Genomic DNA, 116,020 nt, shown 5'->3' with positions numbered 1-116,020 from the left:
AGCCTGGGCAGAGAAGTCTGTAAGACTTTTATCTCCAATTAACCAAAAATCAAATAAACAAACAAAAAACAAAACCAGAAGTAGATCTGTGGCCCAAATGGTAGAGTGCTAGCCTTGAGCAAGAAAGCTCAGGGACAGTGCCCAGGCCCTGAGTTCAAGCCTCAGGACAGGCACACATGCAAAAAAAAAAAAAATCTGTTATTTTCATCTCCCCTTTCTTTTCTCTCCCTTCTTTCCTTCCTTCTCCTTCCTTTGTTCCCTCCATCCTTCCTTCCCTCCTCTCTTCCTTCCCTCCCTACATATTCACTTTCTTCCCTTTCTTGTTCTGTTTTTTTAAAACCAGCTTTTGCTATATAGTCCAGGCTGGTCTCAAACCTCTGTCCTCTTGCCTCAGACTCCCTTGTGCTAGGATTAAAGGAATTCACTACCAATCACTAGCAATAATTGTGGTAGTTAATCTTGATTGTCAACTTGACTGGGTTGAGGTGCACAGGGGGGATTAGTAAAGCTCACCTCTGGGGGTGCCTACAAGGATTCACTGAGGAGGGAGAATTCACTGGAAGGTGGCCCCACCCCCATTCTCTGAGGTCCCAGGTAGAATAAAAGGGTGTGCTGCCCTAAAGCAGGGAGCCAAACGAACATGTACAGAACCCTTAAAAGCCATGCACCATGTGAACCCTTCCTCCCTTGCTTTGCTCCTGTAAGGTATTTGCTCACCGAGATGTGAAAGAAATCAACACAGCCACGCCAGATGCTGTAATTGGAACTACTCAGGGGGCTGCAATCTGCCAGGGCCAGAAAGCCAGGAGACGCTTCCTCCAGGGGACCCACAAAAAAGCTAGGAGTAGAGATGTGGCTCAAGTGGTAGAAAAAGCCAAGGGACAGTGCTCAGGCCCTGAATTCAAGGCCCCGTATTGGCAAAAACAAAACCAACCAACCAAACACACCCTACAGGAATCCAAGACATACAGGTCTGGCTGAAAGCTGTGAAAATACAAAGAGCAAATCCCCCTTCTCAACTCCAAAAGGAGCCTGGGCTACTGCAGGCGAGAAGACAGCCTGGATCGTCCTGGGACCGTCAAGGAATCTCCCCTCCTGTTTCTGGGGAGCGCAGCGCGTGCCCTGACCGCCCACATCACCTGGGGCACCAGCCAGCCCACGTGCACACGGTGCGCGCTGTTCTGAGAACGCATGTGTCGCGGAGCGTTTCTAGAACCTTGCCCACAGTTCAGACATCTCCAAGGTGATGCTCTGCAGGGCAGGGGGTTAAGTAAAGAGGCACCGGCACTGTTATCAGGGAGGCCACTCCAAACCCGGTGAGGGGACTGGAATTAGGGGAAGCCTGTTCTCCACCGGAATTAACCTGTGAGGATTAAGCAAAGTCCCTAAAGAAGCATTAAGCAAGCCGGTGTCATTCTCTAAGGACACCGAAGCGTTCCTGAGCACAGGGGGCGGGGCGGGGCGTGCGCAGATTCCTTTCCTAGAGTCAGCTCCATTCTTCAGTGCTCATCAGGGAAAGCAAACGCTTAGGCCTTATCTGCCTCGGAGGTAGATGTTTCTAAATCCACCAGAACCTTCCTTCCCACTGAGTTCTCAGCTCCAGAACTCCCTGAGGAGCAGTCCAACTGCTGCTGGCCTGACATGGCTATATTCTCCCTCACCCCTGTGCTCTTAGCACAACGAACCGCATTGCACGAAACCTCAGGATCCGAAGAGAGGAAAGCTGGGCACTAGTGCCTCCCGCCTGTAACCCTAGCTAACGAGGAGGCCGAGATCTGAGGGCTGAGGCTTGAAGCCAGCCTGGGCAGAAAAGGCATGCGAGTCTCACTTAACTACCAGAAAGCCAGAAGTAGAGCTGTGGCTGAAATGGTAGAGTGCCCGTTAAGAGCTAGAACCCAAGCCCACATTTCAAGCCCTTGCACTGGCACAGAAAGGTCTCAGAGAGGAGATGTAGAAGCTACAGAACCTGTTACTCAAACGATTCATTTCAAAGCCTAAGAATCAGAGGCCCGCCTAAGGAAGGCCCAAACACATTTAGAGAGCCTCCTGCAGGCCAGGCGAGCACAGACAGCAAGAGGCATGGACTTCTTCTCCTGGTGGTCTCACATCCAGGTGAGGGAGACAGAATGGAAGCCGGCTGGGGCACAGCCTTCCTGCAGCGAGTCATAGGAAGTGCGGAAGGGACAGTGAGGAAGCCCCTTTAGCTTAGTTGTGGCGGTCAGGAAGCTTTGCCCTTGGGCCACAAGGCAGAGCAAAGAGCAGAAGGATCAAAGGCGCTGAGAACAAGAAGTACACCCTTCGCAGAGGGCACAAAGAGCAAAGGTCAGGAGGAAGGGAATGAAGCTAGCAGCGTGAAGAACAGCAAGATCGGTGTAGCCGAAGCTCACAGAGGAAGAGGGACAGGGAAGAGAAGAACAGGGGCCTCATCCATCAGGGTCTGGGAAGCCACGCTCAAGAGGTTAGATTTAAGGCGCATGCAATACTGACAGCTGCGATAGCGTGCAATACCTGATAGCGCCGTTCCTCTTCTCAAACCTCTACCGAGCCAAGCTCTACTGTACCCCAAGATGAGGCCTACTACTCAGTGAAAAGTAATGACACACTGGGCCCGGAGCCAGACAACTCGCATGCATCAAGAGGGCTGAGGGAATAGAGCGTCTTCTTCCTCATTTATAGGCAACTCCTGCTGGCGAGTGGCCCGTTGAACTTCAGCTGCATCCTGTACTTTCTTTTATTAAATCTGGAAACTTACTCATACAGCGGCTCCCACTGGGCTCTCAAAGTTTAGTGGAGTATCATGTAAAACGTGAACCCACAGTTCCAGCGATTGTGTGATCAGACCCCCCACGGAAGAGGTGAGAACCGGGGCCCCGGAGAAGCAGGAGCTTGTCCTGTGGCTGGCTTCGGAGCTACTCAGGACAGTCAACGAACCTCACAAGTCTCCGTGCTCCCTTGGGCGATGTCAGACTGATGGTCAGGTTCTCCATGGTTTCTGTTTCTGCCCTCGTGCTGAGACCCAGATTTTCGGGAAGGTAAGGATGGCAGCGTGAACTAGACTAGAGAATCTTGAGAGTGCCTGGCCTGCAGGCAGGGGCTGGCTGGCCACGGCAGGTTGTAGAGAGGGCGGCCACTTGTTCATTCACTCAACCTGCTGCAACAAGTATCCACCCCACCCCAGCTACCGGTGCCAAGAACAGGCTGCGAATAAGACTAACAGGGACAGAAGAAAAGGTTAAGGGGTGAAATGCACGCAAATATCAGATGGCAAGTAGGCCTTCCGGATTTAATAAATGAAAATATAGAATGCAGCCAGGCACGGTAGCCCTTGCAAGTCTTGCACACACAGCTCATAACTATAACTCAAGAGACTGAGGCAGGAGGACCATGAGTTCAAGGACAGCCTAGGCTACATATCAAGGAAGGTCTCAAAACAAAAACAAACAAAAAGAAAAATACAGGATGTCCAATTAAATTTGAATTTCAAGTAAATAAGAAATGCTTCTCTTAGTTTTAAGAATGTCCCAAACGTTGCGTAGACTTTTTAAAACTATTTTTGTTGTTGTTGTTTTTGGTACTGAGGATTGAACCCAGCATGTTGCACTTCTAGGCAAGTGCTTTGCCCCTGAGCTACATCCCAGCCCTAGGACCTTTTTATATTCGTTTTTTGTTTATCCAAATTTTAAACTTAGGGGCTGGGAATATGGCCTAGTGGCAAGAGAGCTTGCCTCGTATACATGAAGCCCTGGGTTCGATTCCCAAGCACCACATATATAGAAAACGGCCAGAAGTGGCGCTGTGGTTCAAGTGGCAGAGTGCTAGCCTTGAGCAAAGAGAAGCCAGGGACAGTGCTCAGGCCCTGAGTCCAAGACTGGCAAAAACAAAAGCATCTAAATTTTTAACTTAGCTGGACATCTCACACTTCATCGGGAAATCCTGACTGCAAGTCTTCTTAGGAGAGCCCAAGTGTAGGTAGGAATTTGTAAAGATGGGCCCTGGAAAATCCATTCACAGTTTCCCATTTCAGTAGTGCAGAGACTGTCCGTTTCCCCGCCTTCTGAAGGCGCTGATGGCTGAAAGTACGACTGGGTGGTCATTCAGGGACAACTCAGACTCCAGTTCAAGCCTTCCTTGTCTTCTTCTATGGTAATGCCCACCATAATTGACAAACTGCAACTTCCAGTTACTGCTTATCAGCAGAGCGTGTCCTGCCCACAGCCAAGAATGAAGATTTCTTCAGGAAGGCAGGGCAAACAACATGCAAATGCCTAATACACAGGGCTTACAGTCTTTGCTGACTTCACCCCCACCCCCACCCCCAGCCTGGGTCACAGCCAGGAAAAGCCGCCGGCCTGAGGCTTCCAGGGAAGACGGGCGGTGTGGCTGCCCGGGCAAACTGTGGAAACGGAACAGGCAGGAAGCAGCAACACCACCTGTGAGCACAGAGGCCCAGCAAACCACTGGGCTAGAGTCTCTCAGAATCGGAGGACCTGCCTAGGATCCTCAATCCTATCCTGCCAACTCCACAAAAAGCTCCTTGCTCACTGTTTGTCCACAAGCAGAATGTAAAGCAAAAAAAACCCAGAAAGGTGCACCCCACACAGATCTCATGCTGCAACTGTCACCGAGAAAAAGACTCTGAATAACAGCAACTGTAAAATCGTAACAGTAAGGAACAGGAATCGCAGTGTGAGCCATCACAATGGGTGATGAGAAATTATTCTCTTTCATTTTCTTAAACATTGTGACATCACTATTATCACTCTTTTGTGTTAGGAAATAAGTCCAGACTAGCTAAGCCATTTGCCAAGGCCGTATTCTTAGAAAATGATAATTCACACCCAGATCTGACCTCAGAGTGTAAGTTCTTAACTGCGGCTGTTCAATCAGAAATGACTTTTACCAAGTGGCACTCAGCGCGTGCCCTCACTGTGTAGGATAAGGAGGAAGGACAAGGGAGGATTGAGATCACGGATTCAAGGTCAGAGTCCTGGGTTCAAATTCCTTGTGAGCCTGGGTAAGCTATTCAACCTTTCCGAGTTTCAGTTTCATCATCTATGTCTTTTAGATGTCTAGGTCTTAGAGATAATAAGAGTTATGACATGAGGCTGTTATGAAATTGAAATGAGACTCCCAACTAGTTGAACGAGTCCTCCTGAATATCTGGTGTGGAGAGCCATTGCCTCGGGCCCAGGATGCCAAGAAGGAAGCAGGGAGGGGCTGAGCACACAGAAGGGCCTGCCTGCAGGGAGGGGCTGAGCCCACAGAGGGGTCTGCTGCAGGGAGGGGCTAAGCCCCAAGAAGGGTGTGCCTGGTGGGTTTCCAAATAGCCCTAGTCTTGTGTGAATCCTCATTTGAATTATAGGAGTGAAGTCTACTGGCATTGGGCAAACTCCTTCTCCAGATTTCCCGAGTCTGGTGTCCTAAACTATTAAGCAAGGCAGCTGGATAAGGTGAACTCTGAAGCCCCCTCTACCCACTCTTTTTAACCTTTAGATCCTTCATCTGAAAAGTTAGGAGGTTAAAATGCCAAGGGGCCAGATCTTGAACATGGCTGAACACAGCCTTCTAGTTTGGACAGCGCAGATCTGTGTGGGCCCTGATATTACAAACAAACATTCTTATGAATGAGAGAGAGGTTAAATGAATTCTTACAAAATTACTTGACTGTGGGTTTTTTATGCTGTGCGTAGCGACCACCTGCACTGTGGTAGACGTTGTGCTAGATCCTGGGATAAATGCGGGTGAATAAGGCAGACATAGTCTCCGGCTCCAAGGCTTATTTTGATCAATAGTTTTGTGAAGGAGACAATAACAGGGGTACCATAACAGATTGCCTCTCTGCGGAGGTGACTTAAACTAAGCTATGAAAGTTGGTCTGTATTCTTCCAATATGCTAGCCTTATAGGAAGGGGGGAAAAAAAGACAGAGGAGCCAAGTGCTGGTAGCTCACATCTGTAATCCTACCTACTCAGGAGGCTGAGATCTGAGGATCGAAATTCAAATCCAGCGAGGGCAGGAAAGTCTGGAAAACTCTCATCTGCACTAAAAAAGCATAGCTCAATGGTAGAGCACTTGTGAGCAAAAACGCTTAGGGACAGGCTCCAAGCCCTGAGTTCAAGCCCTAGGACTGGCACAAAAAAGCAAGCAGAGACAGACTGAGACTGACACTGAGGAACTGTTTTAGATTTAAGTAGACTCCAGAGACAGGGCCACGTAGGTGCAGATGAGGTAACTGGCCAACATTGAACATGAATGGTTGGGTGATGGTGTTATATCGAGGTAACCTCCTAAGGGGTCATAAAAACGGAGAAGACAGAAATGGCAAGATGCTAATGACTGGTGGATTTAGATGGAGGATTCATAGCTCTCTGTACAGTTTAAGCTCTTCTTAGTTTTGAATTTCTGTCTAAATAAAAAGTTATGAATAAGCCAGGTGCCAGTGGCTTGTAATCCTTGCTACATCGGAGGCTGAAATCTGAGGACTGAGGTTAAAGCTAACCCAGGCGGAAAAGTCCATTAGACACTTATTTCCAACGAACCACCAAAGCCTAGAAGTAGAGCTGTGGCTGGGGGGGGGGGGAGAGTGCCAGTCTAGAGTGAAAATGCTAAGGAAGTGTATCCCGACCCCGAGTTCAATCCCCAGTACCAGCACCAAAGAAGGAGGAGGAGGGGGAGGAGGGGGAGGAGGAGGGGGAGGGGGAGGAGGGGGAGGAGGAGGGGGAGGAGGAGGGGGAGGAGGAGGAGGAGGGGGAGGGGGAGGGGGAGGAGGGGGAGGGGGGAGGAGGGGGAGGGGATGGGGAGGAGGTGGAGGAGGAGGAGGGGTCTGTGAGACTCACGGCCACCTGACCCACACCACGGCGGACAGGCGGCGCGGGGCGGGGGCGGGCGCGCGGGCGGCGCGGGGCGGGGGCGGGGCGCGCGGGCGGCGCGGGGCGGGGGCGGGCGCGCGGGCGGCGCGGGGCGGGGGCGGGCGCGCGGGCGGCGCGGGCGGCGCGGGGCGGGGGCGGGCGCGCGGGCGGCGCGGGCGGCGCGGGGCGGGGGCGCGGGCGGCGCGGGGCGGGGGCGGGCGCGCGGGCGGCGCGGGCGGCGCGGGGCGGGGGCGGGCGCGCGGGCGGCGCGGGCGGCGCGGGGCGGGGGCGCGGGCGGCGCGGGGCGGGGGCGGGCGCGCGGGCGGCGCGGGCGGCGCGGGGCGGGGGCGGGCGCGCGGGCGGCGCGGGCGGCGCGGGGCGGGGGCGGGCGCGCGGGCGGCGCGGGCGGCGCGGGGCGGGGGCGGGCGCGCGGGCGGCGCGGGCGGCGCGGGGCGGGGGGCGGGCGCGCGGGCGGCGCGGGCGGCGCGGGGCGGGGGCGGGCGCGCGGGCGGCGCGGGGCGGGGGCGGGCGCGCGGGCGGCGCGGGGCGGGGGCGGGCGCGCGGGCGGCGCGGGGCGCGGGGCGGGGGCGGGCGCGCGGGCGGCGCGGGGCGGGGGCGGGCGGCGCGGGGCGCGGGGCGGGGGCGGGCGCGCGGGCGGCGCGGGGCGGGGGCGGGCGCGCGGGCGGCGCGGGGCGCGGGGCGGGGGCGGGCGCGCGGGCGGCGCGGGGCGGGGGCGGGCGCGCGGGCGGCGCGGGGCGGGGGCGGGCGCGCGGGCGGCGCGGGGCGCGGGGCGGGGGCGGGCGGCGCGGGGCGCGGGGCGGGGGCGGGCGCGCGGGCGGCGCGGGGCGGGGGCGGGCGCGCGGGCGGCGCGGGGCGCGGGGCGGGGGCGGGCGCGCAGGCGGCGCGGGGCGCGGGGCGGGGGCGGGCGCGCGGGCGGCGCGGGGCGGGGGCGGGCGCGCGGGCGGCGCGGGGCGGGGGCGGGCGCGCGGGCGGCGCGGGGCGCGGGGCGGGGGCGGGCGCGCGGGCGGCGCGGGGCGGGGGCGGGCGCGGGGCGCGGCGCGGGGGCGGGCGCGGGGCGGGCGGCGCGGGGCGGGGGCGGGCGCGGGGCGGGGGCGGGCGCGCGGGCGGCGGGGGCTCCCCCGCGGGGCGGGCGCGCACCTGGTCGGCGCGGGGGACGTTGACGAGCTTCTTGGAGTGGGCCACGTGGCCCACGACGCCCAGGTCGAGCGGGAAGACGATCTCGGCGTCGGGCGGCACCAGGCAGTCGTCGAGCGCCGCGTCCTTGTGCACGTCGAAGAGGCGCGTGGCGAGCTCGGCGGTGCCGTTGCGGGCGCGGTGGAGGAAGAGGCTCACGCGCTCGGCGCGCAGGAGGAAGGCGAGCCGCCGCAGCACGTTGAAGGCGCTGCGCTCGGCCTGCAGGTTCTCGCGGAAGTCCCGCAGCAGGTCGAAGAGCACCTCGCTCTCCTCCACGCTGCTCAGCGCGCGGTAGCGGCTCAGGTCCACCGCCGCCTCCCGGGCCCCCAGCAGCTCCGAGAGGACCCGGGCGCGGTAGCGGCGGTCGTAGTACCGCTTGGCGAAGCCGATGTGGGCGTCCAGGAACTTCTCCACCTCCTCCGCCGTCACCTCGCCCATGGCCGGCTCCGGGCCGGGCGCGCCGGGCCGGGCGCTGCTCCCGCGGGGCCGCCCCGGCTCCGCTCTGCGCCTCTCGGGGCGCCGGCTGCCCGAGGGGAGCGGATTGAGCCACTAATACCTCCCGAGAGCCGGGATTAGGCGGATCGGGGTCTGGGGGAGTGGGAGGGAGGGTTCGCTCTTGGCCTCGGGGTCGGGGCTGGGAAGCGCTTTTGCTCCGAGTGGAGGGTGGGGTTCGACGCCACCGCCCCGGAGCCCGCGCGCCCCCACTCCCCGCGCTGCGGCGTGAACCCGGACGCAGAGGGCCCACCGTCCAGACGCGCGGGGGCCTCCCTCGGAGCGTCGGAGGCGCCCACGGCACCGCAGGAACGGGCGGAGTTGATGGATTCCCGCCAGCCTCCTTGCCGCCTCTACCCACCGACTCCTTCCTCCTCGCCAGGACGGGGCTCCACCGTCAGCCGCCGCGCAGCCCACCTGCCCGTGCTGACGGTGGGCTGGGCGGGGCATCGCTCAGCTCGGATTGCAAGGACTGCCTAATGTTAGCATTCCTAGGACACTTATAAAAAAACAAACAAACGCCCCTTTCAGATTTCTTTTATTACCAAAGTAACACACGTTCTTCATAGAAAATAACACAAGGAAGGCAATTAAAATCACCCATAATCCAGGCTCCAGTTGGCATTTTAGTCGCTGTCCTTTTCATACTGGCTTATGGTTAAAAATCTATTTAAACCTCTGGATCTTTCCCTTTGATGTGTTTTTTGAGCTCCAGCCTGCATTATCTTGGGGCGTCTATCGGAAATGCATGCCATGGTCCACAGGCGATCAACTCCAGTGAGTCTCAAAATCTTCACTAGGCGCCCCTTCCGCACACCGGGAAGTAGAGCAAGCAGCTTTCCTTGGGGACGAAGCCTCCGTTAGCCTCTGTGACATCTCCGTGCAGTGGACACTGACATCTCTATCTAGCAAACACTATGGAAATCCTGCCTAGGAACAGGTCTTGGCACTTTGAACTTCATAAAGAAACTTAGCTAGGGAGTCAACTCTGTCCTTTGTGGGAGTGTAATAAATTCTCGGGCACTGAACCCATTCAGCACTCTGTGCAAAGGTACCCCGACACACACCCAGTGGTGAGCATTGTGACCTCGGACACCACAGATTGGTTTCCCAGGGTTTTGCAGTCAACATTCTTTTGTGATCCTCATATATATTATTATGTATAGTGTTCTGTGTGTGGTATTTTACTAGATAAATAAAACACACTTATTTATCCCTTTTTCTTTTTTTGCTGGCCCTGGGGTTTGCCCTCTAGGCCTGGGCACTGCCCATGAGCTTTTCACTCAAGGTTAGCATTTTTCCACTTGAGCCACAGCTCCACGTTTGGCTTTCTGTCGGAAATAAGAGTCTTAGGGACTTTTCTGCTGGGCTGGTTTCAAGCCATGATCCTTAGATCTCTGCCTCCTGTGTAGCTAGAATTACAGGCTTGAGCTACCACCAGCAAATTAACCAGCAAAAAGCCACATGTAATTATATGTCATATATCATATGTATATAATGATATATATCACTGATATCATTATATACATATATAACCATATATGTACAATACATATAATTATATAAATATAGTATGTATATTATATATGCACATATATAAGACATAAATGATATACGTCATATATATTTAGCACTCATATCGTTTTCGTGAAAATGCCTACAAGTGAAATCTCAAGCTCAAAACCTAAGAGACCTAACTTTACCTTTTTGTAAATTACTTTATTGTGATGATTAAAGAAGACAAGTGTACAATGCAGAACTATGCACCTGCTGGACATTAAGTGGAGTCATACAACGTGTCTGTGATGGTGGCTCATGCCTGTAATCCTAGCTGATTGGGAGGCTGAGATCTGAGGATTGAATTTCAAAGCCAGTGAGGACATGAGACTCTAACCACTAAAAAGCTGCAAGTATAGATGTGTGTGGTCCAAGTGGTAAGGCACTAATCTTGAGCAAGAGGCTAAAGTACAATGCCCAGGCCCTGCGTTCAAGCCCCATACCATCACCCAACAGGAAAACAAAAGTGCTATCGACAATGTTTATTCCAAATGAATAGCAACTTCATACTGTCCTTATTAGATATTCAATCATTATTAGTGGAGTTTTTCATGATACTGAGTTTTTAATCTGAGAGCCTCATACTTGCTAAGCAGGTGTTGCACCGCTGAGCCATTTTTACATTGGTTCTTTGTTTTCAACTTTTCTTCCTCTTACCTTTATTTTTGCATTGGTTATTTTTGAAATAGGGTCTCACTTCCTGCTGGGGCTTATGCTTGAACTTTGACCAGAAAACCCAAAGTAGTACCGTAGCTCAAAGTGGTAGAGTTTTCTGGTAGTAAATTGAAGATGAGTCTCACAGACGTTTCTGCCTGGGCTGGTTTTGAACCATGATTCTCAGATCTCAGCCCCCGGAGTAGCTAGGATTATAGGTAGAAACCACCATTGCCCAACTCCAAACAGCTAAGATTACAGCCATGAGACATTAGTGCCTGACTAGTTATTTTGACTACAAAATATTAACTGAATTGTCTTGTAGACTGTAAACTCCAGGCCACTGAAGATATATAAGAGGAACATGGTGAAGAAGATTCAAACACTGGTATTTATTGGTTTGTGTATCCATTCATTCTTTCATTAATTAACTTACTTTCTTACTGGTGCCTATAATGGGGCTTGAACTCAGGGGCTTGCATTCTCACTTGCTTTTCTGCTCAAGGCTGGTATTCTACCACTTGAGCCACCCCTTCATTTCTGGACTTTTGCTGGTTCTTTGGAGATGAGTCACTCAAACGTTTCTGCCCAGACCAGCTTCAAACCACAATCCTCATAACTCATTACTCAAAAAAGTTTGGAACTTTGAATATGTCTTAGCTTGTTTTCTGTTGCTGTAATAAAATACTTGAACTGAGACACAATGAAAAGGTTTGTTTAGCTCATAGTTCTAGAAATTCAAGAGTACAATACTAGCATCCTTTTAGTTTTGATGCTGTGGTAGACAGCACTCGTGGTGGGAACTTACCTGTTACATGAGAAACAGAAAAAAACATGGCAAGACAGGAAGCCAGAAGGATTCAGAGGCCTGGCTTGCTGTTGTAATATTAATCTTCTGTCTTAGGATTCCTCAAGAACTTCATTAATCTCTCCCAAGGGCAGTGCTCAAGTGACCTAATCCCTTTCTCTAGGCCTCTTACAGGCCTACCATTTTAATCATACCAAGCTTCTAGAACATGGAATTTCAGGGGGACACACTCAAACCATACCCAAACCCTAGCAGGGTAACCCTAAGAAGTCAGGATTGAAATATAGATCTTTGGGTAACAGTGCAGAAAGACAACAGGCAGAACAGTACCCATAGGCCTGGAAAACAGAGAGAGCTGAGTTTGAATCCTATTCCTACAGTTTATAAACATTGACTTTGAGTTACTTATTTAATCTCTGACCTCAGTTTCCTCATTGGGAAATTACAGGTATCAGTGACATTTATTAATAGAACTGTGACAATTGTATGCATTGAACCATAACTTGTAAGTTAATAAGTCAGTGATACTTAGTAGAAGGCAAAAGTAGCACAAATATACTTTCTTTCTTTCTTTCTTTCTTTCTTTCTTTCTTTCTTTCTTTCTTTCTTTCTTTCTTTCTTTCACACATTGTTACTATGTAGTTCAGGTTGGCTTGGAAATCACTATGTAGCCTGGTGTGACCTCTTAACTCATGATGCTTCTGCCTCCAGTGTCCATGTGCTGGAATTATAGCTATGTGCTGACACAATCAGCTGTTTGTGTGTGGTGTGCTGGTCCTGAGACTGTAAGTGTGCGCCACCAGTGCCAGGCCAGCTTTTTGTTTCGTTTTGTGTTAGTGAACACTTATAGAGTTAAACCTTTGTATACTGTACTTGCCTAATTGGTTTGCCCTCTTCTTAACTGAAAACTTGACCAGAAAGTTAGAACAATATTATTAGTAATCTTTAAAGACGACTTTACCTCTTTAAAGAGGCTTCCGGCAAATCTGAGTTTAAATAAAGAAATGATAGACCAGATTTATGTAACTGTAAACCCTCTGTACATCACTTTTCTAATAGCAATAAAATTTTAAAAAGAAAAGAAATAATGGGGCAGTTAATATTTAATATAAAGATCATGTTTCATTTTGAGTGGCCATCACCCACCATCTTAGACCAGATTCCTGAAATCTGGACTCTGGGGCTTGTGATGGCCACGCCATGTCCAATAACAGATCATCTTTCCTACCTAAATATGTGTAACAAGAGGTATTTGTGCTCCTTAATTATGAGCAGAAGAGTCACATTTCTTTTCTTTCTCCAAACCATATTTTATGTGGTCCAAAGCCCTTGAACACCAATAATTCTCACGGCTGATGGTCTACCCTGCCACCACGTGAGCGCCTGCTGGTCTAACTGAACCCAGTCCCTCAAGGCCTTCTTTCCATCCACTCCGCCACCACGATAGGCCCCTCTTTGTTCCCGAAAGGGCAGCAGTTATGCTCTCAGCCAGGACTCCAGAGGTCCTAGGAGGTCTTAGGCCTTCCTCGCCCCAGGCCCCACCTCCCCCGGCTCCCGTAGCCACTCAGATCACCCACGCAGGAGTCCCTCCTGATCTCCAGGAAGGGAGGGGACCAGTCTTCTCATACGGGGATCTAGAAAAGCCCAATTTCTGTTGCAGTCCTGGGGGAGGGTCTCTCACACATCTCCTTTCTCCCCAGAGACTGGGCCCTTTATTCTCTCCTACGCTTGACCAATGCCATCCGATGCCAATAAAGGCACAGAGCTTGAGATTGTTTGCCATATAGGATCCCTGAGAGGGGAGATGAGAGGCAAGACCCTCTCTAGGTGTCAGGGCAAGGGAACAGAGGGAAAATACCTATGGTCATAAATGCACTGTTAATAAGATTAGCAGAATAGGCTGGTAGAAGGCTTGCCTAGCATGTGTTAGGCCTTGGGTTAGATTCCTAGCACTGCAAAAAAAAAAAAATAATAATAATACCTGAATCCATGTTACACCAATTAAATAAATCATAGTACCTAAGCATAGACCCAAGCATTGGTATCTTTTAAAAGTTCCCTCAAGAGATTCTATATGCAGCCACAAATACTAACTGAAGATTCAAAATACAGAAGGAAGAACGCTCAGCACATCCTGGTGCCAGAGAAAGGTGTTAAGAAGCTTCAGGTTGGTCCTGGTGCCTCTTCCTTCTGGCTCAACAACCCAGATGGTAAGCCAGTTAGCAACACAGGAAGCAGCTATTGTGTTTGCCTCTGGGAGGGCACCCTGGGGCAAGAAAGGATAGGGTATAAGGGAATGAGTGGTATTGACTTCTTGTAAATTCAGTGTGTGTGTGTGTGTGTGTGTGTGTCTGTCTGTCTGTCTGTCTCCTGGGGGTTGAACCCAGTCCTTTCAATCTTTTGAATTAATGTGACTTCCTGTTATTTCCAAAAAAGTCAATGAAACAGAATTTTTTAAAGACATGAACCACAGTGATCATGAATTATGAATAACATATCGGGACTACCCCACTCAACAGTGGGGCTGTGAGGCCCGTTGGGGCTCAGAGGCAGTGGTTTGTTCCACTTGGGAAGACTGGGTGTTGAGGAAGTGAATCTGGATGTGATCCCTGGCCTGCAATGGCCCAGGATTCCAACCAAGAAACATTGCTGGTTGCTCTTTGGTAAAGCTGTTTGGGACAGAAGAATAATGGCTGGAATAGGTATGCCTTCGGATGCTGGGCACCCCTAGGAGCCCTGGGAAAGTGCGCGGTCTTAGACAGCAAGAGTGCACAAATCTAGATGTTGACGGGCTAGGCTGTTGATCTACTATTACCCAGGAAAAGCAGATTTTTACCTAGCTCTCCATTTGCAGGAAGTTGGTTATCTGTTTCCTCCCTTAGGTTGTTGCACAGCTGGTAGAGCAGATCAAAGTCCAGTTGCCTGGCACGGGCTGGGAGGAGGCACAATAATAAACAGCAGACACGGATGCTAAAGTGGAAGGGCAAGGCCCCCATGACAAACCTAACTTCTCCAGCACCTTGCTCTGGCACTGCGACCTAGCTGGATGTTCTTACACTGGGCATCTGACAGCTCCCAGTTAGAAATCCATCCCTATCCCTCCTCAACATCCAGGTCTTGTGGGCTGCAGGGCCTTGGAGAGAAACAATATCCTGAGTCTCGATTTCTTCGTCCGTAATGCTAAGTAGTGTGCACGAGGTACAAGAAAGACGATGATAATCATTACTGAATCTGACCGGGCTTCACTGGTGTCTGTTTTATTCGGAGACAGGGTGTAGCTTCTTAATGTTTGAATAACACCTTGCATGCAGTAATTAAGGAAGTGGGCTTTCCAGCCAGATATGACTGTGTTTAAATTACAGGGTCATTTATTAACGGAGGGACCTTGGCAACTCACCCGCCGCCTGCGAACTGTGTTTTCTCTGCTGTGAGAAGGGGAAAATCAAGCACAGCACCTCCTGTAGAGCGGTGAGGGTTAGACAGCAGGCGTGAAGGGCCGTGCGGGGGCTGGAGAAGCGCACAGACGCGGGACCGGCAGGGACCCCGCTTGTGGACAATCTGTAAGGAGTTACAAAGTACTTCCTAGTCATCGTGGTGCTAAGCTCTGCAGGACCCGGTGCCAGGGTCTTCGCTGCTTTTTGAGGCCCGGCCCCGGCGGCTCAGGCCTGCCACCCTAACTCCTCGGGAGGCTGAAACGTGAGGGTCGCCGTCAGAAGAAGGTCCGGCGAGATTCGTGTCTGCAGTTTACCACCAAGAAGCCAGCAGCGGCGCTGTGCGGCTCGGGTGGTGGAGGGCTTCCCTGGCCCAAGGGCCGGGGGGCCGGGCTCGAGGCCCAGGACGGGCAGGGAAGAAGCCAGCCCTGGTGAAGAGGGGTGCTCCAGAAAGGGAAGGACTTGATCCTGCCCACCCCCCTCCCCGCCCGCCCCCACAGGCCCTTCCCCTGAAAGCAGGCTGCTCCCTCAGCCTTCAAAGTGAAGAATGAACTAAGGACGCTGGAGGAACGAGAGCGAGGCACCGCCGGGGCCACGACCCGGAGGGGGCCGGCGCGGGACCCGGCGCATGCGCACCCGCCAAGCCGCGTGGCTTCTTTGCCCGGGACGGCCAATCGCGAAGAGGCCAGCAGGCGGGGGGCGGCGCCCGCGCTGCTTACGGCCGACTCATTGGCGGGCGTCCACGTCACTCCGCGGAGCCACGTGACGGCCACGGACGCCGGCGCGAGCGACCGCGGTTCCGGCCGCCCCCGTCGGCGGGCGTGTTCCCGGGCGCCGTCCCGGACCCGCCCGGCCGGGTCCCGCCTCCTGCGGAGGCCGGGCCATGGGCCGGGAGGAGGGCCGCCCCGTTAAAGCGAGGCCGGTGGGGGGCCGGGCCGCCTCTGCCGGCGCCGCCTGGAGCCCTGTGCCCGGCCGGGGTGGAGGACGCGGCCCGGACCCGAGGTGAGGGGGGCCGGGGCGCCCGCCGTCCGGACCCGAGGTGAGGGGGGCCGGGGCGCCCGCCGTCCGGACCCGAGGTGAGGGGGGCCGGGGCGCCCGCCGTCCGGACCCGAGGTGAGGGGGGACGGGGAGCCCGCCGTCCGGACCCGAGGTGAGGGGGGCCGGGGCGCCCGCCGTCCGGACCCGAGGTGAGGGGGGCCGGGGCCGGGACGCCCGCCGCGCAGACCCGAGGTGAGGGGGGCCGGGGCGCCCATCGTCCGGACCTGAGGTGAGGGGGGCCGGGGAGCCCGCCTTCCGGACCTGAGGTGAGGGGGGCCGGGGCGCCCGCCGTCCGGACCCGGGGTGAGGGGGGCCGGGGTGGAGGACGCGGCGGCCCGGACCCGAGGTGAGGGGGGCCGGGGTGGAGGACGCGGCGGCCCGGACCCGGGGTGAGGGGGGTCGGGGCGGGCTGGGCCGGGCCGGGGCGCCCGCCGTCCGGGCCCCGGCCGCGCTCAGCGTCTGGCCCGGTGGGGGGCGGCCACGGGGGGGGGGGGCGGGCGGCGTGTCCCGGCGGTGGAAGGCGGGCCCGGGCCGGGGTTGCCCCCCGAGTCCGGTGGGAAGGGAGGCTCGTGGATGTCACGGTGCGCCTCGCAGCCCGGCGGCCGCGGGTCGGCCGGATCGCGGAGGGACGCCGCCGAGGACGGGGCCTGGGCCCGGGGCCGCTTGGTTAGGCCCGCGCGCGCTGCTTCCACGCGCAGAAACGGAAGGTGGGGTTCTTGGCGGGTAGGAGGGCACGCAGAAGACAGCGAGGGCGCCGCCGCGAGTCGCATCCAGAACTCCTCTCCTTGCACAGACCGGGGGCCATTGGGAGTTAACGGTTCAGAACTTGGGTTCCTTTCCATTCCATTACCTTCCACCCCTTCCCCTTTTTTTCCGATCCCCCCCTTTCTCCTCACCTTCCCCCTCTCCTCTTCCTTCTTCCCTCTCCTTTCTCCCCTTTCCTCTCCTCTCTCGTCCTTCCTCTTTTCCCTCTCCCTTCTGTCCCCTCCAAAAGGAGAGAAGAGAGACTTGTCCCCCTCTCTCCCTTCTCTCTTTGATAAGGGTTCAGGGGCCTGGGCACTGTCTCTGAGCTGCCCCCCCCCCCCCCACCAAATCAAGGCTAGTCTTCTACTACTTGAGCCATTGCTCTGTGTGTGTGTGTGTGTTTGATTGATTGGAGATATACAGACTTTTCTTGCCTGCCTGGCTTTGAACCACAATCCTCAGATGTCAGTCTCCTAAGGAGTTAGGCATCAGCCACCTGCACCCACTGTATGGCTCTTTTGGGAAGGAGATGGGGTGGATTCTGGGGATTGAAGCCAAGGCCCCCGCCAGAGCTCTACTTTTGAGTGACACCTTAGCCCCATGTTTTTGTTGTTGGTGATGTTTTGTGGCACTGCATTTTGAACTCAGGGCCTCACTTTGCTAACTTGTCATGCCCCCAGATTTTTTTTTTCTTTTCAGTGAGGACCTTTCCATTTGACTCAGGTTGGCCTTGAACAGAGCTCCTCCTACTTCTGCCTCCTGCTTACCTAGTATTACAGGCATGGGCTAGCACAAGGGGACCTTATGGTTCTTTATATGAACTCTTGAACAAGTATGATACCCAGTATTGTGTTCAGAAATTCTTATTTTTGAAAACTGGAGCTGGGTACCAGTGGTTTATGCATGTAATCCTAACTATTCAGATGCTGAGATCAGGAAGACTGAGATTCAGAGCCTGCCCAGCAAGAAAATAAAGTCCTTGAGACTCTTAGCTCCAAAATAATCATCCAAAAAGTAGGGCTGTAGGCTTGGCTCAAGTGATCAAGATGCCAGCCAAGCATGAGACCCTGGGATAAAACCCCAGTATGGGTGGAGGGGGCAAGGAAGGAAGAAAACTGCATCAATAAAAAAAAAAATTGAGACAAGGCCCAATAGCTATACCCTTAGGAACACATAAGATGATGCTAAGTGAAATGAACTCCATGTTATGGAAACAATTGATATATCACAGTCGTAACTACTTTCAACGTAATATGTGTATGTATCGTTTCTATTATTGATGATGTTCTTGTATCACCTTCCTATGGTTGTACCTACACTATCTCTGTAATCTTATCTGAGTATATTGGAAACCGTGTTTACTGGTATTGGAAGTAGGAAATTCAAAGGGAATACCAAATTTGAGAGACACAGGGTAAAAAAAGAGAAATAACTACAAAGCAATACTTGCAAAACTGTTTGGTGTAAGTGAACTGAACACCTGGGGGGGAGAGGGAAAAGGGGGGAGGGAGGGGGGCATGAGGGACAAGGCAACAAACAGTACAAGAAATGTATCCAATGCCCAACGTATGAAACTGTAACCTCTCTGTACATCAGTTTGATAATAAAAATTTGAGAAAAAAAAAAGAAGGAAAGCCTAACAATGGATAAACTAAAAAAAAAAATGGAGGTCAAAGCAGTTGGAAAGAAATTAGTCTTTTTTTTTTAGGACTCAAGAAATGCAAGAGACAGATTAGTAGCTACCATTTCCTGAGTAGTTATGTGCCACGCAATATGCTAGGTATTTTACTGTGTTAGCCTTAAAACAACTTTACAAGTTTCTTGGTAATGATCCCATTTTACCCAATGCCATACAGTTGCAAAACTGTGTAGCTGGGATCTAAGTAGAAAGCTGATATGACTGGCAGAATATGCCCAGTGATTTGTTAAGTGTGGCCTTAGGCTTGCTAGTTCAGCATCATTTGTTTGCAGAGACTTAGATCTCAACCTTGGATTTTCTGGGGCAGGCCTAAGAACCCACATTTTTTTAAATTTAATTTTTATCATCCAGGTGATGTACAGAGGGGTTACAGTTACATAATAAGGTAGTAAGTACATTTCTTGTCATACTTGTTACACCCTCCCTCATTTTTCTCTCACCTTCCCTCCCAGCCTGCTAGTTGTACAGTTCCTTTCCAACATATTGTCTGAGTATTGCTATTGCATTTGTTTGCCCTTTATTCTTTGTCTCACCATTCTGATGTTCCCATTCCCTTCCCTAATTCAGATAAATGTATATACAATACCCAGTGTACCAAAATCATATACAGGAATAACAGGATAAACCATAGGAAATTTACATAGTACATTAAAATAACAACAACAACAATAAAATCTTCTTGTTTCCATATCTTGGAGTTCCTTTTGCTTAGCCTCATTTTATATGATCATATATATGTACATAGCTGTTGAGCTATTGTGATCCTCTGCTAGGACTGTCCTAGACATTTTTATGTTTATTTAGTAATTGTTTGGTTTTAGAGACATGATGTAAAGTCACTGACCAAAACATGTAGAAATACCATTTGAAAAGATGTTTATTTTACAGACATGTTCTCTGCTTTTTAATTCCCCATCCCCAACATCCATATAACAGGGAGACGATTCGCCTTTGTTCTCTGTGTTCTAGGATTGTCTTGCTCAACATTATTTGTCCAAGATCTGTCCATTTCCCTGCGAATGCCATTATTTTATCATTTTTAATCATTGTGTAGAATTCCATTGTGTACAGGTACCACATTTTTTGGATCCACTCATCTGTAGTGGGGCACCTGGGTGGTTTCCATATCTTGGCTATTGCAAATTGTGCAGCGATAAACATGGATGTGCAGATGTCCTTGTGGTATCCTGGGTCCTGGATAGATGCCTAGGAGTGGTATGGCTGGTTCATAGGGTATGTCTATGCTGAGTTCATTGAGGAACCTCTATACTGTTCTCCAGAGTGGTTGTACTCGTTTGCATTCCCACTGGTATTTGTTCCTCTTTCCCTGCACCCCCTCCAGCATTTGTTGTTTCCTGAGTTCAGAGTATAGGCCATTCTAACTGGGGGGAGGTGGTATCTTAGGGTTGTTTTTATTTGCATTTCCTTTACTGCCAGGGATGTTGAACATTTCCTCATATGTTTCTTTGCCATCTTTATTTCTTCTTCTGTGAAGTCTCTCTTTAGCTCCCTTGCCCATTTAATGATAGGTTTACTGGGTTTGGAAGGGGTTAGTTTCTTGAGTTCTCTATAGATGATGGATATTAGGCCTTTGTCTGTTGCTGTGCTGGTGAAGATCGTTTCTCATATAGAAGTCACATCTTAACAGCTCTCTTTGAAAATCATGGGGCAATACTACAATGTGCTGCCTCCTAGAGGAAAATCTAGAGATGAACACATTCAGGGCTTTGGAGATCTCCAAATTGTGCTTTATAATGGAGGTACGCTTTGAGAACAGACATTACACTTTAGTGATTTTACAGTTGTAAAATTGTAATTTCTTGACCCAGCTTGGTTTCGGTGTGGAGGGTGTAGATAGAGGGAGACAGTGGGTGAGTCTGATGAGAATGGAGAAAGTAACTCCTTTCCCCTTTTTGCAAACCTGTTAAACTGTCCTTCATTCGTTTACCCAGCAAATATTTGTGAAACACTTAATAGGTACCAGCCAACAAAGCAGTCCAGATACAATTTCAATCAGAAGAGCAGGTCCTTGCCCTCAGGAGAAAGATAACATTTAAGAAGTGAACTGCAGAAGGGGTGTGGGGACAATTAAGGAACCCAAAGGGGCAAGAGTGCAGGGCAGCATTGGTGCAGGATGAGGGCATGGAGACGTAGTGCTGCTGTTGTCAATTCTGTGTCTGGGGAGCAACTAATTGGTAAGGTGTCATTTGCAAAGACTAAAGAGAAGGGTTTAAGCTATAAATACGGCTGCTGGAGTCATCCCAGTTAGAGAAAGAAAGTATGGGGAAGCCAGAGCTTGCTTTACTTTGTTTGACTTTGTCAGGGATGTTAATTATTTTTACCACGCATTATTTTTCCTAACAGAAGAAAGAAGGAAACTGTTAAACACACACAAACACACACACATACACATATATCCACAAAATTAGTCTAGAACCGTTTGCCAAGCCTGCTGTAAGCAATTTGTTACTTTCACTTATTAAAATTACTAATAGGGCTGGGAATATGGCCTAGTGGTAGAGTGCTCGCCTCGTATACATGAAGCCCGGGGTTCGATTTCCCAGTACCACATATATGGAAAACGGCCAGAAGTGGCGCTGTGGCTCAAGTGGCAGAGTGCTAGCCTTGAGCAAAAAGAAGCCAGGGACAGTGCTCAGGCCCTGAGCCCAAGGCCTAGGACTGGCAAAAAAAAAAAAAAAAAAAATTACTAATAAGTCCCAGGAGGCCAGGTGTGGTGGCTTATACTTACTTGTAATCCCAGCTACTTAAGAAAGAGAGATGGGGAGGATTCTCGTTTGAGGTCAGCTTGGACAAAAAGTTAATGAGACTGATTTCAGCACCTTCACAGGAAGCATAGAAAAGAGGAATACTTTCTGAAAAGGATGATGAAGAAACTGGATCTAGCATTTGTTGTCATAATCTAGTGTATGGGGTCATGCTGTAAACATGCTTTCTTAGTTTTATGGATTAGATAGGTGGAAAAGAAAAGCTTCCTGATGACCTGTTTTGTCTAGATAGCTGCTTTTGAGATTTTAAACCTAACCTGAACTAGTGTGGTCAAACATGACTAAGGAATGTTTTTTTGTTTTTTTTTTTTTTGGCCAGTCCTGGGCCTTGGACTCAGGGCCTGAGCACTATCCCTGGCTTCTTCCCGCTCAAGGCTAGCACTCTGCCACTTGAGCCACAGTGCCGCTTCTGGCCGTTTTTCTGTATATGTGGTGCTGGGGAATCGAACCTAGGGCCTCGTGTATCCGAGGCAGGCACTCTTGCCACTAGGCTATATCCCCAGCCCCTAAGGAATGTTTTAATAACAGTGTCAACATAAAGGTTTAAAGAAAGCCAAAATGATTGTCTTTCTTTAGGTTGAATGTTCAAATCCTTTGTAACAAAAAGAAATAGGTTTGGGTCTGTTTTGCCCTGACATTTTGTATAAGAGTTAATGGGGTTTGTTGGTTTGTAAGCTGATCTGTAATTCTTGAATTTTTAAGTGTACAGTTATGTATATTTCATACTTTTTGTACTTGGAGGAAAAAAGTGCCATTAATTTTTTTTTTTTTTTGCCAGTTCTGGGGCTTGAACTCAGGGCCTGAGCACTGTTCCTGGCTTCTTTTTGTTCAAGGCTAGCACTCTGCCACTTGAGCCACAGCGCCTCTTCTGGCCATTTTCTATATATGTGGTGCTGGGGAATTGAACCCAAGGCTTCATGTATACGAGGCGAACACTTTACCACTAGGCCATATTCCCAGCCCCCATTTAAAATTTTTTGTTTGTTTTTGGCCAGTCCTGTGGTTTGGACTCAGGGCCTGAGCACTGTCCCTGGCTTCTTCTTGCTCAAGGCTAGCACTCTGCCACTTGAGCCACAGCGCCACTTCTGGCCATTTTCTGTATATGTGGTGCTGGGGAATCGAACCCAGGGCCTCATGTATAGGAGGCAAGCACTCTTGCCACTAGGCCATATCCCCAGCCCCCCCATTTAAAATTTTTAAGTGCTATTTTTTATTTAAAAAAACAACAACAAGCAAACAATACTCTTCTTACCCATATTGGTGTATTCAAAACCGAATACTATTCTAGTAAAGCAGCAAAGCAACAGATTTCTCTTTCAGAAATCTCCCTATTATATGTGTGTGTGTGTGTGTGTGTGTATGTGTATGTATGTATGTAGAGTAGCATAGTACTAATCTGCTTGTGTTTGTTCTGAGTTTCACCAGCTGGTAAAAGGAGTTGAGCTCAGAGCCTTGCGCTTGGACGACTTGCTTTTTCATGGCTGTCATTCTACTGCTTGAGCCACACCTCCAGCCTGGCATTTTGCTTGTTACCGATGGTGTCTAGAAGACTTTTTCTGCCAAGACTGGCTTTAAAACCATGATCCTGTAGAGCTTAGCCTCCTCAGCAGCTAGGATTACAGGCAGGAGCTACTGGCAACTGGCTTGAGAAAGTTTATTTCTCCGTAAATGAAAGTGTTTTTATTTTCTAGGTATAGGCTTCTGCATTAAAAGTTATATTTATCTTCTCTACTTAGTAGGCAGGCATTCTACCACTTGAGCTATTTCTTCAGCCCTTTTTTTGCTTTAGAATCTCCCAAGTACAGCCCAAAGCCAGCCTCAGACCATGAGCCTCCAATCTATGGCCACGTGGCATAGCTGGCACCACAGATTGGCACTACCATGTCTAATTCATTGATTGCTAACTGAGATCCTCTCAATCTTCATCTTCTGAGTAGCTAAGACGGTAGGCATGGGCCTCCATGCATAGCTAAAAGTTATAGTTCTGTACTTAAGATAGCATTCTATCATTTTCTCCCCTTCATTTTGCCCAAGAAATTGGCTATAGTTCTTGACTCTGTTTTGTTGTAAGTAATGACTGTTTTTTTCTTGGTCCTCAGTATTTTCTGAGAGAGAGTATTCTCTGAGATTCTTGGATCTGTAATTCAGTGTTAGTAATTTTAGAAAATTCTTGGTCACTATAATATTCAAACATTTTGCCCATTCTCTCTTCTTCTTTGAGGAATTCTAAGTATGCATATGTTTAATTTTGATCTGCTGAGTGCCAGTGGCTCAGGTATATAATCCTAGCTACTGAGGAGGCTGAGATCTGAGGATCGTGGTTCAAAGCCAGTCTGCACAAGAAAGTTCATGAGACTCTTATCTCTAGTTAATCACAAAAAAAAAAAACAGAAATGGAACTGTGGCTCAAATGGTAGAGCACTAGCCTTAAGCTAGTGACAGAAGCTCAGCCCCCAGGCCCTGAGTTCAAGCCCAAGGACTGGCATAAAAGTTTTGTTTTGTTTGTGTTTTTATGTGTCACACAGCTCTAGGATGATGTTGAACTGTTGATTTGGGGGTTTTGCCCATATTATTTAAATTGTTTGAATTTAGTTCATTTCTGTTGACCTGCCTTTGAGTTCATTGGTATTTTTTCTTTGCCTTTGTCAGATTTACTGATTAGCCTGTCATTTTTAATGTTTCTTTTTCTTATCTTAGTCTTAGAAAAAGTTCTGACCCAGAAGTCACCAAGAGTTGCTCCAAAACAGACCGTAAGAAGTCAACTCAAGCTAGCTCAAGAAAGAAGTGAGAAGACAGTCCACAGTCGCACTTGAGGAACAGAGAGCTGCTGAGTGCATCTACCAGGCTGATTGGCTCAGGGTTAGTAGTCATCTAAATCTAGTCTTTATTTTCCTTCTCAGCTTCACAAGACCATTAAAATAACTGTTGTTTTGCTGTTGGTTGACATAAAATAGACACACTTTTATATATCTTGTGTTCTTTGAACAGGACATAGTGTCTTGAATTGTGGCACCTCAATAATGTTAGGTTTATAAGACCTCACAAGGGTCTATTTTTATGTAGTTTCAAAACAGATAGCTTCTCAGTCCTTTCTATTTTGTGTCTTTCTGGACACTGCCACTGGTTTGTTTCATTAAACATCTTGTAAACCTGCTGTCTTAGAGTTACTGTGTTCTGCTTGGTGATGAGTCCACTGGTGAACGAGATGTCCTTTCCTGCAGAAGCTGCAGGACTTGTGCTTGCGGGAAGTAGACTGTTCAGTATGGCATTGCAGATGTCAAAGTCATGGGACACCGGGTGGAGTGATTCATTTGGATTAGAGAGATTGCTTAATGCTTTGTAGAAAAGGTAACCAGTTTTACTGGGATTAAAAAAAAAAAAGTGGTTAAAATCCAGGTAGGCTGAGATGGCTGGCCACTGTAAGCAAGCTCACAGCTAATGCAAAGACCCGTTAGCCTGGTTCTTTTCCCTCCTGCTAATGTAAGACTTAGTTGTCCCTTCTCCCTTTTGGTTACTTTTGCCTTTGTTTTCCTGTAGCTCCAAGTGGCAGGTTTCAGCACTTGTTCTGTACTTTAGGACCCAGGCATGTAGCATCACCTTGATATTCTCCAAAGGGGAAGTTCAGAATAACATTATTCCTTTATTATTATTATTATTATTATTCCTTTATTTAACTTGTGTTTTAGCATCGTCAGGTGAGTCTTCATGAATATAGGACCTGTGATCGGGCAGATCTTGCCATGTTATGGACCAAGGCCTTTGGTCACATGCCCCAGTTACTTGCCCCATCCACCCTCCCATGCTCTTGATAACTGGAAGCATCAACACCTCTTGACAGCTTTGTTCCTCATAGCTGCTTAGCAAGAGACTGCTGCTGAAAGATGCAGATGCACTCTGCCCTGCTAAAACGTTGCTGAACACATTTTTCTTTGCTCTGCAAATGTTTATTGTCTACTTATTTTCACCAATTAGTGAATTTTTTTAAAAGGTCATGTACACACCATCATTTTAATCAGGGATTGGTAGGTAGGGATGAAGGTTTAAGACTAGATCCTATTTTGCAGTGGATCTGGGAGGTTTTAAAAAATGTGAAGAAGACCCCGAGTGCATTTGGAAAGTAGGAGACCAGAGTCAGGCAGAGTACCTTAGTGGTTTACACTCCCAAGACGTCTGAACCACCCAGTGGTTTTCTTTGACTAGGCTTTGTATAGTTGTGTTCTGTTCTCTTTCTCCCCCTAAGACAAAGGAGGCTCAATTGAAGAAAGTAGCTGTAAGATATGTACTCCCAAACTAAGTTCCTCTTAAACTGCAAATAGGACTGTTCATATGTGTGAGCACTGAGAATTGCTTTTTTTTTTTTTTTTTTTTTTGGCCAGTCCTGTGCCTTGGACTCAGGGCCTGAGCACTGTCCCTGGCTTCTTCCCGCTCAAGGCTAGCACAAGGCTAGCACTCTGCCACTTGAGCCACAGCGCCGCTTCTGGCCGTTTTCTGTATATGTGGTGCTGGGGAATCGAACCTAGGGCCTCGTGTATCCGAGGCAGGCACTCTTGCCACTAGGCTATATCCCCAGCCCTGAGAATTGCTTTTAAGCTAACACTTTGTATTTTCTCTGAGGTAGGAAGCTAAATCATCTATCTCCAGAAATGTCTTCAGAAAGTGAGGAGCAACATGACCTTTCACTGAGGGCCTCGGATGAAGGAAAGGACAGTTTTTCATCTGGGGTCCCCCTGGAGATCCAACAAGAGTCAAGCACTAACTTCAAGCTCCACGAGACCAATGATCAATGTAGACCTTATCGTCAGATCCATATGGAGCCTCAAGAGAGAACAAACACCAGCACCAAACAGTTGATCATCAAAAAGCTACACAAGAGTTGCCAGTGTAGCCCATCCAAAGCAAAAAATAGGATTTATGATTTTCTTCCTGTTCTGCGGTGGCTTCCAAAATATGACCTAAAGAAAAACATTTTAGGAGATGTCATGTCTGGCTTGATTGTGGGCATCTTACTGGTGCCCCAGTCTATTGCTTATTCCCTCTTGGCTGGCCAAGAGCCTATCTTTGGGCTATACACATCTTTTTTTGCCAGCATCATTTATTTCTTATTTGGTACCTCCCGTCACATCTCCGTGGGCATTTTTGGAGTGCTGTGCCTTATGATCGGTGAGGTTGTTGACCGAGAACTGCACAAAGCTGGCTATGGTGCTGCTGGTATTGCTCCTTTTGGAGTGATTTCCAACGAGAGCACATTAATAAGTAACATGTCAGACGGGATATGTAGCAAGAGTTGCTATGCAATTAAAATTGGCAGCACTGTGACGTTTCTGGCTGGAGTTTATCAGGTAAGAAATGGTGGAACAATTGGATATTTCTGGCAAAGTTAATCACTATATTAGATCTCTGATCTGTAAGGGATGCTTAGGTATAATAACAACTAAAGCTGTGTGCTCAGGATATTTGAGTGATGGAGACAAAATTCAAATCCTTGACTCCACAGGTGTGTGTGGTAAGGCAAGGCTGTCTTAATGTGTCTCAACCAGTGAATTTCAGACAGCAGGTTGTAAAAATTCAGATCAGAAAGTCAGATACCAAGTGAACTCCCTCATTTGGTATGTTAGGAAGCATTGGCTTAGCTTGAGATCTGTGTGGCTGGTTATTGACAGAGTCAGCATGAGCAGCCAGGCAAGATGGCAAGGTGATAGCCCGGAAGGAGCGAGGAAGTGCAGGTTTTCAGATTCTGCATACCCCCACCTTCCCTTTGGGTTGCTCCAGGGAGTGGCCTGTACCAAGCGGGTAGGGAGGGGAAGGAGGGGAGGGTGGCACGGAGGGCTGCTTCATTACATTATCATCCAGGAGAGAGGACTAGGAATGGAGTTCTCCTTGGTTCTAATCCGCCTGTCGTCGTGGCACTGCCTGTTAGCATCCAGTAGTCAGGGCCAATATGAAGCCTCTTCTCTGTTAGAGCATTTCTGGAACCAACCAGGGAGAGGAAGGCTGGTACTTGATGGGGTGATGGATCAGGGAAGCAGAAAGAAGAGGATGTGCAAATGTGTTTGCTCCTCAGCAAGAAGGACAAATGTGTCATAAACTTCTGAGGAGTTAGGAAAAGGAAAAGATACATTTAAAAGGTGCATTTGTAAGGCTCTACAGTATTAACATGGAAAACTGTATGAGATGGGTCCATGTACCCTAGATAAGAACAATTTCACTGTATGAAGTTAGCAAATTTTAAAGAACTTTGATCGTATTCACCCCATTCATTCTCAAATGTAATGACTTTTAAAGTATGATTACATTTTGGTTGGAATTTTAATTTTTTTCATTAGGTAAAGTAAAATTAAAAATTTCTTTTAGCCAAGTTCTGGTGGCTCGTGCCTATAATCCTAACTACTCTGAGGTTGAGATGTGGAGGATGACAGTTCAGAACCAGCCTAGACAGAAAAATCCATAATAGCTCCTCTCCATAATAACCATCAGAAATCGGGCTGGGGTGTGGTTCAATTGTAGAGTGCCAGCCAAGCAAGAAAATCAAGATTCTGAACTCAAGCCTATTATTGCCAACAAAACAATACAACTTATTTCTTATGGTAATGGTTTATAACTTAGAGAAAACTAGTATCTACCTGCTTTCCTTCCTCTCCCTCTTCCCCTCTCCTTCCTTCCTTTCTCTCTTTCTCTCTTCTTTCTTTCTGCCATGTTGAGGTTTTAAACTCAGGACTTTCTGCTTACTAGACATGTGCTCTTCTGCTTAACCCCTATATCTGGGCCTGTTTACTTCCGTTATTTTTTAGAGTCTTTCCTTTTTGTCCAATGCTGGCTTTATAGCACAATCCTCCTACCCATGCTACCTGCATGGTTGGGATTATAGGCTTACCACACCTAACTTGTTGAGATGAAAGTCTCACTAACTTTTTACTGGCCACCAACCATGATTCTCTTGATGGCCTCCTGAGTAGCTGACATTATAGGCTTGCACTACCACTTCCTGAACGTGGTTTCTCAGTTGGAAGAATTTTCCAATTTCAATTTTTAGTGTTCTTGTGGAACCTTGAGGATTTTCATTTTGGAAGAAATCTAAACCTTATACAAGTTTTAAGAAGCACTGGATGAGATGGTAGAAATCCTAAATGCCTGTCTCAGCTAAGCTAGTGAGTAACAGCGTGATGTTGAGCAGGTTTCCAGTCCTTGTAAAATGAAAAGATTCGCATTGTTCTAGCTCTGATGATCTGATGGTTTGTCGTCTTGTAAAAATGCCAGAATGATGCAGCAGAGAAGCTCTTTTCCATGTAAATGTAATGCTTGTGTACCCCCATTTCCAGGTCGCCATGGGCTTCTTCCAAGTAGGCTTTATTTCTGTCTACCTCTCGGATGCCTTGCTGAGTGGATTTGTCACAGGTGCCTCCTTCACGATCCTCACCTCTCAGGCCAAGTATCTCCTCGGGCTTAGCCTTCCTCGGAGTAATGGCGTGGGCTCACTCATCACCACCTGGATACATATCTTCAAAAACATCCATAAGACCAACCTCTGTGATCTCATCACCAGCCTTCTGTGTCTTTTAGTCCTTTTGCCAACCAAAGAACTCAATGAACACTTCAAGTCCAAGCTCAAGGCACCAATTCCTACTGAACTTATAGTTGTTGTGGCAGCCACATTAGCATCTCATTTTGGAAAACTAAATGAGAATTATAATTCCAGTATTTCTGGACATATTCCCACTGGGTTTATGCCACCTAAAGCTCCAGACTGGGACCTAATTCCTAATGTGGCTGTCGATGCAATTGCCATTTCCATCATTGGTTTTGCTATCACTGTATCCCTGTCTGAAATGTTTGCCAAGAAGCATGGCTACACAGTCAAAGCCAATCAGGAAATGTATGCCATTGGCTTCTGCAACATCATCCCTTCCTTCTTCCACTGCATCACTACCAGTGCTGCTCTGGCAAAAACATTGGTTAAGGAATCAACAGGCTGCCAAACCCAGCTTTCTGCTGTGGTGACTGCTCTGGTTCTTTTGCTGGTCCTCCTGGTAATAGCTCCTTTATTCTTTTCCCTTCAGAAATGTGTCCTTGGGGTGATCACGATTGTAAATCTCCGGGGAGCCCTTCGTAAATTCAGAGATCTGCCCAAGATGTGGAGGGTTAGCAGAATGGATACAGTTATATGGTTTGTTACTATGCTGTGCTCTGCTCTGATAAGCACTGAAATAGGCTTGCTTATTGGAGTTTGTTTTTCCATGTTTTGTGTCATCCTCCGCACTCAGAAGCCAAAGATTTCATTGCTTGGCTGGGTAGAAGAGTCTGAAATCTTTGAATGCATGACTGATTACAAGAACCTTCAGACAAAACCAGGTATCAAAGTTTTCCGCTTCATAGCCCCTCTCTACTACATAAACAAAGAAGCCTTTAAATCTGCGTTATACAAAAAAACCCTCAACCCAGTCTTAGTAAAGGCATCTCAGAAGAAGGCAGCAAAGAGGAAGCTCAGAGAGGAAACAGTGACTCTGAGCGGGCTGCAGGATGAAGTTTCCGTGCAGCTTTCCCATGAACCCATGGAGCTGCACACAATAGTGATCGACTGCAGTGCAATGCAGTTTTTAGATACAGCAGGGATCCAGACACTGAAAGAAGTTCGCAGAGATTATGAAGCCATTGGCATCCAGGTGCTGCTGGCTCAATGCAATCCCTCTGTGAGGGATTCCCTGGTCAGAGGGGAATATTGCAAAGAGGATGAAGAAAACCTCCTTTTCTATAGTGTGTACACAGCAGTGGGGTTTGCAGTAGACTCTCAAGCCCAGAAAGGAGTTTGTGTTCTCAATGGGGTAAGTCCAGTGACCGATTGAGATAAAATGGAAGGAAAAAGAAATGCCTAGCCACTGTGGAACTGGAACTCTTTGCACACTTGAAATTACTTCTTCCTTGGAAGATAATGTTTTCATATTTTCAAATGAAGCAGAGCTGATAGCTGGGCAGAATCAAAAAGGAAAGAATGCTGTAGTTTCAAGCTCTTGTGTAGTCTGAATACTCATGGGTGCAGTCTATGTCTACTGAATTGATCTCCTTTAAGACTGCACATTCGGGCTCTTCCTCCTCTAGAGGTAAAAGGGTGAAGTTGATGTATGCCTTAGAAGTGCTGAGACCTTTGCATGGCTCTGTGGAGAAGGAGGGAAGAAGGCCGGGAAATATGCCTACTTTTCATGCCAGCAGGTCGACCAGCCAAGTTTATTCTTAGCAGTGCTTGTCTGTCTCTAGACAGAAGTAGCATCTCCAGCTCTTAGAAGAAAGCACTATCCCTCTTCCCCATAAGGCAGGAAACGATGAGGATAGTCTCATGAGGACTCTGATGGCAGGTTTGACATATCCTGACAGCCAGCTTGACACCCACTGTGAACAACTGGCACACCACTTTAGGGTAAATGGGTAAGCAGAGTTAGAAAAAATAGTGGGAGCCCTGTGTCCTTTGAGAATGTATCTCTCTTAGCTTCCAGTTACCTTAGTGTGCTTTCCCGTGGAATCTGTCCTGAACTGGTGGTGGTGTTTGTTTTTTTTAAATATCAGCCACATGCCAGACAGAACAGTATACTAAGTCAGCAGTTTCGTACAGCATTTTAAATGAGTTTGTGGCACACTGTCACAGACAGATTTCAGAAAGGAATGAGTGACGGTCCTCCTTCCTCTTCTCCCAGGGGTATTTTAGCAAGGGACTGCTGGGGACAGACAGTTTTTCTCATAGATGTTGCTGTTCGTGGAACAGAGGTGTACAGTGCCATGAATAATTAATCTGTAGATGTTCTAATGCTGATTCTTGCTGCCATGCACCCTGTTGGCATATAATAAATGATGACAGTGACAGATTTAGAAGCATCACATTCATAGAACTCAAGTTCTCAGGGTTTATTAACTTTGCTAGTTGGCTACAGATAACCAATTGAGGAATAGTTTCCTTGGAAAAGCATGGCTATCTGATGTTGAAAGCTTATAGTTAAATGTTTGGGCCTTAGCAGGCAAGAAAAAGCAGATTCTCCTACGTTAAGGATAAGGGATTTTATGTGAAATTAAATTATTTAGCCAAGACTTTTAAAAAACAAAACAAAGCATGCCAAAGTGCAAAATTATTGTAGCTTATTCTTACAGTCTAAACAATTTTAGGTATTTGTGAGAAATATACCCTTATGTGGGGTTCCCATCATATAACAAATATGCATATAAATTTAGCTTTTTTTTTTTTTTAATTTTGTTAGCTCCTTAACTGTTGGGCTAGTGCTTTTCTCTTGGTAGAGCTCTCCCATTTGTTTACATGGAGGATACTTTTTGTCTGAAACAGGGTCTCTCTTGTAGCCCAGTCTTCACTTGGACTCAGTATGTAGATTCAGCTGACCCTAAACCCACAATCCTGCTGCTTCTACTTTCCAAGTATTAGAACTACTTGTGGACCACCATTCCCAGTGAAAATACCTTTCCATTATACCAGCAGAGCAGTTTCTGAATAGAAAATCCGCATTAGGTTACAGTTAAATGCAATATTTAAATGAGCTTGTCCCAAGGGAGTTTTTTCTTTGTTCCTTTCTTTTTCTTTTTCTTTCTTTCTTTTTTTTTTTTTTTTTCCAGTCCTGGGCTTGGACTCAGGGCCTGAGCACTGTCCCTGGCTTCTTTTTTGCTCAAAGCTAGCACTCTGCCACTTGATCCACATCCCCACTTCTGGCCGTTTTCTATATATGTGGTGCTGGGGAATCGAACCCAGGGCTTCATGTATGAGAGGCAAGCACTCTCACCACTAGGCCATATCCCCAGCCCCTGTTTTTAATTTTTTATGCCGCTATTGTAACTTGAACTCAGGGGCCTAGATGTATCCCTTAGCCTTTTCACTCAAGGCTCTATCACTTGAGCAGCCACAGCTCTGCTTCTAGCTTTTTTTTTTGGTGTTTAATTGGAGCTAAGAGGTTCCTAGACTAGCTTTGAACCTCAGTCCTCAGATCTCCGTCTCCTGAGGGGTTTTTGTTGTTTTTTGAGACAGTCTCACTGGGAAGTCCAAGCTAGCCAGGGACTCTCAGTATTTCTGCCTCAGCCTTCGGAGTGTTGGGGCTACAGATACATGCCTAGCCTAATCTGAATTCTTATATCCTCTATAATTGAGGCCTACAATTTTAGAAATGTAATGTCACCTGCTACTTAGATAGGTGATGATTTGTTTTTGTTTTACTAATATTTACCCATTTTGCCAGCCTTATGAATAATAATTATAATTATAAAAACAATTATAACATTTTAGTATTTAATTTCTCAAACCCTTTCCTTGAGCCAGGTTTGAATTGAATCTCTTATGGATGTCTAATAATCTGTGAAAATTAATGTGTGCATGTTAAAACAACTGCAATTCTCTTAACACCAGCACAGACAAGAATCCTAGTCCAGTGAGCAGTTGGGAAAACCCTTGGAAGGCTGAACAGAATGTGTCCTTTGGCATTGCCGTCCACATATGGGTATTAACAGTTCCAGGAGTTTATATATTTTATTAGCAAATTCTTGAATTTTGTTCTGGTTTGTACCTATCCCTGCCATACAAGTGAGATTCTGCTTTTAGTATAGGATCTCAGCCGAATTTACCTTTCATCCCCTCTGCTTGGTTTGAGGGGCCTGACTAGATTACACACTGTTAATTTTTTTTTTTTATTGTGGGGCTTGAACTCAGGGCCTGGGGATTGCTGTCCCTGAGTTTTTTTGTTTGTTTGTTTGTTTGTTTTTTGCCAGAGGCTAGCACCCTGCCACTTTGAGCCACATCCCCATTATTTCCAGTTTTCTGGTGTTTAATTGAAGAGTCTCATGGACTTTTCCTGCTTTGGGCCACTCTCCTCAGATCTCAGCCTTTCTGAGTAGCTAGCATTACAGGCATGAGCCACTGGTGCATGGCTGTTAAATTTTTTTGATTGCTGACATTGAAAGGAATCAAACTTGGAATTCACACACACACAAGTTTTCATTTACTTTCAGGATATTTTAGACACTACTGACTGAAAAATACCAGTACTGCTTACTCCAGACATGAACACCTAAAACCTTTTCTCATTGCTTATTGGCCCATTTCTGAGTGGCTTTAAATGGTTATCATGTAGTCAAAATGAGTGTGTAGGTTGGAGCACTGTCACAAGCATAGGGCAGAGTGTGCCGGTGCACAAGGAGACATGCTGTGCAGGGAAAATGAGTTACACTAAGAAGCCTGTCGCCTCCCCCCCGCCACCCATTGCAGAGAGAAGAACAGGAGCCAGTGGAGTAGGACCCAGCTCCTGGCAAGCCCCCTGCAACGGGGGGTGGGGGGGTGGGGGGGGTGGGGGGGCGGGGAATGCGGAAGCACTCCTGGGAGCACAGTGCTGCTTCCAGAAGAGAGAAGCAGCACAGGTGCACAGTCATTCCATAGAGCTGAGGAGCACACAGTCCCGCTGCGGCAAACACCTGGGCTCATCTATCTGGAGCACCATGTCTTCTTTCAACCTGCCCTGCAGAAGTAGGGTTCCCCCCCGTGCCTCTGACATCTGACAGGTGGCTAGCTGCTCTTTAAGTAGTATAATTTAATTCACTTTTAAATAATGAGTTCACTAGGTGTGCTAGTGCCAATGAGTGTATTTTAACAAGAACAGTAATTCTCTGCAGGGGTGTTCCAGTGTATTGTCAGGACTGCCTTGATCTTGTGTAAGAAAGAGAAAAGGGATGGGAGGCCTTTCTTGGGAACTTATATTAAGTATCGGGATTCCCAGGGACTCTGTGGCCCCTATTGATTTCTGTTTTGGGTGGTCCTAGGGCTTGAACTCAGGACCTAGGTGTCATCCCTGAGCTTCTTCACTTAAGGCTAGTGTTCTACTACTTTGAGCCACAATGCCACTTCTGGTTTTCTGGGGATAAGAGTCTGATGGGCTTTCCTTTTCCTGCCTTGGCTGCCTTTGAACTGAGATTCGTATCTCAGCTTGCTGAGTAGCGAGGATTACAGGCGCAAGCCACTGGCACCCTGCACCCATTGATGTTCCTAACCTTATGTCTTTTCTTACATACTGTTAGAGATGAGCTGTAGTGTCTTGGCACCTGTAGACACCACCCCAGCCATTTTTGAGGACTGATCTTTGTGTCAGGAACCCTGGAGACAGGTGCTGGTACTGGCATTCAGTAAGTAACACAATGGGCACTTGGGAGGGTGCTGAGTCCATGTCTCTTCAGCCAAAGATAGTCAGGCCTGAGCTGGAGGCCCTATTGCCTGGCCTAGTCAAGAGGGATCTGCAGCACATGGTAAAGATCCAGATAGACAGGGTTTAGATTTTTGTTTTCCTTTTTCTGTGCTCTGTCCTCTCAAATCTTAGCCTAGCAATGCCTTATTTATGACACTGCAGAAAGGATGAAAAGAGATCTAGAAGGCCTTTAGGCTCCAGACTAGTTTCTCTTCCACACACTTTTTTAAATATAAAAATATCATAAATTGCAATTTTAGGTGTTAATTATATGAAAATTATAATGAGACAGAGCAAAAAAATACACACCAGTTGACTTATTACAACCTCTGTATCGAAGTAAAGCACTAAGTATTCTGGTAAAAGTAAAATTTTAAGGTTTTCAAACAGACTTAGGGTTAGAGAATTTAGGAGAAAGGGATTTATTTTTGTAAGGTAATTTTTATCCCGATAAAGACTATTTTTAAAAAAGAATGTTTGTAACTGAAATTTTAAAGCAAATGTGTTAAACATAGTTAAGAGGGTAAGGAGAGCATTATACTAAATAGTAGATTCTTTGGCATGTATATCATTTTTTTAACTTGGTAGACTAAAATCAGAGGAATGTGGAATTCTGAAGATTGGATAATGAAGGATATCAAATACCTTTATTAAAAATACTGTATTTATAACTTTGCCAGATTAGCAGCCACTGCCAGAATGCTTGTTTAAAGTGTTCGTAAATTTTGGCTGTTTCCTCCCTTCCCTATGCCATCCCTATAATGATCAAATACTTGGAATCAAGTAACTCTGGCCTTTTCAGTGCAAAGCAGTTGGAGAACTGTGATGGGAGTCAGGATGCTGCCCTGGCTTCTCAGTCATGAGTGTGAACATACCCAAAGAGCCGACCTTTCCCTCTTTGTAACCTGTCTACAAATCAAGCCATCAGGGAGACAGATGGAGTATTTAAATTCTCAACTCTTGTCTACTTACCAAAAATATACTGCCTTTTTTCCTTTGTCAAGGCCAATGACTTTTAGGAACATGTTTTATACTATGTATATTTTTTATTTAAGGTGCCTTACTATTATTCCTCATAAGTCATTGCTCTGCTGTCTTGTGTAATGTGGATGAGTTATTGACGAATTCTAGTTGATGGGCAGGAAGAGATTGGTTAATAACATCATTTTCATTGGAAAAATGTATGTTATGTAAGATACTGTATTATTGAATTCTCAGATGTCATTTTATTTGCCAATAAATTGCTACTCTTAATAAAGTATGTCTAAATTATTTTTACAGGAGATTCTTACTTTAAAAAAAAATAGGCCCGAGTGAGTTTTAACCTAACAACTCAGCTGGTGCATGCCTGTAATCCCAGCACTCAGGGGTCTGGGCTGTATGGCAAGATCCTGGCTCCAGAAGATGGATGGATGGATGGATATGGGTAGCTCTTCCCAATACTTGGCTAACTGCTGGGGCATTCAAAACCTGGGACAGGTTACTAAATCAGCAGAGAGGAGAAGACAATCACTCTGGAGTAAAAACAGCTTATCTTTTTACTATTACTATTAGAAATGCAAATTCTGGGATATAACCCTGAGAGCAACATCAGACACTCCAGGGTTGGGAAGAGGCCTAGCAGTCTTTGGTTCTGACAAATCTTCCATGTGCTTCTAATGGGAACTACACTTTGGAAACCACTGAGCTTGGCTTATAAGGAAACATTTGGTTCCAGTCCATAGTGTGATTATTCTTGTGGTTAATTCATTAGTTTTCAGACTTGTCTACACACTGAAATCACCTGGGAAGCTTCCAGATCTCTAATGCCTCTGATCCATTTCCTGAAAATGGTCTGGAATGTGGCCTGGGCTTTAAAATGATTAAAAATCCTCAAGTGTTCCTAATATGCAAACAAGTTAGAAAACTGGATTAATCAAAGAGAATACAGACATTGGTCAAACTCCCAAGAAATTTAAAAAAAAATCTCAGGGTATTGAAATATTGTCATAATGATACTGCTTTAATTTAATAGGTTTAATATCTAAAGATATTTATTCTTAAAAACTATATTCTTTTTTTATGGTGGGAAAAAAATCCAATAAGCCATCTGGTCTCAGTTTACAAGATTCCTATTTTGTTGGCAATATATATATAGCCTGTTCTGGGGCGTGAACTCAGGGCCTAGTTACTATCCTTGAGCTTCTTTTGCTCAAGGCTAGCTAGCACTCTACCACTTGAGCCACAGCGCCACTTCTGGCTGTTACTGCTTATGTGGTACTGAGGAGTCAAACCCAGGGCTTCATATATGCTAGGCAAGCACTCTACCACTAAGCCACGTTCCCAGCATGTTGGCAACATTTTTCTTTTTTTTTGGCCAGTCATGGGGCTTGAACTCAGGGCCTAGGCACTGCCCCTGAGCTTTTTTGCTCAAGGCTAGCACTTTACCACTTGAGCCACAGCGCCACTTCCAACTTTTTCAGTTTGTGTGGTAAAGAGAAGTGAAACCCAGCGCTTCATGCATGCTAGGCAGGTACGCTACAGCTAAGCCACATCCCCAGCCTGCTGGCAACGTTTAAAGCACCCTAATCAGGAGCCAGGCGGATGCAGGCTTTCTGCTTGTCATCAGGTTAGATCAGGGTATTGGACTTGGCTACATCAATGTCAAGAGAGCTGCTTCACAGCCTGCTTGCTGGCCTTGACACCCACCATGAACACAAGGGTGTTGCTGTCTTCTCTCTTCCTCATGGCTGTCTCAGTGGCCAGGGTCACTGTGCTATGAGGACAACCTGTTTCTCCTTGGGTCACTGGTCCAAGGCGATTTGGGCTGTCTCTGGAGCTGCAGCGGCTGGGGCCACTAGTCAGTGGGTGAAGTGTGCATCTTCTTCTTGTAGCTGTGGACTCCTTTGAGCACTGCCTTGGATTGTAAACAGCCTTTGCCTGGGCTTTGGCCCTGGGAGAGACAGGAGCTTCCTTCTTTGCTTTTGCCATCATCTCAGTGGCATGTAAACCATATTTTCTGAAGTAAAAGAGGCAGTACACTTTGTTTGGAGGAAACCTGTACTTTTAGGATCAATCAAACTTTGTGTCACTAAGTATTTATACCATTTAGCTGTTCAAAAATGGCATCTGGAGTTCCTACTAGGTGGAAAGGAGCTAAGTTTCTGCACACTTGAGATGGTTTCTACGATGGTTTCCAAGTGCTCTCGTAAAGAAACCCCCTTCAGCTCCCTCCTCATCTTCACTTCCAGCTTCCCTCGATTTTTGCTAGCCACCACACCTGATAGGCTCTGGGGAGATGATGAGATCATCACCTGCAGTACAGTGTCTTGGACACTTACTTTGTCCGGGACACGTGTGGCAATAGTCACCAGGTGCACATGTGTTCAACGGCGATGTCAGGTTCACCAGCTGCAACAGCAGCACAAACGTGCATCGGAATGCATTAAATCCCCTGGGGAGGAAGCCTGCGTGCTGCCAGCCTTCCCACATGCGGCGCCATCACGGTGAGAGCCTGTGGGTGCTCACAGTTCCTTGCTCTCTACCAGCCCTGGGCGGCATTATGTCGAGAGTCAGTGCCTGCAGGACTCGATTTCCAAGGGGGAGAGCAAAGCAGGAGGACCGGCGATCTGCCGGCTTCATCGTGGCATCCACTAGTAAAAAACCACTCATGAAGCAGATCCCTGGTCATCCACGCCCACGGGCTGGCATGGGAAAGAACGGACGTGGTTGACATACTGTGGGCTGGCTGACCTACCCACCATCAATGGCCTCATTTTCTTCCCTCCCTGAAGCATTGCAACAAAGGAGTGCTGTCAAGCACTGCTCTGCCTTCTCGCCCTTCCTCAGTGGTCCCCTTTCCTACCAATCGTGTACTGGCAAAGCAACTGGAAAAAAAATGCCTATCATCAACATGAAAGATATCACCCAGGCTGTAGTCAGTTTTAGAATTTCCCCAGCACGCTGCTCGTTAACCTTCTCTTGCCCGAGACCATTCCTCAACCTGCCGCCATCCTCTCTGCAGACTGCTTGCCAAGCAGTTCCGTGGCCATCGCTAAAGCTGCACAAGCAGCCCACACTTGCTTGAAAGTTATTTCCAAGCATGTTGGCCAAGCTCAGCACCTTTTCCCAAATGACAGAACCAGTCGTGAGAATGCTTTTGGCACTGGCTTCTTTAAATATCACAACTGCAGCCTTATCACTGTGGTCCTAGAAACGCTCCTCATCTTCTTCTGTTGGTTTTTTTTTTAAGCCTTTAGCTTCCTCCTCCCCAAATTTGACATAGTCCTTTAAGAACATAGATAAGGTAGAGGGAATACCTCCCCCCACCCCACTTCTTTTCCTCCTGCCCGAGTTTACAGCTTCCACAGCATTCATTTCCCCTTCAGAGAGGACTGCTGACACTATAACAACTAACATGACTCAGTTTCTCCTGGCAACTTGTTTTGCCACAAGTATGGAAAACAGAACACAAAGTAGAGTACCTATCAGGAACCAAAGATGATAAATACTCACTAAAAGACAAGTTCAGATGGGGGGGCAATACTGGATTTTGAACTCTAGTCCTCACATTTTTCTAGGAATATGCTATACCACTTAAGCCACACACCCATCCGTCTTTTGCTTTATTTTTCAGACAGGGTCTTATATTTTTAACAATGGTTGGCTTCCAACTGAGATCCTACTCTTACCTAGGCTTCCCTTATATCTAGGATTACAGTCTGTATTACCATGCCAGGCTGGCTTTGTTGAGATGGGGCCCTTACTAAGTTTTTGCCCAAGCTGGCTTTCAAGTGTAATCCTCATTATCTCAAAGTCCCTAGGAGCTGGAATTGTAGGTATGAGCCACTATGCTTGTTCTGTAGGTTTACATCCTTTAAAATCCTATTTGGAGCCAACACTGGCAGCTCTCACTTATAATCCTTTGTACTCAGGAGGCTGAGATCTGAGGATCACGGTTCAAAGCCAGCCCAGGCAAGAATGTCCATGAGACTCTTATTTCCAATTAAGTACCCAAAAGCCAGAAGTAGAGCTGTGGCTCAAGTGCTAGCCTTGAGCAAAAAAACTCAGGGACAGCACCCAGGCCCCACAGTCAAGCTCCAGGATTGGGGTCTGTGTGTGTGTGTGTGTGTGTGTGTGTGTGTGTGTGTGTGTGTGTGTGCGCCAGTAAGGGGCTTTAACTCAGGGCCTCATGCCCTTGCTCAACTTTTTTGCTCACAGTGGGCAGTCTACCACTTGAGCCACACCTCCACTTCCTACTTAAACTTTTTTTTCTTTTTTTCGGCCAGTCCTGGGCCTTGGACTCAGGGCCTGAGCACTGTCCCTGGCTTCTTCCCACTCAAGGCTAGCACTCTGCCACCTGAGCCACAGCGCCCCTTCTGGCCGTTTTCCATATATGTGGTGCTGGGGAATCGAAACGAGAGCTTCATGTGGAGGAGGCAAGCACTCTTGCCACTATGCCATATTCCCAGCCCCCTACTTAAACTTTTTGACCCTTGTAAGAATGGGAAGAATATCTGCTTTGTGTAGTAGAGTAATAGATTGAAATCAATGGTTGAGGAGCTTCACAAGTAGCAGTACCGTTTGTAGCTATTCAAGGAGTTATAATTCAGCTTGCTTTATGGACAAAGCAACAGCCTTGGAGAAAAGGCGGATTCAGGCTCATGCCATGTAAATCTCTTAATTCAGAATAATGCTGTACCTGCCACGCCACCAAAGTAAGATATCCAAAGCACCGTATCTGGCCTGAAAAGAGTTTCACTGTGGGAAGCTGTTTTGTGTATCATTATTCAGTGGGCTTTTGTTTTTCACAGTAGTACTAGGGCTTGGACTCAGTGCCTCACTTTCTGCCCGTGTTTCCTAGCTCATAGCTTGTGTTCTACCATTTGAGGCAAGCCTCCAGTTCCTCATGGGGGCGGGGGTAGGGGGAAGCAATACCAGACTCAGGGACTCAAGATGGCTCGGCAAACACTCTACACTGATTCATGACCCCAATCCCCGTACATTCCTTTAAAGAATGCTTACAGGTGCCCAACAGGATAGTGATAACCAAGTCAAGATCTCTACCCTTATGAAGTGTAAACTGTGAGGGGAAAGATAAACAGTAAAGAGACAAGTAGGGTAATTACAGCGTGTGCTGGATCCTCTGAAGGCAACAAAATACTATGGCAAGAAGTAACAGGGAACTAGCTGCTCAGCCTAGGGGCACAAACCTGTAATCTAGCTACTTGGGAGGCCCGCACAGGAGGATCGCAAGTTTAAGGCCTGTCTGGGCAAGCCAGTGAAATAGACTTTGTCTCCATTTTGTTAATGGGATGGAGACGCAGCCCAGTGCAGAGCATTTGCCTGGGTTCAATCCCCACAGTGCAAAAGGGAAGGGGGAACCGGTGAAGCCAGGGTTGTCAGGGGAGCCTCACCGTGAAGATGGCGCTGCAGTGATGTCTCCACAAAAAGCAAGAGAAAGGGCTGTGCCATGAAGGATACAGCAGTAATGCTAACCAAATCTCAAAAGCAAGCAAGTGCTTAAGGGATTTAGGCACAGGAGGACTTGCACAACTCCAGCTATATGACAAAGGTAGAAGCCAGACTAGTAAAAGATGCTGTAGTAAGGAGCTGAAGTTTTACTCTGAGTACAACAGAAATCTACAGCCGGGTTTCAGAGAGGAAGATGATGATTTGTTTTCTTTTTATCTATTTTTTTTTTTTTTTGGCCAGTCCTGGGCCTTGGACTCAGGGCCTGAGCACTGTCCCTGGCTTCCTTTTGCTCAAGGCTAGCACTCTGCCACTTGAGCCACAGCGCCGCTTCTGGCCGTTTTCTGTATATGTGGTGCTGGGGAATCGAACCTAGGGCCTCGTGTATCCGAGGCAGGCACTCTTGCCACTAGGCTATATCCCCAGCCCCTCTTTTTATCTATTTTTTTGAAGGTAGTGTTTCACCAGGCCCACCTTGCACTGGCTCCTTCTGCCTCAACTCTTAAGTGCTAGGATTGTCTGCATGTTCACCGTGTCAGTTTGTCTTGCATTTTTTTTTCTGTGTGTGTGGTACCGAGGAATTGAACCCAGGGCTTCGTGCATGCTAGGCAAGCACTCTACCACTGGGCCAAACTCTCGGCCCCTGTCTTGCATTTTTAAGAGTATTCTTGCCCAGTGATGGTGGCTCACGCCTGTCATCCTAGCTACTCAGAAAGCGGAGATCTGAGGATCATGGTCAGAAGCCAGCTTGGGCAGAGAAATTCTTGAGCCTTTCATCTCCAAACAACTACTCAGAAAAACCCAGAAATGGTGCTGTGGCTCAAGTGATAGAGCCGCTAGCCTTGCGCAAAAGATACTCAGGGACAGTGCCCAGGCCGAGTTCAAGCTCCAGGATTGGTATGTGTGCGCATGCATGGGCCACACACACACACACACACACACACGAGTATTCTAGTGAGAAAGAGACTGAAGTAGCAAAGGGAATAGTAGGATATTTGGATACTATTGCTGATGATTTGGGTGAGAGATGGTGGCAGAAGTGGCAGGCAGATTATATATTCCCTCTGTGCTTGTTTCCCTTTTTTTTTTTTTTTTTTTTGGCTAGTCCTGGGCCTTGGACTCAGGGCCTGAGCACTGTCCCTGGCTTCTTCCCGCTCAAGGCTAGCACTCTGCCACTTGAGCCACAGCACCGCTTCTGGCCGTTTTCTGTATATGTGGTGCTGGGGAATCGAACCTAGGGCCTCGTGTATCCGAGGCAGGCACTCTTGCCACTAGGCTATATCCCCAGCCCCTGTTTCCCATTTTTAAATACATAAGTTGGACTCAACCAGGGAGGCTAAATAACAATCTGATATCTAGACATGATCTAGGACCTACTGAAAGGGAATCTCTGTGAAGACGTGTATTTTGTCAGTACTGAGGTTTGAACTCAGAGCCTCATGACTGGTAAGCAAGTGCATTTGAACCCCGCCCATAGTCCTTTTTGCCCGCTTTTTAGATGGCTGGCCTCAGACTTACTTCCCAGTTGTCTGGTATTATAGGAGTGAAATGCATTGTGCAGTCCTCCACAAAGAAACAATCCTTTTGAAAAGCTTTTAGTGGTGCTGATACATTGTATGTTTGCAAACCACAGGGCCAGATGACTCCTCAAGTTTCTTTCAAAATGAAGTAGTGCAGCTTCCATAGACACTCCAAATTCAACCAGGAATAAAGTATCCAAAGTATGTCATCTGTGTACCTAGAGCTTTTAACAATTTAAAACAAATGTCTCCCCTGCCAAGACTGGTCAAACACCACAAGATCCAAGAGCAGCAATGTGGGTAATTTGCCTGCTTAGGCATTTTACCATGAGTCCTCAAAGGACAAAACATGCAATGACTGCCCTTTCCTGAGGGCCAACTTTTTTCTAATATATTTTTTTCCTTTATTGTCAAAGTGAAGTACAGAGGGGTTACAGTTTCATATGTAAGGCAGTGAGTACATTTCTTGTACAACTTGTTACCTCCTCCCTCATTTCTCCCCTGCCTCCCTCCTCCCCTTTCCCTCTCCTCCCCATGAGTTGTGCAGTTGGTTTACACCAAATGGTTTTGTAAGTATTGCTGTTGCACTGGTTTGTCTTTTTATCCTTTGTTTCCCGATTTTGGTATTCCCTTTCCCTTCCCTAGTTCCAATACACCTATATACAGTATCCAGGGTACTCAGATGAGATACAGTGATAGTGGGGGTACAACCACAGGAAGGGAATATGAGAGAAACAACAACAAAAAAAGGTATGGTTTCACATGGCATGTTGAAAATAATTACAAGGATAAAAACACTTGTTTTCATAAGGTCTACCTTAGCATCATCTTAGGCGTTCATAAGGGCATAGCTATTGGGCTATTGTGATCTTCTGCTATGACTAGCCTAAACCTGTGCTAATTATTCCCTATGAAGGAAACCAGGGTCTGGCTCACTTCACTTAGTATGATTTTTTTTCCAAGCCCTTCCATTTCCTTACAAATGGGGCGATGTCATTCTTCCGGACAGAGGCATAGAATTCCATTGTGTGTATACGTATGAGGGCCAACTTTTTTTTTTTTTTTTTGCCAGTCCTGGGCCTTGGACTCAGGGCCTGAGCACTGTCCCTGGCCTCTTCTTGCTCAAGGCTAGCACTCTGGCACTTGAGCCACAGCACCACCTCTGGCCATTTTCTATATATGTGGTGTTGGGGAATCGAACCCAGGGCTTCATGAATACGAGGCAAGCACTCTTGCCACTAGGCCATATTCCCAGCCCCGAGGGCCAACTTTTATCACCCTCATCATCCCATCCATCCATAACGTTGTGGTAAAAAATGTCAACCGTACAGAGAGGGTGCATAGTGCTTACCATGGAGGAACTTAGCAAGTAGGACAGGAAGACAAATGCTAGAGCAAATGTGAAATGCTCTATCAGAGGATATAAGGGATGATGGAAACGTACAAACGGGGACAACCACCTGGGATGGGGAATGGGATGGGTAGAGCACTTCAAAGATGAAGCACTGAAATTCACCAGATGTAAGGAAGTATGTATGAAAATAATGAGGTGCTATAGAAATAAAATGCCGTGTTCAGTCAAAACCCAAAACCAAAAACCACCCAACACACTGGAGGAGGAAGCAGGACCACCCCCCACAGGCCTAGGTGCGATTGTGTTTTGAGGTGGGCGCGCTGAGCCCCGGGAGGGTTTCCGCCTTGGTGTGGGGCAGGGAACAACAGGCAGCGGTGACCGACGCTGGAGATGAGCGCGAGCTCACCCCGTGGGTGCCGGGGCGGGCAGGGCGAGAGCCACGGGAAGCTGAGGGAGAAAGAGGGCGGCGGCTGGCCGTGTAACGGGCGGGCGTCCCAGGACGAGCGGGGGTGGTGGAGCTGGGACGGGGGAGGCCGCGGGGGCCTGGGCGGGGGCCGAACGCGGGAGAGGAGGTCTGGGTGCCCGGGGTGGGGGGGCGGGGCTGACACCTGTCATCCGGGTCACTCCGAAACACCTGTCATCCGGGTCACTCCGAAACACCTGCCATCCGGGTCCCTCCGAAACACCTGTCATCCGGGTCACTCCGAAGGCCGAGGCCCGGGAAGGGAGGTTGAGAGCCCGCCGGGGCAGGAGGGCCGCACGCTCGCTCAGGCTCACGCTCCCTCACCCGCACGCACGCACGCACGCACGCACGCGCAGGGAGAGGAAGGGCCCCGCAGTACGCAGTCAGGGCTGACCTTGCCGGCAGGTGGGGGACGTGGAGGGGGAGGGAGTCCGAGATGACTGACTGACTGACTTCCGGTCGCGGCGATGGGCACCGGGCGGGCGGGTGTGGGTCGCGGAGCGCTCCGCAGGCCTCCCAGGCTGGGGCTCACACCCGGGGGAGCCCGAGGCCGAGCCCAGGCTCTGACGGCCCCGGGAAGCCCGTGCGGAGCCCTGGAAGCCAAGTCCCCGGGGAGCTAACAAGTGTGGGCGCGCACGCACGCGCGCACGCGCGCGCACGCACGGCACGCGGGGCGAGGCGCCGGGCCCGGCACGTGTGAGGCGGACGCGCTGCGACCTGAGCCTCCATCCCCCGGGTCCTCCCTCCCGGGACGCGGCGGGCGCCGGCCGACGACGCCGAGGAGGCGCGGGGAGGGGGACGCGGCCCCGCCAGCCCGCCGGGGCCGACCCGAGAGCCGCCGGGCGGCGGGCAGAGCGTCCGCCGCGCCTGCGCGGGAGGCCGCACGCAGTCACGCGCCGCCGGCCGCTTCCGGCGCGCCGCGAGGGCCGCCGGGACGGCTCTGCCGGGCGTCCGTGGTGTGCCGCCGCCGCTGCCGCCCCGCCGCCGCCGCCGCCGCCCCGCCGCCGGACCGCCGCCGCCGCCGGTGCCCTCGCTGGCTTCCCCGGGCCCGCGCGCCCGCCCTCGCCCTCCACGACCCCGCGTCGCGACTCCGCCGGGGGGCCCGCGACTCCGCGCCGAGTGTCGCCGGGCGGGGCCGGGGCTCCCCCAGCCCCCGGGATGCGCGCGCGAGCCCTCGCCTCCTCTTCCTCGTCGCCGCGGTCACGACCGGAGCCGCCTCGGGCCGGCAGCGGGGAGCGCGAGCGCGCCGGCCAGCCCCCTCGACGACGCGCCCCGGGGCCGGGGGCCTCCGGGCATGTGAGCCGCGCGCCCCGCGCCCTGCCCCGGGTGAGTCCCGCCCGCCCGCCCGGCCCCCCCCCCCCGCTCCCTCCCCCCCCGGCTCCGCGCCCTGGGGCGGCCGGCCCGAGCGCCTCACCTGAGGCCCAGGGCGGCCAAGGCGCCGGCCCCGCGGCCCCGCGGCCCCTGGGGGCGGCGGTGGGGGGTCGAGGAGGAGCCGGGGGGACGGGGGCCGGGTCTCGGGCGAGTCTCACGTGCCGCACGCACCCCATTGTTGTGCCGATGAGAACACCGGGACGGTGAGGCGGGGGGGGGGGGGGGGGGCGGGTTCGCGGCGGAGCCGCTCCGTCCTTCAGAGCCCCGCGGGTAACCTTCACCGCCTCGCCTCGCGGGGCCGCACCGAGCGAGGCCTGGGGTCCGACCACCAACGTGGAAAGCCAAACCTCGGGCTAGCTGCCGCCTGCCTCGCCGCAGCCTTGGCCTTGCGCGGCCCTGGGTGCCAGATAAAGCCTGCCCTGCCCTGCCCTGCCCGTGTCACTCCACACACAGGGTCTCCCTGCAGTCACTGCCGTCTCTGCAGGCTTTCCGGGGCTAGGAAGTCCATTCTTGACTCCACTACAGCGTCCTTTGGCCTTTGGCTCACCCAGCCCAGTGGCGGACTGTTCTCTCCCTGGGTTGGCGCAGTGACAGTCACTGGAATGCAGATTTTTCTTTTTCCTCTGCGAAGTTTTAGGGGAGGGGAAGAGAGGAGGAATCAGAGATGACACGGAGCTCTAAAGGACCTTAGGGATAATGTGCTCTTAACCGGGGTAAAAAAAAATCTTCAGAATTAAAGTTGAAATACTGCGTCTACATTTTCAAAGGGAGGGTTTTTAGTGTTCACCCCATCATTAAGAGGATTCTTGCGTCCCAGAACTTGGCCACTAAGTTAGAGTTTGAAACAGCTGAAATTTAGGATGTGGAATACACATTGAAATCACATGGGGAGAACTTACACTTGAATCCAGGTCTTCTGAGTTCACTTAAAATCCTGTTTCTCATTATACTTGGCTACCTTTTCATTTGTAGAGTGAGTTGTGAAAGAAAGAAAAATGAGCTTTGTACTGTACCCCTTAGTCCTGTGTTAATAACAACTTTCTAGAATCCCCAATATCCTGACAGATTTTAAGTGGCAACTATATTTCTCTCATAAAATTCAGTGAATTCTGAGACGTTTTCTTCATTGATTGTAGTTGGTAAGACTCCACCTTAGAACTTGAGGAGGAAATTAATTCCTTTTGAACTAGTAGTTATTCGGATTTTTAGTGCCTGCCTTTACCTAGACATGGAAGTTAGTGGGTTATCTGTGAATTTTAGGCCAGCCCCAGAGAGCTAGTGTTGGTTTGGCAGGTTGCAGTTTAGACTTGTGTTGTCCAGTCCTCTAACCACTGACAGTAAATGGCTATTGTGTTCAACAAAGCAGAATTAGTTTATTCCTGAAGTCACACTAGCCCTATTTAAAGGTCTAACAACTGCATGTGGCCACTACCTTGAGCAGCCTAGGACCAGCCCTAGTTTCCTTCCTATTCAGTAAATATTGAATAGTTTTAATTAAGAGATTGGAAGGAAGTTGAGATAGGTGTGAGATTATGAGAAAGGGCCAGGGAGTTGCCTTTTTTTTTTTTAAATTAAAATCTATCAAGGGCTGGGAATATGGCCTAGTGGCAAGAGTGCTTGCCTCCTACACATGAAGCTCTGGGTTTGATTCCCCAGCACCACATATATGGAAAATGGCCAGAAGGGGCGCGCATCAAGGGGGAAGAAGCCAGGGAAGGTGCTCAGGCCCTGAGTCCAAGGCCCAGGACTGGCCAAATAAATAAATAAATAAATAAATAAATAAATAAATAAATAAATAAATAAAAATAAAATCTATCAAGTCCACATTTGAGCCTGGTAGCCTTGGGCAGGTTGTTAAATATTTCCCCTACAGACAGTTGTCGTTAATGATGAGCCCTTTCATCTGTGTGTAGCATATGACTTCTTGAATAGAGTTCGTATCTATTATATCCTTTTCAGTCTTGCTTCAGTAAGTCTGTGGGACAGTGAGGTGTGTGCATGTGTGTGAGAGAAAGAGAACTAAAGTAGTTAAAGACTATCCTCAAGTCACACAAGCTGGCAGAGTGTAAAGACATTTCTGATTGAATTCCTTATTGAATGTTTGAATGGATGATTGAAAGACTCATTGAAGCTGTTTAAGGTGGTAAGACTAAGGGAGTCAACTTTTTTTTTTTCTCCAAATTTTTATTATAAAACTGATGTACAGAGAGGTTACAGTTTCATACGTTAGGCATTGGATACTTTCTTGTACTGTTTGTTACCTTGTCCCTCATACCCCCCTCCCTCCTCCCTCTTTCCCTCCCCCCCCCAGGTGTTCAGTTCACTTACACCAAACAGTTTTGCAAGTATTGCTTTTGTAGTTGTTTGTCTTTTTTTACCCTGTGTCTCTCAATTTTGGTATTCCCTTTCAATTTCCTACTTCTAATACCAGAATGGGAGTCAGAACTTTTAACTACTATACTAGGTATTCTTTTTACCTGTTTCGTATGGGTTCTTTTTTTTTGTAATTTATTAATTAAACACAAATTTTTTGACAAGGTGTTGTGCAAAAAGGGTACAGTTACATAGTAGGGCAGTGTGTACGTTTCTTGTGATATCTTACACCCTGTTTTTCTTTCCCTTCCCTGGGTCAGGTAGACATATACAATGTACCAAGAACATATACAGTAGCCACGTGGCCACGCCCAAGAAAATTCACCTAGGGCTTTAAATGTAATGTCGATATTAGACAATATGTTGACAGTAGTCTTATATGAACGCACATACATAGCTTTTGAGCTATTGTATTCCACTGAGAGGTCAATTTTTTACCTTTATATGTTGAGTAGTTGTTTGGTTTTAGTTAGATAATGTTGGGTCTCTGACCCAGTCCTGTGGGAAATACCATTTGACAAGCAGTTTTTGATTTCACAGACCTGGTCTCTCCTGTCTCTCTGTCACCCCTTCTTAACAGTCATATATCAGGGAGATCATGCTCGTATGGGTTCTTGTTACATGGAACTGATCATCTCTGAAGTGATGGATTATTGTATCCCATGAGCTGGGTCAGAGGAATCACCTGAGGCATTTATTAAGCATTCAGACTTCTGTATTCATTTGGGTGTTTTAAACCTCCTTAGAGGGCCATATAAAATGATCAGTCAAAGCAGGCAGCTGAAAGCCAACAAGAAACATGCAAGATTAACATGGCATGTATCAAATGACTTTATGGGGCTTCTTTGGGCCAGGCTTTTCCTGCCTCTGCTAGAGATTGACTCAGAGGGCTGAGTAGAGCCTTGGAATCTGGATGTTTATCAAGTCCTTGTGTGCTTCTTAGAATCCTGAGTTTAGGAAATGGCTAACGCCTTACATTCCAACAGAGGTAAGGGTTTATTTGATCTGGGAGCTGTTTTAGGGTGGATTCTTAAAATCTTGTGTTTGACTTTCCTCTAGCCATGGATGCATCATATGATGGTACTGAGGTAACTGTCCTGATGGAGGAAATTGAGGAAGCCTACTGTTATACTTCCCCTGGACCACCCAAGAAGAAGAAGAAATACAAAATACATGGAGAAAAGGCCAAGAAACCTAGGTTAGACAACATTTCTGGTGGCTGCTGATACTTATGAACACCTACTTAAAAGAGCTATGTTGGAGAAGACTTCTGGGAGTCATTGAGAACAAGTTCAATTGTTCAAGTCTGAATGGGCATTGAGGTGGAGGAGAGGGTGATGGGCAAGGGAAAGTGGTGGGATTTGTGCCAGCATACTTCATTCTTGTCACACTTTCATTACATTTCCTGGCTGTCACAAGAAAATGCACCATTCAGAGTAAAATCTACGCACAAAAGAGATACATTATTTTTACTATATTGATTAAATATGTAAGATGCCATTAATAAAATTACAAAGTTGTAAATACTGCAGTTTTAATCTCCCCCTTAACTATGAGCACTGCAGGCTTCTTGGTAACTGATCATTCCTCTCAGCCTCGAGAAGGTGCTTTCTACTTATTAGATGACATAAAGGAGTAAAAAATGTGGCTGATAAACAACCTGGTAATCAGTTCCCTTAGGTACTTGGCCCCGGGAGAGGAATAATAGCATGCTTATATCTTTGTTTGGTTCTATTAGGTTTGTTTTGTTTTGCCAGTCCTGGGGCTTGAACTCAGGGCCTGAGCACTGTCCCTGGCTTCTTTTTGCTCAAGGCTAGCATTCTACCACTTGAGCCACAGCACGTCTTCTGGCCTTTTCTATATATGTAGTGCTGAGGAATCGATGAACCCAGGGCTTCATGTATACGAGGCAAGCGCTTTATCACTAGGCCATGTTCCCAACCCCTCTATTAGGTTTTAAGACAATAAATTCTAGAAGAAAAGTAGTCCAGATGAACCTTTGCTTCAAAGTTTTTGAAGGGAGAGCAGTTGTCTTTAGCAAACACCATCTTTGCTTGACTTCTAGTCCCTGTTTAGGTAAATGCATTGAATTGAGAAGTTGGATTTTGTGTAAACTTGCTGACTGCCCAGCCCCTGATATTATAGTATGTGCTGGTTGAGTAAGGGAAGAAATTATTGCTTCCTCAGATCTGCTTATCTTCTCTACTACTATGACATCTACCTGAAAGTGCAGCAAGAGCTCCCCCACCTCCCACAGTCTGAGATCAATAAAAAGATTAGTGAGAGTTGGAGGCTTCTCAGCGTGGCCGAGAGGAGTTACTACTTGGAGAAAGCCAAACTAGAGAAAGAAGGTTTGGATCCTGTAAGTAATTATTTTTCCAGCTAATACCTTCTGCTTTCCTGTTCTTTTTCTTGGGACGGTTTTTATCATTTTACTTTCTTTGAGCCTGCCATTATCTGCTTCCATTTTGATGATTTTATGAACTCTATTGTTCTCTTTGATTGCAACAGTATATAGAGCTAGCATTATTGTGAGGTCTGTGCAGTGAGCCTTAGTTTCCCTTTCTGACTGAATTTTAGTATAATAGAGCTCCTAATTCTACATGGCTAAAGTTAGTAGCACTTCCTTTTAATATAGTAGCTTCTGGAAGCACTTCCCTTACACTGGATTTTCATATTATAAATTCAGTGTAACTTAATTTTGTGTTGTACTTGTATCACTTAAATGCTATCGGGAATTAGGCTTAAAGTTAACATGTAGATTATGAAGTTAAGACATAGCTGTTTTGTGTAATGTCATGTTCTTTCTTAATGCTGGTAGTTGTAAATCGTGCTAGAAGCAAAAAAAATTCAGTATTAAAGTCAGATAATGGCAGAGTCTGAGGCTGTGAGGTCTTGAGTGTGCATTTTAAGAATTAGTAAGGAAATGGGTTTATGTCTGCCATTTTATTCTAGTTCCCATGACAAAATATAGTGATGGTAAACTGGCGGTTATTGTTCATTTGTCTTTCATTTTGTTTTTGTGGCAGTACTGGGGCTTGAACTCAGGGCCTCAAGTTCTTGCATGGCTTTTTCGTTTGAACTGAAATTCCTGCAGGAAATATACCCTTGCTACTGCAAGCTGAATTCTTTTAACCTAAACTGCTCTTCTCAATTTAAATAATTGTCTCAAAATTGTTTTTGATAATGTAGAGCAAAGTTGTTACTTTTGGGAGGTAACAACCATGTTATAGCAGAATGTGCTTTATTTTTCCCTTGTTGAGGTCCATGTATAATTGCCATCTAGATTCTATTGTCCTTACTAGCTCGACCTCCCTCTGCCTCAAAGAGCTTTGTGTAACCTGAACTCTTGAAGATGCAGCTCTGTATTCCCTCCTCTAGATGATTTACTTAGAAACAATGAGTCTGCGAATCTCTGCAGAAGAGGTAGTCTTAAGAAACTACACCTATTCTCTTTGGTGGCTGCATGTTAAAGTTCACAATATTAGGAACTAGGAGTGTAACTCAATGGCAGAGAATGCTTGAGGCTTTCAAGCCACAGAACCCTACCTCCAATCAGCAACTGTTTTGTCTGAGATAAAATTCTGTCTAATCCTATATTATTTGGATTTTAAAACTTTGGAATTAACCATCTGCAATGATTCATCCTTTCTCCTGTCCTTGTTTACATTTACCCATCTCTACCCCTATAACCATGATGATGAATAGAGTAGCTTTGATAACTCTACTAAATGAGTAGCCTTAATAGAAGAATCACTTAAAACTTATAACTATTCATCATGTTTAAAATAGCTCATGGAAATCGCTCAGCTGAGTTCTGGACACATTGGCTTGGTCCATGAATGTTTTTCTTAGGTGAAGATCCACTAACCTTATAATAAGAAAAGCTAGCATTTTATTGAACACCTGGAAAGTAGCAATGTGTGAGTGACATTTAATGTGCTGTGTTTGTCCTTCCCCACGTTTCCTGGAGTGTGAAGGTGTGTCTTGGGAGCCTGTTGGCACCTCTGGGGCAACTTATTCCTTGGTGGTTCTTCCGATCTGCCAAGTAGAGGGCCTGTGGTTCTCTGTTACTCCTTTCAGTCTGCAAAACTAGTGCCATCCTGGCTACCGGAGTTTTTCTGTGCTTGGGTTAAGTCCAGACCTTCCTTTGTATGTGCCCCCGTTTAGGCTTGATCCTCTAATCTATCTGCTTCAAAGGGTGGCTGGAGAATACACTTCTCCATTACCAGTAAAGGACGCAAGTCCATCTGCTTGCCTATTTCATCTTAAGTGCTTAGTTTCTTTTAACTCTGAGTGTTGCCTTCGTGCCATAAGTAGTCTCAATGACTTCTTATTTTTGATTTCACTAACTTTTTGTAAGTGGCTTGAGTGCTCCTTTGAAAAGACCCTGCTTAATCTTTGGGGGGGATGGGATAGATTTAACTTTTATTCTCACTTAACCATTCACTTGGAACATCTTTTTTTCTTACTCGATGACTTTCCACTTAAGTTGGAAGTTTTAAAACAAAAATGCTTCTTCTTGGACCTAATTGATTGTGTAGGGCTAAGTTTCTAGTACTAGGTCTTCTTGATCTTGGGAAGACCTGGCCTGGAATCTAGATCTTTAGGATTAATTTTGTGTTTAGGAAGTTTTAACTCATTCTGACTGTTAGCCTTAATTTCTTCATGTGTTTTGTTTTGTTTTGTTTTGTTTGCCAGTCCTGGGCCTTGGACTCAGGGCCTGAGCACTGTCCCTGGCTTCTTTTTGCTCAAGGCTAGCACTCTGCCACTTGAGCCACAGCGCCACTTCTGGCCGTTTTCTATATATGTGGTGCTGGGGAATCGAACCCAGGGCTTCATGTATATGAGACAAGCACTCTTGCCACTAGGCCATATTCCCAGCCCCTCTTTATGTGTTAATTGCGGATAACAATAGTAATAGTGTTGGTTTTTAAGACAAACTTAGATCATGAGTGTAAAAGCGTTTTCTGAACTTCTAAGGTACTATATCAGTGTTAATACTCATTTTCCTCAATATATTCAGGACCTTCTCTGAGAGCCTTTTGGTGAATTCTCACAAAGCCCTCTCCTCGGTTTTATGACCTATATTTGTCATAGTTTTTTTTGCTTAGTTCAGGTTTTGTTTTGTTTTATGCGAGTCCTGGGGCTTGAACTCAGAGCCTGCGCTCTGCCACTTGAGTCACAGTTGTTCTCTGGCTTTTTGGTGTTTAATTGGACTTTCCTGCCTGGTCTGGCTTTGAACCATGATCCTCAGATCTCAGCCTCCTCAAAGGGAACCACTAGCACCCAGCTTGTTTCAGTTTCTGAAATAGTGTCTTCTTATGTAGCCCAGGCTAACATTGCAGTCCTGTCCTTCACTTCGCAAGTATTGGGATCACAGGCGCGTACCACCATTCCTCACTCATCGTTCTCTGTCATTCTTCAAGAGACAAGTGAAGTCAGAATCCTGACCTACTGCCTTCAACTCCAACTTGGCCTGTTGAGTTGGTTTTGGGGCTTTTGATGGACATTATACAATCTGGTGCTTTGGAATCCTACAAAACCAAAGGTTGAAAGGAACTCGTAATATGTTTCTAGAGTCTACTTCCTTTTATAGATATGACAGTTGAGGCCACAAGAAGGGAAAGCAGTTGCTCAAGACTATACCAGGCCTGGTGTTTTGATGCCAAGATCAGTGTTCTGTCCACAGTTCAGTCCATGTTATCTGTTTCCTGTGTGATTGAACAAGTAAGGTACATTAATTCAAATGAAAATAATGTTGCTGTTGATGGAGGCTGGCCCTATCTTATTACGTCAAGAAAGTGCAGTCTGAAGTTGAATGCTGGTGGCGTACTCCTGTAATCCTAGCTACTTGGGAGGTTGGAATCTGAGGATTGGGGTCTGAACCCAGCCTGAGCAGAAAACTCAGAGATTCTTACCTTCAGTTAACCACCAAAAAGTCTCAAGTAGAGTTGTGGTTTGAGTAGTAGCTTTCTAGTCTTGACTGAAAAAGCTAAGGGACAGCATCCAAGCACTTAGATCAAGCCCCAGTACCAGCACCAAAAAATAAAAAATAAGTAAAAAAAAAAAATACAGTCTCTCTGGTTATTTTGCAGGGGGAAAAAATGAGCTGATTAGTGTGTATCTGTCTGACCTCAGTCCATTTATCTTTGCTTCTTCCCCACTTCTGGCTTCCTCATCCTCAGAACTCTAAGCTCTCTGCACTGACTGCTGTGGTTCCAGACATCCCGGGTTTCCGCAAGATCCTACCCCGCTCAGATTACATCATCATCCCCAAGAGCAGCCTACAGGAGGACCGGAGCTGCCCTCAGATAGAGCTGTGTATGGCTCAGAACCAGCTATCCCCGAAAGGACTTCCTCTGGTGTCCAGCACCGTCCCTGAGGCAGTGTCCAGCCATGCAAGTGTGGCAGAGCCGTGCTTGGCAGGGGAGGCCCTGTCTGAGGAGGTGGGGGCCCTGGCTCAGCCAGGCAGCGTGCAGGAGATTGCCACCCCCGAGATCCTCAGCCCGGATATGCTTCTGGAGGAAGCTTCCTTGGAGGTAGGGGAGAGTCACCAGCCTTACCAGACAAGCTTGGTCATTGAAGAGGCCCTATTGAACGGCTCGCCAGACTTCTCCCCTGGAAGCCTGGCTATGCCTCACCCCCAGCTTGGGGAGGGCGTGTCAGTGGTCACAGTTATGAGGGTAAGTGGCTTTGGTACTAATGTCTTTTGCTTTACCTGGAGTTTCTAAAAAGGCAGCCAGCAGTGCCATGTAGTGATTTTTGAGCAGTGGTCATTTAAAGTGATGGTATAGCACTTGTACTAGCAGTAATTTACCGAGTGCTTCTGAGCCTGGGGCTTGCTAAGGTTTTTGTCAATTTCTTTGCACTGGTCAGCCTGCATTTCCATCACCCAAGATGGCACATGAGGTACATAAGTGGAAATGGTATTTAGTTTATCCATAAGGCAACGCCAGGACTTGTCGTGCTATTAGTACTATCAAGATTTTGTGTTCTGGATGATTTCAATAAATAATGCGTGAATTATAGATGAGAAACATTGAAAGGAATTCCTGGGCATAGAAAGACAATCAAGTTCAGGTTGATAACATTAGTAACTGAGAAAGAAAAGGCAATCTGTCCACTAGTCTGAGGGTCATGCTTAGTTGAAGGGAAAACAGTAGCCTCACTGGTTCCGTAACTTTTATCCTGATGGGATAATAGCCTCAGACATGAATATCAAGGATAGTGTCCTACCACATTGAGCCACAGTGCCACTTCCAAGTTTTCTGGTAGTTAATTAGAGATAAGAGTCTCACAGATTTTTCTGCCCAGGCTGACTTTGAATTGTGATCCTCAGATCTCAGCCTCTTGAGTAGCTAGGATTACAGGTGTGAGCCACTAGTGCCCTGCCAAGATGAGAGTCTTCTGGCTCAGTCTAAGTAGTACAACATTCTCTGGGTGGGTGAGTTAAGAAAGCAAGTGTCCCCGAGAAGATGTCCTCCCCAGGCCTAGTCCTTTTTATTATTGTTTTGATGCTGTTTATGATAAAGAAGTGTGGTTAAGATGAGTTAGGTTCTTTAAGAACATCTGACAGGGCCAGAAGAATTCAGTTCTGATGTCTCAAGTCTCCCAGAATTCCAGAGGGTTTTTTAAGCTATACATTGAGGATCGCACATTTTTTTCCTGTATCTTTCTTTGGTTTGTTTTGAGATAACCACAGACTTAGTTCTTTTGATAAGCATTTTGGATAAGCACATCATTTTTTTATTGGACTTGACTGATGGTTGCAAGTATGTGGGTAGCCTCAGGTATTCTGCACTGCTTCAGTGACACTCTCCTTTTCATTGCACGCAGGATTCCAGTGAAGGTAGCTCCTCTGCCCCAGCTGCTCAGTTCATCATGGTGCCTCTACCCGCCTACTCGGTTGTGGAGAATCCCACCTCTATCAAACTGGTCAGTACATGAGAAGCAGATGACAGTTAGAGCTCCCTAAGCATGCGTGCTCTTTGATTTCATCTAATTCTCTAAAACTCTTAGACCCTTAGGAGACGGAGACTAGCAAAGGCCTCAGTTATTTGATGTGTGCTAACAAGTGCTTGTATAGTGTAGCTCCCACTAAGCCACAAACCTCCCTCAAGTCATATAAAACTTCTCTTGGAGTTGATTTTCCTGGGGATAGAGCTTCCATAGGTTTTATTAAAATTTCAGAAGCATACATGAGTTTGAAAAATTAAGGAGCATCGGATCCAATTAAATACTGTGATTATACAGATTAGAAAGTAAGTTCAAAGAAGAGAAAGGACTTCAAGGTCTGTGTCTTTTGGTTAGTTGTAAATGATACTTAAAATGTTTCTCAGTATTTGTTCCTGGCTGGTATATTGTAGTACACTTGATTTTAGTAAGGCGGGTATGGAGATTGATACTGAAGTTTGAAGTTAAACTCTGGGCCCTGTCCCCCATGTGTCATTGAAACATTTTTCCCAGGCTGGCTGGGGCTATCATCTTCTTAGTTATACTTCCCTTTGTACCTGGCATGACAGGAAGCCATCACCAGGCCCAACTTAATGATTTAGTTGGGAGTCTTGGTAATGTTGCTTGATCATGTTGACTTGTCAGGTATGTTACCACTGATTGACATTCCTAACCTGGTTTAAGTTTCTTTTTGTGTGTGTGCTTATGTTCATGCTGCTACTAGGCCCTGGGCAATGTCCCAGAGATATTTTTTGCTCAAGGCTAACACTCTACCACTTGAGCCACAGCTTCACTTCCAGCTTTTTGGTGGTTAATTGGAGTTAAGTCTCATGTAGACTTTCCTGACTGGTCTAACTTCAAATCTTGATCCTCAGATCTCAACCTCCTGAGTAGCTACGATTATAGGTGTGAGGGCCAGCGTCTAGCTCTGCATTCTAATCTGTGTTTCTTACTTTATGTTCTTTTATTAAATTATTTAGGTAAGTCTAGTACAACGCTGAAGAGAATTTTGAAGAACAGGCGGTGTCTTGTTCATCCTACGGGAAAGGATTCAATCTAAAACTGTTAAAGTATGATGTTAGTTACAGGTTTTTCATTACTGGCTTTTAGTTTAGGAAATTTCAGCCATTTCTGATTTGCTGTGAGGTTTTATTAGGGTTGTATGTTGGATTTTGCCACACACATTTTTCTATGTTTATAGAAATTTTATTGGATTTTCTTTTCTAGTTAATGTGGTGAACTTCATTGTTTTTCCAAATGCTAAACCCTTACTAAGCATTCCCAGGATAAATCTACTTGACAGGTTCTATTACCCTCTTGCATATTGCTGAATTTGGTGTATGTACAATTTGTTTAGAATTTTTGTGTCCATGTTCATGAAAGATGTTGATTTCTAGTTATCTTGAGCAGTCTATTTTCTTAGGGTGAGGATTGTCTCCTAAAGTGAGATGGGAAGTTTTAAATCTCCTCAGTTTCCAGAAGATTTGTGTATATTCACTTTATTTCTTCATTGTTTAATATAACTGCTAGTGAAGACATCTGGGCTTGGAGTTTTCTTTGTGCTATGGTGTTGAACTTCATGTTCAATTTAAAATCTTATAAAGATCATTTAGAGATTTACCTATTTTTGAGAGAGAGAGGGTGTGTGTGTGTGTGTGTGTGTGTGTGTGTGTGTGTGTATTTTGATGTTCCAGGAATGTGTTATTTTCTTCACTTTTCCCCTACCTTTAAGTTGTAGCAAATTAAGTTTAAAATTTACCACTTGAACCATTTAAAAATGTACATTTTTCTGGCATAAACTACATTCATTGTTTAGCTCTTTGTTTTTCCACTTAGTAGGATATTTTGAAGCTACATCCACCTTGTAACAGTTACCAGAATTTTATTTTTATAGTACAGTATGTGTGTTTCTGTACATAGCATACTATCTGTAGTATTGCACAAAAACATACAGTAAGTATGATAGTATTCCACATTTAACTTATCTGTTGAAGGACATTTGAGCTATTTTTGGCTCTACTTTTGGCTATTGTATTGGTTACAGTATTAATTTGAGTCTTGTATTCTGTTCATGTAGGCATATAACTGAATTGAGTTACTGGATATTAAGGTAGTTCTTTTTTGTTGTTGTGTGTTGTTTTTTTGAGAGGTTGAATTGGGAGTCTTTATTAGAAAGTTGGTGACCACAGGTAGACTCTTGTCCCCCAAAACATGCAGCTCTTTGTTTAAATTTTTTAAGAACTTGTATCTGTTTAATATGTATATAGAGTTGGTAGTCATTTCTCTTGACTTCTATTACTAGTAATTTGAGTCTTAACAGATTTATTGATCTCAAAGAATCAGCTCTTGGTTTTATGATTTTCTCTGTTGTTTTTCTTAAACTTTTAACAAGCAGGTTGTCTCTGTATTAAAGCTGTGTTTGGTTTCAGTTTTTTTTTGCACATTGGATCTAAAAACAGGACCCATATAACAACCTTTTTTTTTTTTTTTTGCCAGTCCTGGGCCTTGGACTCAGGGCCTGAGAACCACCCCTGGCTTCTTTTTGCTCAAGGCTAGCACTCTGCCACTTGAGCCACAGCACCACTTCTGGCCGCTTTCTATATATGTGGTGCTGGGGAATTGAACCCAGGGCTTCATGTATACAAGGCAAGCACTCTAGCCACTAGGCCATAGTCCCAGCCCACAACCTTTTTTTTTTTTTTAAAGTTTTTCATTTCATGTTATTTTCAGTGCTCCAACATAGAATATTTTGTAATGAATAGCGACATGTAGACACCTTACAGTCTTTTCAAATACTAACAAAATAACACAATTTCAAGAGGTGGTAATTCTGCCAAATTCCAAAAATGGTAATCCTTAAAACTATACACATTATTTCACCATTTCTTGATATTTATTTTTAAATATGTACACAATTTTCTTGGTGTAGGAAAAAACACCTTAAAAACAGCAAGATAACATAGAATACAAAATGAACTTTGGGAATATAGGGAGATATGTCTCTAATTTTAGCTTTAAATCTTATTTTTAAATGGTTTCAAAAATACGGTGAAGTATTTGGAGAAAGGAACTTCCAGTTGTGACAAGCTTCTCGTTGGTGAGCTTAAGGAATTTGCAGCACTAGGATCAACTAAGCAAACTCCACCCTCTAACCTCCACCCAAGCACTGAAAGCTGTGTGTGCCCATACTGGGGCTTGAACTCAGGTGCTTTTCCTTAGCTCTTTTACTCAAGGCTGGCACTCTGTCCTTGGACCTACAGCTCTAGGTCTGGTTTTTGCAATGGTTAATTGGAGATAGTCGTGTGTGTTCCTACCCAAGTGGACTTTGATCCATGATCCTCAGATCTCAGCCTTCTGGGTTGCTAGGATTACAGGCATGCGCCAGTGGCACCCCCACAATAGTATGCATTTTTAAGAATTCACAATATGTTTGAGCTCTCAAAATTGCTACAGATGAATAATAAATTCTTTGGTGTTGCTTGTTCTTTCAAGATGGAGCCACACTGTGCACTGATTTTAAGCCCTGGGCTCAAGTAGTCCTCCTGCCCTGGACCCCTGATTAGCTCGGATTACAGACATACCACTGTCCCTAGCTAAATACTATATTCTTGGGTAAGAAGCTGTAGTATCTTAACATAGGAATAGCTAGTACAGCTTGATTCATGGAGAAACTGCTTATTTTGTGAGCCCTTGTGCTCTTGGAAATGACTCTTATGTTACAGTCCAAAAATTGTTTGAAAACTAATATAATGGTTAGGGCTAAAACATCAGCCTTGAACCCTAATGTTTCCTAAAGTCAGTTCTATAGCTTATGGCTTAGCAGTATTTCCAGTTCATGGTAGTTTATAGTGCTAAATTAAATTTTTATTCTGCTTTCAGGAAGTATTTCAGAAAATTCTGCATTTGGCCGTGGTCTGAGAGATGATTAAAGATGCTTTTTATCCTACTAATAAGTCCATTACAAACCTTACAATCTTTGGAATTAGAATTCACTTCTACTTCATTTGTTTTCAAGACAGTCGTGTGGAGTAGGAGGAACTAGTGCTTTTACAGAAGAAGAAACTAAGACTCAAGAATTCAGTTGACTTACTCTCAGGTCATTCACTCTGTTGGTGACAGGCAGAGTTTGCATTCAGCACCTTACTCTCTGCTCGGCATCACGCCACCTTTGCACTCACTCATCCTTGACGTGGTACCACTGTGATTACCTGCTTTTCTTTCCATGGGCTTCCTGGCAGAGGGAGCTAAGGGCAGTTTTGCCAGGCTAGGGAATGTGGGATTAGGAGTTGAATAAACATTTGTAAGGGACAGAACAAATACATCAGGGAAATGTTTTCTTTCCTGCATTAGTCTAGGATGTGGAATGAGGGAAATGAAGTTTCTATTTGTAGCTAAGATGTATTGATTCCTTGTTTTACATTTTGTTCAAAGGGAGATCCCTTGAAAAATACAAGGACCTGATTTCTACTTTTGGATTTCCCTCCTTTTTAAGTTTAATTTTTTTGTTGACTCTGGTTCTATTTTTATCTCTCTGGATCCATCCTTGATCCTGAGTTCTCTGATTTTTAGCTAAAAAAGAATAAAGTGTGTGTGTGTGTGTGTGTGTGTGTGTGTGTGTGTGTGTGTTGATCCTGGGGCTTGTACTTCAGGTCTAGGCACTATCCCTGCTCAAGGTTAGTGCTTTACCACTGAGTCACAGCTCCACTTCCAGCCCTTTTTGTTGTTGTTGTTCTTATTAATTGGGGGTAAGCATCTCCTTGAGCTGGCTTTGAACCACAATTTTCAGATTTCAGCCTCCTGGTTAACTAGGGTTACAGACTTGAATGCTGGCACACAGCGTCTCCTTTTTTTTTTTTTTTTTTTAAGTACTCAGAGCTAGAGAAGCTAACTAGGTAGCAGAAGAAATCTTGGACCAAGATTTCTAGATGTAGCTCTGCCCTTGATTCACTATATGGTTTGAGGCAGAACATTTATTCTCAGCCCAAGTATTAAAAAGAACTACTTAGTAGCATTTCTGAAAGTATTAAATGAGATACAAGGTACCACATGGTACCTTGGCACAATTAGTATCAACCATCACTGCCTTATTTTTCTGCTACCTAACTAACCCTGAGCATCTGTGTTTTTCCCTTTTGAACTCAGTTTCTTTATTTCTAAAAGTGTACTTGTACCTTAGCATCTTTACAATTCTAACCTTTCCTGTTAAACCATGAATGGCTATCCTACATTTTGGTGGTCTGATGGTCAGCAGGGTCTCATGTTGGGTTGTGGTCTTGATTCTGACACACTCTTTTTTTTTTTTTCTCATACAGACCACTACATATACCCGCCGGGGCCATGGGGCATGCACGAGCCCAGGTTGCTCTTTTACATATGTCACCAGGCACAAGCCACCTAAGTGCCCTACCTGTGGCAACTTCCTAGGAGGGAAGTGGATTCCAAAGGTAAGATGCGTTGGCCATTGCCTGACAACAGAGTAGGCTTCCTGTTTCCCTTGGAAACAGATGACTTTTTAAAGAGGGCTTGAATTCAGGGTCTCCTGCTTTCATTTGGCTTTGCCCACTTGCATGCTGCCATTTGAGCCATGACTACAGTCCTGCAAGTTTTTTTTTTTTGGTTAGCTAGAGATGAGTGTTTCAGCCTCTTGTATAACTTGAATTACAGGGAAGAACCATTGGAGCAGAGGATAATTATTTTTTTGTATGTGTGTACCAGTGCTTGAATTCAGGGCCTAGGTGCTATCCTTTAGCCTTTTGCTCAAGGCTAGCACTCTTCCACTTGAAGCTCAGCTCCACTTCCCTCGTTTTGGTAGTTAATTGGAAGTAAGAGTCTCATGGACTTGTGTGCCCAAACTAGCTTTGATCCACAATCCTCAAATCTCAGTCTTCTGAGAAGCTAGGATTACAGGTATGAGCTATTGTGACTCTACAAGTAATCATTTTCATTTTAAAGTTTGTTTAAAAGGAAGAAAAATAGAATGCTTCCCATCATTTTACATTATCCAAAGAAAACCCATGACCAATTAGTATTTTGTTGTATTTTGGTTTTTTTTTTTTCTGTATTCCCTCCCCCATCCCCCTCTTTTTTTTTTTTTGCGGGTTCTGAGGCTTGAACCCACGGCCTGGGCACTGTCTCTAAGCTTCTTCTCCTCGAGGCCAGCACTCTACCACTTGAGCCGCAGCAGCACTTTGGGGCCTTTTCTGAGGAGCTTATGAGAATCTCACAGACTTTGCTGCCCCAGCTGCCTTCAAACCATGAGTCTCAGCCTCCTGAATAGGTAGGATTATAGGTGCGAGCCACTGGTGCCCAGCTCCCTCCCTTTTTTTAAAGGAAAAATATTTATTTATTTGCAGTACTGAGGATTGTAACCAGGGTCTTGAACATGCTAGGTAAGCACTATCGCTGACCTTCATCTTCATCTGTGTCTTTGTTTTCTCATTTAACTTACTGTGCCATTAAATGTTTTTCACAAATAGCATCTTAAATTGCTTCATAATTTTCCATGAATCACCATTCATATGAAACATCCTAGTAATATACTTACTTCCTGGTAGGACTGAGTGTTGAACAATCTACTTCCTATGCTGTGTAGATATTACTTGATCCATAGCATAAATATAAATCTTTTCACTCCTTAGCTTAAAATTGTTTTGTTCTTTACAGCTACTAGAAGTAGAAGCCCTTAACTCAATGTAAAAAGTTTTCCATAGTCTTATTGTAACTTTATGATGTATATTCCTTTCCTTCTTCCTGTTCTTTGTCTGTCCTACAGCCCAACTGGTTTATTGTTCTATGCATGAAATGCATAATGATGAGTCTTGGCTTCTTGTCAATGTGGATTCTTCCATAGAGCATCCCTAGGTTTCCTTAGGGAAGAATGAATGGCTTTCACGCTCCATACACCTGTTAACACTTTTATGTAGCAGTCATCACCATTGAACAGTCTTTGTTCATTTCATACTGTGAGCATCTTAATGACCTTTACATCTGCTATAGCTTTATCCATAGAATATGCACAGTAAACACATGACCACTAGTGTTCAGTTTAGCATGTTTTTGCTAACTTGTACACTTGGCCAGATGAACATATATGCTTGTTGTATTTCTTGCATGACTTCAAATTTTAGGGCAGAATGAATGGAAGAGACAGTCAATTCTCAATTAGTTCATAGAGACAGAGGACTGGAATAGAGTTTGTGGGGGGGTTTTCGTCGTTTTCTTTGGGTTTTTTTTTTTTTACAAACAGTGGTCTTGCAGGATCAATGGCATATGCATAGGTAGAAAAGGAAAAAGAGGGCATTGTTTTTGTGAAAGTTGGCTTAGGCAAGGATTGTGATTGTATTGTGTTTAACTATGCATGGTTCATTGAGAGGATCATTAAAAGAACCTGAAGCCAATGACTCACACCTATAATCTTAGCTACTAGGGAGGCTGAGGATCCAGTTCAAAGCCAGCCTGAGGCTGAGAATGTGGCTTAGAGGTAGAGTGCTTGCCTAGTATGCATGAAGCCCTGGGTTCAGTTCCTAAGCACCACATAAACAGAAAAGGCTGGAAGTGGCATTGTGGTTCAAGCACTCCAGTGCTAGCCTTGAGCAAAAGAAGCTCAGAGACAATGCCCAAGCCCTAAGTTCAAGCCCTGTGACTGGCAAAAAACAAAAAACAACAACCGAAACACAAAACAAAGCCAATCAGAGCAGAAAATTTTGAGACTCCATCTCCAGTTAAACAGCAAGATGCCAAATTGAGGGTATAGTTCAAGTGGTAAAGTGCCAGTCATAATTGGAAAAGGCCAAATGAGAGCCGAAGGCCCTGAGTTCAAGTCATAGTATTGGCACAAAAAATACACATAAAAAGAAGAGAAAAGGCTCTTGGGGCCTGTGGTGAGGTGGCACATCATGATGCCTGTGTAAAACTGCCCATCTCAGGACTAGAAAATTAAAGAGGGAGGGACTGGGCTCTCACCTCCCTTGGAGAGCGTGCTAGTGATCTAAAACCTCCCACTGGACTTCTTCCACGGGCCCCACCACCTTCCAAAACAAGCCTTTACCACATGCACTGTGGGAAGATGCCTAATATATCCAAACAATTGCAATAATTAATATGTTTCTGGAGTTTGCTTCTGCAGTTCAAACTCTTTATTTCCCTAGTTTTTAGCTATATATCCTCAGACAAGTCTTTTCATGTCTCTGTTCCTTGACTTAGGTTTCTTCTCATCTGTGAGTGGAAGTTAGTACCTAATGCGTGAGGATTTGGAGGGTTCAAGAGGGATTGCCCATGGAGAAAGGGTGGAGTAGTTGCTCATGCCTGTTAAATTGTCAGTAAATGTTTCCTTGTTACCATCATAATTGACATTAGTACTCCAGCTCTGTTATTGCTATTCATGGGTCAGGACAGACCTAGTGCTAGTGTCTCAAAAGGTTTTGTCTAGTTTGTGTCCATTTCCCCCAAGCATAGAAGGAGTGAGTGTGAGAAGAAAGATAATTTTCAGCTCTGTAGAATTTTAGAGGTAAAAACAGCTTTGGTTCTCAGCTAATTCAATTCTTTTATGTTTCTAGTTTAGGAAAAATGAAGAGAAATACAAGTGACTGGCTAAATTTATATGCCATTACTTTTCCCACTAAACCACACTTCTCAGGCATTGTTACATTGTTTTTAGCTGCAGAATTTAAGAGTTTCTGAGTTCTGATTTTTGAGGTAGCAAATATAAATAATTTTTTAAAGGTTACATTTAATCCTGTTTTATACTTGGGACATTAAGTTAACCTATTCTTTGGGGTACTGTTTCCTTCTCTTACCCATATATTAAGACAATCAACTGAGCATATTTATGTCAACTGTAAAATAGCTTATATTTACAAGGTATTCTGATTTTTTTTTTTTTTTTTTTAAGGAAAAGCCAGCCAAAGTCAAAGTGGAATCATCTTCGGATGTCTCTTCCAACAGTTCTGTCACCTCTGAACAAAATTTCTGTAATGAAAATGATTCTAAACTGACTCTGGAGAACTCAGAAGCTGTAAGCCAGCTCTTAAATGTTGTTCCTCCAAGAGAAGTGGGTGAGGAGAATGAGTGGAAGGAAGTGATTGTCTCCAATGCTCATGTTTTGGTCAAGGGAGGTCCTGGAACTCGAGGTACAGCAGTCACCAAGACACCGGTTGTCAAGAGTGTTGTGAAGACTGAATTTACTCTGGAAACAACTGAGAATGACAGCCCTCGACCATATGTACCACAAGCAGCTGAGGGGAGCAGCACCTCCAGCCCAGTCCCTGTGTTTAAAAAGCCTACGGGGTAAGCCACGGTTGTTATATATCATGACTATGATATGCAGATGCCCGTGTTTGCCCTCACCATTGTCTTTGCAGGGTTCCTGATCTCAGTTTGTGATCCCTATTTTGGAGGTACAGAAGCCTAAGGCCTAGAGACATGGAACAATTTGCCTTTTCTAAACTCTCCCATCCATGTATTGCTGTCAGTGTGTGTGGGGGTGAGGGGGGTTGCTGCTAGCATTTAGAGTGATGAAAAGCGACTCTAAACATCCTCTACTGCACAAGAAAGCTTCCCTGAACAAAGAATTGTCTGGTAGTACCAAGTTTGGCTATATTATGAATTTTATCTTTTCCAATCCTGTTGTTGAATAGGAAATAACCTTCACATGGTTCAGCCTCAATAAGTACAAGGAACACAGTTAGGTGGGCACCAACTAGGTGGGCTCACACATGTAAATCCCAATTACTTAGGCTTAAGATCTGAGGTTCACAGTTCAAAAGCCAGCCCTGGCCAGGAAAGTCTCCTGAGACTCTTTATTTCCAATTAACCACTTAAAAACAAAAACAAACTGGAAGTGGAGCCATGGATTGGTTGATCGAGTACCAGCTTTAAACACAAAAACTCAGGGACAAGGCCAAGGGTTCTGAGTTCCAGCCCTTATGACCAACAAAAACAAAGAAACAAAAAAAACAAAACCTCCCTTCTGAGAGAATGGTTTATATATATTAAGTTTTATTGAGCTGATCAAAAGGAGAATGGGAGAAGTAGCTCTGTTAGGGATGTGGAAATCAGTAGGATGGGTCTGGGCTAATGAATAGGGTGCGTAAATATGAATATGGTTGAAATAATTTGTTTGCATGTATGAAAATAGAACAGTGAGGCCAGGTAAAGTTACGTTGGGAAGAGGAGTAAGGAGTGACAGAGGAGTGAGATTGATTGGAATATATTTGTGGCAATGCCACAGTGGAGCCCCTCCATCTCCCCTCCCCCCCCTTTTTTTTTTACAACTAATGTATGCTAGTAATTTGTTTAATTTCCCTTCCACCCATTTCCCAGAATCAGTTTGTTTTTTCAGGTTTCTTATTTCTAGAGATAATTCCCATCCACTTGGTCCAGAAATTCCAGAAGATTTCCATCTTGTTTTTTTTCAGAGTTGACCTGCTCAGCACTGGGTCCAGAGCTACAGAGCTTAAAGGCAGAGCACGGGGAAAACCCTCATTACTGGCTGCAGCGAGACCCATGAGAGCCATTCTGCCAGCCCCAGCCAGTGTGGGGCGAGGTAGCAGCCTTGGATTGCCCAGGGCCAGGCAGACCTTTCCCCTGAGTGGTAAGGGCTGATTCAGGCCTGGGAGGAGAGGCTGTCCAGTGGGAATGGGGACAGGAGTCAAGAAGGAGAGGAGAGAGAGGAGCATCAGTTGCATTACTGGTTCTTACAGATAAGACTTCTTCCATGAGGACATGTGGTCTGAAGCCAAGCACACTGAAGCAGCTAGGTCAGCCAATCCAACAGCCATCTAGCATTGGCGAAGTGAAGGTAAGACCCACTCCCAAGAGTGGGGCTTCTTGAAGTTCTGGTCATTTGTGTCTAATGTATCAAAGCCATAGGCAGTGGGCAGACCTCAACTCTTAAGACTAGTAGACATCTAGGAAGAAGTTAAAATGAGTGATTTTCTTTTTAAGTTGTGATTTTCATAAAGTGGGTATATTTACTTTAAAAAAGTTTTAAGCTTGAGCTGGGAATATGGCCTAGTGGCAAGAGTGCTTGCCTCCCATACATGAAGCCCTAGGTTCTATTCCTCAGCACCACATATATAGAAAATGGCCAGAAGTGGCGCTGTGGCTCAAGTGGTATAGTGCTAGCCTTGAGCAAAAAGAAGCCAGACACAGTGCTCAGGCCCTGAGTCCAAGGCCCAGGACTGGCAAAAAAAAAAAAAAAAAAGTTTTAAGCCTCTTGTTTTTAAACCTATAATTTAGAAAACATAACAAAAATAGAAACAGTGCAATAAGTATCTTTCTGAAATATTTGTTAACATTTCACTTGATTATTTGTGTTCATTCATGTCTTCCTTGCACCTGGTGTACACAAAACATGTAAGTAAAGGGTGAGTCACATAGACTTTGCACCTCAGTGCTTATTTGTGTGTTTCTTAGGAATAAGGGTAGTGTATGTGAAGATGGCGTGAAGAATCTCACTGACAGCTATTAAACAGTAGGGTAGAGGGTATGGGAAAGAAATAGATGAGGTGAATCTGACTAAACTATAATGTGTGTACAGCCCTTTGTATAATCAATATCTACTAGGCAAATGAAACATGGGAAAGTAAAACAGCAAATGTTGGGGGAGCAGATAGCGATGAGAGTGGAGAGGGCCATCCCGGAGGATGAAGGCGGGTGATTATGGTCACACTTTATAGGCATCTGTGAAAATAGAACCTGAAACCTATTGAGAATGTCTTAAGCAGTAGGGGAGAGGGAATGAGGAAAAGAGATGGAAGGGGTGAGTTTGATCTCCCCTTTGTACGTTTATGGATGGATGGATGGATGGAAATGTTACAGTGAAACCCCTCCCATGTACATCTTTTTTTTTTTTTTTTAAAGAATAGGGATACTCTTTTACTGATGGGTTGTCGTTTTTTGTTTTTTTCAACTCTCAAAGTTACACCTCGGAACCATCAACTACATGGTTGTTACCTTGTTGGTTCTAGGTCTAAACATTGTTGCAACCTCCATTTCTCAGATTTTGGTGCCTGTCCAGTAGACAATGAACGATACTACTGTCACTTCACTGACAGCAACTGTAGGCCTCGGGCCAATCTTAAAGATTGTCAAATAAATATGAGTGAAAAAAACGTGCCTTGGGATAGTAAAATAAAGGCATAGGTAGCACCTAAAGATACAAAAAGACTTTTGTAAATTGTGCTTACTTTTCTTCATAAACCAAAAACACATGGCCTTTATTTCATGTACTAGTTTGTTGCTTGTATCTTTCATTCAGTTTATTGATAGTGGATATTAAAAATTCCATTTCAAATTATGCTTTTTAAGTTTTTTTGTTGAGAAAGTATCTTGTTTTTGTAGCTCAGGTTAGCTTGGAACTCAGAATTCTTTTTTTCTTTTTTTTCAAGTTTAATTATTTTTATTTTAAATTTTATCGTAAAGGTGATGTACAGAGAGGTTATAGTTACATAAGTCAAACAATGTGGAACTCAGAATTCTTTTAACTCACTTTCTTTAGTGCTAGTATTAAAAGTGTCTGCTACCATACCTTGCTTTCTTTAAATGTGGATATGGCCAGAATAAGTAAAAATGTGTGGAGCCAGGTTCTGCAGCGTCAGACCTATCATTCTAACTATTCAGGAGACTTAGAACCCGAGCCTCGAGGTTCAAAGCCCAGCCAGTCAGAAAAGTCCATGAGACTCCTATCTCCAGGTAACAAGCAGAATTCAAGATCAGAGGCTCAAGTGGTCGAGCACCAGCCAAGCAGATGTTTAGTCCTGAGTTTAAACCTCTGTCCTAGGAAAAGAAAGGTGAGGGTCAGAGCAAAGCTTCGCCCTTACACGGAGTCATCTTTAAAATTCCCTGTTTGTGCTTGCAAATGTTAGACTAGTCTTCTGAGCCTCCTCCTCAGTGGGTTTTGGCGTGGTTAGGAGTCGTCGTGAGCAGTTTCTAGATTGGAGAGAGCCAGTCGGCCAGCCCCCTGGCTGTGTGCTGCTGTCAGCTCTGAGTGTGAGTGCGATCTAGTGGTATAGAAGGAGAGTGTTTACTGAACTTAGAACTCTTGACAATCTCTTCATGTGTTACTTGAGTAAACCCAAAGTTGTCTTTATAAGTAGTTTCCTTTTATCAGCAGCATTGGGGTATGGAGTCATATACTCATTTGCTAATCTTAAGCCAGTTAGTTAAAAGGTACATGAAATCTGAGAATCAACTTACAATCACTATTGCAGAAAAATTCTAATTTAGAATGTTTTCTTTCCCTTTTAGTTTTATAAGCAAAACTAAACATACATTTATCAACAGTGGGGGGGATACTATAATCTTGTACTCATCCATAACATTTTAGTAGTCTTTCAAACTTCCTCCTGTGCTAGCACTATCCAGCTATATGGGTGTACATAGTTATTACCTGCCTTTATCACCTGACAGTAGTTGTAAATCTGATTCATGATGTTTCTGATTGTGGTTATTTGAAACTACACTGAAGTTTGGCAACCTCTGGACTTGAATCTTGGTCTTTGGTATGGTAGTAACTGCCAGCTGGCAGTCTATTAGAGGTGTAGCTTGACCAGTTCCCTCAATAAACTATTTCCTCCAGTGCTTTTTGGGTCACAGGACCTTAGGAGTTTGTCTGAAGTTCAAAAGTAGCACTAAATGACTTGTTCTGATCCACAGCTACCAAGTGGCCCAAACAACAGGACACCCCAGGTGAAAGTTGTAGAGGTCAAGCCTGATATATTCCCTCCATATAAGTACAGCTGCACAGTCACACTGGTAAGTGTGTAGCTGTGGTGGTGGTTGACACAGAAAATTTGAACCTGCGGTCACATAGGAAGCTGAAGAGAGAGGGCAGTGGTAGTGAGGCAGGGTCAGATAGAAGTGTTGACGATCTATTATCTATAAATGATAGCTGCTAAGTGAATCTGTTATGTGAAAGCAGATTTTAAGGGGGCATTTCCATGTAGCTGTAAAACAGACTAGCTAAAATGAATGTTCTTAGTCAGAGATAAGAATCTTGTCCAGAACTAGCATTTGGAATTTTTAGAAATTAGAAAGTGCATGGTACAGATAAGTTTAAGTGATACTGCATTTCTTTTCCTCCCTAAAACATAAGCATAATTGAAAAAATTATCTTGAAGAGGTTGGAAAGTGTTCTAGTGAAGTAACTCACTTTGTTTCGCTCAGCATTTCCCACAAGAGTTTTCTCTCTTCTTTCTCTTTCTCTTTCCTTTCTTTCTTTTTTTTTTCCTGGCTTTAGAGCTTGAATTTTAGGATTGAGCTCTGTCCCTGAGATTTTCTGCTCTACCACTTGAGCCACAGCTCCCCTTTTGGCTTTTGTGTACTTAATTGAAGATAAGACCCTCATGGAGTCTTTCCTAGCTTCCCCCCTTCATTTTTAATATGATCTGTACTAGCATACCATAAGTAAATTGTGACACCAGGGTCGTCCTTTTGCAAGGTAAGCAGCATGCAGCAGCAGAATAAACACTAGTTCCAAAAATAGTTTCAGTTCTGTTTTTAGCATGCCACTTGACCCTGGATAAGACACAATCTTTCTCTGATCTGTTTCACCATCTATAAAATTCTGTATTGGTTTAGGTACTATTGAGGTTTCTGTCACTTAACATTCTCTAGTCCTGTTGGTAACGGCCAGGTGGCAGATTCTCTGGCTGATTTGAGTAGGATGAGCAGATTTGGAAAGAACAGCTAGATTTTTAAACCTTAACTTGATAATGGTAAGCAGGTTTAGAGAGGGTCTTTCATTCAAAAAATGTGTATTGGGCTGGGGATATGGCCTAGTGGCCAAGAGTGCTTGCCTCAAAAAATGTGTATTAGCTAAGTGTGATGATACATAGCTGTACCCTCAGCCATGTAGAAGACTGTCAGGAAGTCTTGAACCCAGGAGTTCAAGGCCAGCATCAGCCTTGAACTTGTTTTCTTAAAAAAAAAAAAAAAAAAAGCAGAAGAAGAAAAATAAAGGAGGGTGGTTCTTGAGCATCTGTTTGTATGCCCTGTCATGGGAGTCTAGAGATTCAGGAAGGTTGTAGTCAGGAATTGCTGAGCAATGATGTTACTTTTTTAGGATTTGGGCCTGGCTACATCAAGAGGCCGAGGAAAGTGCAAGAATCCCTCTTGTAGCTATGTCTACACCAATCGGCACAAACCTCGGATTTGTCCCAGCTGTGGTTTTAACCTTGCCAAAGACAGGACTGAGAAAAGCACCAAGGCTCTTGTGAGTTCCTTCCCCAAATATATCCCCCAGCCTTGTTTGTGAACCTGTTGTGGAAGAAATAAAAAAGGATGTTTTAAATAGTATGCCTTGGAGTTAGAACATCAAGACTAGACCTGAGTTCTAGATTCTAAACCTTTCTCTAGGTTTCCTTTTTATTGCCAGGGTAGGGGATTGATGAGTGTCTCAGTTTATTTCCTGTTGCTCTAACAAGATACCTAAGGCTGGGTACTTTTACAAAGAATGGAAGTATATTATATAGTTCACAGTTCTGAAGATTTTTTTCTTCTCAGTATCTGGTGAAGCCTTATTGTGTCATAACTTGGAGGAAGATATCACCTGACAAGACAGAGCATGGAGCCAGAGAGCTTCTATAACAAAGGAACTCCTGTTATAATTCTTTGGTAATCAGTTCATGAAGACAACTTTTGAGATCCACTCAACTCCCCAAAGCCCACTCTCTAAAATTGCTTTAACATGTGGCTTTGGGGATTCACTTTGAGGACATGAAATTTGTGGGGCACATTCAAAACATAGTAGCCATGTATTTTCATCTCTGAGGACCAACAGTTCATTCATTGAAAAGAGTGGCAACCCAGGCCATACAAAGAATGGATAAAAGGATTGTATCCTCTTATCTCAAAGTCCTGAAACAAGACCTGTAGGTTGATTTATTCCGTCCATGCCAAACCCAAGACTTTGTAGATTAGTTCCTTACTTCTCGCCAGATTCCTTGCAAAACCCGCTAATCACAAAACTTTACTTCTAGCATTCTTGGCAAACCTACTCTCTGAAGATGGACCAAACTACTTGGATAGTAATACATACTTCACTTAACCCCTTTAGACTTTTTTTTTTTAACCAGGAAAAAGTGACATTTTCAGATTCCTTAGTTTTATTTCCATTACATGATTGAGGAAGGGTTTATTTGTGGCTCTGGAAATCAAAACCAAGATTTGATACGTGCTAGGCAAACACTACATCACTGAGCTACATACCCAGTCCCATTCATGAGTTTGTCAGTTAAAAGCAAAATGACAGTATTTGAAGTGAATGGAATGACTACAGTGAGGGTAAGAAGACAACTATTACTAACCTGCTTGTGGTTAGGCATTGTCTTGTAGAGCAGGCCTGGCCACTCGGGACCTCAAAAGAGAATAGAAAGGAATGGCATAGAAAACAAAGAGTGTCTATTTGGCTAGGAAGGTATGTGAGAGAGTAAGGAAAAGAAGTCCTGAGAAACATGTTTAGAACCCTATCATGGGAGGTCCCGATTGGGCATTTGCTCTTTAGGCAACACAGTCAGATCCCACTAAATGTCCAGGACCAGGAAAAGGCCTAGGAAGGTTATTTCAGGAGGAAGACTTACAAGTGTTAACGAGTAGATGAAGCTAGAGATCTGGAGAAGTGCTTTAGGCCTCAGCTTTTCTTTGCATATGGAGAAGGGGCTTTCCGGTGATGAGTTCCTGGTCTCCGAGCTCTTTATGTGCTTGAATGGGTACTTTCTGGTCATCATTCTTGTGAGACAGGGAAATGGAACTGAAATGTAGGGGTAGACTTGACAGCGTGACCATGAGTTAGGATTGTCCCTCCCATTAGGAAAGCAGAGCACACAGGCTAGGTTAGGTCTGGATATTTTTGTTTACTCTGGGAACCCTGTCCTTCATTCTATTCTCTCGCTCACTCTGCTGCCTTAGGCCCAAAGTGAGCTTGCCTGGATGCTCCATGCCTACACTACGCTGACTGCTTCTCTTAACTCCCTAGGAAACCGTACTCTCTCCTGGTCAGGAATCTCTTCCCCTCATACCTTGTAACTCTGGAATTCACATATGCTGAGTGGATCTGTAAGGAGAGGATGGAATTGAGTTCTGTATAGGTAGAGGCTCTGAGCATTCCATTCCATTTCTGGTTCACCTTGACTTTTGGTGTGGTTTGCAGTGTAGAATGGATGTTGCTTTCTAGTTACAGGATGAATGAAATGATATTACTTTTTAGGTCAAGGAAGAATTGTTTAAGGACCTCTTGCCAGTTGATTTTTAAGTCCTACACCATATCAGTCTGTCTTTGGTTAAGTAATTGCTACCCATTGTCAGTATTATCACCTTCACATTTGCCCTTATCCTTAGACCTTCCTACACCCCCAATCTCATAAAGTTTGGAGAAGTAATGACTGTTCTACAAAAAATAAAACTGGTCAGAAAACTAGGGCCTTTGTGTGTAAGTATTGCCTTTTGAGTCCCCCTGGTGGCAATACATTCCTTGTGTAATTTCTCTTTAGCTATTGTAATTAAGCTTACAAATGTCATCTACCCCCTTCATCTCTGATAAAGGAGCCAAATGATAGTATTGCCACCTGACCTTCCATGTTATGGCCCAGTATAGTCACACCTGGAAGCATGCAGCCTCCAGGAAGCTCATTCTGTGTTAGTTGCCTCTTGTCGAGCCAATAATTCTTGCATTTTTTCAGCTAGCATATATTAAATGTCTGCGGTGGGCCACGCCTTTAGAGATGAATAGGACATGGCCGCTTCCCATGGGAAGCACACAGTTTAGTGGAAGAGACAAGTCACCAGTTACTGCAGACAGATAAGAATTATAATAAAGAAAACTTGTTAAGCAGTTAGCCTCTCCCAACATATCTGGTAAATAGGAATCGGCATCTTTGTGAGTCCCAGCCTCATGATTATACAGTGAAGGACACGCACATGCCTAGGGAACACAGAAGAGGCAGCGAAGCGTGGTGCACTGGCACGAAGGAGCAGGGAGGAGCCTATAGAGAGATCTCCCTGAGAATAACTGGTTCTGAGTAACGCAGGACTTACTCCTAGAAATCTCTGGCTAGTCACTAACCTACACGCTCCAAAGCATTTAAAACGCATACTTCAAGAAATAAAGGCACTGTTTACATGGCAACACTACCATTCATAGCCTTCAACGAAGCACAGATACTGTGCAGATTACTTTCCAGTATCTCATTCAACCCATGAATAGCTCTAGAAGGTTGCTAGTATTTTTTCCCCCTATTTCATAGGTGAGGAAATTAAGGAAGGCTCAGAAAGACCAAATAGATTGCTTAGCCTGTATAGCTACTAGTAGCATCTCCAGAAATACAGATTAAGCCTGTTACCCTTCTGATGCGTAGAAGGGAAGGATTGAATTGCTTAACAAGTGTGTATAATTCTGTCCTTTTACAGTTAGGAAACTAAGCTTCTGAGATGAGCATCGGCCTTTGGTCACACAGCTCTTAGCTGAACTGATAGTACCTTCCTTCTCCCCACCCTCAGTCGGGCCTGTATCTACTGCATGCAGATGGTTTGGCCTGGGTCTGGTTCCTTCTGCTCCAGTGCTTGGTGATTGATCCGCTTTCTTCCCAGGAGGCAAGCTCACCACTGTCAGATGTGCCAAGTGCCACGGAGCCCCTGAGCACAGCCCAGAGGGAGATCCAGCGACAGTCCACGCTGCAGCTACTGCGCAAGGTCCTGCAGATTCCTGAGAACGAATCAGAGCTGACTGAGGTCTTTGCCTTGATTCACGAACTCAACAGCTCTCGACTTATCCTGTCCAACGTGAGTGAGGAGACAGTCACCATCGAGCAAACCTCTTGGTCGAATTATTATGAGTTTCCATCCACGCAGTGCCTTCTCTGTAGCAGCCCATTATTGAAAGGGGGAAAAAAGTAAGCACCCCTTTATTTTATCCCTACCTGCCCTATCCCAATTGGCTCTGTTAACCTTTCTTGAGATAGCTTTAAAGCTTTAAAGTGGCATAGAGAAAGGCATTGTTTTCTGCTTTTCTTAAGCTTCCTTTGTCTTTCTATCTGGGTAGAGTAGTCGGTAAGGATGATGATTAGTGTGTGAGGGTGTGTCCCTGAGCTTTTTTGCTGAAGGCTAAGTACTCTGCCACTTGAGCCACAGCTCCACATGTTTTGGGGTTGTTTTTCTTGCCAGTCCTGGGGACTGGACTCAGGACCTTGGCACTACCCCTAAGTATCCTGAAGGCTAGCGCTTTACCACTTGAGCCACAGCACCACTTCAAGCTTTTTCTGTTTCTGTGGTACTGAGGGATTGAACCCAGGGCTTCATGCATGCTAGGTGAGCACTCTACAACCAAGCCACATTCCCAGTCCTCCATATCTGGGTTTTTTGGCAGTTAATTGGAGGTAAGAGCTCATGGACTTTCCTGCCCAGGCTGGCTTTTGAACCCCGATCCTCAGATCTCAGCTTTCCGAGTAGCTAGGATTATAGACATGAGCCACTGACATTCAGCTTGTCATGATTATTTCTATTGAAAATGCCTGCAAGTTATCACAGCTAAGAATCTAGATTACATATGAACTTCCCAACATCTTGTTTAGGTTTGGGACCTCAGTGGAACTGGTGAAATAATATACTAACTTGAGAGTTACATTTTTTATAGACAGGCTAGATTCCACCAACGCAGAAACATCCACCTTGAAAAACTTAGAATGCAAGCTCCAGTACTTCTTGCCTGTTGTGAAGTCTTGAGAATCATGATCCTGACTACTTTATGAGCTTCGGACATATATAAAAAGACTGACTTCCCATCTGGTTTTTATTGTGATGTTTTTGGTACTAGCTCCCTGGCCGGGCCCCAAGAGTGCTGGTTGCTGACAGCTAGCCGGCTACAGGTGGTGACTGCCCAGGTGAAGATGTGTCTGAATCCCCATTGCTTGGCCTTGCATAGCTTCATGGACATCTACACAGGTGGGTTCCAGCCTTCTCTGCCCTCAAGTACCTCGATGCAGGCTTGGGAACCACTTTCATGGACTCAAGCCATGGTGCTTTGTAACTGGATCTGCTCTCAGTGGAGCTGGTGAGGAAGAAAGACCTTCTGAGCATCTCAGTCCCAGGAGATGGCACTTGCCCCTCAAGTAGTAGGACGCGTCTCCAGAGTAACAGCCAGGTGTGTCTGTTCAGTTATAATCCCAGCTGGGAACAGAATTAGGAGTGTCATGGTCCAAAGCCAGCACAGTCCAAAAAAAAAAGTACACAATCCTTCTGAAGAACAAAGTAAAAAGTCAGATTATGGCCCAAGTGATAGAGTTCCTGCCTAGCAAGTACTGAGGCCCTGAGTTTAATCCCTAGTGCTGAAAAAAAAGAAAGGAAAAAAAATCATTGTGGAAATGTTTGAAAATGCAAACAAAAAAGAAACTTCAGTTTTGTTTTCGGGCTGGAGATAGGGCCTAGTGGCAGGAGTGCTTCACTCCTATACATGAAGCCCTGGGTTCAGTTCCCCAGCACCACATATACAGAAAACAGTCAGAAGTGGCGCTGTGGCTCAAGTGGCAGAGTGCTAGCCTTGAGCAAGAAGAAGCCAGGGACAGTGCTCAGGCCCTGAGTCCAAGCCCCCAGGACTGGCAAAAAAAAAAAAAATTGTTTTCATGATACAAACACAACATTTTGCTCGCTAATCTTGCTGATGTGTTTATTCATCTGTACAGAGTATAAGGAATTATGGAAGGATATATAGGTTTCTAGTTTTTTGAGCAAAGGTAGGTTGTGCTGTGATGGTTTTGGAATGTGCTTTTTTTATTATTTATTTACTTATTTATTTTTGCCAGTCCTGGGGCTTGGACTCAGGGCCTGAGCACTGTCCCTGGCTTCTTTTTGCTCAAGGCTAGCACTCTGCCACTTTAGCCACAGCGGCACTTCTGGCCGTTTTCTGTATATGTGGTGCTGGGGAATCGAACCCAGGGCTTCAAGTATGGGAGGCAAGCACTCTTGCCACTAGGCCATATTCCCAGCCCAGAATGTGCTTGTTTAATTTTAGCAGTTTATCATGGGCACCTTATTGTGCTCACAAGTAGAGAAACACATAATCATTTGTAAAGAGATTGTGATGCTGTTGTATAGTCTTTATACTTAAATCTTTATGTCCTGAATTGTTTGTTTTGAATGCTTTTTCTTTTCTGGCTGGGATGGACTCTTACATAGCTGTCCTGCATAGCTGGGATCACAGTGTTTTGTTGAGCAAGAAGCTTGCTAACTTTTTTGCCTGGTCTTCCCTTGAACTGTCATCCTCCTTGAACAAGGGCCACAGATGTTAACTGCCTGGCTTTTGTTTTGGTTGTTTGAGGAGACAAGGGGACAATTTTTTTTCCTAGTTTATTAGTTGTCCTTTAAATTTATGTATGGTAATTTTGATTTTGGAAACAACAAAATAAAGTAAGTGGGTCTCCTTTGTTCTTTTTAAAGATGCATATATAATTTTGTATTTTATGCATTTACCATAATTTAACTGTTATTGTGTTGATTAACGTTATATACAGTGGATTCTTTGTTGGCTCTTTTTAACTTGCAACAACCTATTGTTTAAATATTTGTGTACCAGAGATTTGATGTTCATATCAGCCTTTGCTATCATGTTTAAAAAGACTTTCCCCACTCATCTATACCTTTCTTTACTGGAAACACATATCAGAATATGCTCTCGTGCACATTTGTGTGTTTTTATTTCATATAAATAAAGTCTTAGGTTGATGGCATTTAAATTTGCCTATTTTATTCTTAGAGTTGGTGTAAGGGGCTTTTACAGCTTTTGTTTTGTTCCCACACTTTCCTTAGGATCTCTGGACCCTTCCCTATGTTATAGCTGTGTGAAAAGTAGAGAAAGAACGATGCTACTTTAGTCCTGAGAGCCGAGTCTGGGTTATAGGGATATTTTTCTTCTTTTTACTGGGAAGAAAAACAAAACAATGTACTACATGTTATTTCAGTAATTTTCTATTTTATGAATGTGCTGAATTTTAACTATTACGTTGGTACGCATTTAATTTGCCTTGTGTTTTTTTTTTATTGTTGTTCTCGTTGTGAATGATGTTACAGTGAAATCCTTATTTCCTCTTTTTAATCCTCAGGTCTGTTTAATGTGGGGAACAAGTTGCTAGTAAGCCTGGACTTACTTTTTGCAATCAGAAACCAGATCAAGCTGGGAGAGGACCCCAGAGTGTTTGCAAACATCGTGTTGAAGTCTGTGCAGGAGCAGACAGGTAAAGGTCATCTTCCTCCCACTCCCAAGTGTATTCCCTAGTGTCCTGGGAATTTTCAGTGATTGGTTTTAGTTCCAAGAGTCATTTTGTAACGTCTGAGATTTTGAAGGGCAAATATTTTTCCTAATACCCTCTTGTGTTGGAATTCTTTAACAGTCAAACTAACTTTAGAAAGCATGAGTCTGTCTATGTGTCCAGGAAAGTTCAGCAAAGGATCACGGTTGATCTGTAGAGGCACACCCTTTGGTCATTGGTAGACTTGGCTTCCTAGTGTATTAATCAGGCTCATTCTGAACACACAGCTCCTGGATGTCTGCTACTGGTCAAATGTGTCAGTCTCAAATGCCAAGACCCAACGGTGGGGTTCTACTCCTTACTATCCCCGGGGTTTTTGCCCTTTTGCGTCAAATTAAAAAGAAACACTTCATTTGTGGTCCACCCAGGGCACATTTCTACAGGTTCCAGTTGTCTACTTTGCCTCCTGTGGGGACAGATGGAGTGAAGAAAGGTGCGACAGCCACACAGGCCTGTGTTTGGCTCTGTCATTAGGTGACACTGATTTTGAGCAAGTTATTTTGGGCCTTTTATTTCCTCAGTTATAAAATGAGGACACTAATGGCTTCTGGTTCATAAAGAATTAAATTCCTGTGAGAAGTCAGATAACATATGCAGAGCTCCTTAGTACGTGGAGGTACTGAGTTCAGTGCAGCTATTTATTATTATTACTAGAGCTGGCTGTAGGTTTGCCCCCTAAACACTCAAGGGCAAGTGTCTGACCTCGAGGTTCTCAGGGAAGGTGAAGCCCGTGGGATGAATGTCCTGGCTGGCTATTAGTTCTCACGAGTGCCTTTAGGGACGTTTTCTGTGACCTCCTCAGTGCTCTTGCTGTCCTTCCAGAGAAGACTTTGCCCTCAGAGGAGCTGGGCCAGCTGCAGGAGCTTTTGTGCAATGGCTACTGGGCTTTTGAGTGCCTCACTGTTCGAGACTACAATGATATGATTTGTGGCATCTGTGGTGTGGCCCCCAAAGTGGAAATGGCGCAGAGGAATGAAGAGAATGTACTGGCACTCAAGAGCGTGGAGGTGAGTGCCTCTTGGCCACGGGCAGCTAAGAGGTGTCGTCAGAGATCGATGGCTCCACTCCTGTGTGGGTGAGACTCGTGGCTCTTTTCTTCTGCAGCTCAGGATTTCATCTTGGGAAAGCAGAAGGAAAAAGCATTTGTGTGTTTGTTTACTCATTCATCAGACATTGAGATGTGCTTTCAAAATATTTATGCATGGGAATTTAACCCAGGGCCCTGTATATGCTAAGCATGTACTGTACAACAAAGATTCAACCCTTGCCCCTAGGTGTACTTTGTTTTAGGCCCTTGGGAAATACTAGTCAAAAAAAATTAGAGCCAAAGTTTCTGTCCTCGTAGAAGTCAGATTCTGCTTTGGGTGAGACAGGAAACAAGCATGTCAGGTAGGGAATGAATGCTGTACAGCAGGGTGAGGAGAGGGCAGTATGGGTGAAAGGGCATTCCTGTTAGAGAGGTTAGTTGTGGAAGGCCTCTGGGGTGGCAGCATTTGAATAGAGATCTGAAACCCAGGGAACTGCTGAGGAGCTTTCCGGGCAGAGGCAGTAGCAAGAATGGGCTCTGGGGCATTCTTGCTGGGCAAGGTTGGGGATCGTCAAGAATCAGTGTGGCCAGAGAGGGTGATGCAGGGATTGGTAGGTTTATAAGGTTCATAAACGCAGGAGGTGGGACCCTACCTTAGGGTCACATGGGCCTTTTTAATGACTTAACTAGTGAAATAGAGAATCACTAAAAATATGATAGTAAGAGAATTACCTGAGCTGACTTGGGTTCTAAGCTAAAACAATTTCACATAGAGATACCCTCAAATTCAGATGGGTTCAGTCTGAGAAGTGTAGGATAACATGGGAAAAGCCAGTGTGTTGCCCCATTTCATTATAAAAGGCCTTGAAAGCAACCTCAGACAATTTTGATGGAAGAGAAGAAACTGAGTCTGGTGAGAAGCCAAAGTCCTGGATCTGGTAGCATATCACAATAAAGTGCAAGGCTGTCTCAATGCTAGAAAACACATCAATGCTTGGAATAAGTTGTATAGCTATGTGAAAGTGTCACAGTGAAATCCCACCTTGCATAATTCATATATGGTAATAAAAAGATATATCAATGCAGATCACTAGCATACATAGTGAAGGAGAAATAAAATGTTTATTTTATTTTATTTAAACAAAGGGCTGTGAGCCAGGCACTGGTGTGTAATCTTGGTTACTCAGGCGTTTGAGATCTGAGAATCATGGTTCAAAGCCAGCCTGAACAGGAAAGGCCCATGAAACTCTGGTTTGGCTCCAGTTAACCACCAAAAAGCCAGAAGTGGAGCTGTGGCTCAAGTGGTAGAGTGCTAGCCTTGAGCAAAAGAAGCTCAGGAATAGTGCCAAGACCCTGAGTTCAAGCCCTATGACTGTCACAAAAGAAAATAAAAATTGATTGGTATGAATGGTACTAGATGCTTGTACTAGATAAATGCTACCTGGATTCGAGTACCTTCTGAAGGAAGGGACAAATCCACAGGGTCTTATAAGGTGGATAGAATTCATGAAATAGAATTCTGATGATTCTTGCCAGCCGGTCACAGGAATTGGAGCTTGAACTGTGAAATTAGACCTAGGTTTACATATTTGTTCTCTATTTGGCTCTAGTATTTTCACTTGTGGCTTTACTCAGACCTTCATTAGTAGTTAAGTAGAAAGCTAATTTACAGATACATAAAAGGTGCTCAAATGGTAGCTCTCCTTTCCTTCTAAGTAGAGATGATGTGAATAAAGATAGAGAAGAAAAGGGGCCGATCACTGTGATCAGGAACAAATAAGTCATTGAGTATTAAGTTACTCAAAATTCAGGCATGCCCTGCAATGCATAGCTGTCTGATTCCTGCCCTTTGCCAAGCCTCAGTTTCCTAAGACTGTTTTTGTGGCTCATGCTCTATTCTTTTTTTTTTTTTTTTTGGCCAGTCCTGGGCCTTGGACTCAGGGCCTGAGCACTGTCCCTGGCTTCCTTTTGCTCAAGGCTAGCACTCTGCCACTTGAGCCGCAGCGCCACTTCTGGCCGTTTTCTGTATATGTGGTGCTGGGGAATCGAACCCAGGGCTTCATGTATACGAGGCAAGCTCTCTTGCCACTAGGCCATATCCCCAGCCCCTCATGCTCTATTCTTTATCGTGGTGTTTCAGTTCACCTGGCCTGAATTCTTGGCCTCCAGCGAAGTGAATGTGGAAGACTTCTGGGCCACCATGGAAACAGAGGTGATTGAGCAGGTGGCGTTCCCTGCCAGCATCCCCATCACCAAGTTTGATGCCTCTGTGATCGCCCCTTTCTTCCCACCACTCATGAGAGGAGCTGTGGTTGTCAACACGGAGAAAGACAAAAACCTGGATGTGCAGCCGGCACCTGGTAAGGCTACCTGCTGGCTGACGGGTATCAGAGAAAGTCTCAGTCAAGAATCTGGGATCTTGTCTACAGCAAGATGGTGGGGGGGGGGGGGAGTGTGACATCTGACAAAATCCCCTAGAAATGAAAGTCAACAATGCGCAGTTTGGGGCTGCTACCAGCCATAGTATATAGGATAGGCACACATCTCACTGTCTTCTTAGAATGCACTACCCTGAGGAAGAGTAGATACATTGAAAAATCAAACAAAATGCTGGTGATAAGGCTCTAACCCCAGAAACTTTCATTGAGAAGATGTAGGGGGAGGACCAGGAATTTGCCTTCAAAATGGATCTTTTAACTGCAGCTCACAGTAAGAAATACGTTTTGCATCATGACCCAGAATGATATCTTTACATATGTACATGCGTGTACACCAGTAACTGAAAATTTGTTTTGCAAAGTGCAGTAAGCTATACTTTCTGCTTTATTTAAAAAATCTAGACATGACCTGTCATGTTGGTTTTATAAGTATTTAATGTTGTATAATCACTGGTTCCCAAACATTGTTTCTTCACATTAAATACTAAGGCATCCTGTGTACTAGACAAGCATTCTCCACTGAGCTGCACCTCCAGCTCAGGCATTGTTGTCTTTTTTTAGGGTCCCTATGCCTTTGCTTAGCCAGGTCCAGGAGCATAGTTGAGAGAGGACATTTTTTTTTATGGGAAAAACCCATTTATTCTGTAGGGGAAAATAACCTTGTATCTTTATGTACAGTAAAAAGAACTTACATAGTTGGCATCAAACAAAAGCTATATGTGAAAGATAGAACTACCGAGTAAAATCAAAACAAACCATCTAAGATCAAACCTTTCTTTCTGTGGTGCTGAGGCATGAACTGGGGCCTCACCCGTGCTAGACAAACTTTGCACCCTCCCTCCCTCCTTTCCTTTTTGCTTTTAGAGAGGACATTTTAAATTGACTCCTACTGCCTCTCGTTGCAGGTATATAAAGCATCTGAGCTTTTGGTTCTCAAAAACAAAACTAGAGTGACATAGGCCCATTTTAGTGGGATTTTTTTGTTTTGTTTTGTGTATGTGCTGGTCTGGGGCTTCAACTCAGGGCCTGGGCACTGTCCCTGAATTTTTGTGCTCAAGGCTAGCATTCTACCACTTGGGCTCCTAGCTTTTTGGTAATTAATTATCAATGAGAGTCTCACAGACTTTCCTGCCCAGGCTGGTTCCAAACTGCGATCCTCAGATCTCCGCCTCCCGAGTAGCTAGGATTGCAGGTGTGAGCCACTGGCACTCACCTCTTTTTAGAGTTGTTTGTAATGTCTGTGTGTTGGGTACCTTACTTGGATGTCCCAGGGCCTGTTCCAGTTCCAGAGCTCAGATGTCTTCAGACGTCCTAGACCTGCCTTGCACTTTACCCAGCACCCTGCAATCAGTGCAGAGCTAAACTCCATCGCTTAGTGTCCTGTAAGCCATCCCCCTTGTTCTTATTCTCAAGTGTGGCTGAGGACAGCCCCTCCCACCGGCCGTGTCATCTCTCGCAGGCAATGGCAGTGCCTTGGTGAGGCTGCTCCAGGAAGGCACCTGTAAGCTTGAGGAGCTTGGCGCCTATGATGAGCACGAACTGCAGAACCTGCTCAAGGAGTGTGGCGTTCCCTATAGGGCGGAGGACTCCAGGGTGAGTGCCTGAGGCAGCAGGGGACAGGTCCTGGGGGCCGGCTGCATGGTCTTCTGGAGCAGGGTATGAACACACTTGTAATGGGCACCTGCATCGGACACAGAGAAGATGGCATCCAAGAAGCCTAGGGAAATAGCAAAACTCAGATCATGACTTTGGACTTTGCCTATGACCTATGCTTGTGAGGCCTGCCATGCCCGGATATATTGGACTGGTAGGGCTCCAAGGCCCAGTCTGGCCTAGTTGATGCTTTGCCTCGGGTCTGGAGTGAGCGTGTACTCTTCTCCACTAGCCCTGGCCCTTAGTGTTCACTCCTGTGCTCACAGCCTTGTCCTTCCTTTCTAGGATCAGCTCTGCCTCTCCTTGTTGGCCCTCTATGAATCTGTACAGAATGGAGCCAGAGCTAGACAGCCCCCGCCTCATCTCACAGGGGGTAAAATCTACAAGATGTGCCCCCATCAGGTAAGGGGGTACTTGGTAAATTTGTCTAAACTGCCCACGGAGGATGTGGATTAGCCTGCTGTGCTTGGGTGCCGCCTAGGAAGGAATTGCCCAGTGGACCCAGGTGCCAGCCGTTGGCCTGGAGGAGTCGTCCAGAAATGTGCTTTTATGGGGCCCGAGTCACTGGTTAAGGGTCTAGGCATGGGCGCCAAGTGTTCCATTTCTTTCTGCTTTAGTAGGGATCATTACAGGCTTGTGATAGTAGACCCTGAAGGAACCAGGGGCTGAGATAGAAAGTAATAAAGAAGACCTACCGTCCACAAAGCATCCAAAGAAAACCGAGACCTAAAGATAGAAAGGAGTCCAGTAAAGAGGAAGAAGTGGTCCCCAATAGAGGGATAGCAAGAGGCCAGAGTCCCCAAGGGGTTTTACTTGGAGGGTGGTGAGGGACCTTTTGAGTGGGACTTGGATGATATTGCCGTGGTCTGGTTTTGATTTGGGGGCTCATACCAGGTGTCTGTAGGGGTACACAGATGGGGCGGCCTTAGGATGGCTCTGAGACAGGTGGGTGTCCGGGAAGTCTGGATGGATAGAAGACCCAGTACTGGTAACAAACGCTGAGTGGGTGGGGGTGTCTCAGCCAAGGCTCAGCTCTGGGGTGTGGTGAGGGCGACCTGACTGCAAAGGGAGTGAGGTCATGTCACGGGACGGGCAGTGTAAGAGGCTCGAGGCCCTGGGCGGCAGGCAGTGAGTGCTCCTCAGGACCTTCCTCCCATCCACCCCAGGTGGTCTGCGGCTCCAAGTATCTTGTTCGAGGTGAAAGTGCTCGTGATCATGTGGACCTCCTTGCCTCTTCTCGCCACTGGCCACCCGTCTATGTGGTAGATACAGCCACCCCCGTGGCCCTGTGTGCTGACCTCTGCTACCCAGAGCTGACCAGCCAGATGTGGGGAAGGAACCAGGGCTGCTTCTCCAGCCCTGCAGAGCCACCAGTGGTATGTGACGCCGACCGTCATGGAGGTTCCGCAGCCTGAGCGGGTCCCTCCCGCCTTCTTGATGCACTGGAACCAGCATTTGCTCTAGAATTGTATGTGGGCTACTCACTCACTGTTTGAAGCCAAGTCAGGTCACTAAATACTCCTGAGGTGCACTGTATTAAAACCACATCGCCTTCCACGTGAGCTAGAGGAATACCATCTGACCAGCCTAGAGCACACTGTCTTTTAGTTTTGGGGAGAAGGGTGATACTTTCAAGTGAGGACCTTGCACTAGTTTGGCTGGTGCACTACATTTGAGCCATACCTCCAGGCCTATTTTTTTACTAATTTGTTTTTGTGTGAGCCCTGCGGCTTGAACTTAGAGCCTGAGCATTGTCCCTGAGCTTTGTCACTCAACCCACTTGAGCCATAGGTCCACTTTGCGCTTTTTGATGGTTGATGGAGAGTGTCGTGGACGTGGCTGTCCACTTGGCTGCGTGCCGTGATCCTCAGGTGAGCTAGGGGTATAGACGCGCCCCCAGCGCCCAGCTGTCACTGCTTGCTTCTGGTTCCGCACGTGGGCATGTGCTTGAGCTGCAGTCATTGCTCACAGGCCCACATCACGGCCAACGGCCATGTGCACTGCACCCAGCTTCCCTCGCTGAAGATGGGAAGCACGAGCCTCCCACTCCCAGCCTCCCGTGTCGCTTGGGGGAACAGGCACGGGCTGCTGTGCCCAGCTGTGGCTGGAAAGGGATCTTGAGAACTCTCTTGCCTGGGCTATCCTTGGACTGCAATTCCTCCTTTTTTTTTTTTGGTCCAGGATGGGGACTCAAACGTGGTACCTGACAGAGTCTTTTTATGATTCCCACTATAGCTGGGATGACAGGGACGGTCCATCAGCTTCTTCATTGAGACGGAGTCTTGTCAACTCACAGTCCTCCTGCGCTCAGCTCCCGCATAGCTGGGATGATGGCAGGTGCCCACTGTGCCCAGGGCTGTTAGCCGAGAAAGTCTTCACAAACTTGACTAGCCTTGAACGGTGGTCTTCCGCATCTCAGCCTCCCTCAAACACAGGGCTGAGTCACCAAGCCCTGCTTTCACCTGTAGAGACGGGTGTGTGTGTGTGTTGGCACTGGACCTTGAACTTGGGACCTGAGTGCTATCCTTTAGCTTTCTTGCTCAAGGCTCGTTCTCTAACACTTGAGCCACCGCTCCACTTCGAGATTGGGGTGATTAATTGGAGGTAGAGTCTCACACACTTCTTTGCCTGGGCTAGCCTCCAGCCACAGTTGTCAGATCTGAGCCTGAAGAGTCGTTAGAATTACAGGTGTGAGCAGCCGGTGTCTGGTAGGTAGCACTGACCCTTAATCCTTTTTAGTAAAAGGTGAGAGTAAGGCCTAGGAAGGGACTTGACAGTGTCACACAGCAGAACAGTGATGGAACCCTTGTTGCTGTATCTTGGTACATTGGACAGTCAGTAGTTGTTAGCAGAGGCACGCATACTACAGGGCCTTTGCCGGCAGGCATTAGAATTGATAGTAGGTGGAAGAGAAGACTAACACTCTAGTCAGGATACGTGGTGGGAGGTGGCTTGGCTTTGAAGGGACCGTCATCGTCATCTTTCCTGGCGTTCTGAGCCTCCCTCGAAGCCAGGTCCTCCCACACTTCTCCTGCCTGTATTGCTTAGGTGCAATTTGGGCTTTGAGAATAACTGATTTTCTGTCCCTGTTGTTACTTGAGGAAATGGAAACAGGGATGGGGGGGGGGCCGTGGAGCAGGGGTGCTGGGATGTGAACAGGACTGGCCGGCACCAGGGCCTTTCCCCTCACCCATCCCGCAGGTTCTGCCTTTGTGTTCCCTCTTGTAAAAAAGACTTGGCGTCTCTTCTAGAGTGTGTCCTGCCCTGAGCTCTTGGACCAGCATTTTTCCGTTGATGTGATGGAGGCGGAGCACTCGATCCAGCACCCAGTCACCAAAACGACCACGCGACGCATCGTCCATGCGGGCACCCAGCCCAGTCCCAGTGACCCCAGTGCTGAACATCACTCCTTGTCCTTGTGTCCCGAGCTGGCACCCTACACAAGCATCCTGACCTCTAGCGCGGACAGCAAGCCCAATGGCGTCCGCCAGCGGCCCATTGCCTTTGACAACGCCACTCACTATTACCTCTACAACCGCCTCCTAGACTTCCTCACCAGCCGCGAGATCGTCAACCGGCAGATCCAAGACATCGTGCAGAGCTGCCAGCCGGGCGAGGTGGTCATCCGCGATGCCCTCTACCGCCTCGGGGTCGCTCAGATCAAGACAGAGATGGAGGAGGAGGGCGGGGAGGAGGACGTGGCCCCCGCAGCAAAGTAAGCCGCGCTGTTGCTTCCATTGCACCGTCTCAAGCCATAACGCGGCCCTTGCCCGAGGTGTCCCCCCCCAGGGACCTTCGGAAGCCGTTGCCGGCGGGAAAGGGCCTCTGACTGCTGGGACTGACCAAAGAGCTTCCACTTCCCGAGCCCAGCAGGGCTCAGGGGCTTTGTTCCTCAACCCACCAGGGCTCAGGAGAGGTGCCCGGAGCTTTCTACCGCGTCCTGAGCGCGCCTGGGGGGGTGCAGTGTTTCCGGGAGGGAGGGGGCAGGTGGCTGGCTCCTTGGGTGCCCTGTGGGTCAGGGAGGAAGGCAGGAGAAGGCACCGGGCAGGGAGGACACTGAGCTCGCCCCTCAGGGACCCTCAGGGACGCCCTGCTCCCACTCCAGCCACAGGAGCTCCTTAGCCTATTGCCTTTGACCGGGGCCTTGGTGGCCTCATTCACTCCACAGGTCCCTTGGGGCTCTTGCCTGCTCCCCAAAGAATCTCTGTCCCCATCTGTGGGGGGCGCGGAGGAGAGTGGAGCAGTCAGCCACAGCTCTCTTCTTGAGCTGTCCTGTGCCCTGAGCTTTAGGGAAGGTTATCCCCTTCCTCCTCTTCCCTGGCCACTGCTGCTGCGCCCTGCCTCCTCTGGACCCTGGGACCCTCACCACATTGGAGATGTGGCCCACGGGTGTGGCGTAACCTGGCAGCAGCAAACTCCCTTCTGTGAAGGGGAAAGCCGCAGGGCTGGGAGGAAGCAGCAGGGCTGGCTCAGGTGCCCATGGTTTGCTTAGGGCCCGGGAATTGGCCGAATGGTATTTAATTTATTGAGAGGAGTGGCGTAGGTGGCATTTTCCCCCTTTGATCCTGCCCCTTATGAGAATAAAGTTTATTAAATTATCTGGTTTTTTTGTTGTTGTTTTTTTTTTGCCAGTCCTGGGCCTTGGACTCAGGGCCTGAGCACTGTCCCTGGCTTCTTCCCGCTCAAGGCTAGCACTCTGCCACTTGAGCCACAGCGCCGCTTCTGGCCGTTTTCTGTATATGTGGTGCTGGGGAATCGAACCTAGGGCCTCATGTATCCGAGGCAGGCGCTCTTGCCGCTAGGCTATATCCCCAGCCCAAATTATCTGGTTTTGATGATGCAAGAGCCAGTTGCACGTGCCTTGTGTGGGGCACAGTGTGGCTGGCGAGGCCAGGGAGCAGGGGGAGGGAGCCCCGCGCACCAGCACCTGCGACACAGACCTGGAGGCGTGCTGCGTTAATGCGGTTAGTTTAATGTGCATCAGTGTTAGTGGTGGGCGTCACCTGGAGGGAGCGCGTGCTTCCCGAGCGGGGCGGCCCTGCCTTATAGCCAGGCTGCAACCCGGGCACAGCACGCTCCACACACACTTGTAGCTGCCACTTGGTTCATTAGAGCAGTACCGGGGGGGGGGGGGGGGGCGACTGTGGGACGTAGAGGACCTGTGCTCCCGGTGGGGGGGCGGCCTGTGGGCTGCAGGCGTCTGCCAGCCGCTGCTCTGCCCGGTCAGGGTGGGCAGTCCCCCGGGCAGCCTGGTCTTCTCAGTTTGAGGGCAGTTTGTGGGGACAGTCAGTTCGTTTCCATGGAGACGTGAGGGCACGAGGGAAGGGGGTTACCGGAAGTGGGGACCAGGCCACTGGTGACCCGGGGTCTACCAGTTGGTCTAGCAAGAGAACAGGTAGGAGGGGCTCGACCCCTGATTGGCAGTGATGGCCTAGGCCCTGGGAATCGGGGGGTCTCCTCTTTGGACCCCTCAGATTCCGGAGTTTCCGCCCGGGCCAAGCTGAGTGAGGAGCCAGGGCAGGGAGGGCGCCGTGCGGCTGCCAGAGCGGGGGAGCGGCCGCGCCCCTGCCCTCGCGGCTCAGCAGAACTGGTAGTTGTTGGGCTGCAGCAGCGGCTGGGTGGCGCCCGGCTCGCAGCAGGCCGGGTGCTCGCCGGCGCGCTCCTCAGGCTCCGCGCCGTCGTCGCGGCCATCGCTGCGGCCGCCGGGCAGGTTGGCATAGTCCTGCGGGGAGAGGGGCCCGTGAGGGTGAATCGCCCTCGGGGTCCGGTTGCGCCCGCCCGCCAGCCCCGCCGCCGCCGCTCACCTGCTCGCCCCTGGGCGCCGGCGCCTGCTTGTGCAGGAGGAAGCAGATCTGCTGGAAGGTGGGCCTCTGGGTGGGCTCCAGGGCCCAGCAGGCCTGCATGATGCTGTAGCTGAGCACAGACAGGCGGCAAGCGTGACCCACAGCCCGGGAGAGCTTCGAGGCCGTGGGCACACAGGGGTAAAGCTAGATCCTCCCCGTGCCACCCCCCCGGTCCCCAGTAACCCTTGAAAGGCTCTCATCACTCTCGGGGTGCCATAGTGAAAACCCTTCATCTAGACTAAGACGCGAGCCGGTCCGGGCCCTTCTCTGCGCACAGCCCCCAGAGCTGCGTGGAGATGGAGGTGAAGCCCAGCCCTGGAGCCTTCGGGACACACAAGGGCCGCGCCCCCTCCACGCGCTCCCCCCGGGGCCCCTTCACATACATGTTCTTGGGGGCAAACGCGGGCTGGGCCATTTGATAGCCATCCTTGACCAGTTTGTAGAACTTGCTGTTCACTAGGATGCCAGGGTAGGGGTTGAGTCCTGCAGCGGTCAGGATGGTGTCAGGCCATGCGTCCTTCCTTCCCCTCCCCCCCCCCCGCCGCCCCGTCTCAGCTGTGTGAAGGAGCCGCCCACACCCAGCGCTTTCCTCCGCCGTCCCCTGTACCACGGGCACAGGCTCCGGCAGGACCGCTGAGCGTGTCTGGCTTAACCCTCGCGCGTGGCCTGCGTCCCTGCGAGTCCCCGCTCTCATTCGGCCGCCGGGCCTCCGGAGCCCCACGCCGGGCCCGACGGCCGCCCCTCACCCAGCGAGAAGATCTCCCAGAGCAGGATGCCGTAGGACCACACGTCGCTCTGCACGGTGTACACGCAGTCGAAGATGCTCTCCGGGGCCATCCACTTGACCGGCAGGCGGGCCTGCGCGACCGCCCTCCGTCACTGAGGGCGCGGGCCCGGCCCGCCTCCCCCCCCCCCCCCACGCCGCTCCGCACTCACGTTGCCCTTGACGATGTAGTTGGAGTCGTTCATGATGTCCCTCGCCAACCCGAAGTCTCCGATCTTGGCCACGTGCCCGCTGGTGAGCAGCACGTTGCGCGCGGCCACGTCCCGGTGGATGCACTGGGGAGAGGCGGCGGGGTGAGGGCCGCCGTCCCCCTGTCCCGCCCCGCCCCCCCCCCCGCCCGCACTGCCCGAGCTTCCCTGGGGAGCTGCAGCGCGGCCCGCCCGTGTTCACAGCCGTCACCCCCGTCTCCGCCGCCCCCCGGCCCTTCGTCCCCTTCGCGCGCTGCTGGACCGCCAGAGCTGCCTTGGAGCTGGGCGGCCTGCCCACGCCCCGCGCCAGGGTCTCCCCATCCCACTGCCGCCTGCGGGGCCCGCTGCGTCATACACCCAACACCTCCACCACTCGGAATCGTGCGCGCGGCTGCGGGAAGGGACGCCGAGGCTCCGAGCTTAGGTTACAGGCCAGCGGCGGAGCGGCCGTCATTGCAGCCTGAGTGTCTTGTGGTGGCCCCAGCCCCCGGTCCCCGCGCAGTGCACTGATTCCTGGACCACGTTTCCTACATTCGGCTCTCGAGGGGGGCTCTTTCCGTCCCACGAGACCACGCGCGTCACGGGGGAGACCTGCCTTGCTCACACTGCGGAGTAGCACTGAGTGCATAAAGCCTGCTCTTGGAACTGAGAGCTTGCAGGGACACCCCAGGAAAATAGGGGTGCCCCGGCACACCTACTTCTTTCCTGAAGGAGCAAGCCCCTGGGCACAGTCCTCTCCCACCCCCCAGAGCCTGCGCCTCGAGGCCCGGCCCGGCCCCCGTCCTCCCTCCCGGGGCCCGAGCCCTGGGCTGCTTCCCACTCACGTTCTTGGAAGCCAGGAAAGCCATTCCCTGAGCCACCTGGCTGGAGAAGTGGAGCAGATCCCAGAGCTCCAGCAGCCGCCCTTCCTCCTTGTCCAGACCTGGGGGGGGCAGGGGAGGTCAGAGGGGCCCCGACACCCTCCCACCTTGCCTGGCCTCCCCTGCCCGGGGCTGCCCCCTCCTCACCTTGCTCGGGGAAGGAGTCGCTTGAGGAAGTGGAGACCGGCCTCATCTCCACGTAGGTGTCCATGCCCTGGCTGGAGAAGCCGCTGTCCCTGCGGAGAGGAGCCCCGTGACTGCGCTGCCGTCCGCAGAAGACGAGGGGACGGAGACGTCCCCGCGTGCGTCCCTCTGCAGGGAAGCCGCGCCACAGCCCGAGCGGCCTCCGAGCCCTCGCTGGCCACGGCCCGCGCCGAGCTCCCGTTGGCCCCCTGCCGCCCGGAACGTCAGCCAGCCGGGCGTTCTCCTCCTGGTCCTTGCCGGGCTCTCGAGGGCCGGGAGACGTCGGCACTGCCCCCCGCTGACAGGCCCCTGGGTTACGCTTTCCAGACGGGGCCTCTCCCCCTGGCTTCCCATTAGAGTCACCAGGGAACTTCCACCCGCTCCACGCCCAGCCCACCCTACGCTTCCTCAGACGCTATGGGCGAAGGCAAGCGCGCCCGCGCTAAACCTGCCCTTCTAAGCAGAGCTCTGCTTCGATTACTCCTGATCATCATCGAGAGGGTGCTGCACAGAGTCACGGTTACCCGCGTCAGGTAAGCAGTGCGTTTCCTTCTGCACAGCGCCACTTCCCCCTGCTCTCTGTCAGAGGGGACAGTGCCACTTCCCCCTGCTCTCTGTCAGAGAGAACAATGTCACTTCTCCCTGCTCCCTGTCAGAGGGGACGGTGTCACTTCTTCCCTGCTCTCTGTCAGAGGGAACGGTGTCACTTCTCCCTGCTCTCTGTCAGAGGGGACAATGTCACTTCTCCCTGCTCCCTGTCAGAGGGGACAATGTCACTTCTCCCTGCTCCGTCAGAGGGGACAATGTCACTTCTCCCTGCTCCGTCAGAGGGGACAATGTCACTTCTCCCTGCTCCGTCAGAGGGGACAATGTCACTTCTCCCTGCTCCCTGTCAGAGGGGACAATGTCACTTCTCCCTGCTCCCTGTCAGAGGGGACAGTGTCACTTCTTCCCTGCTCTCTGTCAGAGGGAACGGTGTCACTTCTCCCTGCTCTGTCAGAGGGGACAATGTCACTTCTCCCTTCTCTCTGTCAGAGGGGACAATGTCACTTCTCCCTGCTCTCTGTCAGAGGGGACAGTGTCACTTCTCCCTGCTCTGTCAGAGGGGACAATGTCACTTCTTCCCTGCTCTCTGTCAGAGGGGACAATGTCACTTCTCCCTGCTCTGTCAGAGGGGACAATGTCACTTCTCCCTGCTCTCTGTCAGAGGGGACAATGTCACTTCTCCCTGCTCTCTGTCAGAGGGGACAGTGTCACTTCTCCCCTGCTCTCTGTTAGAGTGGAGCCTCCTACGCTAATTCCGGCGGCCCACGAATCACCTGGAAAGTCCACGAGACGCGGATTCTGACCGAGCGGGTGCGCGTGGACGGGCCTGACGTGTGTGCTTCCCGACAGCACCCACGAGTGCCGGCTACGTCGCTTCAGGGGACAGGGGACTGGGAGGAGCCCTGTGCGGCCCGGAACAGCCACTGCCGCGTCAAAGCAGCCGGCCAGATGGCGGTCCTGTGCGGCTGGCCTTCTGCCGCGCTGCCCTGCAGGTGCCGCCTGGACCGCGCTCCTGGCCGGGGAGTCTCCGAAAGAGGAGCTGAAGTTTCGTGGGTGATCTCACTGGGGCACAACCCCCCCTTCCTGCTCCGGGAACGACACTTCTCTGCTAGCACAGCCCGGGGTTCCGTTCTGGGAATGCGTCCTCGCTCTGCAGATGTGCTGCAGATGTGCAGGTGGGGGCCGGCGCTTCTCTTTGTCCTTTTCAGCTCCACGAGAGGTTGGCTTTAGGGAGCCTCGCGCGTGCTAGGCAGGCACTGCTGGACGTGAGCCATCCTCCAAGCCCCTTTCCTTGCTTTTGTCTAATGTCCAGGCTGTCCGCCCCCCATGTTGCTGGGAGGGTGGGCACACCCGACGTGAGCTTCGTTCTTGCTTGAGCTGGCCTCAAACCACGACCCCGCCATCTCCGCCCCTCAGGTAGCTTGCATTGCAGCTGAGCTGCTGTTTCTGGTGGAAGTACTTTTTGACGTGATCTGACCCAGGATTCCAGCCGGCGAAGGGCGACGGGGGGTGGGGGGGGCTGCTCGCTCAGAGGGGTTGCTGAGAATCCGAGGAGGACGCAGACCTTGCCAGGCCCCCATTTTTGAGCACAGGGCAAAAAATGGCCTCCTTCTTCTTTTCTTCCTGTGGACTTGGCAGCTGCCTAGGCACAATGTGCCCCTCCCCATTCTGCCCCTGCCCCTGCCCCTGCCCCTGCCCCTGCCGCTCCAGGCTCCAGTCCGGAGTCCTCCACGCAGCAAGGGGGCGTGTGCGTGTAGTTGACACGAAGCCAAGGGAGCCCAATTCCGGCTCCGGCTCCACTCTGTCCTGCCCACGTGAGACATGAAACGCGCCAGTTCCTCCCTCTGCTCCCCTTCCACCTCGGGGGGCTTCCAGGAATGACGTCACAGAAAGAGCAGGGCCAGCCAGGAAGCCCTGCGGCTTCAGCCCTGATGGCTCGTCTGGGGAACGGAGGCCCCAGCGGACCGGGGCCGCTCCGCCCCGTCTCGTACCCCGTATCCCTGCTGCGGCTCTGACGGGCCGCTGGGCCGCTGCTCCTGGGTGGCGTGGTGGACGGGGGCCCTGGACACCCACGTGGCCACTGCAGGTGCTGCCAACAGAGCCAGGGCTGGCTTTCTTTGTGCCAGTTCTGGGGCTTGAACTCAGGCCCTGGGCACTGTCTCTGAGCTTTCCACTCATGGCTAGCGCTCCACTAGTTGAGCCATACACGGCTACACATTCGGCTTCTGGGTGGTTAGAGAGAAGAGTCTCATGGACTTTTCTCTCTGGCTGGGTTTGAACCCGGATCCTCAGATCTCAGCCTCTGGCGTGAGTCACCAGTGCCTGGCTTGGGTGGCTCTTTAATAACCATCCAAGGGGTGATTGCATGAACACGCATCTCCACCGGCTTTGAGCTGCCCACGTGGGCCGTGCCCGCTCCCAGAACACGGCAAGTGCTCACACGTTGGCCCAGTGAGGCGAACATGCGCTAGAAAAGCGAGGTTGCATAAAGCCTGGGTTGCTACTCCTTACGACACGGACAGGAGTTGGCGTGGCAGACAGCCTCGCCCCCCCCCCCCGCCTCCTCCCTGCCCCTCGCCCAGTACTACCTGCGGATGTATTTCTTCTCCAGGTGGACGTTCTTGTAGCTGGTCTCCCCCTCGGGGTCCTGGCTGGGGCTCAGGCTGGGTCCCAGCATGGCTTCCGCCTTCCTCCGCAGGAAGTTCAGCAGGTCGCCATAGCAGCAGTACTCGGTGATGACCAAGACGGGGCCTGGTGCGCCGGGAGGGCGGCGTGAGGAAGGGGTGGCCTTTGACCCTGCTGCCCGGGTGAGCGGCGGCGGGGGCCCCGGCCCGGAGCGCCACCCGCGTGGGTTCTAATCCTGCCTCTGTGAGCACGTTTCTTCGTGCCTCAGTCACCCATCTCTACATCGTCGTCCTCATCTTCTACAAAGGACCAGCTTTGAGGGGCTGGGCCATGCGGCCTAGCGGTGCAGCGCCTGCCCAGCACGCACGGAGCCCCGGTCCGATTCCTCAGCACCACAGCGCCAGGCCCTGCGCGCAGGCCTCGTCCTGTGGGGCTTCCTCAAAGGGCGGTCTGGGGGCGTACCTGAGACCCCCCCCCCCCCGCCGTCGGCCCCGCGAGAGGCCCGGCCTAGCCCCTGGCTCTCCGTGTGCAGAGCGCGCCTGGTCCCCAGGCCGAGGGCGCGGCTCCCGCCCAGCCCCGCGTCTGGCTGAGGAGGGCTCTCCTGGCACCCGCGGGTGAGGCGCAGCCCCCCCCTCCCACGCAGCCCCCCCCCCGCCCGCGCTCACCCCCGTGCGTGCAGCCCCCCCCGCCCGCGCTCACCCCCGTGCGTGCAGCCCCCCCGCCCGCGCTCACCCCCATGGGTGCAGCCCCCCCCCCCCGCGCTCACCCCCGTGCGTGCAGCCCCCCCCCCGCCCGCGCTCACCCCCGTGCGTGCAGCCCCCCCGCCCGCGCTCACCCCCGTGGGTGCAGCCCCCCCCCCGCGCTCACCCCCGTGCGTGCAGCCCCCCCGCCTGCCCGCACTCACCCCCGTGGGTGCAGCCCCCCCGCCCGCGCTCACCCCCATGGGTGCAGCCCCCCCCCCGCCCGCGCTCACCCCCGTGCGTGCAGCCCCCCCCCGCCCGCGCTCACCCCCGTGCGTGCAGCCCCCCCCGCCCGCGCTCACCCCCGTGCGTGCAGCCCCCCCCCCCCGCGCTCACCCCCGTGGGTGCAGCCCCCCCCCCCCGCGCTCACCCCCGTGGGTGCAGCCCCCCCCCCCGCGCTCACCCCCGTGGGTGCAGCCCCCCCGCCCGCGCTCACCCCCGTGCGTGCAGCCCCCCCCCCCGCGCTCACCCCCGTGCGTGCAGCCCCCCCCCCCGCGCTCACCCCCGTGCGTGCAGCCCCCCCGCCCGCGCTCACCCCCGTGGGTGCAGCCCCCCCGCCCGCGCTCACCCCCGTGCGTGCAGCCCCCCCCCCCGCGCTCACCCCCGTGGGTGCAGCCCCCCCGCCCGCGCTCACCCCCGTGGGTGCAGCCCCCCCCCGCCCGCCCGCGCTCACCCCCGTGGGTGCAGCCCCCCCCACGCCCGCGCTCACCCCCGTGGGTGCAGCCCCCCCCACGCCCGCGCTCACCCCCGTGCGTGCAGGCCCCCCCGCCTGCGCTCACCCCCGTGCGTGCAGCCCCCCCGCCCGCGCTCACCCCCGTGCGTGCAGCCCCCCCCCCCGCGCTCACCCCCGTGCGTGCAGCCCCCCCCCCCCCGCGCTCACCCCCGTGCGTGCAGCCCCCCCCCCCGCGCTCACCCCCGTGCGTGCAGCCCCCCCCCCCCCCCGCGCTCACCCCCGTGCGTGCAGCCCCCCCCCCCCCCCGCGCTCACCCCCGTGCGTGCAGCCCCCCCGCCCGCGCTCACCCCCGTGCGTGCAGGCCCCCAGGAGGTTGACGATGTTCTCGTGCGGGCCCAGGTGGCTCATGATCTTCAGCTCCGACATGAGCGCCTCCTTCTCGTCAGCGTGCGCCGTGGCTGCGGACGGCCCGGGGTCAGCGCGGGCACACGGGAGGGAGGGCGGGGGCGGGGGCGTGGAGGAGGAGGAGGGGACAGGCCTCGAGCAGCCGCGGGTCCACCGGCTACCGGCCGGGCCCGAGCGGACGCCCCTCCCCACCCTGAGCCACAGGGCGCCCCGATCCCGAGCCCGGCCCCCGGGATCCACAGGCTGGCCATGAGGAGGGTCCTTAGCCGTCCCCGGCCAGCCCACCCCCCCCACCTACCCCCCCAGCCCCCGTCCTGCGTACCCTCCCCCCAGCCCCGCCCCGCGCACCCTCCCCCCCCACCCCCAGCCCCGCCCCGCGCACCCTCCCCCCCCACCCCCAGCCCCGCCCCGCGCACCCCCCCCAGCCCCGCCCCGCGCACCCTCCCCCACTCACACTTCAGCATCTTCACGGCGACCTTGAGGACGGCGTCCTCCTTGCCCAGGCCGAAGGCCGTGGCCTCCACCACCTTCCCAAAGGCGCCGGCTCCCAGGGTCTTGCCTGCCGCGTGCGCACACACACACACACACACACGGAGCCCTCAGCGCTCGGGGCACCAGGGGCTGCACCCCCGTCCCCCCCCCCCCCCGCAGCCCCACGGCCGGGGGTGGGAGCCGACCCCGGGACCCCGGCGGGCTCACCGAACTGCAGGTTGTGGCGCGGGAACTCCCACTTGTCGTTGTAGGGCAGCTGGGTGGGGTCGATGAAGGTGTAGCTGTTGCCCTCGTAGCTCTCGATGATCTTCCAGCGCACCTGGTACTTGGGCTTCTGCGGGAGGAGGGAGGCGGCCGTGGGGGGGGGGCTGCCGGGGCCGCTGGGGTCCGAGCCCGGGAGGCCGCGTGGGTCCGGGGTTCCGGGCGGAGCGGCCACGGCCGTGGCTTGAGTGTCTCCACCTGTTCACTGAGGACCTGGGACCGGGTGACGCCTGGGGGTCTCCCCAGGCGGGAAGGGGAGGAACCCGGACCTCCCCACGCTCTACCCACTCGCCCATCCTATTACCCAAATCACTTGGGGGGCGGATACAGCGCTGCAGTTGAACTCAGGGCTTCACCCCATGCTACACACGCCCTACCTACCGAGCTACCCGCCCAGCCCTGTGTTTATAGTTACAGTAAAACCTACGTGACATACACTGCATCTTTAAGACTTCGATCGTGTTCAGTGCATTTACACCGCTCTGCAACCAATTTCCAAACCTCCTTTCCTCTTGCAAAACTGAAACTCTGTGCCTACCAAGAACAGCCACGCCCCCCCCCACAGACACCCCTAGTTATCATTCTACTTTCTATGTCTGTGGGCTTTTCTCTTCTGTGTACTTCATGTAAACACAGCCGCGTCATACTTGTATTCTGTGACCGGCTTACTGCTTCCCTGAACATAATGTCCTCCAAGTTCCTCCATGGTACAGCATGTACTGGGATGCCTTTCCTCTTGAGGGCTGAATAGTTCCGCCCAAATATTTTCCTGAGAGCTGGGAATGCGGCTTAGCGGCAGAGTGCCCGCCTAGCATGCACGACGCCCTGGGTTCAAGTCCTCAGCACCACATACGCAGAAAAAGCCGGAAGCGGCGCTGTGGCTCACACGGTAGCCTGGAGCAAAAGAAGCTCAGGGACAGTGCCCAAGCCCTGAGTTCAAGCCCCAGGACTGGCTGTGTATGTGTGCGTGCGTGCGTGTGTGTGCACGTGTTCCTGAGCATCTCTTTCCAGCAGAACAACAGGAGCTCCTAGCCCTGTGCCCTTTGTAGCGAAGTGGCCACGGAGGGGCGTCAGGAGGTAAGAAGTGAGCGGGGTGGCGCGTGCGAGCGTCTTGAGGGAACGGGAAGGCGGCGAGGGCGGCTTGGGGAAGGTGGGGGAAGGTTCCAGAGGCGGTGGTCAGGCGAGCAGCACAGCGATGTGCGCGGGGGAGGAGCCGCCTGGCCGCGGCGCCGGGTCTCCTGGCGTTCCGGGCGGTGCGGGGAGGCGGCGGGGGCAGGAGGCGCCCCTGCTCTTCCCTTCCCGCCCCCGGGGCGTCATGCCCACGGCTACCCTCAGGGGCACAGAGGGCAGAGCCGGTGCTCAGGGCAGGGCGGGCCGGGCCGGCGCGCTGGAGGCCGGCGGGCCCCGTGCTGCGGCCCGGCCTGCGGGAGCCCAGGGCACGCGTGGACAGGAGGGAGGGAAGCCCGTGGCCACACGAGAGAAGGTTCCAGATCACCACAGGAAGGGGCTGGTCATTGGGCACGAAGAGGGACTTCCGGGCAGCCACCCGTCCACTTGAGATGGCTCAGGACGGTGGGGGGATCGGAAGTGCGCGTGGCGAGAAGCCGCGAGGGCGGGGGCGGCTGGGCCGCGCTCCTAGCCCAGCGCCAGCCGGGGGGGGGGGGGGTTCCCTGACCGCCCCTGCTACTTCCATCTCCAGGGCCGTCTGTGGCTTCGAACCACTTCTGCTTCCCCGTCCCCGCAGCTGGGCTGAGTCAGCCCTTCCATGCGCCCGCCCGCGGGGCAGGTGGGGGAGGAAGGAGACCGTGACCAGCGCCTCACATCTGCATCCTGCCTGTCCTGCCTGTGTCCAGAGCCCCCCCTCCTCCCCCCTTCCTCCTCCGCCACCCCCACCCCCACCCCGTCATCCACGGGCCGGGCTGCATGGGGCTCTGGGCTTGGTGTCCGGGTGGCGGGAATGGCGGGGAGCAGCCTGTAAGGCGGGCGGGACACTCCGCACCCGTCACCCCCCCACTGCGGGGAGCACGGGGCCCAAACCCGCGCCACCCCGGCTTCCTTCCGGGGGTCCGGGCGGGCGCGGAGACACCCAAGCCCCAGCCAGGCTGCGGGCTCCGCGGGAGGGATGTTCTGCCTCCAGAGGCACAGATCCTTCTGGAAGCTCAGAGTATCCTCCGTCCTCAGAACTCCGCGCTGGCAAGGATCCCCGACTCGCCAGTGGCCCCTCTGCCGGGCTCCTCTCGACCCTCCTCCCTCTCCGAGCCCTCCCCCCCGTGGCCCGCCCCCTCCTGCCCTTTCTCTTCCTCCTCCCACCCCTCCGAAGCGCCGGGGGCGAGGAGCGAGGCCTGAGAGAGAAGCGAGCCTCCGGCCCCAGGGCCAGGGTGGGGGGACGGCCCGGGCCGGTCCCCGGGGGCTCCGAGGCCGGGGTGCACGAGGGTGGTGGCCTCGGGGCGCGTCTTTCCTGGTGGGGAGCTCGGGGTGTTGCGCGTGTTCTGAAGGCGGCCCTGCGGGGTCGGCACCCGTGACTCACGCCTGGAACCCCAGCCACGCAGGACACCGAGACCCGCGGATCGGGACCCGCAGCCAGGCCGAGCCGACCGGCCCAAGGGACTCGCGTCCCCGGTGAACCAGCCCGACACCCGCGCGGAGCCGTGGCTCACGCGGCAGAGTAGACAGCCCGCGCGTCGTGTGAGACCCTGAATTCAAGCCTCAGTACCTGCGTGTGCGCGCGCACACACGCGTGTGCACACACACAGCCACCTGGGGCCCCTCACGCAGGAGGGGGAACCTGAGGACCGAGAGGATCGTGGGGCAGCTAAGGCCGCCTGGCAGGGCGGTGTGAGAGCCCGGCCCGGGGCCTGCGGTCGGAGCTCGACCCCGCTTTACTGTGGCCGCGGGGACCCGGGCGCCCTCACCCCGCATCCTGCTCCCCAAGGCAGGCGTGGCCCCAAGAAGGCAGTGAGGGGCGCAGCTGAGCTTCCTCACTCCCTGTGCCAACCCCTGAAGGACTGAACCCCAAGTCTCCAGCCTGCCCCCCCCACCCCGGCACCACACCAGCGCTGCCCTGGGCTTTCTCCTCCCTTGGCTGCTTGCACCCCTCGCCCAGACTGCCCCCAGCGCCCTGCCGCGCCCCCCACCGCCCAGACTCCCCACACCACCCAGACTCCCCCCAGCGCCCTGCCGCGCCCCCCACCGCCCAGACTCCCCCCAGCGCCCAGACTCCCCCCAGCGCGGGGGGGGGGGGCGGGCACCCCGCTGGCGGCCCAGGCTCACCTGCTTGTACTTGTACAGGAGCAGCAGCAGCAGGAAGGTCATGAGAGCCAGGCAGGAGGCCACCACGGGGGTGAAGAGGGACCCATCGGGGGGCTTCGTGACGGGTTCTGAAGGGACGAACCAGGAGACTGAGGAGGCCGAGGGGCCACCGGGTCCCCTCCCCTCCCAGACGGCAGCCGGCTCGCGTCCGAGACCCCTGGGGGGAGGACCCCACCCGCGGGCTGCCCACGCCAAGCCCCAGCCCGAACCCCAGCCCCCTCTGGGAGAGGCCGCAGGAGCGATGCGTGCCAGCCGCTGCCGGTGGAAAGCCTGGCCTGGTGTGCAACCACCGTGTGCCGCTCCCCGGTGACGGGGCCGCCACCTCCGCCCCGGCACTCAGGGTGACCGCCTGGGGGGTCCCCGTGCGGCCGGGGGGGGGGGGCTGGAGCCTCGGCGTGGCTTGCACGTGCGGCGTGAGTTCTCCTGAGGCGTGTTGCAAGGTAGGATTCACTCTGTGGCTGGAGATCGGGCTCAGGCCGAACCGAACCGCTGCCACGTAGGAGCTGGGGAGCCCTGAACCCGTGATCTCTCTGCAGCTCGGGTGTAGCGTGTCCCACGGGGGAGGCGGGAGGGTGCGAGCGTGCACTACGACGATGCCTGCCCAGCCCAAGGCCTGCACACGCCTCGCGGAGCACGCGGCCGGTGCCCCACGGCCTTCCGCACAGCGAGCAGCTGGGAGCAAGCGCCACGGTGCTCAGAACCCCACGGACTGGCCCCGGTGCTCCGAGGCGCTGGGTGGCCCCGACACTGCCTTGCGGGGACACGCGCGTGACACGGCCCCTGAGCCCCGGCCTCTCCCTGCGCCTCTGTGACCCGACGTGGAAGGGGGGGGGCCGAGGCGGGCTGTGCACCCGGGCTGGAGGCTCACCCGTGGTGACGGCCCTGACGGCGTCCGAGCTGTTGCCCACGCGGTTGCGGGCCCTGCACTCGTAGGTCCTGTTCTGCTGGAAGAGCCCGACGTCCAGCCGGCTCCGCACCAGCGCCCTGCGGAAGGGCTCCCGGCTCAGCCCCGCGGGCTCCGGGTCCTCCCAGCGGCGCAGCAGCGTCTGAGCCCGCTCACAGCTGTGGACCGCGAGAGGGAGGGAGGGAGGAGGGAGGTGGCTCGCCCTGTCCCCACCCCCGCCCAGCGCCCGGGTGAGGACGGCGGGCAGTCCACGCACCTGTCCTCGTGGCCCGCACACACCAGCCACGTCACGTTGGGCGGAGGGTACCCAGAGGCGTTGCAGAAGAGCACGTCGGAGCCATTGACGCGGGCCCAGGTCACACTGACCTCGGGGGCATCTGCCGGGGACAGGAGGAGGGGCGGAGGGAGGGAGGGAGAGGTCAGCCCCAGAGGCCAGGCTCCCGCCCCCTCCCAGTGCCTCCGGGAGCCCCCACCCGTCACTCACAGCGCAGGGTGACGGTGAAGGTCAGGGTGCTCCAGCCCCCCGCGTTCTGGGCCCGGAAGGCGTAGTGGCCGGCCTCCGAGGGCTTCAGGCGGGGCAGCGAGAGGAGGGACGAGTACCTGCAGAGCAGGGCGGGGCAGTCACAGGAAGCCCCACGAGGCTTCGGGGAACGACCTTAGCACAGTCGGCTCCCTTTCCGTGAAGAGGCACAGAGGCTTCGGCTGAGCCAGCACCTCAAGAAGGCGCCCGAGAGAACAGTATGGAGGCTTCTCAACAAGCTCAATATAGACCTGCCCTATGACCCGGCCATTCCACTCCTAGGCATCTATCCTAAACAGCAAGTCCCAAGATATCAAAAAGACATCTGTACTTCCATGTGTATCGCGGCACAATTCACAATAGCCAAAATATGGAAACAACCCAGATGCCCTCCACAGATGAATGGATCCAAAAAATATGGTACCTATACACAATGGAATACTACATAGCGATTAGGAATGGTGAAATATTGTTATTCACAGGGAAATGGTCAGAACTGGAACAAATAATGTTGAGCGAGACAAGCCTAGAACACAGAAAACAAAGGGGCGTGATCTCCCTGATATATGACTGTTAACAAAGGGAGACGGAGAGACAGTAGAGACCAAGTCTGTGAATACTGTATATGTTCTTGTTACATTGTATATTGTATATATGTCTACCTGACCTAGACAAGGGATAGAAAAACAGGACGTAAGATATCACAAGAAATGCACACTGCCCTACTATGTAACTGCACCCTCTTTGCACAACACATTGTCAAAAAATTTATGTTCAATTAATAAACAAATAAAAAAAAAAGAAGGCACCCCGAGGGGGGGAGGCCGCTCACCCCGTCTCCTGCCCTGGTCCCACCTGAAATGCTCAGCTCCGCTGGACACAGGAGTCTTCCCAGGGAGCTTTCAGGGGGCCGAGATCACAGGCATGTACAACCACACCTGCCGTAGGTCTCCTGCCTGTATCACTGTCGTGGGGCTAAGCTTTCATAATAATCCTTACTAAGAATCTCTGGAACACTAGCCCCACGGGGAAGACACGGTGGGCGGGGGTAAGGCAGGACCAAGGGCTGAGGTTCTGGGCTCTAGGCTTGACTGGGGGCGTCTTGTCTTTGCGCCCCTGTCTTATGAACCTCTCCGATCCGCTGCTTCTTTGGCTGTGAGGACACTGCTACATAATTTATAGGTTTAGCCTGAGGATGAACAAAATAATGTTTGGAGCAATCATCGACGTGATTCACTGCAGACACTTAACAATGCCCCCTCCCCCCCCTTTTCTATTTGTCACCTGCAACTTAGCCATTTGGAACGATTATGAAAGAGGAAGGAAACTGAGGCCGAGCGTTTCGGGAGGGGGCATGAATGTGTACCTCAAAAGCAGTAGTAGAATTGCTGAGCAGAGCATTGGGTGGCCAAGGGTATGGAACCCTGACTGGCTAGCTGGAAGGGGGCTTGAAGTTCATCTGAGCCCCCCTAGTCCTGACTGCTGACTCAGGCACCTCCCACGAGGCCGGGGAGCTGCGCGGACAGAGAGCGTGGCGGTACCTGTACGTGTCCTTTGTGGTGACAAAATCAAGGGCGGGCCGGTGGTCAGAGAAGGGCCCCAGATAGGTCCAGCTGTAAGCCTGCAGGCCAGGGTAGGCCTCCGCCGTGACTCTGAGCTCGAGGCTGTCTCCCACCGTCACCTCCTGGAGGAGAGTCTGCTCAGAGCTCAGGTTCACGTAGGCGCTTTCTGGAAAGCAACATGGACGGCAAGATGCCTGAGTTCGTGCGTTCATTTAGTCGTCTCCCATTAACCCGGTCTTCGAGTTCTTACGACGTGCCCAAGACTTACCTGACTGCCTCTCCCCCAGCCACACATCTCCGAGCTCTGCCCCCCACCCGCCTCCCACTCCCTCCACGGCCTCTCCCGTCCGCACCGCCACCTTCAGCCCGGCCGTTAGCACCAGGGCTTGAACTCGGAGAGTGCTGTCCTTTAGCTCTTCTGCTCTACCCCTTGTAGAGATAAGAGTCCTCCGGCTTTGTCTGCCCGGGCTGGCTTTGGACCGAGGCCCTCGGGTCTCAGCCTCCTGAGTCGCTGGATGACAGGCGGGAGCCCCCGGCGCCCGGCCGCCCGACGCCGTCCCGTCGGAAATGTGTGCACGGAGCCGGGCGTCCGCGGCTCTCCTCTGTCATCCTAGCCACTCAGGAGGCTGAGATCCGAGGATCAAGGTTCAGAGCCAGCCCGGGGTAGAAAAGTTCATGAGATTCTTATATCTCATTGGCCACCCGAAAACCAGAAGTGGAGCCGCGGCTCAAGGGGCAGAGTGCTAGCCGGAAGCACAAAAGCCAAGGGACAGCATTCGGGCCCTGAGTTCAAGCCTCGATACTAGCATTAGCAAATTTAAAAAGCCACGTCCTCCAACCCTTTGACCCCACCCCGCTGCCGCCCTTCCCTCAGGCCCCTCCTGGCCCTGCTCGGCCTGATGCTCACCTACCACCCGGAGGGTGGTGGAGGCGGAACTGACGCCCATGCGGTTGGTGGCCAGGCAGGAGTAGTTGCCAGAGTCTCGGAAGTCGACAGCACTCAGGTTCAGGGCCAGCACTTTTTGGTATTTACTCTCCCGGAAGTCACTTTCTTGAGAGATGTTGAGCTGCAGCGGGGAGGATGGAGATGATACGCTGGGATGGTTCAGTGATTGGGGTGACCCGAGGCTCCATGGTAGAGCACTGGCCTAGTGTGTGCAGGTTCCTAGGTTCAATCCCCAGCAACACAAAAATAAACACGTTATCTATGTAAACAGAAACAAAGTCAGGCAGGACAACGCACGCCTGGAATCTCAACACTCAAGAGGCTGAGGTAGAAGAATCACAAGTTCGAGGATAGCCTGGAGTCTCAAAACACTAAAAAGACGGGAGGGGAGAGAGAATAACCCGAGTTCAAATCATCGGCCTTTAAGATTGCTGGGGATATAGCCTAGTGGCAAGAGTGCCTGCCTCGGATACACGAGGCCCTAGGTTCGATTCCCCAGCACCACATATACAGAAAAAACAGTCAGAAGCGGCGCTGTGGCTCACGTGGCAGAGTGCTAGCCTTGAGCGGGAAGAAGCCAGGGACAGTGCTCAGGCCCTGAGTCCAAGGCCCAGGACTGGCCAAAAAAAAAAAAAAAAAAGTTAAGATTGCTCTCTGCTCATCCTTGCACGGCACTGGACTCTAAGCCTCAGTTTCCTGTCTGTAACACCGGGCTGATACTGGCCTCTGTCCCTAGATGGTGGTTACGTCAAGTGGGATAGGTGTACGAGAGCCCGGGCCTGGGCCTGACCCCCCGTGTGTACCCAGGTGGGGGCTAGGGCGAGTGGGAGCCCCCCTGCGGCTCTGGATTTGAAGGCGCCCCAGGGTGCCCTCGGGAAAGGCAGAAGAGCGTCCCATCTGGCTTCTGTTCTATGGGCTGGGGCACAGGTCCCGGGCGTAGGGGACCCCGGCCTCCTCCCAGGTCCTGGCTGTGACTCAGCCCCTGCGGGGCAGGGGAACCCCGGGCCAGCCTCGCCCTTCTTCCCCCGGCCTGGGCTTCGGCGAGCAGCTGGGGATGCTGCCCCGGGAGACGGGCCGACTTCCCCCTCCCGTCCCCCCGCAGACCAACCTGGGTGTCTCCATGCTTGAGGAAGACAAAGAAGTCCACGCCAGGGTCCGTGGCCTTGCACGCAATGTGGGCGCTCTCCCCTCGAATCCTCACCAGCTCCCGGGGCTCCAGGGTCAAGGCAGGGGGGCCTTTGAGGACTGGAGTAGGAGAGAAGCTTCCTGAACACCTAGGCCTGGGCTGTGAGCTGCTCCCGCCACGAGCCAGGGCCCCCCCCCCCGTTCTCACCCGGAGGCCTGGGAGGCGGGCTCAATGCCTCACCGTCGCACCCCAAGTCCCGTCTCCCTGAGTGACAGCCCACGCCCTGCCTCAAGGCCCCGGTCTGCGCTCTAGGCTCGTGCCGCCGCCCCGGGGAACCGGGGCGCCCGTCCTCCCGGTGAGACTCCCGGCGGGAGCCCCCCGCTTCTGGGAGCGCGAGCGAGCCCGCCCTGCGATCCCGGCTCCCGGGGGCCCCCGCTGGGCGGCAGCCGGGGCCCGGGAGGCTGGGAGGCTCCACCGCCGCGGAGCCTCCCCACGCTGCCGGTGCGGCCGGGGCTCCAGCGGTGGAGCGCCCGCCCTGGGGCGGAGAAGCTGGGGGACACAGCCCGGGCCCTGAGTTCAAGTCCTCGCACTGGCACAATGAAGAAGACGAAAATAGACCCAATCCTCTCTCTACGCTGGGCAGACACCGAGTGCTTGGAGCTGAGTCCGAGGCCCGGCCCGTCCTCGCGGGCACCCACAGACCTGCGGCCCCCCGACACCCCCCTGGGCACGGCCAGTCCTCCCGGCTCCTCAGGGGCCCCGCGTGCTGGGCTGGGCCCCGGCCTCCCTCCCGAGGGCCCTCCCCCCCCCCCCCCCCCCGCACCTCTCCGCACGTGGAGCCGGATGCCGAGGCTCAGCACCGGCCGGCCGTCCACCAGGACGCGGCACTGGAACAGCTCGTTGTCGAGGTACTTGGCCTGGTGGATGGTGAAGCCGCGCGCGGGGGAGAAGGAGGAGACGGTGTGGCGGCCGACGGGGCGGCCGCGCGCGCGCACCAGCGAGGCGTGGGGGCTCAGGGCGGGGTCGGTGAGCAGGCAGGGCAGCGTGGCGTCCTGGCCCTCCAGCACCGTCACCGTCTCCGCCAGCAGCTTCCAGGGGCGGGCCGGGTCTGCGCGGGGCGGGGCGGGGCGCGCGGTCACAGCCGGGGTCGAGGCCGGGGGCCCGGCCCATCCCCGCGCCACGGCGGGCCGGGGTCTGGATTCGGGCTTGGGCCTGGCGCTGGGGCTGGGCTTGAACTCAGTGCCGGGGCGCTGTCCCCGAGCTTGTGCTCTCCCCTGGAGCCACGCTTCCTCGTCCGCCTCCGGGCCGCTCAGTGGGCTCTCAGCCTCCCGGGGAGCCAGGAGGAGGCGCCTGCGCCCGGGGGGGGGGTCCCCCCTTCGGGACGGGCTTCTGAAGTCCCGGGTGGCCTCAGGGGCAGCCGCAGAGCCCACCGCGCAGAGGGGCTGTGGCCGCTCACGTGACGTCTGCGTCGCCCCCCCCCCCCCCGTTGTGGGGGGCCAGCGCGCACCGAACACACCGCGGGCTTCGTGCGGACGTCCGTAGCAGCAGCGCCCTCCCTCCCTCCCGCCCGCCCTCCCGCCCTCCCGCCGGGCAGGCCCGCGACGCCTCACCTTTGACGTAGAGGTGGATGGAGGCCGAGCCCCCCCGCGGGCCCCCCGTCTCGGTGCAGCGGTACGTCCCCGTGTGCAGGAAGGTGGCGTTGCGGGTGACCAGCACGCCGCCGGCAGGGGCGGGGTCCAGGCTCCAGGGCGCGGAGACGGGGCCTTCCCACCGCGCGCCGCCCGCGCCCCTGCACCGCAGGCTCACCGCCGCGCCGGGCTCCACCACGAGCTCCGGCCCGCCGGGCTCAATGACCGGGGTGCCCTGGCCTGGGGGGGGGGGGGGAGACAGAGGGGAAGCGTGGGGTAGACGCCAGGCCTTCTCCTGACCCTGAGATGGGAGGTCACGCGGCTGGGACGGTGCCGGGCGTCGCGGGGCGTCACAGGTCAGAGCCCCGGCAATCAAACCCGGGCCCGCGGGCTCCAGGGCCCCGACCCCAGGAGAACGCGGTCGGGACCCTCCCGGGCCTGGCACCCAGGGAGCTGTCCACACGGGGCCCCAGCAAGAAAGGCCCGGAACAGGTGAGTGGGAGGCTCCCGGTCAAGTCCTCTGACTTGCTTAATGCACACACGGAAATAAAAAGGGGCCCGGGTCATAGATAGTCCAGCAAGGAGAACGAGCGCGGGCCCCGGAGGCAAGCCCGGCGCCCACGCCGGACACGGGCATCCGGAACGTGGCCCCGTGGCTGGCCCGGAGGCTCTGGGCCTCGGTTTCTCTGCCTGGGACGTGGGGACAGTGTTCCTACCCATTCGTTAGCATAGGACGTGGCTTAAACGTCTAGAAGCCTTTTAATACCACCTGTCTCCGAATAAAGACTCGGGGAGACTGGGTGCCAGTGGCACACGCCTGCGATCCTAACTACTCGGGAGGCCGAGGTCTGAAGATCACAGTTCGAGGCCAGCCTGGGCAGGAACGTGCATGAGACTCTTGTCTCTAATCAAGCATGAAAGAAAAGCCAGAAGTGGAACTGTGGCTCAAACGGTAGGACGCTAGCCTTGAACAAAAAGCTTAGGAACAGCGCCCAGGCCCCGAGTTCAAGTCCCAAGACTGGCACGGGCACGCGTGCACGCACACACACACACGCACGCGCACACACACACACACACACAAGACTCAGTAGGGTCAGGTATAGTGGGTCATGCCTCCAATGTAATCTCAGCTCCTTAGGAGGTAGAGACTGGGGGATCCTGTTTGAGGCCAGCCCCAAACAAAAAGTTCTAGAGCCCTAACGTCAGCCAGTAAGACGAGCCCGGCGCCTGCCTCGCAGGCCTCACCATGGCAGGAGCACGGATAGGAGTCTTGTCAGCCCCAGGCAGAGCCTAGCTGAAAAGCAAAGCACCAAGGGCTGGAGACACGGCTCAGGCAATGGAGCATTAGTGCAAAGCCCCGGGTTCAGATCCCAGTCACACACACACACACCCACACTCACAACTGGGCGGGGTTTACGGGGTTCGCTCCTGAGCGGCTCCCTGTGCCCCCGCCCCGCTTGCTGTGTTTACTGGACAGCCAATCTCTTTTAAGGAAAATTTGCTTGACGGAGAAAAAGAGAAGTTGCCAGCGCCTCAGGCCTTCGGGGAAGAGGGGCCCGTGGCCCTGCAGAGTCAGCGTTTAGCCGGGGCCTGAAATAGGCGGAGGGGGAAGCGAGGGCTGATTCACGGCTTCCTGGGGCCGCGGGGCGCCGGGCCCACGTGGGCTGGACCGCACGGCGGGGCCGGCGCGGCCCAGGCTTCCGCTCGGCCGCGGCCCCGCCACCCCCGGCCGGTCTCACTTCTGCTTCCTGCCTCCCGCCGCGGCCCCGCTCCCGGCGGCGTGCGACGTGGCCGACCCCGTCCCGCCGGCCCCCACGATCCACGCGGGGTGCCCCACGGTGGTCTCCAAGCGCCCGAGGTGGGGCCCCGCCCCTCTGCCCCAACCTCGCCATGCTTTCAGAATGGCCGGATTCGGCCTCGCAGCGGAGCTCGCGGAGGAGGTCCTGGGCCAAGGCCACCCTGGGGTGGCCTCCGGGGGGAGGGAGGACCGCTCCCTCCCGAGGGCCGGGCGCCGCGGGTCGGGAGCCGTGGGTCGCGCCCGGCTGGAGAGCCGGCCGGCCCTCTGACGGTCACCCCGTGCCCACCCCGCAGGCCCGCTCCCCTGGCCGCTGCTGCCCCAGCTGAGCAATGCGTCCAGCGCTGGCTCTCGTGTCCCGGCTGAACGTCATGAGCTTCGACCTCAGCACCCTCTCCCCAGTCTTAGAATCTGTGCTTCTGCTCTTGCTTCTCTTCCTCTTCTTTCTCTCTCTCTTCTTTTCTTTCTCCCTCCCTCCCTCCCTCCCTCCCTCCCTCCCTCCCTCCCTCCCTCCCTCCCTCCCTGCTTTTTGCCCTGGAGTCTGCACTCAGGGCCCTGCTCTCTCCTTTAAGCTCAAGGCTCTACCACGTGAGCCATAGCTCTGCTTCTGGCTGTTTGCTGGTTTACTGGAGATAGGTATCTTCTGTTCATTGGTTTTGTTTTTTCCCAGTCCTGGGCCTTGGACTCAGGGCCTGAGCGCTGCCCCTGGCTTCTCTTTGCTCAAGGCTAGCACTCTGCCACCTGAGCCACAGCGCCCCTTCCGGCTTTTTTCTCTATGTGTGGTGCTGAGGAATGGAACCCGGGGCTTCGTGTGTAGGAGGCTCTACCCCTCGGCCACGTTCGCAGCCCCATAGGCATCTTCTGGACATGTCAGCCCGGGTGGCTGTCGGCCATGATCCCCCGCCTCTGCCTCCGCGCAGTGAGAATTCTGGAGGTGCTCGGCTGGCGCGCTGCCTCTGCGTGTCCCCCCCCCCCGCCCGCTCCCCGGACACCTTCTGGAAACGCGGGCAGGGAGAGGCGCCTGGCTCCCTCCCGTCAGTCCTATCCTGTGGTGGGGGCCCTGCAGGACGGTGCTGACGCCCCCACTCCCCGCCATCTTCCCCCGCTGGCTCCGCCGGGTGGATGGATGGAAAGCCCTCAGAACCGGGGGGCTGAGGGGACACACAGAGCAGTGACGGCTTCAGAACTGGGGAGCAGGGGGGAGAACCAGGGGGGCTGAGGGGACACACAGAGCAGTGATGGCCTCAGAACTGGGGAGCAGGGGGGAGAACCGGGGGGCTGAGGGGACACACAGAGCAGGGACGGCCTCAGAACTGGGGAGCAGGGGGGGAGAACTGGGGGGGGCTGAGGGGACACACAGAGCAGGGAAAGCGCCCCCCCCCACTGGCTTTTGAGCACAAAGCTTAAATTCCCATCCCCATGGCCCCCATTTCTGCTTCCTCTGGAGCTGGATACTAAATAGCACCCCCCCTCCCCCTCCCCCTCCCCCACGCACTCAGCGTGGATTTCTAGGCTGAAGACAAGGCAATGACATCGAATCCACAGAACTCTCCGGGGTGAGAAGGGGTTGTCTCGACCGCCATGGAGGTGGTCGGCACTGAGAACCTTCGCTTCTAACGGGGGTGAATCACATCTTAGTCGTAAAGGAGGAGGAAGGCCGGCGCTGGGGGCTCACGCCGCCATCCTAGCTATCCAGGAGGCTGAGGTCTGAGGACCACGGTTCGTAGCCAGCAGCAAAGTTCGTGAGACTATTATCACCAAAACACTACTCAGGAAAAGTTCGTCAAGCGGCAGAGCAGCGGCTTTGAGCCAAAGCAGCCTGGGGAGAGAGCGCCCGGGCCAGACCAGCGGCACCGGCGGCACCACCACCACCACCACCACCACCACCACCACTACCATCACCACCACCACCACCACGCGAGTCAGACTGGCCCCGCCAGACCAAGGCCTTCCGCGGGCCGCTCCTGCCAGACACACCGCTCTCCAGGGTCCTTCCGTGGGGAGGCCCCAGGGCGGCCAGCCTCCTCCCTACCCCCCCCCCCCCCCATCCACAGGGCCCTCCAAATAAACAGGTGGCACGGCATGAAACCTGCTCCTTGGGCCCATAGACCAAACACCCCGGCAGCTGCTGCTGCTGCCCGCCCCGGGGCCCACAGGGCTGGGACCCAGTGGAGTTCTCTCTCTAAGCCCCCCCTCGCCCCCGCAGCCGAGGGGACCGGGGTCCCCCTGGGCCTTTCCCAGGACCCCTCCTCAAATGCCCCGCTCCACGGCCCTGGGCCAAAGGCAGCAACCTCTGGTCTTTGCCTCTGGCCCGTTCCTTACCCAGCCGCTCAGAGAGGGCCGCGCCCCCCGCGGCTTCCCCGCGCCCGACTCCACCTAGCATCGGGGCTGGCCGCCCAGGCCGTGGTGGTCAGAACGCAGAGCCTCCGGTCCCCCCGAGGCCCCAGATCCTCCCGCGCTCCCCGAGCCCACCCCGGGGGGCCCGACGCCTCGCTCTCGTCTACTCTGGGGCCACGCGCCCACCAGGTGGCGGGCCACAGAAGCCCTGCGAGGGTCGAGGACGCGCTCAGGAGAACCCCGAAGTCCAGGGCCGGAGTGGGAGCTGAGGAGGACCCCGGGGGGGGGCTCCCAGTAAGATGGGGCGCTCAGAATCCTCCCCCCCCCGCCCCCAGTTTTGCTCTTACCAAGCCGCGCAGTGGCCGCCAGCAGGACCAGCAGAGTCCCCAGCCCCATGCCTGGCCGGGGGCGCGACAGGCCGGTGGAGGGCTGGAGGGTGGGCGAGGGAGGGGACGCCCCGCGTCCAGCTCGGCGCGGTCAGAGGCGGCTGGACACCGTCCCTCTGCTCTGGCTGTTTGTCTCGTTTTCCTCCTCCTCCTCCTCCTCCTCCTCCTCCTCCTCGGGCTTATCCTCTCCTTCCCCTTTTAGCTAGGCAAGGCAACCACAGGGTTTGGAAATCTTGGGTCTCTAGAAGAAAACAAAGCCGTGACCCTCGAGGGGAGGGGAGGGGAGGGCGCGGGGCAGGGCCGGGCTGCCCGCCCGCGTGCGGGGACCTTCCGGAATGCGCGCGGCCAGGGGCCCGGGAGGGATCCCTCCCCAGGACAGGGCCCCGTCCGTGGGTCGTGTAGCGGGGGTCTCTCCAGCGACAAGGTGGCGTTGGCTGGGCCGGGGGGGATGAAGCGTGGCCGGGAGAGTCTGCTCCTCACGGGAGGAAGCTTCCGTGCGGGACACTGGCCGCGCGCGCGCACGCCGTCTACCCGCACCGCCGCCTCCGCCGCCGGCAGAAGCACCCCCCCCCTCACCCCGGGGCACCGAAACCGGGACTGACGCGGAGGCCGCTTCGCTGGCCGCCCTGACGGGTCGCAAGGACGCGCAGATGCCCGCTAGGCTCCAGAGAGCGGGAGGAGAGCTGACGCCGCTGCCTTCATTTCGCATCGGTCTTCTTTGCCTTCGGACTCCGGGCCTGACGGCTGCTAATCAGTTGTCTGCTAAACACTGGTAACTCGAGGTTTGAATAGCCCCGTGGTTCAGGCCTCCCTCGTCACCCCTGGAGGGGACAGGCAAAAGGCATTTTGCTTTTACAACAGCTGTTCTGTATCCTGGAGCAGTTCTTGAAAGTCTCCGTCCAGTCATTGTCCTAAACCCACAATCACCTGGGATCCAAGCACAGCGAGACTCGCAGGTGGATCCCCCCCCCGCCCCCAGCCATGTTGTAACCTGAAACGGATGCAATCACTCCTTGATGGGAACCCAGACCGGCCCTCTGCAATCAGAAAGCAAATTGTCCCCTTGAGCGAGGGACAGTGAGGACGACTCTGCTCTGCGGCCGCTTCTGTGGAGCAGGTCTGGAAGAGCCAGACCGAGATCGTGATCAACCACCCCACAGTCTGACCAAGAGAACTTAATGATGCCCACCTGTCACCCTTACCCCAAACTGAACCAACCAGGGTGCCAGTGGCTCACACCACCCATCCTAATGACTCAGAAGACTGAGGTCTGAGAGCCGGTAGCTCAGGCCTGTAATTCAACTCCTCAGGAGGCTGAGATCTGAGGATCCCAGTTTGAAGCCAGCCTGGGCAGGAAAGCCCCCACGAGACTCTTATCTCCAATTAACCACTGAAAAACTGCAAGTGGAGCTGTGGCTCAAATTGGTAGAATACTGGCCTTGAGCTTGGGGCAGCGCCCAGCCCCTGACTTCGAGCCCCCATGACAGACAGAAAGAAAAGAAAAACTCCAAAAGAGCCACAAAAGTAACCTAATACATACATTCAGTGAAGTTTCAGAATACAAGATAAATGCTAAAACTCAAATGTTTGTTCACACACTAACAATAACCCAAATGGGAAATTATGAAATGTAGCTGGGCACCAGTGGCTCAGGCCTGTGAGCCTAGCTACTGAGGAAACAGATCTGAAGATCATGGGTTAGAACTAGCCTAGGCACGAAAGCCCGAGTCTCTTAGCTCCAATGTAAAGAGCTACTAAAAAGCCAGAAATGGAGCTGTGGCTCAAGTGGTAGAGCACTAGCCTTGAGCAAACAGCTCAAGGACAGTACCCAGGCCCTGAGCTTAATTCCCAGGACTGGCACAAAAAGGAAGGAAGGAAGGAAGGAAGGAAGGAAGGAAGGAAGGAAGGAAGGAAAGAAGGGAGGGAGGGAGGAAGGAAAAGAGGGAGGGAAGACGATTTCAATTTGTAATAGCAATAGCATAAAAAAGAATAGAATACTTGGGAATGAATTTAGCTCATGAGGCATAAGGGTTGTATACTAAAAAAACACAAAACATGTGCAAGGCCTGAGTTCCCAAACTTCATTACCAGGTTGAAAGAAATCATCCATAGAATAAAATGGAGAATCAAGAAGTAAACCCTCACAACTAAGGCCAACTGCCTGGGTGCTAAGACCATTCAGTAATTGAGAAAGCATGTATTTTTTTAAACAAAATGTAACTATAAACCGGATGTCTAGATTACAGATAATGAAGCTGAATTCAAAATGAATCGATGACTACCTATGAAAGGTAAAACTATAAAACTCCTAGAGTAAAGAAGTTAACATTCATACCTTTCAACTAAAAAAGAAGGGGAGGTGGGGGAGCCGAAGGGGCGGTGGGAAGCCAGCCTAGGCCAGGGAAGAAGGGTGCCGGGTTTACAGACCGGCCCGGCGGGGCGCGAGTGACCACCAGGCCCTCGAGCCGCCCTCCCTGCCCCCGGCTCGCGTCCGGGACGTAGCTGCGGTTCCGGCTGCCTGGCTGCGCTTGAGGGGGCCTCACTTAGCCAGCCCGGCCTCCACCTCTCAGCCTCCCGGGGGCAAAGACCGCCCGGGCTCGGCTTGGAAATCCCCCCGTCGCACCCCACCGTGTGAGGACGCCATCGTGGGCGTCACCATCGCCCTCCCCCCGGGGGCGCTCCCATTCCCGCCCCCTCTCTCTAGGGTGGCCAGGCTGTCGTGAACGCCCTGGCCTGTGAATTCCTGGAGTGGAGGGGGAGGGACTGTCCCACGGGAGCAAGGCCGTCCACGGCGGCGCGTGGGAAGACAGGGCACCCAACATTCTTGCTGGTGCTCAGCACGGTTTCCCAAACTTCCCCAGGGGCAGGGGTGTAGCTCAGTGGGGGTGTGTAGTTCCTACTTCCCTAGCGTATGTGAGGCCCTGAGTCAGATCCCTACCATCGCACACACACACACACACACACACACACACGCGCGCGCACACACACGCACACACACGCACACACGCACACACACACGCACACACACGCACACACGCACACACGCACACACACACACACGCACACACACGCGCGCACACACACGAAAAGGCTGGAATCCCCTCAGGAGCCTGGAGCCTGGAGCCTGAGCCACAGAACAGTCAAGAGAGACTCCAGAGACAGTGAAGCAGCAAGAAGACAGGCTGGAAGGGAGACTCGATGGCGGAGCGGCAGTGAGCGGGAAAGCTTTCGCAGAGCGCGCGTGAGGTCCCCAGGTCCCGGCGGAAACGCACACCCGTTACCGCGCTGGCATTTCAAGGACGCACGTCCTGGATTGTAAGGAGATAAGGGCGTGTCTTTCACGCTTCCTGTCTGTCATGGTCAGTCTATAGATGCCCTTGGATCTGCTTTCTTTTTTGTCTCAGGACAATTTCTACTCTGTCCTGTCTCTGTCACCCTCACGACCTGTCTGCCTTCCCCGCCTCCTCGGGCCGTGTTCTTCACGACACACGGATTTCCACTTTGCACGGGGTCGCGTCGGCTGTCTTTGCACGCTGACTTCTGAGTCTTGCTCAGGAAGGCTGAGGACTTTGATTCCCTTTTCCATACCCTGGACCTCGCCCTCCCGAGGAAGCCCACTGTCTTCGCTACTTAGATGAGGAAAGGAAAGGTGGCGGAGGCCCCGGGCTCCTCTGAGGCCCCCAACCGGGAAGACGTAGAGGCCGAGTCGACTGTCGGGGCCTAGGCCTGGAAGAGTGTGGCCACTGCCTGCCACTGGGCGATGTGGCCAGTGCCAATCCCCGGGCCCCTCCCGCGCCCAGAGCCGGGGGCCCGGCTTGCCTCCCGGCCACTCCTCGTCCTGCCGCCTTCCCGGGGGCCCAGCACCGTGGACACGGCCCCAAGGGCTCCCGACGGCACCCCTCTCCAGGCCGTGACCCCCCCCTCAGACCTCCAACACAGCTGCGGCTTACCGCCCAACAGGAGCGGAGGCGACGGGCACCTTCGGGGCCGGGGAGGGGGTGGGGGTGGGGAGAAAGGACCCAGGGCCGTGCCGCTGGAGCCTGACCACCTACCTGGCTCGGGGGTGCTGGATCCAGTGGTCCTGAGTGCTCATGGCCCGGAGCTCCCTGGAGGGCTGAGCCTCCAGGGAGAATCCCAAGACTCCAGCCTCAGCGCTGACCAATCAGGCCTGCTGGCGGGGGGGGGGGGGGGGGGGCGGGAGGGGCGGGACTCTGTGGCGTGGCACGTTCCCCTGGAGATCCCTATCCCGACCGGCCTCTCTGCCCCGGTCAGCAAGCTCCGGGGAGCCCCGGGGACCCCGGGACCCCAGCTCGGTGGCGCCTTCCGCTGGTCTGGGTGCGATTCTCCCAGGGTCCCGATGCTAAGGGACCGCTCTCTGGGGGAGGGAGCGTGGGTGAAGGAAGGAGGGCAAGCAGCCCCCCCACCCCCCGCGGGATCCGGGATGCTGCTCCTCTCACGACTTCTGTCCACCCACCTCCTCCAGGAAGCACCCCGCGTGCTCCCCCACCCCGCCTGGGCCCAGGCCCTGCCTGTGCATTCCAAGCCTACCGA

The 116,020-nt window shown here is 51.0% G+C and overlaps 5 protein-coding genes and 1 long non-coding RNA gene across 9 annotated transcripts in view; 3 read left to right on the top strand and 3 right to left on the bottom strand.

Annotated features, from left to right (window-relative positions):
• The window catches only part of Pde6a (phosphodiesterase 6A), a 53,944-nt gene extending 45,464 nt beyond the window's left edge, over positions 1-8,480 (bottom strand). The window contains 1 exon segment of the mRNA XM_048331117.1: positions 8,007-8,480. Coding sequence (XP_048187074.1) covers positions 8,007-8,480 — 474 coding nt within the window.
• A 15,322-nt stretch (positions 8,481-23,802) lies between these two features.
• Positions 23,803-31,653, top strand: Slc26a2 (solute carrier family 26 member 2). The gene is made up of 3 exons (XM_048331297.1): positions 23,803-24,110; positions 25,870-26,590; positions 28,568-31,653. The coding sequence occupies exons 2-3, from the start codon at positions 25,895-25,897 to the stop codon at positions 30,086-30,088; spliced, it is 2,217 nt and encodes a 738-aa protein (XP_048187254.1). The 5' UTR covers positions 23,803-24,110; positions 25,870-25,894; the 3' UTR covers positions 30,089-31,653.
• Positions 31,654-45,304: 13,651 nt separating this feature from the next.
• Hmgxb3 (HMG-box containing 3) lies at positions 45,305-87,960 on the top strand. 4 transcript variants are annotated; one of them, XM_048331091.1, is made up of 20 exons: positions 45,305-45,569; positions 49,047-49,185; positions 50,175-50,349; positions 54,176-54,673; positions 55,827-55,925; positions 61,256-61,387; positions 64,834-65,228; positions 66,359-66,534; positions 66,644-66,741; positions 69,600-69,698; positions 71,008-71,157; positions 74,529-74,830; positions 75,751-75,878; positions 78,032-78,163; positions 79,061-79,245; positions 81,406-81,625; positions 83,163-83,296; positions 83,642-83,758; positions 84,523-84,732; positions 86,608-87,960. In XM_048331091.1, the coding sequence occupies exons 2-20, from the start codon at positions 49,049-49,051 to the stop codon at positions 87,073-87,075; spliced, it is 3,855 nt and encodes a 1,284-aa protein (XP_048187048.1). In that variant the 5' UTR covers positions 45,305-45,569; positions 49,047-49,048; the 3' UTR covers positions 87,076-87,960. The 4 variants fall into 4 exon arrangements, with proteins under 4 accessions (XP_048187048.1, XP_048187049.1, XP_048187047.1 ...); XM_048331089.1 differs by lacking the exon at positions 45,305-45,569 and having other exon boundaries at positions 48,656-49,185; positions 64,834-64,956; positions 65,053-65,228; XM_048331090.1 differs by lacking the exons at positions 45,305-45,569; positions 78,032-78,163 and having other exon boundaries at positions 48,655-49,185.
• Positions 51,622-74,028, bottom strand: LOC125339821. Its single transcript, XR_007208631.1, has 3 exons — positions 73,901-74,028; positions 62,351-62,356; positions 51,622-51,634 (listed from the first exon to the last, which is right to left on the bottom strand). It is a non-coding gene; the product is annotated as an uncharacterized LOC125339821 (long non-coding RNA).
• Positions 87,961-88,542: 582 nt separating the features above from the next.
• Positions 88,543-111,670, bottom strand: Csf1r (colony stimulating factor 1 receptor). The gene is made up of 21 exons (XM_048331466.1): positions 111,431-111,670; positions 106,934-107,191; positions 106,147-106,431; positions 105,306-105,442; positions 104,159-104,318; positions 103,231-103,417; positions 101,654-101,769; positions 101,426-101,546; positions 101,134-101,327; positions 100,227-100,333; positions 96,903-97,029; positions 96,658-96,762; positions 96,146-96,256; positions 94,349-94,511; positions 91,179-91,267; positions 90,996-91,093; positions 90,136-90,258; positions 89,946-90,057; positions 89,583-89,682; positions 89,161-89,269; positions 88,543-89,078 (listed from the first exon to the last, which is right to left on the bottom strand). Exons 1-21 carry the CDS (start codon positions 111,477-111,479, stop codon positions 88,935-88,937), a joined length of 2,895 nt encoding a protein of 964 aa, XP_048187423.1. The 5' UTR covers positions 111,480-111,670; the 3' UTR covers positions 88,543-88,934.
• Positions 111,671-115,229: 3,559 nt separating this feature from the next.
• LOC125340172 (basic proline-rich protein-like) overlaps positions 115,230-116,020 on the top strand; it is a 22,006-nt gene continuing 21,215 nt past the window's right edge. Inside the window, exons 1-2 of the mRNA XM_048331618.1 lie at positions 115,230-115,635; positions 115,742-115,804. Coding sequence (XP_048187575.1) covers positions 115,230-115,635; positions 115,742-115,804 — 469 coding nt within the window. The remainder of the gene's footprint in view (positions 115,636-115,741; positions 115,805-116,020) is intronic.

This window comes from Perognathus longimembris, chromosome 22 (assembly GCF_023159225.1).
Source record: "Perognathus longimembris pacificus isolate PPM17 chromosome 22, ASM2315922v1, whole genome shotgun sequence".
Classification (NCBI taxonomy): Eukaryota; Metazoa; Chordata; class Mammalia; order Rodentia; family Heteromyidae; genus Perognathus; species Perognathus longimembris.
This window is presented reverse-complemented; position numbering and strand designations above follow the sequence as displayed.

Excerpts from the sequence above, each read along its gene's own strand:
- Hmgxb3 (XM_048331091.1), top strand. The coding sequence starts at position 49,049 with ATGGATGCATCATATGATGGTACTGAGGTAACTGTCCTGATGGAGGAA. Across the intron at positions 61,388-64,833 it reads GAGGGAAGTGGATTCCAAAG|GAAAAGCCAGCCAAAGTCAA; the intron begins GTAAGATGCGTT and ends TTTTTTTTTAAG. Across the intron at positions 74,831-75,750 it reads TTATTGAAAGGGGGAAAAAA|CTCCCTGGCCGGGCCCCAAG; the intron begins GTAAGCACCCCT and ends TTTTGGTACTAG.
- Csf1r (XM_048331466.1), bottom strand. The coding sequence starts at position 111,479 with ATGGGGCTGGGGACTCTGCTGGTCCTGCTGGCGGCCACTGCGCGGCTT. Across the intron at positions 103,418-104,158 it reads CACCACCCTCCGGGTGGTAG|AAAGCGCCTACGTGAACCTG; the intron begins GTGAGCATCAGG and ends GTTGCTTTCCAG. Across the intron at positions 90,058-90,135 it reads ACTACATCGTCAAGGGCAAC|GCCCGCCTGCCGGTCAAGTG; the intron begins GTGAGTGCGGAG and ends GCGGTCGCGCAG.
- Slc26a2 (XM_048331297.1), top strand. The coding sequence starts at position 25,895 with ATGTCTTCAGAAAGTGAGGAGCAACATGACCTTTCACTGAGGGCCTCG. Across the intron at positions 26,591-28,567 it reads TTCTGGCTGGAGTTTATCAG|GTCGCCATGGGCTTCTTCCA; the intron begins GTAAGAAATGGT and ends CCCCATTTCCAG.